This window comes from Perna viridis, chromosome 3 (genome assembly GCF_037379345.1).
Source record: "Perna viridis isolate PV_CMFRI_1.1 ecotype Kerala chromosome 3, ASM3737934v1, whole genome shotgun sequence".
Lineage (NCBI taxonomy): Eukaryota > Metazoa > Mollusca > Bivalvia > Mytilida > Mytilidae > Perna > Perna viridis.
The window spans coordinates 43,934,969-44,051,074 of NC_142447.1; the positions used below are offsets into that span (position 1 = coordinate 43,934,969).

The following is a 116,106-nucleotide window of genomic DNA, read 5'->3' on the forward strand; positions in this document are numbered from 1 at the left end:
ATACGCGTTTAACAGGGACACAATCTGTCCCCAACGGTCTTCTCTAATTTTATCAATGACATAGTACAGGATATGCAGTATTGAATTGTGTTTTCGTAAGCTTCTGATGTTGTTGTATACCGACGATGTAGCCTTTGATGCAAAAACAACAAATCATGAATTTATGATTTGCAGGAAGAGACTCGATACGGTGAATGAATATAAATAATAGGACGTTATATAGAACTTTCGATAGAAATGAAGAAGCACAAGCAAAGGGAGCTGGACGTGCGCTCATGAAAATTATATCTACTGTGCACCTATATAAGAACTTCGGACTAAAATTGTACGATAAACTCTTTTCCTCATGTGTGTCGCCAATACTCGATTACTCAGCCGGAGTGTGGGTGAGTCGCCAAAAACATACAAAATAGATTGATGCAATATTTTCATGGTGTGCTTCGTTTTGCTCCGCTATTGGCAAGTGGTCGTGAATACCCTCTCAATTCAGACTGGATTAATTTAGCGCGATTACGGAATACGCTCATGCAATTCTGTGACGACCGTATAACTAAGAAAGCCTTCAATCGCGACCTTTCAATCACGATTACAGTAGAAGCCCCAATAACTGGTGCTCATACTTTAAAGATCAACTATTGAAATTACATTTTAGTGACATTCTTGTTGATGGTGAGTTTTCAGACCTTGACAATTTCGAGCGTTTGAAGCATTTATCTACAAATTATCTTCGAAAACTAGCCAAATACATACTTAATTCAATGAAATAACAACGCCTTCTGATGTATAATCGTAGATAGACTGCAACTTCTTATTGTTCAATCCTTTAAAAATGTTTTCTGCTATCTACATTTGTTCGAAAATCTGTAAAAGTGTTTTTCCTGTTATATATGAAAATACACGAAATTCAGACTCTCTTGCGGTTAAATTTTACGTTACAATTTGAAAAGTGATTTGTAGGTCCAATGTGCCGGTGAAAATAAGTATATAAGTGTTATTTTTTGTTGTTGACCACATGTCACCATAATAAAACTTACGTTTTTGCAAATAACTTAAGGTTAATGTAAACTAAGGCTGGGGTTTAACAAAGCTGTCTTGAAGTATTTTTCAACTGTTCAAAATGTGACTTGACAACGATTTATAAAATGACTGCATAAAGTGGACTTTTGCTTTACTCGGGATATATGTACACACAAAAATTCGAGGAAATAGTTTATCTCAGCAAATCAATCTAATAACAGGGGTATATTTATTGTAAATTTAACATGTATTTCAAAAGAAAAAAAATACTTAAATTGAATACAAGAATTTTCAAATTGATCAACCCCAGTTGGCATTAGAATAAGAGCGCACACGTTTGGACTTGCATCTGAAAAGTGCAGAAACTGTTATTGAAAAAATAATTGCAATTGTAACAAAGTAGGGTGAAGATCATTGCAACTAGTTAGCAAAAGTATTTTACAATTATCAGATTACAAATATACCAATTTAATATAACTATTCAAATTTCACCTTTCTTTACACCTATTTCAAGGAATAACCTCTCATTTAAACAATCTCATACAAATTTATGTTGTTATTAAGAAACGTCGACGCGGCATTTCTGTAGAAAAGCAGAGGATGCTTACCCTACCCGTGCACCTGGTCCATGTTCCAAGTTTTCAGTAGAGTCTGAATTGCCCATTTGCTTTAATTAATTTGTATGTATCATTATGGTTATTTCATGTTCTTTGTTGTGTGTGTGTGTGTTTTCCAAGTCTTGTCTTTGTCCCTGGTTTACATTCTTTTGATTTCCGCTAGAATCTTGGTTACTCTTGATTACTCTTGATCATCTTTACAATATCTTGCCTCATAACAAGTGATTAAAAAAAACAAAAACGAATTGATCCTCCCAAATACCCCATTTGATACAATAAAACTAGTTTTGGATTAAAATTGAAAATAAGACATGTGCAATAGGAATATGTAATGATATTTGAAAGTAAAATTGAATTCCATTCAGTGGTGTAGATGTTAAGGTGTTTCGGATAGACGATAGGTACCTACATTCATAAAAGGCAAAGTCCATGTAAGGGGTGGGGGCAAAAGAATTTCTTGACAAGATTACCGAATTTTCTAGGGTGTTTTGAGGGCATGCCCAATTTTTCAACATTCTTTAAAAAGCGCAATTTCTAAGGGGGCCGGCCACCTCGCTTACCCCTGGATCCTGAGCAAAAATATTTCAGCTGTTTTCAGGCGATGAACATGAATTAGATGATGAAATTAAAAATGAAATGGGATGGAACGCAAGGATAATGGGGTCGACAAATTTTGATTGCCACTGGAAATAGGGAGAGATGGGTAAAGTCGGGCAATTTAGCCTCATGTGGCAAAGCACAAAGGTTCCTACTCCGATAGAATACCACAGCTGGGTTCTTTAACGTGCGAGGAACGTGGCACCTTTCTCAAAACGTTGCACCACTATGGTTTGCGGTCAGGTTTTCCGTATCATGGCCAGAAGACACAAGGATGTAACATGCCACGGGTACCCCACTCCACTACTTGGGGTACACAACCCAGTTGCTCTTTGGGCAGAGCGCCCTAGCCACGGCCAGCGTTCCGAGTCACCTTTTACGACAGCTTAGTGCTACTGCAGGCCTATTCTTTTGACACCCCGACCCGCATGGGGCAGCACAATTCTGAAATAGAGGTGGCACATCTTTAATATATTATGTGAGTGTAGTGTTAGAAGAGTAACAAAGACAATATACCCCTTACGTTAAGGGTATACGGACGGGCACGTCGATCACTCTAACCCCGATTTTGCAAATTGAGATGTATATATATTCCTTGTTGAGCAATCTTTATCAAAAGTAGATTTAAAATATAACGAAAAAAATTACCTTTTTTTTCTTCTCAAAGGTTGCTTCTCGAAGTTATCATAAATAATGTCAACATCGAATCAGTTAGAAGTAAGTATTAATTGTATGAAATTAAAGCCAGAATGTTTAATCTGACCAACATTTTAGAGGTAGTAGCTCATATTCACGAACACAACAGAAACAAAAACAAACAAAAGTTTTCCATCTTCAAGATGATATTAAGAGAAGGTCGAAGACATGCTCTTTTATGCAGTTTCCTTTATGTCACAAACAAAGTCATGTCAAGTATCAGTAACACAAACAGCACACAGGCGATGACATCCGCCTGATCGGGACAACAGGTGGATATGATTTACTCGCCCAAATAACAAAAAAAGTTAAGTGTGTTAACTGCTGGGGATAATGTTATCATCCCAATTCCATCACTTCTTAAAGGCCAGCTGATAGCTGAGGTGTAGTAACGTAAATGGAAGTTATTAATTAAGAACTAGTCACAGGACAGATTAGGGGGTGAATGAGTAGGTCACAGATAAAAGTTTTAGAAGGTGTAAAATTGATTGCAGTTTATATACCTTGTGTTGAGTGAGAGTAAGATCTTAGTGAGGTTTTTTCTATTGTAAGGGGAGCAGTGGTTAGATGGGGAGATGTATATACACTATTTAATTCAATATGTCATGCATCATCAACTTGTAGTAAAAACAAGAACAACCATTATTAATATTTTGTGAAAATTTATGAGATTTTGTTTGTTTTTGTTAATTTTTTAATCAATTTTTATCATTTGCAATCTGTACTTGATATATTTTGATTCTAAAATGTCTAGAAAAAAGGTTTGTACAAATTGCAACATGATTTTTTTGTACTGGTAGCAAATTTTCGTGTCATTAAAGTTGAAACATGTATATTAATTTTGTGCATGTTGTAACTTATAAACATAAGCATATATAAAACATTTACAGTTATAAGCTATTTCAATTGTAAGGTGTGAATTACATAATAAAATATATTTTACCTTCTCTCATGAACAAATATTAATATATAGTAAACCCATACTAATTTTATAGATTTGAAACTGTATGAAATCACAATGGTTCAATTACATACTAGTAACACAATCACAATTTGTTTATGGTCATATGACGTAGAAAATCTGTTTTAAATATTTCACTACACTGACAGATTGCACGCTAAAGTCATATTCAAATTCTACAAAGGAGAACTAATAAAGTAAGTCTGACAATTTTAAGAAGCAATACCAAAACTGCACAACTAAATGCCTATTGTAAAAGATATGAACATTTCAATGTATTTACTATTCTCAGATTACAAAACATACCTAAAACACCAAGTTTTGGTTCCATTAATGTTTAATTGATTTATGTGCATTAAATGAATCTAAAAACAATATTACCAATATAAGGTCTGAGTAATCTGTAAGTTAAGGATTCACAAATAGCTCTGACAACACATACCACCCAATAATCTAACAGTTACATTAAATCATAGAAATTATATTATTTAGTCTAATCAAATCTCTTATCAAAACGTTTCTTTCAGGTTCCATCAGTAAGTTTTGAGGAAAAGTATAATGTATTGTAGCTTTATCCTCGGGATCTAAGGGTTGTTTTTTTTTTTAACTTCTGATAATGTTTCCATGTCATTTCTAATAAAGTTATGTAAAACTGAAAAATAAACGAAAGAAGGAAATCCAAATTTTACTCTTATGTTCAATAATTTAAAACAAAAGTTTATGTGTTTTAATTAGACTTGCATCTGGTATAATTCTGGACATTAAACCATGTACTAATTTTGGTTTAAGTCAAAGCTTTACTTGTTTTTTTCTTATTTTGTAGCTTTTGCATACTGATTCTGAATGCATTTAGTAACAATTTTATATACACTCCTTGAAACGTTCACGTTTCCCATTTTAGCTTTCGTGCATCCTTTATCGTTCGTTTACTCATCGTTTTGTGTTCGTTTAAACGCACAATACAAATTTTCGTCTAAATGGACGCTGGTAGCATTCGTTTAAATGCAAGCTGGCAGATACTCGTTAACAATATTTTAAATCTATTAAAATGTCAACTACTATTAGGTAATAAATCCCATTTAAGTACACCATTATAACCAAAAGTGCCTTTTTGTTGACAACTTGACTGGTGGAAACCAGAAGTGTTTTACTATTACTTGTGACATGATTATGAACATGACATATATTTGTAAACTTCTGAGGCTTATAACTAGGACAATTATGGTAATGAATCTCATGATTTTTCAATTCTTTATACTTCTATTCCCCGACTCAAAGATATTATACACCGTTGTTACTAAAAAATAGAGAGTACACCTAGAGACAATTATGTGGTTCTTGGTAAAGATACCTCATACATTGTAAAAAAAAAATTATGAATCATCTTCCAAATATACCGAAGATGTTTTCGAAATGCTGGAATTTTTAATCGACAACATATTTGTCCAGTGTAGTGGACGCCTTTTTCAACGAACGCCCGGCATTCCATTGGGGACAAATTGTGCTCCTCTACTTGCTAATCTATTCCTTCACTCTTATGAAACTAGCTTTATAGCTGATCCGATTTTCCGATTTCTATTTGTTTGCGAACAGAAAAAAAAAATTACCAAACACAAAAAACAAAAACCAAAATAAAACAAAAAAAAACAAAAAAAAAACAAAAAAACCAAAAAAAAAACAAAAAACAAAAAATACAAAAAAAGAAGGAAAAACAAAAACGAAAGTTCTTTTTTAATCAGACTGCTGTTTTACCTGCCTATGTAGGAATTTTATGCTTGAGGTTACGTTTTTCACAGTATTATTACATGTTTTCTCCAGATAGAGAATAATCCATATTTAAGCCGTATATATTTCAAACAACATTGAGACAGAAATGTATGATTATTATATGTAAAATCAGAGTTGCGTACCTTAGACAAATTGCGTTTAGACTCAAAAAGAATTGTTTTCCCTAAAAAAAGAGAAATTTTACCGCTTACTGCAAGATTGTTATTCCAACCCCAATTTCTTGGAAATAACCTCCGGATTTTTTATGTGAATATAAAATAGTACTATCATCTGCATATAACAATATTTTGCAGTCTTTAGTAATACTTATAGATACGTCATTAACATAACACAAGCATAATAAAGGGCCAAATATACTCCTTTGTAGTACTCCAGATGTAATACACTTGAAATCAGATTTACTTCCATGAATATAAATTTTTGTTATCGATCATGTAAGTTTGATTCAAACCATTTCGTACATTTGACACCCATGGTTTTAAGTTTTGACACAAGATTTTATGTTAAATCGTGTCAAATGCCTTTTGTAATTCTAACGTTATTATACCAGTATAATAAACATTTGGACATTTTTAATATGATCTAACAAATGAATGAGTAATCAAGGGAACCAAGGTTACAGAGGTAATCAAAAGAATGTAATATAGGGACAAAGGCCACAAAGGAAAACAGACATACACAACAAAGAATATAAAGTAACTAAAATCATACATACAAAGTAACAAAAGCAAATGAGCAACTCGGACTCCACTAAAAACTGGAAGCATGGACCAGGTGCACCGGTAGGGTAAGCTTCCTCTGCTTTTCTAGAAACACCTGCCGAGTTGCTCATAAAAAGTCAAGTCCGTGGTAGACAAACGAGGAAAGGAAAACTATGACCCGTTGAATAAATTAGTTTTCATGGTGCAGATGGATACACCATAACGATCCACGAGTTCATGATGACGACCATAAAACTTCTGTAGTAATGACTTCAATCTTGTAGCAACATAACTCTTTTCCAGAAGTCTATTTGTGAGAGTTCTAGAGTACAAAACGTCTGCGTAGTTACGGCAAGCTCTGGCATAAGACACGTGGCTGTAGAATAAGATCTGAAGCCAGATTGCAAGCTTTAAAGTAATTTTTTTTCAACAAAATAATTCTCAAATTGAGAGTATACAGATGTTAAGAACATGTAGTTCTTAAAATATACACATTTCTACATGTATTGACAAAGATAAAAAGAGGTAAGCGCTTTTTACTTACATATGATTTTTATGTTAAAATATTATTAAAATATAAGTTTACAGATAATTCAACTTTATTTTGAGATAGTCATTATTTAATTACTCAAAATTGTTTACGAAATGCTACGAAAAACAGTTTTGCTCCTCTACTTGCTGACCTATTCCTTCACTCTTATGAGCCTGACTTTATATAGTTGATCTGATCCGAAAGAATAAATATCGTTTAGCTAGATCCTTTAATTTCAGTTTCCGCTATATAGATGACGTATTATCTTTAAACAATCCTAATTTACGGGATTTGATACATTGCATCTATCCCAAAGAACTTGAGATAAAGAATACAACAGACAATGTGAAATCAGTCTCATATCTTGACCTACACTTAGAAATCGATGGTAAAGGATAACTTTTGACCAAACTTTACGACAAACGTGATGACTTTCATTCAGAATTGTCAACTTTCCTTTCATCTGTGGCAACATCCCTTTAGCACCTGGAGTGTTCATATCATAACACCTACGTTATGTCAGAGCTTGCTTAAATTACGCAGACTTTTTGTATCGCGCTAACATTCTAACAAATTCAAGCTTCTGGAACAGTGTTATGTTGCTACAAGATTGAAATCAACACTACAGAAGTTCTATGGTGGTCATCATGAACTCGTGGATTGTTACGATGTTTCCATCTGCGCCATGAAAACTGATTTATTCAATGTGTCATAGTTTTCCTGTCCTCTTCCTCTTGATTTTTTATGTACAACTCGGCGGGTGTTTCTAGAAAAGCAGAGGACGCTTACCCTACCGGTGCACTTGGTCCATGCTCCCAGTTTATAGTGGTGTCCGAGTTGCTCATTTGCTTTTGTTACTTTGTATGTATGATTTTAGTTGCTTTATGTTCTTTGTTGTGTAGGTCTATTTTCCATACAGGGTCTTTGTCCCTGTATTACATTCTTTTGATTACCACTATCACATTGGTTCCCTTGATTACTCTTTCAATATACAAAAGACAATCATTATTCTATACATAAAAGTGATTGATATGAAGAAAAATGTAATATAAAAATTAGCAGGTAATACAAGGTTTATCCGATATTAAAAACATCTTTGCACTTAGTAGAAAATTTTCGTCACTGTTTTATATTTAGGTAGCATCTAAAAGGAAACATTTATACATGTATGCAAAATTAAAGACAGTTTCTGTATAAGGGGTAGATAATCACGTACATTATCTTTATTACAATTAAGATTTAGTAACTACAATAAGCTTTGTTTTTATTAAATTCTAAATATTAAAAGCGATTGATACACTGATATCAAACATACAGATAAAAAAAAACTTATAAAAGAGCCAACATAACTTGTTACTAAAAGTAATGTTATATATTTTTTGAGTCCCAACCTTGGGCAAACATTTCACATCAAACTAGCTTTCATAAAGTTCTCTTTACTATTTTTCTACATGTAAATCAGTACAATATAGAATACATATACGTTTGAAGTGAAACTAAACACTAAAAAGTGATTAAATAGCAAAAGTTGGCAATCCTTAATTCAGAAGAAACATTCAATATCATTTTCCTCATATTCGTAGAAGTTATTTATACTTGAGAGTATTTTTAGATATCGATTTAAAGAGTCAGGTGACTAGACACAATGTAGATCAATAAAGACAACGTCGGGTGGCCGAAGACAATGTAGATAAATAAGGTCAACGTTAAAAGAGTAATCAAGGGAATCAAGGCTATAGTGGTAATCAGAAGAATGTAATCCAGGGACAAAGACCAGACATGGAAAACAGACATACACAACAAAGAACAAAAAGTAACTATAATCATACACACAAAGCAACAAAAGCACATGAAAACAAAGTTTTCTGTTTCACTTTAATGCTATAATGTTTTATAGTTCTTAAAGAGTCATGTATTGTGCTGTTAGGTGTAAAGTATTAACGTAATGTGTCTATGAGAAAGTAATCAAGGAAACCAATGCTATAGCGGTAATCAAAAGAATGTAATCCAGGGACCAGACATGGAAAACAGACATAAAAATCAAACCCATAGTTTTCTAATTATATAATTTCTACATATATTCAAAACAGAGCCAACGGTGAGACAAAATTGTACATCATACCAGTTTTGATGTGAGCAATGTACATGTATGTCTATTTCAAGAAAGAAGTAAAACGAAAAAGTAAATCGGGAAAATGAAAATAATTGTTGGCCCAAAGGAACTAGATGTATGCTGTCTGTGCACGGTTTCGCCATCGCCTTGATTGAAAAGTTAAAATGAACAACCGAAAACAGAATCAACAACCAGTCAACAGAAACAAACTGTTAAATTATAACTTAAATTTATACTTTATTTGTAAAAGATCGATAATTATTTGTTGAAGTGTGTATCCTGATAACACGCACAAAATGCAACGTCATATACAGTAGAAATTCAATTTCTGAACTTAATAGAATCGATCCAGTTCATAAGCAGATATTAAACTGGTTTCTAGTATTAGAAATTTTCTTTACTATTCAGGATTTTAAATGCACATTTATACACTCTTATTTGTTTTATCTTATATTTAAATGCCGCCCTTAACATTTTCGACCGTCTAGTAAAACACGATCAATAGTTACCTTTTGTACGGATTTCAGAAATGTAAAACAGTTTTTGGAAAATGTCTCGATCAATGATTAGTTGACAGATTTTTTACATGGTCAACGCTGCAAAAATCAAGCCAGGAAGTAAAATCTAGACGCCACCTAGTACAGAAGAGCTGAAGCATTCATTATAAGGCAAGTTATTTTGTTTAAATATTTTTTTTCATATTTACAAGGTAATTTTATTCAATTACAAATATGTTTGGTTTTACTTCGAGTAAATTCTAAAAAGGTGATTTAAAGGAAACAGAATATTGTTAGCAATCTGTATCATATTCTACAATAGAGCAGTGAACATTTATTTTGAATTGTGCAGGGGTAACCATTGTTAAACTGTAAATAGTCAAGTGACAAAATGTGTCCAGAAAACTATCAAACAAATCAAACAAAAATCAAAACAAACCACAAGAAAACACACGGGGACCTCAAAACAAACTAGAAGAAAACACACGGGTTGTCACATCTATGGCAACACCGCCTGCACTAAGTCCAGCGCCCTAGATTACATTCTGAGACGTTGTATAATATTGATTTGTTGTGACATGCATCCTCTATCCTACATAATGACACCTAGATCAACTGTCCCGTACTACCATACATCGTGTACTAAGTTACAGCCCTAGATTAATCCTACGAGGAGGAATGACCCGGCCAGCGAAAGCTACATTTTAATAAAGCTGGCCGAGTGGTCTAGGGCGCTGGACTTTGTGCAGGCGGTATTCCCATAGATGTCACAGCGGTACGAGTTCGAGTCCCGCGGAGGGAACGACCAAAAATTTGCATCGCAAATTTGACAGTTCTAACATCGTTAAGAAATTTTCAGACCATTCTATAAGTATACGTTATCTTCCCTGTATATAACATACGTTATTGAATGCCGGTGAGTAGTATACTATGAGTTCTAGGCTTATTATTTTTCAGGGGTATTAAGGGGAATTAGCCCTAATGCTCATGCACCTGACGTCACATTCGGTGGCCGGAAGAGGCCGGAAGTGACCGGAAGTGGACTTAGTTGGGGACCAATAAAGGGAACATGGGGATCTTTTGATGTAGGAAGGGGGTCTTAAAGGTTTGGAGGGGAAAACGATCTCCATAGGTATCCTCATTAAGTGTCCTAATTAGTGTCATCATATAGTATACTATAAACAGGTAAGTATAAAAAAGGGGTGTATTCTGACAAGAGTTATCTTTGTTTATATTACTTTTTTTTATTTCTTACATTTTCACTATCGTTAATTTTTTTTTATTATTTTTGTAAATTAATTGTCATTTCATTGTCTTTTTGTAATAATGTCAAATTGAATGGACACTTTGAATAGATTTTAAATTTTTATTTGATTTTCTCCTTGCGATGTTCAATTGATTGTGTAATTTGAATAGATGTCTCACGGATTAGACGGATGTTTGAAACTTTCCATTTTACTGGTGATTTCAATAGCCCATGTATTGATTTTTAACCGTTTTTGTTCTGCTTTATGATACATTACAGGTGTAAGGACGTGTTGTGCAATGTTTACCACTAAGAAATAAATTTTTATCATTTTTTTAAAAATTATGTTTAATATGTTTTTGGTATTCGGTTTGAAATTTTATCCATGTTATGGGGCTCTATCGAGTAAACCGATTTCTTTTTTTTCAATATATATTTTCAATGTTTACATGTCGCATGTACTTGATTTGACCCGTTATGGGGTTGTTTTGGGAAACCATTGATTTGTTGATTTTGTTTCACTCCATATTTTCATTCGTTGTTTGTTTCCTTCGCCCTTTTTGTTGAAGTTTGAGACTTGTATACTCGTTTAATTCTTTTCTTTTGTTATTATAAGGAGATTTTACTGCTAAAATATGTTTTCAAGTTACTTAACCCAACTTAATGTATTTCAAATCCGGGTCCTGCTAATTGGTCTGTTCCATTAACCATTTTTTATTTCTTCCCCATTAAGTAATTTCACGATCCGATCTTCTTATGATTCCGCTTTGCTGTGAGTCTTCTTGCCGTCCGAGTATCGTTGACATCAAGGCTGTTCCTTTTTCACTCTATTTAAATTTCTCCTCCTTTCGTTCCTCGGAAACATGACTTCTGGTGGTGTTCGTTGTATTTCCCATATAGCTCCTCCTTTTTTATGAAGTTTTATCTCACTATATAATGTTCTGTAGATCAATATGATTCATCTTGTTGAACTTTTGTAACTTTCTTGATTTCTTAAGGTCGTTGTTTCTTATACAGGATGCACGATCTTTGTTCCGAACTTCTCTCTATACGGTTCTATTTATAGGTGTCACATCTGTTGTCCCGTTGGATTTCTCCTTTCCTCCAGCTGGTCTACCACAAAGTCTTTCTGGGACCTCCTTTTCATTTGACAGTTCATTCTTTGGATTGCATTGTGCACGTTCTATCGTCCATTGAGAACGAATTGAACGAATGGAACAATGAATATGAATTGTAAATACAATAGAAAAGAAAAACAAAAAATCTTGTTGTGTAATAAAACTATACTAAAGAAAGACCTCCTTACAAGACAGGGTAGCTCAAAACCGATAACACCTTCTAAAACCGCATAAAATAGCATAACAAATATATTTACCATCAGAGCCTCATAACACGGGTCAAAGTTTGAGTGTTAGTAACTTGAAAACATACTATAGCAATAAAAAGTTCAATATTCTGATAAAAAAACCCATCATACAATATTTCAACAAAAAAAAAACCACGAATGAAAATAATAGAGAAAATATAAATTCCGTAGTTGAATGGTTTACCCCCATAACGGGTCAAATCTAGTACACGCGACATGACAATGAAAGTATGAAAAAAAATTGGTTTACCAGATGGAGCCTCATAACACCTTGAAAACATACTATAGCAGTAAAAAGTTCAATCTCCTTATAATAAAAAAAGAAAAGAATTAAACGAGCACACAAATATCAAACTTTAACAAACAAGGGCGAAGGAAACAAACTACGATTGAAAATGTGGAGAGAAAAACATCAACAAATCAATGGTTTACCAAAAACAACCCCATAACGGGTCAAATTAAGTACATGCGTCATGTAAACATTGAAAATATATATTGTAAAAAAAGAAATCGGTTTACCCGATAGACCCCAATAACATGGATAAAATCGATGAAAAGGTTGAGTGGGTCTGTAAGAGACTATACAAATCTGAAATGAAAGGCAATACGCCATTCAAAAGCTATTAACTTTCCAAATGTAAACCTTACGGTAGTCAGGATAATTGTTACTGATTAGTCAAAATTTCAAACTGAATACAAAAAATATTAAACATAAGTGAATAAAAAACAATGATAAAAATTTATTTCTTAGTGGTAAACATTACACAACACGTCCTTACACCTGTAATGTATTCATAAAGCAGAATAAAAACGGTTAAAAATTAATTGGCTATTTAAATCACCAATAAAGTTTCAAACATCTGTCTAATGCGTGAGACATCTATTCAAATTACACAATTAATTGAACATCGCAAGGAGAAAATCAAATCAAAATTTAAAATCTATTCAAAGTGCCTATTCAATTTGACATTATTACACAAAGACAATTTATAAAAAGAAAATTAAAAAAAAAAGAAAAACAATTAACGGTTATGAAAATGTAAAAATAAAAAAAGTAATATAAACAAAGAAAGATAACTCTTGTCATAATACACCCACCTTTTATATTATTACCTGTTTATAGTATACTATATAATGACACTATTTAGGACACTTATTGAGGACATCTATGGAGATTGTTTCCCCCTCCCAACCTTTAAGACACCCCTTTCCTACATCAAAAGGTCCTTATGTTTCCTTTATTGGTCCCCACCTAAGTGCACTTCCGGTCATACCCAAGGTCCACTTCTGTCTCCTTCCTCTTCCGGTCACTTCCGGTCCACAGCCACCAGATGTGACGTCATGCACATGCGCATTGGAGCTAATCCCCCGTAACCCCCTGAAAAATAATAAGCCTAGAACTCATAGTATAGTATTCCAGTGCAATATACTAGTATACGTTAAAAAAGTTGTTTTGATCCTTTTCAATCTCACACAGAATGTAATTCTTGTGTTTATTTTTGTGCCATTATATAGTGCAACAAATTACCGGATATGGTATTCAATATAGTTCAAAGAACACAGTCTAAATGTGTCTTAGGTAATAACATACACTGTGGACGATACAGAGCACTTCAATGTCCATAAAACAATACAAACATCTCAGAAATTAAAAATACACACGGATGGAAAGGGGTCAAGGGAGATGTTACATTGTAAATGAACATTTCTTTTTTATTTATTTGGACACAATCAAACATACAACCACGAAACGAAAATATCTACAACGAAACGTCCAAAAATGTGATGCAATTGAATTGAATAAAAGGTTTCTTCTTCATATTCATAATAAATAAACAAGTAAATATAATGATTAAATTATTCATCTCTTCCTTATTGCAGTAGTTGGTTCCCCTCCAGTTTCTACTAGAAGACTTGTGTAGAAGATTCAAGTACCACGTATCATGCAAAAAATGTTTAATGGTGAAAGTAAATCAACGGAGGCTATAAAAAAAGAATTAATTCATGCTAATAAGAATAAATATCCCAGATTAGTACTGTCGGTGATTGGAGACTCCAGTACTTTTGTACCAAAACCATGGCTCACACCAGTATTCCAGTTAGGCTTGATAGAAACTGCTGTGGGTGCTAAAGGTAACAACATCAATGATATTAACTCGTTGTTGTAGTAATATGCAATTGAGGACATTAGTTTAAGGCATTTTCTGTAGCTGAAAGATATATCAATAACGCATTGTTAATCTGCAATTACAGTCAAAATTTCCAAAACACTTTTTAAAAGATATAAAAGATACAAGAACAACATTTTTATGAATTAGTCAGTTATGTATGGTTTTGTGAAAATGCTTGGTGTTCGTCATATAACATAGTACTGTAATATTGAGATAACTTACATTATCTTGAGCTGTTCAATAAGATATGATTCTTATACAATTCTATTTTATAGATTGCCTGATTTTGTATAAAGGATCAAACGAAAAAGTGAGCAATTTGGTCCGGGAAGCAGTAAACAATTTCAACGTTCTGAATAAGAACAAAACAAAAAAAGATAATGACACAATTGATATATCATTAGTTGGAATAAGGCCTGACGTAAGTTACAGTAAAAGTATATCAGATTTTCACAAAGGCGTACGACTATTGAAATCAACAAAATGAGATTGTTCTTTCCACTCTCTGCGTAAACTGATCTGATCTGCGTTCAGTGCTAACTTCTGATTTTGTGAAATGTCGAAGATGAGATTATGATAGGCAATAAAATGAAGAGATAGTCACCCTTAACACGGAGAGTGCAAAAAAAGTTCTGCTGAAAATTAAATGAAAAGAACCGTGGACATGTTCTGTAAAAATAAATAAACCAAGACTTACAATACAATGTATGAAGAAATGTGTGTGTAAAAGTGCAAATAAAACGATTTATATTACATCATTCTTATAGTGATAGATTACAAATCAAAAGGTTATTTAATCCAGCTACCTGGTGCCGTTGAATGTTCGTTTTTAAATGACACGCATTTACAATTCTAAACTACCCTCCATTGGTATGTTATTGTGTGTATGAAAACTATTGCTCATTTCGATGTTGAATGGTTTATAACATTGAAATAGATAAATTAAAGTGTATTTGTTGTATCTAAGAACTTATTTGCTGACGAGTGTGCAAAAATGTTGTTAAATAGAATTGATCTTTTTCATATTAATGTAATGCGATAGTTTTCTTTTTGATAATATATTTTCAAAGTTTTACACTGTAAACACATATTACATGTTTAGAAATATTTCTATTGTAGGTTGATGAAAAGAAAAGATCTGAGGAAGGAAAATGCTTCCAATTAGATGACAATGGCTATGTTGAATTACTTTCAAATATTTCAAAGGAATATATACCGTTCGTGGAACTCGGGAAAGACAATAGTAAAGAAAGAATTATCTTATGGAAAAAAAATTGCATCACATATTCATTCAATTTTGACACGAAGAATATTAACCGTTATTCTTTCACAACTATATGAAATTTCACATGATAATAATAGATTGATACGCGTATGTTTTAAATGATATCGAGCAGGATAAACTTGTAAATACATAACGAAGTCATATTTATGTTTTATGTATGTATTTTACAGAATTAAAAATGCCTGTGATAGTGATTGTTGCCGAAGGTGACATTCATACAATCAAACTCGTAGAACAGGTTCTTAAGTCCAGCATACCTGTTTTAGTTTTGAAAGGATCTGGTAAAGCTGCCGATCTGATTGCAGGCTGTCTGTCTGAGAAAGAGTATATATATTTTATTTTTATTGCATCTTTTGTACATGCTTTTACGCATACTTTTTAAATCCATACAATTCAGATGAATAGAATCATGTAATAAGTAAAGTTGTGCATATAACGTCAATTAGGGAGTTTTTATATAAACTAAAAGATCGATGATAAAGGAATATTTTGACCAAACTATAAGACAAACGCAATGACTTTTCAATCCGTATTATCAACTTTCCTTTTATCTGTGGCAACATCCCTTCAGCACCTGCGTATGGAGTGTTCATATCACAAATCATACGTTATGTTAGAGCTTGCCGCAACTACGCAGACATTTTTGTATTGCTCTAGACTAATTTCAATAAGGCTTTCGGCAGATGTCTCTAGAAAAGCAGAGGACGCTTACCCTACCGGTGCACTTGATCTATGCTCACAGTTTTTATTGGACTCCGAATTGCTCATTTACTACATTTGTTACTTTGTATGTATTATTTTTGTTATTTAATGCTCTTTGTTATGTATGTATGTTTCCCATGTCTGGTCTTTATCTTTTGAATTCTTCTGTAATTTTGGTTCCATTGATTACTCTTTCAAATATAATATAGTTTTAGTACTTATTTTTATAACCAATCTATATCAATTTGTTAACACTTAAATTTTAGTAAACATTCAGTAGAAGTTGAGGCTCCGATTTTGTTTGGTGTCTATTTCCATCAAAATGATTTAACAACGCTGAAAAATTGTATGAAAACCATTGAAGATCATAAACAGTTGGTAAGTTTTAGAATCGAGTATATGCTTGTTAAATCTTTCTCATAACGAAATGATAAATAAAATGTGGAATGTAAAATATGAAGAATATGAACGTTTGAATAGAATGTAACAAATGTAAATATTAATGTGCGACGAAACAAAACTGGACGACAAATCCTAATAATTGACAGCTAATATATCGAACAGTCAAATTAGTGCTTATATTAACAATAAAGCTTTACTAACTATTGTTAGTAATTTTTGTTTTCAAACTAAGAAATGGTCAAATGTGGAAAGATACAAAGGTTCTAATCTCCATACATAATGAACATTGGACCATACATATAAACTTTAGTTCCAAGATATGACATGCTTGTAATCGTAAAAGAGGTAAATAATACACACAAAACATCAGTAAGAAGCTTCTAAGAGACACAGAAGTTTGATGATTGGTAATAATAGTTGGATAAATAGAAAGTATTGGTAATACTGAGAACACAAGCCTTTGATTGGGGGTAAACTTACATTTATATGTATACCGGGTATAAGGAATGGAGAATGGATGGATCGAAAACAGGCATATGGAAATAGGATTCTGTATAGGGAATTTTTAAAATACAACAATAGTAATCATGTTTATCGCAAATTTCGTTATGCGTACACACGTTTCAAGAAGAAATCTATTATCAGCAACATTTTCATCAAAGATCTTAATCCAAAAGTGACATATATACAAGATGTACTCAAAACCAAAACTATCGAAAAAGGAAGCCAAATTTCACCGAGAGGTTCTACCTTGTACAATACAAGGAATGAAGCCTCTATGCTTTAGGAATTTTGAAATTAATTTGGATTTGATAAAGTTAATTATAACTTGATCAAAACCAATAATCCAGATGTTTTGCAAATTGTAAATAATACATTGTAAATTGAAAACAATCATCACGAAAATTACAATAGGAATTGAATGAAATTCGGAATTTTCTTTTAAGTATATAGTAAAGTGATGTTGTATATTGTGTTTGTTTGAAATTTATATTATCCAAGAGTTGAACTAACAGTGCTCACGCTTAACAGAAATAAAAAAAAACAAAACGAAAAAGTTAACGGAAAGATATTGCAACAAAAATTGGTCTTCATCTCTTCGTTTTCATTTTTTTGCTTTTCTTTATAAGCCAAACAAACATCAGCTTCTAAGCATGACTGTGTTTTTAAGTGGAATTCGAATGATTAATTTTACAGGTAAACATACTAGACATAAAAGAAAATGACGAAAACATATTCCCAGAAGCCGTCAGTAATGCCATTATACGTGCTTGGGCGAAAAGTGGCACCGACGAAAACAATAGACCTGTAAAATCTGCCAAAGTTAGACAAAAACCTGTGATTCAAGTATCAGCAGAAGAAGAAAAATTTATAGAACTAGGTAGATAAAACACACATGTAGGAATAATAGAATTGTGAAGTTGTTTAGTATATATGCATTTTCTTATGATATTTTTTTTTACTATTTGAAACATTTTAATTTAAGAATTTGATTATAGGTTTACTAATTTTAAACTACAAACAAAAGTATTGAAGCATTATCTAAAGTAGAATTTCTTTCTGCCGCCGACATGATTTTACATTCTATTTATTTTGACTAGTTCATTTCTGTTTTTAGTTTACTTTCATTATCATCTGTAATTGTCACTTACATCACGTGATAAACGGACTTGGAGGTACAGCAAGGGACGCACTATTCTTGATTCAGGCGATTCATTTTTTCCCTTTTCTATGTTACCCCCTCAATGTTTCAATACTTCTTTTTTTATTATTGGTATTTGTATTACGTTTTGCATAACGATAGTGTGTTGGACGCGTTTTTTTTCATCAAACAATCGGCATTCATATAGAAAAAAAATTGTGCTCCTCTACTTGCTGACCTATTCACTCTTATGAGGCTGATTTCATAGCTGATCTGATCCAAAAGAAAGAGTATCGTTTAATTAGATCCTTTAATCTCAGTTTCCGCTATACAGATGGCGTATTATCGTTAAAGAATCCTAGTTTCCGGGATTTTATACATTGCATCTACCCCAAAGAACTTGAGATAAGGGATACTGCTGTTGGCCTCATATATAGTAGTATCCCTTATCTCAAGACGTACATTTAAATGTCGATGGTAAAGGAAAGCTACTGACCAAACTTTACGACAAACGCCATGACTTTTTATGGCGTATTGTTAACTTTCCTTTCATCAATGGCACCACTCCTTCCTTCGTTACTACGCAGACATTTTGTATTGTGCTAGACTACATACAACTAGGCTTCTGGAACAGGGTTATGTTGCTACAAGATTGAAGTCATCTCTACAGAAGTTTAATGGTCATCATCATGAACTTGTGGACGGTGTATCCATCTGTACGATGAAAACTGATTTGTTCAACGTTTCTCATAGTTTTCCTTTTCTCTTTCGTCTACTCTGGACTTCACTTGTTATGAGCAACTCGGCGGGTGTTTCTAAAAAAGCCGCGGACGTTTACCCTTCCGGTGCACCTGGTCCATTTTCCCTGTTTTAATGGAGTTACTCATTTATTTTTGTTACTTTGTATTTATTGTTTTGGACATTTTTTGTTCTTTGTTGTGTGTTTGTTTTCCATACCAGGTCTTTGTCCTTGGATTACATTCTTTTGACTTGTGTTATTATCTTAGTTGCCTTGATTACTCCTTGCATGATACTTTCAGATGAAAAATTGGATTTATACACGGACACAGATTTTGAAAATAAAATTGTTCCTCAGGTGGCCACTCCGAACAATTTACACGGAGATAGGTCTTCAGGGATGCCAAATGGTAGACTTAGAGTAAATAGTGTTCACCCATCATCAGTCACATTGCATAATGCTAAAGTTGAAGGAAATGTTAAGGAATTCATGGAAGGATACCAGAAATCCTTGTCGCCTGCTTCATTGCCTCTATATTTCTATATCGCTTACCAGTTCATTCAAGAAATGTCAGACGAGGGGGATAAAACACAGGTGCAACTTAACTACAAGTAATGTAAAAAATGATGAAAAAATCTTTTATACAATCTTTTTTTCATATCTTACATTTTATAGATATTTAGAACATTTGCCCCTTATTATAGCCAAATCTCACCTAATTAATTCCGTTAACTGGAAATCGATATCGAAAACTTCCTTTTTTACTTTGTTAACTTAAATTATGCTTTCAAATGTAAAACAAATATTTTTATGTGTGCATTGTTTATAAATTCACTACAACGTGATGTCCGCAACTTTCGTTTTATCATATCATTACCTTATTTTATAGAGGACTCACTCCTTAATCGATTAAATTCCAATATCATTACCGTAGTAAACAAAATTAGGTCACTTTTATGTTTTTTTCTCGTTTTACACAGAACTTTCAGATTCTTCTCAAGCAAGCTCTTGTTGCTAACAGAGTTGATTATGTTACTGTTCTACTACAGGAAGAGAATGTAAAATTTGACAGAGAACAGTTTCCGTACATATACACGAAGGTTGGACTTAAGTTCAATTTAAGGGACAAACCATATTTATCAGGCTTTTTGAATATTGCCATTGAATGTTCGTTCAAAATGTTACTGCTTGCTTTTAGTGCTTGAAATATATACGAAACCATCGCGAAATATGCTTCTTTTAAGATTTAAGAAAATGAAAAGACGCTTATTTTTAAATTACTTGAACAGAATGAAAACTTAAGAGTACAGAATAAGTGTATCGGTAACGAGTGTTTAATATTTTAGTCTCTGAGATACACAACATCCTATAAGTACATTGCGATAAATGGATACATTATCGTTATTTCAGTCATTCATTTTGATAATGAATATGATGACAACTATACCATGATCATGACCATAGTGAATATTATCAACATTTGCTTAACCTATTATACATGTATATGCGAATGTCGGGGCTTTCATTTTCATGTTCCACACTTGCTTGCAATTTTGGAAACTGCAAGTATTCCAAAGCAAAATATACATTCACAAATCAAAATATTATGTGTCATAGTAGGCAGTTAAAGGAAATTACTGTCATCTTTGATCAGAAAGAAAAATCAAGGGAACCAAGATTATACTGGTAATCAAACGAATGCAATCCAGGGACACAGACCAGACATGGAAAACAGACATACACAACAAAGAACAGGACTCCACTAAAAACTGGGAGCATAGACCAGGTGCACGTGTAGAGTAAGCATCCTCTGCTTTTCTAGAAACGCCTGTCGAGTTGCTCATAAAACGTCAAGTCCGGTGTAGAAGAAAGAGGAAAGAAAAGCTATGACACATTGAACAAGTCATTTTTCATGGCGCAAATGGATACACTGTAACGATCCAAGAGTTCAGGATGACGACCATAAAATTTCTGTATTGACGACTTCAATCTTGTAGCAACATAACTCTGTTCCAGAAGCCTATTTGTTAGAATGTTAGCGCGATACAAAAAGTCGTAGTTTCGGCAAGCTCTGGCATAACGTATGAGTTGTAATATCAACACTCCATACACAGGTGCTGAAGGGATGTTGCCACAGATGAAAGGAAAAATTCGAAATGAAGCGTATTCACGTTTGTCGTTAAGTTTGTAAAAATAAAAATTATCATGTTTTATGCTTTAAAAACGCAACTATCAAAAGTATGATCAACAAAAAATAAATGGCCCGGAATAACACGATATAAATTTAATAAAAGGTTTGTTTTTGTAAAGTTACACAAATATGCGTTAATTGTTCTTTAGACAGTAAAAAAATCTTTATGAAAGACAATTTCATTTAATTCTTACTGCAGGGACTGAGATGTGAATGCATTGAAGGCGAGACTACAGGAGATTGTCAGCACATGTGGTCGATCTTAGAGGTACGTGTACCAGTATTTTGTATACTAAGTGTTTATCTTCAATACAATGAAAACCAATCATAAGATCGGTAACTGGATGTTTGCAAATGAGTGTTTTTCGTAGATGACAGCATCGTGTTTTGATCAAGCTGATCAATAAAATTCACAATTAACAAGATAGCTCTATATAGGAACGAGATCTTTGTAAAGAGAAAAGGTATGGTCAGTTGCATAAATGGAAATGTTTTCCATCATCAGCTGGATACAGGAACACGCAGTGAACATCAACTAAAAGAATGCCATAGTTACTTTCCGTAACATAAGTGAGAATGATAATAATAACTATAATACTTTATTCCAAAGTGATGATTTTAATATTTGGAACAGGGTGCATCATCTGACTTGACCTATACGCTTTTGGAAAATACGAATCTTGACAGCTACCAGAAAAGAATCCAGGCCGGACGACAACTTTGCCAGAAGTTTTTACATTATCCTAAAAGTATGCCTATTTCAATGTAGTGGTTGATAATGAAGTTGAAATGTTCACAGTAAATTTGTTATTGTCATATACATGATATTCACATCGTATTGTAAAGTTAAAGTTAATGGTAAAGTTGACGACTTCATTAAGGGTTCGTAACAAAACTCTAAAATATCATATTAATGGGACTGAAATTCGCTGATGCTCATAATAGCATCCAGTAATGATGCTTATATTATTCGTATTCGCAAGACAAACTAACTCGGTTATATATTAACAGTGCTGTTATTTTGTCTTTATAACATGCTCTTTAAATGTTGCTGGAATTTTTCAGACCTTTCTATACGTTTACATATTTTCCCTGTATCAATTTGATCCGAAGGAGCAGTGTAGCAAATTTCCGCTGAAATGTTTGGTCGTTCCCTCCGCGGGACTCAAACTCGCATCGTTGTGACATTTTTGCACAAAGTCCAGCGCCCTAGACCACTCGGCCAGCTAGGCAATATTATATATATTTTAATTCAATAAGTTTTATTGTCTATTATCAAAGCTGAAGGGGTTTAAAAGCAGTACCCCGTCTGTCTGTCTATCATTCAGTCGGACAGAAAAAATCTGTCTTTTTCTTTACGTAAAATGATATTTGTAACCTTAAAATCTTTTTCCCACGAGACGGGGATAATATGCAGTTGATATAAGATAATATTGGAAAGTCGCTATTGGAGATATACTGCTTGGTTTGACAAGGCTTTTAAAATCCAAGATGACGATCCATTATATGTTAATTTCATATCATCAATTTTATGCTTTAGTGAATTACGCAGATAAAGACTTACAGTCTAAGAAAATAAACTCACATGAAGAGGAACAAGAATTATACCATGACCTGCTGATCTGGGCCATATTCTGTAACAGGAGAGAACTTGCTACTTTGTTTTGGTCAAAATGTCCAAACCAATTAGGTGAAAACCTTTTTTTAAGGAATTTATTTTCTGTTCAAACATAGTTGTCATTCTGCAAGGTAGAATGAAAAAGCAACTAATGTCGTTAACTGTATACGGCTAGTTTTGAATAATCAAAATTTCTGGCTCACGTCACATTTAGTGTAATATTTAGTGACAAATATATTTATCGTTTTCCCTTCCAGACTCCATGTTTATTATATAAGGACAAACATGTTTTTTGAATATATTAGCTTTCGTTTCAATTCTTGCGATAGTCATAGAAAAACTGTTTTTCATAATTTGTTTACAGAAACAGCGGTTTTGGCAAGTTGTGTGCTTAAGAGGATGGCAGGAAAAGCAAGGAGTGGAAAAGATCAGTTTTTGTTCAACTCACTGAAGGAGCATTCTCAGTATGATTGACTATATGCATAAAATATCTCTCATTTCCAATTTATTTTACAATATTATTAATTGAAGGAAAAAAGACGCTCATCAAAGACAATGAAGTTTAAAAAAAAAAAAATAAAAGCAAATACAAAAACAAAGCAAAACAAAAACAAAACAGAACACGTACAAAACAAAAATCAGGTGCACCGGTGAGGTAAGCGCCACACAATTGATTATAGGAAGAAAAGCCATAGTCGAAAGTATGATTCCTATAAAACGCATTCTGACTTATGACGTTATTCCTTTTAGATGTAATCATTTAATCCTTGGATATACTCTAAGATGTGTTTAAGTCTTATTTTTCATTTTTTTACCCCCTTTACTCATTTTCTTAAGCATTTGATCACGTCTCTATGTATTTTGTTTTGTTGCATTGTTGTAATATAGTAGACTGATGTACCTGTTGTTTTCTTAGGGTTTTTGCACAAAGGTCATTAGAGCTGCAGTCTGTGTTATATGAAGAGGATCCAGAATTTGCTATGGAAATGGTAATTGCAGATTGTACAGTTTGGGATATAAAGGTTAACCCTTTAGAATGTGCGTACGACAATGCAATGTTAGATTTTATTGCCCACAGTTGTGCACAAAGACGTCTCAACAAAATTTGGTACAAAAGAATTGGTTCAACGTTAGGAGACTTTTGGTGGGTAAGTATCTGCATCATTAGTTTCATTTTCGTATGTATAAAATCTCAATTTCATACATTTCTGTGTTATCTAATTGTCACGTCACGCATCAATCCATTTCATTCTATAGAATCTGATATTGCAAACTCAATCGCATTGTATTATGAACAAAACTCTGTCAGATTTTAAAGCAGTGAACATCAGTTTACTGTTTATTTACAGGCGATAAATCTATTGTTTCAAGTATTTTTACTAATCTCAATTGAGGTATAACGTATACAAAATAACGTATCTAAGTGGCTATTAGTAAGTTCTAAAAGTTTCTTACCCATGTGTTTAGTAATGTACATTCTAAAAGTTAATTACCCAACCGGTGCATCTAGACCATGCTTCCAATTTTTAGTGGAGACCGAGTTGCTCATTTACTATTGTTGCTCTGTACGTATTATTTTGGTTATTTTATGTTCTTTGTTGTGTGTTTATTTTTTCCATGTCTAGTCTTTGTCCCTTGTTTACATTCTTTTAATTTCCGCTAGAATCTTGGTTTCCTTGACTACTCTTTAACAGTTCATACTATTGTTGATCGCTGATGTCAAAACATGTGATGTCTTAAAACAAAGGTACAATTATTATATACCTGAAGATATAGCAGCACTTATTGTTTTTCTTTTCCAGAACGGCTTCTTTTGTGGTTGCAAACGGACAGGCAAAAACAAATCAATGATGCTACCAAAGTTTCTCTACGCACCTCTTACAAGATTTATAGTTCATTATGTAAGAGAGATACAAAGGCTGTCAACCAGTGTTCAAGCAATGTTTCACTTTTGTATACATTACGAATCTATGTTTTAACATCTTTTAATCAATTATAGTTGGTGACAAGTTTTATCAACATGTAATGAATATTAACCGCGTAAAGACAACAAATGTTTTACGTACATGACATTGTAAAATACCACAGCTATATTTGGTATTATGAGCTATTGAAATGTTACCATTTATTTTATGCAATAATGTTTGCTTATGTTTCTAGATAATTGCAAAAAAATCTTTTATGCATGCATGTTAACATTCCTGTATGTTTACCTGTTGTTCTACATAGTTTCATATATTTTTTTATTCTACTTTAGATCCTTTTCATTTGTGCTTTAGTGTGCTACAGTGCATTCTTGTTGATTGAACTCTCGGATTTCGAAAATTTCAAGTCAATAAAAATCTATGAATGGCTCATATACATTTGGTTGGTTGGCGATATCATAGAAGAATATAGAGGGGTTAGTAAGAACTCAATGACAATAACATAAATAGGATGATAACCAAGTACAATAAGGAAAGATTGACTATAACACTAGTAATTCTACGAATTTTTGTCTGTGCTATATGTGTGGTAAAGTGTACATGTAATTGAATTTTTAAAAAAAAAGAATATATTATTGAAGGTTTGCAAATCATTCTGTTTTATAAAAATGATAAAATAAAATTACATAAGAATGAAAGTACCAAATAACAAACAAACAAAAAAATCTAAAATCGCCCGTTCAATTTCTGTCAATTAAAAAATCAAATTTTTTATAAGTTTGGTAGTCACATGTACTTCTCTGATAATTTTAAATTATAATAGTGGCTTCATATTTTTGAAAAGACTCATCCCATATTTTGCACGATTTGGCGACTGTGTTGGAGCTGTTGTGATGTCGGCAATATTGGATAAAATCAATATATGAGTCAAAAATAAGACTGTCATACATCTATGACGTTGATCTATAAAAGTTTTATTACTGGTGTGGTCAAAAGACCTGACGCATGTCATATTAGAATAATGTTCTCAGCATGGGTACTCAATCAAACATGATCTGAAAAGAAAATGATATTTGCCAGAAATACATATTTCTTTTTTACAGATAATTGTGTGGAATAATGAACGATTAAAACCACGGATTGCCAAGAATGAAGACGAAACCAGGGCGCGGAGTAAAACCTTACGATATAGAATTAAAAGATACCTGTTTGATTTTTGGAATGCATTGGATGTTTTCTCATATCTAATAACAATTTCGGCGATATTAGTACGTTTTCTCAAAAAGAGCTCAGACGATACTATTGGAACAGGCAGTTACATGTATAGAACCCACGGTAGACTTGCAAGGCGTTTATATAGTCTCAGTCTGTTTACGATGTACATGCGATTTCTTCATGCTATATTGATGTCTAGAACGCTCGGGCCTAAAATCATTATGATAAAGGAAATGGTAAATTTATGATATTGATAACAAGGGGAAGTAACAGTTAAGATATAATGATAAGAATGTAACTGGTAAAGTTGAAAAAAAAAACAAACAAATGTTTACATCCTTTAATCATTTGCCTTGGATTTATTAAACCATATATTTAAGTGACAAGTATTTGGTTACACAAGTTTTTCGTAAGTTTCTTTCCTTTCCAGCCATCTTATATAATAAAGAAACAAAACTAGCAGTACGTAGTTTTAAACATTACTGATCGTTTATTTCATTTAAAGTTCGTGGTTACCTTTCGACAAAATATGGCCTCCATTTTAAAATTTGTCATAGTAGTCAAAGGAAATTAGTGGTGAAATTGGGGCCTTTTTTGTAGAAAGGTAATGATGAACCTCAATTATAATAATAAACATATATTACAGGAACACTAATTCCTTTACTAACTTGCTATGAAAGGCAAATTGATAATAAAACAAATACATGCAATGCATTTACAATAATCATGAAAGACTTAATTCGTTATCATACTTGGAAAATTCGTTATATTAGGTCTATTTAAACATACTTTATTTGCAAACAAAAAAGGATTGTATCAGATATGAGTTATTTCAACTCACACGGGTCTTCTCCATAGGTCTGTTTTGTTTTAGTTAAAAGATTTGTTCCGTTTTATTGGTATACTGTTTGTGTTTATGGTTGGTGTTGGTGTACTATATCATGCCAATATGTATCCAGCTCATTATGACATGTGGAACCTTAAAGATTGGACTTACTGGAGAATCTGGAAAATTATGTACATTCCATACTGGCAAATATATGGAGAATTGTTCCTTGAAGAGTTTCAAGGTATTAATTATTCCTGATTTAATTTTAGATTTCATAATGAATCGAATATTGGCCAATTTCATCTCGAGTTATTAGGGAAGAAATGTTATATAATCTCTTAAAGTTGCTTCTCCTTAAACTTTAATATTATAGACAAATGGCTTTTAAATATTTGTATAAAATATGAAATCAAGACTTTTCTCGTTATGAAAGGAAAAAAGTTAAAAGTTTACAACAAAACACACAAGGAACACAAACAATCAAATACAGTTATTCCTTTTTTAAATCTGGGACTATATGAAATTTCATTTCAAGCAAACAGTACCACACCTTGCACAACAATTCAGTCTGAATGGGAAAGTAACCCGGACATTGAGCGTTGTAACGAATATGACTGGGTACTCATAGTCATTGCTGCGTTATATCTTTTGATATCCAATCTGCTTCTTGTGAATCTGGTTATTGCATTGTTCAGGTAAGTATATAAAAAGTTCATATCTTTACATATACATTTTATGAATTTTAACAAAATTGGAAGTAAATTTGAAACTCTGTTTCCTCAGAGCAGTCAAGCAACATAAATTCACAATGTTTAAAAGATGTACTAAAGTTTACAAAACAAAAAATGAATAAAATTTATCAGGTTTTAGTTCCTTCCATTTATCATTCACTAAGGATACCCAGACCAGGAAATGCTGGGGTTTCTGCTTTGTTGTAATCTAAACTAAAGTATAATTATACTGTCAACAAATAATTATATATTTTAGCTATCGCTTTGAGATTGTCCAAGCTAACTCTGAAAGACTATGGAGATATTGGCGTTATACAGTAATAATGGATTACCGGACAAGGGTTCCAGCACCACTGAATCTTGTTATAAGACCAGTTGTGTTACTCGGCAAATGTATTCAGAAATGCAATGATGTGTGCCGAGGGAGATCGTTTCCTGGTGTGTTCATTAGTTTTTAATTCAGATATGCTATACGTATCTTCATTATTGTATTGTTATTTAATACACACAGACATAACGTAATTTATATTTTGTATTTGTGGTATTTGTAAGTCTACACACCAAGACAATACTTTTATGGCACGGTGCCATAAACAATATATAATTCAACGCAAAGACGGCATTTATTTCACTATTTTACATTTGAATTTGAGAACGGTGGTAGTATTCAGTTTAAACGTTTTAAAAGATAAATATGATCTAAAACTGTAGACTTGCTCTAGAACATGAAATATTCACCTAGCATACTATGGAATAGTCAAAGGGAAAGTCCGTTAACAAATGATTATATCAGGGGAAAAATTGGAAAGTCCGTTAACAAATGACAATATCAGGGGAAAAATCGGAAAGTTGGAAACCACCGCAATAATCCTTATTTCTTAAAGGCATTTCAAAATGTGAACTTTGCAACAAAGTATTTATGTAGGCATATACTAAGACGTTCAAAGTCATAAAATAGAATTTGGTATCATATCGTAGTAAAACGAAATAGTGACTAGTATCCATAATATGCATCTAACATTTATTTGGATACTTAAAATGTTTTGAGGCAAACTAATAAACAGAAACTTGATGAAATAGAAATTTGTAGAGCTTTATTTAACTCCATTTCAGTACAAGAATTTATGATAAGGAAACAATTTTGATTTCCCCAAATTATTAATTTTCGTCATATTTGCAATATACCTGCTTCTTCCCCTATCTAACAGTTGCTAATATCTTCTAGAGTCTGCACTAGTTTTGTTGATTTTCCTAAACGCCATCGTGATATGTGAACCAATTTGTATATTAAAAAACATGAAAAAAACCAAAAAAAAAAAAGAAAAAAAATTTTTTTTCTTAAAGAGTTTTCATTTCGATAATAAGATTCTGTGGCAAGTTATCCCATTTAAACGGAACAAATAATTACCGATATATTTTCACTACATATGTCAGTTAGTCATAAACCGTTTTGCCTATTGTAATAACAATTTTTACTTTTGTTTGTAAAACACGAACTTTAAACGGAACTGCTACTATGGACACTTTGGAGGCAGGAGGTATTCGCTAACCTGGTTTAGCCCAAAATTTCACTTGATAATGCATATACCATTCAGAAACATAGAAGTTAATTTTTCGGTTTATCCATGATTTTGCAAGCTCATATACTATGTAATATTTCCCTCCGATTTAAGATTATGAGTTCGGTAATTTTTGATAATCTTGATTTATTGGGATTAATTTCTAGTAATTTCAATCATATTTGCTTTGTTTCTATTTTTCTAGTTGATAGCGATGAAATTAAACGCATGAAAACACTTCAGGACATCAGCGCTAATAAAATCATCCGTTCAACAGAGAAGACACTAATCAACTTTATGGAACTTGATGACTCAGACTAAAGAAAGTTGTAACTTTTTAATGCTTGTGTGTGATTGTTTGCTTTATCATATTTAAATGTAGAAGTTGATCACTTTATCATGCGAAATGACACCATCATACAGTATGTATGTGCTCTATTGATTATCAATTTTCATTCTAAGATGCTTAAGTATTGAGAAACCTGACTTTGTCATGGCATAATTAAGTCGACATTTGTAGTGTGTACTTCGCATGTCTTTTGACACATTTGTATTGTGCATTAATTTCACATATTGAGGAAGAATCCGTCCATATCTTTTAATTTTTTTTATCCTGTCAGTTGTTTGCTTATTTACATAAAGAAAACAACTACGACACAAAATTTGTTCTTTATCAGTCTTCAATAGATTCTTTTTGACGAAAAACACGTATATATTATAGTATTTAACAGGCAACATGGATACGTTAGATATCTGTACAGACAAGTGTACCTAGTTGTAGTAACTTTTATATTCTTCTGATTGTGTATGAATTACAGTGCTGAAAAATAGCATACCTAATGGTACACAGAATATAAAATGTTGATTAAAAGTCACCTTTGACGACGGATTTTCATTTCGGTCCATGACGTCATCGTTACCAAAACGCCGTTCCTTTTCAACCTTATGTTATTGACTTATGTTGTGTCTTTGATGGTCAATACAACATATTGAAAAGTCACATAACTCAGGGTATATTTTATTTCGATCAATATCCAAAAAAAAAAAAAAAAAAAAAGAATTAAAAGATTTAGCAAATGTAGAACATGATAAAAGTCAACAAGGATTTTCGAAAACTTAAAGATATTGAGTTTTGGCTTTTCAAATTCGAAAAAGTAAATCTCACCAAAGAACATAAAATAACTAAAATAATAAATACAAAGTAATAAAAGTAAATGAGCAACTCGGACTGCATTAAAAACTGGGAGCATGGACCAGGTGCACCGATAAGATAAGCGTCCGCTGCTTTTCTAGAAACTCCCGCCGATTTGCTCATAAAAAGTCAAGTCCGGAATAGACAAACGAGGAAAGGAAAACAATGACCCGTTGAATAGATCAGTTTTCATGGTACAGATGGATACAACATAACGATCCACGAGTTCATGATGACGACCATAAAACTTCTGTAGTGATGACTTCAATCTTAAGCAACATAAGCCTGTTCCAGAAGCCTATTTGTTAGAGTTCTAGTGAAAACTTGATAAACTTTGTTGAAATTGAATATGATGCAAACATATGACTGATTTCAAGAGATGTCCCTTATCCTAGGTCTACCTCCTTAAGGTGCACCCTTTCTTCCTATATGTTTATTCTTAAATTCGAATTGATGACGACCATAAAACTTCTCTAGTGATGACTTCAATCTAGTAGCAGCATAACCCTGTTCCGGAAGCAAAATTGTAAGACGTCTAGCCCAATACAAAATGTCTGTGTAGTTACGACAATCTCTGGCATAACATATGAGTTTTGATACGAAAACTTCATACGCAGGTGCTGATGGGATGTTGCCACAGATGAAAAGAAAGTTGACAATTCTGAATGAAAAGTCATCACGTTTGTCGTAAAGTTAGGTCAGTAGTTTTCCCTAACCATCGATCTCTAAGTGTAGGTCAAGATATGAGGCTGACTTCACAGTGTCTGTAGTATCCTTTATATCAAGTTCTTTGGGGTAGATGCAATATATCAAATCCCAGAAACTAGTATTGTTCAAAGATAATATGTCATCTATATAGCGGAAACTGAGATTGAAGAAGCTAGCTAAACGATGTTCTTTCTTTCGGATCAGGTCAGCTAAAAATCAGTCACATAAGACTGAACGAATAGGTCAGCAAGTAGAGGAGCACAATTTGTTCCCATTGGAATACCGACCGTTTGTTGAAAAACGCAGCCACCAAACTGGACAAATATGCTGTCGATAAAATATTCCAGTATAATGAAAATATCTTCTGTATATTTGGAAGATGATTTGGAACTGTTTTTCTTACAAAGTATGAGGAATCTCTACCAAGAACTATATATTTGTATATAGGTGTACCGTCTTCTTTGGAGAAACAACGATGTATAATGTTTTCAAGTCGAGATTTTTACTGAGTATGGGGAGAAGACGAATATAGTGTTGAAAAATCATAGATTTTAATGCTATTATATTCTGATAATAATCTTGAATTGAGGGTCTCCAGAAGATCTTCCGAATTTTTCAGGCTCCACATTGAATTAATGCCACTACGGGAGTAACAAGTGTTCTAGTAGGACTGGAGACCCTTCTTGAAGGCTGTGAGTATAGAAGTTAAAAGTTTTGAAAGAGGGGAGGTGGTACATTTTGCAGATCTAGCTATTTGATGTTATTTGTATGGATTCTTGAAGAGTTTAGAAATCCAGTACACAGACGGTAAATCACAATCATCGTCTTTGGTAGAGAGACCAAAAGAGGATAGTACAGATTTATGGTTTTCCACAATCTCTTCTTTGGAGAGAGTGGTAGCAGTGTAGGTCTTATCACTGCTATTACTTTTTACGTCTACCTCTGATAATAAACATTGGATGTCATACGCTTTGTAGACAAAATATGTTGTTTTGGGCTTTGTCTGCTGATATGACGGCATATTTGTCATGTATAGTAGACAATGTGTTTGCTACATCGGGGTTTTAGAATAATCATAATCGTTTCTTTCGAAGAAACGTTTATGAGGCTGTCCATGTGAAAATCAGGTTTCCTATGATATAAGTGGCACAGACTAAACTGGATCCCACTGATTTTTTTCCCAATGTAATGTTTATATCATATGCATTCATTTCAAAAAGTATAAAGTCTGTTTTGAATCAACAATAGATGGCTCGGTAAATGATTTTAAAAATCCCTAACAAAGCAAATAAATTTAACTCTTGTTATAGAATTATCTTCCTTTTATTTAATGAATTTCAATGTTCTATGTAATTTATTTCTCTTTTATCTTTGCAATCAAATACCAACTTTCAACTCGGAGGGAGGATGCATTTGTGATATAAAATGGGTGAAAAATTGTTTGAAAACAAAAGTTGTCATGTGCCACCCACAGCCTGGTTTTTTCCTTGACACCCTCTTAAATACAGATTTAACATGCACACATACAACTATTAAGGCATTTTTACTATTTGTTTGAATATTTTATTATCATTTAGAGGAACACAATATGGTATGCTCATCTTCCTGTATACCACATCACTATATTTTTTGATATATCTACTTAATTTGCCCTGAAATCAAACCAAACAATGAATGTTAAACAACAGTAGTTGATTCAGAGCTCACAAAACAATCATAAATTTTTCCCAATGGCATTCTATGTATCTGTCAATAGATTCATTTAAAATACAAAGTATATTTTTTGGAGACACAACTTTAAAATGACTTCTTTTAGATATGTACAAAAATGCGTATTCTAGCGCATGAAATCGGCAAAGAAAATATAAAGTTATGTATTTGTGAACCAATAAATCAATGTTAGTAATCGAACCCTGATAATTCTGAATACTTGCCTTAACCATTTGCATTAAATTAATTGTATTTCTAACCTTGTTACACCGAAAAAATGTCTAACTCGAAACAATGTTTTTGGGTGATTTACCTTTTCAAATATCGTTTGATTTGATGACCCTTGTAGACCCCAACATGCATGAGTATAGAAACATTTGGTTTTTGTTTTGTAAATATTTATATCGATACGTTACATCTGAGTATAGCCATAAATGTCATAAATGTTTAGTGGACGACTACTACGATAATACCTCATTAAAGACCACTTTTTTCATTTGTCAAAAATGCTAAAGCCAACTCAGGGCCTTTCAGAACTTACTTGAAGGTGTGTTTATACTTACTGAAGACCTTCTGGTGTTCTCTGTGACTATTTACTATTTTCATAGATGTTAGACGATAGTGCATTTATAGCGTTTATCATTTCTGTTCCTTTTTCTAATATAAACATAAGCTAGTAAAACGAGAGAAAGAAAAAAAAAAGGTGAGAACACTTCAATCAATTACATTTATTGGTCTGGAATTATCTAAGAGAATGGCTAGTTGTGAAAAATCAAAAGTTTCAAGGTATTTACACTCCACATGTTTTATAACTATGGTACAAATGAGTTTTTTTTAAAGATACTCTTAATGGATTTTTAGGGATTTAGAATTTAGTTTCAAGAAGACTCTAAAGTCTAAAGAAAGAATGAAAAATCCAAGTTAACCATAATTAAAGGCTACCCAAAATAATCATCAACCGGTTAAAGCCAGGGGAAAAACCTTGTAATTCAATTTATTTCATTGCAATACATCGAAAAACAGTACATTATGGAAAGTTTTTTTTTTACTCAAATAAAAATAATAATATTATACGGTTTACTAAATGCAAATGTCTCAAAATTCATACATGCTCACATCACATTTTATCCCTTTTCCATAGAAGAATAATAATCAAATTGTCAATGTTTTAGTAAAATTACCCCTGTTCACGTTAGAACAATAATTTTATAAGGCATATAATGTTATTTACATTTTTTAACTGGTAGTACAACACAAATAAAATATATACAGTTTCTTTCGCGCCCCAAAGCACACTATCTGCATTCCTTTAAACAGCTGGATAACAGCCAACGATTTTTGAGAATTTAAGGCACAGAATATAATACGGCTAAATTGCTCTATCGAAATATTGATGTCGTACACATCGATTATGGTCACGTCTCTAACAAAATAGGGTCAAAGGTCAATCATGATTTTAAAGAAATATTATATATATTTGAGTGACTTACTACTTTTGCTGGACAGAAAAATTCCAACCTTTTTACATCAGATCAGCTCAAATTCCATCTCATACTAGAATTAATAGCCGTGATTAAGAAAAAAAACTATCAAATAGTGCCGTGCGCAGCAGTTTTTGGTTACCGTGCCAAAAACTTTCAAGTTTAAGCAGTGAAATGAAAAGCCGACCTTGACCTTTGAGGTATCGAAATGTAAAATTAGAAAGTAAATATTTAAAAAAACACATTCTGAAATCATTTTTTGATATCTATCATCTGCAATAAAATATCGAACTGTATTTAGATAGCAACATTGAAAGTGTCATTTTTTTATTAGTTCAAAGAAAAGTTCACACTTGGTCCATTTTGTGAATATTTCGTATATTTGCAAAGATTATCCTATAATACCAAACGAAACTGTTTAGTATGCCTAAGTTTTATATAACCATCTCAGTTCTTGATAAAATAAACACGGAATATTATTAACTTAAAAGAACACCACTATATATTTTTTTTCTTTCTTATTGTCTTGGTTACAACGAAAACTATTAGTTTGTTGAGAAACGGAAAGCATGTATTTATGTTAAAAAAGACAATACCAATAAAGCAATAAATGCAATTCAAAAGAAATAGGAGAAACAACTCTTCGTTATTTGTCAAAGTAGATTTTGTCACATAACGAAACAGTGCTTATTGTAATCTATTTGATTTGGTCTAGTTTTTTTTTTTTGGGGGGGGGGATTGTCTTTTTGTTTTAACTCCATATCGCCGATATTGGTCTTAAACTAGTCAGTGCAAACCAATAGAAAGAAACAAAAAGACTTTCATTTTATTGTAAACAAGTACCAAGTTTTTGAAAGGTCGTGAAATGCGACAAAAACTGCACCGCCAAGACATCTTTTCTGACCAGTTTGATTATTTCTGTCTGCAATAAGTTTTTTTTCGGTTTGAAAAGCTTATTAACCATTGACTTGGGAAAACTTTCTTAAATAAAACATAACTGCTATTAATAGATCAGTTTTTGTATAGATACAGGGATAGCGTTTGATTTGAAGCCTGTCAGGTTATGAGAATATCATGGCGGAAAAAAGAGGATATTTCACTGCACTGGCCTCTTGGCGGAAAAGCATTGACCATAGCGATTTGTCCTACCCCTTCGATTACCTTCGGAAAGGCTTGTGTGTTTGAGAATGGAGACATCCAAACATAATTAATATAGAGATGAATATCTGTTGCCTGGGTGTGAGTTAATATAGTAAATATGAATATTTAAATGTTGTTAATCTAACTCCTATCTTTTTGGCTTTGCGTGTTCAGTTAAAATTCTTGTATTACCATCAAGTGAAACAACAATATTTCGATTTCAGCCTGACTTGGGTCTGAAATCATTAGTAAGATTCTTGATTGGTATGTCTTTGTATCGCTGAAGGAATATCACGATCAGTTCCCACGAGAAAATAAAAACATAGAATAATAAGAATAACATCTATTTTCTTCTTAGACCACCAACATAGTACCAAAATGAATCGAACTTGGGAGTCAGAAATTCAGAATTGATTTGAGCTCCGCATATATTTCTAAATTCCTCGTTTTGTGGATATAAAGGAAATGTTGTCGGTCAAAGCCGAAATGGTTTATCGGATCTATACAATTAATGCAATCGCAATATTTCAGTGTGCCTTTCTAAAAGATAAGAAACAAACATTTCCATTTGTTTAGCCTATATGTTTTTGCACTCTAGTAATTTCTTCTTGAGGTAAAACAACTTTCGCAATCCTCTTTTTTAACGCCTAATTTTATTTGCTAAGTTTTGTTGCAACCCCATTAAAATCATCTCTCAAATCTACTAGTCTCAGTAGTTTGAAAGACTATGCACATTGACTATCATAATCCGGAATTAAAACTCATACTCAGATTTGGTCCGAGTCTTGTAGATGTCACTAGAACAAAATTAGCGGATATCCAAATAAGAACACAAGTACAAAATTGTATCGAAGATTTCTTGTAAACTAAACAAAAAGCCAAGCAGAATAAATAGTACACAACATATCATAGCAACAAGAGTGTAATTTTGATTAAGCGTACTAGTTATTGACTGATCACAATATACGGTAGATTATACACGGTGTATGAGAAATTCCGCATTTATGAGGTAGCGTGTGCCACCTGTATTGACTTCTGTGTTTACTAATTAAAAAATACTTCTTATCATTATACCAAATTGAGATTCGGTACCTACATTTATACATTTATTTTTACCTGCTAACAAAATCAATATATTTAAACGCATTGTAGTCGATAAACATGAACAGGTTTCATACAATTGATGAATATTGGCTAAAATTAGCACAAAAAACATGGTCAGCAAAACTACGTCAATATATTCTGCATGGCAATTTTTAATTCAAACTTATTGCTTCATGTAATCCTTAATGCTTACTCTGTAAGACAATTAGATCATTAACGATTGTTTTATGTTTTAAATGAATATCTCAAGGATTTTATATATCAGTCAGGCTAAATTAGTTATGTGTTTATGTTGCCACTGTACCGTTCACGTTTAGAATTACTCGATGATTTTCAGAAAACCATTCAAAGACAAAATCAATGACAGATGTTTACTGATTCATTAAAATGCCTTATATTTAAAACTATTGTTGAATATATTACAATTTTTTGAAAGCGTAATGATGTTACGATAGTTTTAAAATACCTTTTTTTTTGTTTCAATTCAAAGTACATTCTCTCATATTGGGCATATTGGGTACGTATGTATATTGATGCGATAGAGGGATATATAGTTTATTGATTTTTTAACGGAACTATTCTTTAAAAAGATAAATCATGAATCAGGTAAGGAGAAAATGTGGTGGATGGTAAATTTGAAATGATAGTTTTCCCATTACAACAACATTACTATTGATAATTTTACTTATAATGATATCGAGAGTAAAACAAGATGGGCAACTAGTATAAATTGAAAACTCGGAAAACAAAAATAAAGCTAATCAATTTCAATCACAAACAACACACAACAAAATGATATCGATGAAAACACGTAGCTACTATAAGACTTGAATCTGTGTTTTTTTTTAGGAAGTTTTTCCATCATCAATGCAACAGTAATTGTGTTCGAAGTGGAGAGTTATCAATGACATATCTACATTGTCTATTGAGTAAAATAAAAAAAAGAAGTTGCATTTAATGCGTTCAATATAAACAACAAAGTAAAAAAAAATCAATATCGCATTCCAGTTTGTTTTTTGTTTTTTTCAAAACAATACTTAATGCAAGATTCAAATATTGGGTCTATTTAAATAACACTATATGCCAAAAGTAATTATGACAAAACACGTTTTAAATTCTCTTCATAATTGATATGCATCATATAAAGATCAATTCAATACCCACTATTTTGAATTTTTCCTGTCAATTTATTCATGAAATTGTTTTACCTGGATAAAGTTACACGACATTGGATTGATATTGACTTATTTAGTTTAAAATAGTTTTCAGAAAACCACCAGGTTTGACATGACAGGAGAAAGGATATATTCACGATTTGCAAAGATTAAGATATAAAAATATCGAAGAAATAGAAGAGGTTAGTTAGTGTAACTTAGCATTATCAGTTTATTAACAAGTATAAAACATATCGCCTGCTATTTTAATGTGCTTTTCATTTATAAAAAAAAGTATGAACGTCATTGCAACTCTTCAACGAATATGCTTGTAATCAACTTTGTTTGAATTTTATTTAGAAATATAAAACGACGCGACTCGACCTAAGGTCAACACAATCTGTTTTTCTCTTAAGTAGAATATTAAAGGTATTTGTCTGCTTATGCCTATCAGATATATGGACATTAAACCCAAATATAATGGAAGAAAAGTGGAATGTGTTGCAAGTACAGGGAACTATTAACAATCAACATTATGTCTTGATAAATGCATCACATATTAAATTATAGCAATTTTATTGAGCGTAACCAATAGCATTTCAATTTCATTTTCCACTGTCTAGTTTTTAATGTGCATTTAAAATATAATTACGTTCTTTCCTGTTGGCTTTGATTCTCTAAAGGATATATAGAATACACTATAGATATGTTATATAATTTGTAATTATACATATTCTTTTTATAATATTACAGTTTTAAACGATGTAAAAAATTAGTGGTTGAACTTCTTTAGGAACGTGTATAAATAGGGTTATATAGTAATAATTACATTAAGTACATTTGTACCTAAGCCATGGCTAACACCAGTATTTCAGTTAGGACTGATCGAAACAGCAAAGGGGGCTAATAGTAAGTTTATCACGCATGTTCCTATAGCGGTAAGATTAATTTTACTCGTATTTTATTCATAGGAGACAACTCACAAGTAGATAAGAATATGGTATTTGTTTCCTCTATTAACCCAAGCATTGTGCGATATGATTCGATTTGTTAGTTGAATAAAAAGATAAATAAAAGAACAAACTGATATTTTATAAGTAAATGGCAAAGCAGATAAAGATCTAATGATATTTACATGTATCATTTACAATGAAATCTTAGTACAACTATCAAGTGAGCGGGGCTATGTTAACCTTGTGAATTGTATAGGATATCATATTTAAAAAACAAATGAAACGAAAAGTAGCTTTCTTTACTGGAGACATTTAAAAAAAAATAAAAAATTTGGTGCTATTCTTTTAGTTTGCATTTTAGTTGAATTCGATATCTCTTTATATGTACAATGATTTACACGTTCATTGTAATGTTTTTGTTCAACGCGTTAGGAACCTTATCCAGTACGTTTCATATAAAACCATGTCTTCATGAGATATCTTTTTAAACATTTTATTGCCAACGGTGATCTTTCGTAGAATATACAATTTTGTCAACCTTATCCTGTTTCCATTTTCAAATATAATACTACATTTCTTTTCTTATCTAAATGATTTTTTGTAAGGTAAATTAGAAGGTGAAAACTGCAACCGTTAAAACATGAATAATCAGAAATTATTTTGTCAAATAAAGTAGAAATCAATCAATTTACATCAATTTAACTAAGTAAAGCTAAGTTAATCCTGCACTTTCTCAATGCAATATGAAATGTAATATTCTGTAAGGGCTGCCCTATATATTCCAATGGGTTTACTAACTCTTAAGAGATATCAAAGATATCTAATGGTTAACCCAAATATTTTATGTAAATATATTCCCTAAAATAATCATTAATCATTTCAATTTCTTAACGAAATGAACACATCTGACATAGGTTAATATAAATGCTTTATATCTTTTTAAAGATTGCCTCATTTTGTACAAGGGATCAAAAGAAAAAGTTAGCAACTTAGTGCGGGAAGCAGTAAACAACTTTAAAATAATGAAACAAAATGGAATCTGCGTATCACTGGTTGGAACCAGTGGTAATGTACATGTAAGTAAATTCGTTTTTATGATTGTGTTCAGTCCTAACTTACAATTTGTTTTTGTTACTCTCTTTGAAGTGTTACTCGTTGGACAAGTTATTATATTTGTGTAAGAAAAAATATATGTAAGCCATCAAGATATCGTGACAGACTGTATTAAGCAATGTAATAAGAGCTGAAACGAAACGATCATATTACGGTGACTTTAACAGATGACAATGTTTGATAAAAAGTAATAAGACAGATAAGATATCCATGTAAAGAGAAGAGTAAAGTACAACTCTGCCTTACAACCAGACAGATGCTTATAAAGGATGATTCATGCATTTCTTAATACCATTTGTTTTGTTGGAAATCATTCTGTAGGCCCCATAAAAACTGTATTAGGAAATAAAAGTTCTAATAAAAGTAGTACACTAGAGATATTAAAACTAAAATTTTGTTTTGTTCTACTGCAAAAAAGGAAGGGAAATTTTCCAGCCAGAATTGTACACTATAACCAGTCAAAACATATTTCAAGATACGTAGGAAAACCCAAATATTTTTTCCTTGGAAATTCTTCCGTAGGCCTCATAGAAACTGTATTCAAAAATAAAAGTGCAAATGAAATTCGCCCATTGGTGATATTAACACTTAAATTTTGTTTATGTTCTACTATAGAAAATTACAGGAAAACTTCCCGTCAGAATTTTTCCACTATAACTAGTCAAAAATTATTCCTCGATAAGTAGCAGATCCAAGAATCTGAACATAGGAAGAGTTGTTTTTAGGATCTAACAAATGTATACATACAATTTCATTGATTGTCTTAAGATATGATGAATCATACCCTGCCTGGTTTTTAGGCAGAACATACGTATAGCAAACAGCTAACAATTTTTTGAGTAAGTATATCAAAACTTTACTAGAAACGTGGTTTTTTTATTATTAAATAATGAGGAGAAAACTGTATTGTATTTGAACATTTGGAGGCGTCACTCGTGGATTTGACGGTAGCAAAATGAATTTACTGGCGACGTGGCGAAAGCGGAGTCACTTAACGGATATGTGCCACTGTCAAATTATTATTTTTCATTCTAGAAAGCAGTAATATTTATTATTATACGTTGCAGATTTTACCCGTTCATTGTAGCTTTTATAGTGTACTCAACTATTATTCAAAACTTGTTTTGATATTCATTAGAAGTAAGGTTAATAACGTTGATAAGTTAAATGAATATTTCAGTCATTATGTACAAGAACATATTTGTGTGCATTGAAATGTTGCTTTGTATATAAAAAATTAAATACTACAGAGTTTATTTAGTGTTTTTTTGTATCCTGTATATTTCTAATGTTGTTTATATTTTAAGTACCAGTCCATATAAAATTCAGACACTGCTCATGGTACAGGTGAATCATGGTTTATGAAACGGAATAAACGACATTTTTTCCCTTCAAATGTGTTATGTTCATGTTACAAAAGTCTTTTCTGTATTCAGATCTGTACTTTTAAGAAAACCATTCATTCATTCATTCATGTCATAATAATATCAACCAAAACAAAGCAAATCAAGAACAGAAACTCCTGCAAATGTATATATATATATATATATTAATTTTATCTCAAAAGCGCAGCACCTAAATGAAAGAAGAATTGGTTATTATGTCTGTATCTTATTTTGAATAAGAAACAAAACAAATGAAGTTGGTGAGTTCACCCTCATAAATCACATCCTGTGTTAATTGTAAAATGACTGCTAATGAAATTCAATTTCAACTTGCTCGGAAACATTTTTAAGGATGATAAAGTAGAGGAAGACTGCTTTAAATTAAAGGACGAAAACTACGCTGAATTACTGTCGAAGATATCAAAAGAATATGTGCCGTTTGTGGAGCTCGGGAAAGATAACAGTAAATTATTTATGAGTCTTTATCAGCAAACAACTTCCTTTTTTATTCATAAAATAATATGAACAAAAAAAGCTTGTTTCAGCATAATAATTTAACAAATACTACACGATTAACTTTACACTTCGATCAATTATAAAGTATGTCAAGTAAATATTTTTGAACAATTTAACAGGTATATTTTTGGATAAGATACAGTCAATGATTCTTTGAAATAAATTGGTTTTATATAATGTTTCTTTTTCTAATGTACGAAAAGACTAATAAATGTAAAGCTTTCTAATTTGGTAAAATATCAAATACCAATCGATTAATTAAAGCAAACTGTATGGTTTACTCGTGCTGTAATATGTCGTTTGCAGTATTTGCATTAAATTAATAGAAAATTGAAGATTCAAAAGTAAATTGATATGGATATAAGGGGTACTACGCCCCCCCCCAAAAAAAAATCATCATCAATACTTTCTACAAAAGTATTCCAAAGGGGCACGTTATTTTAGCCCATGTTTAATATAAAAAACAAAGTCTCAGTGTTTTTTAGGGGTATGGTCTAGTGCTACTGCATTTTTGTCAATGATATTTGATTAATAGATTGGGTCAGAAAAGTTTGACTGCTGGGTTCAAAATTATTTATAAAATACTAATTGTCTAATTGTTGGAGTACATATACATATTGTAAAGACACTTATACAAATTGTCTCTATGAAATATAGATTTCAATAATTCAAATCTGGAATTGTTCAAAAGAATTTTATTTCTTCAAAAATCGAAGAGTTGTTAATGAAATTTGATTGTATATTTAAGTACAAATATATGGTACACCAATCTTGAACTACTCATATTTTGAAAAAAAGTTTGAAGGAAAATATACATGTCTGTTTTACCTGATTCTTATTTTTTTTCTAGAATTAAAAATGCCCGTTCTTGTGATTGTTGCTGAAGGAGATCTCGCATCAATTGAACTTGTGAAGAAAGTTTTAGAGCAAAATATCCCTATATTGGTGTTAAAAGGATCTGGGAAAGCTGCTGATTTAATAGCAGAAGGTCTCGATAAGGATAAGTAAGCATTGTAGTCAATTTTCTTCTGCACTCGATACAAGTTATAAAAATACCAATCATTGTATTCCAAATTTCGATTTATGTACACATGTTTCAAGGAGTAACCAGCTCATCAGTAGCTTTTAAATCCAGATATTAATTGTATACAAGTACACAGAACAAAAACTATCGAGATAGGAAGCCAAAATACATCACCGAGAGGTTCTACCATGCATTATACAAAAAATTATTTCCTATTAGTTTTATTTGTTTTGGAAATTGTAATTCTGCAAATTTTGAAAAATATGATAATGAAATGGCGTTAAATTTATATATTGCCTAATTATGGAGCTACATTGGTGTTGATTTGATCTTTCCAAGACATACAACAATACAAAAAAATATATTATGAGTATTATAAGAGTCACGTGTTATGAAAAAATGAATCATAACTGTTCTTGTTATAAGCGGAAAATTATAATTTTCGCTTTTGTGCTCTCGATAACAATTTTCGAAAGGTTAGATCGACGTGTGAGTAATAAAATTTGAATACTCAACAAAAAGCTCTATGTTTACTTTTTTATTACTTCTTTTTTGTATACCACTATATGGGATCTGAGTTTATTTTTAACAAATCTGCTATTTCAGTGATTATTCATTGGAAGTGGAGGCTCCAATTTTGTTTGGTATCTATCTCTATCCGAATGATTGCAGAACATTGAAGAACTGTATGGAAACCATTAAAAACCACAAACAACTGGTAATATTTTCGTCTATGGAGTATCAGTACACAGGAAATTCTACCTTAAAAAGGAAAACATTAACATTAAAGCGTAATGACATTTTTCTTCAGTACAGTTTTGAACTATATTTTCACTGTGTCTTTAAGAAAGATTATACATGAAAATATATATATTTGGACATTAACATTTCAAAATTGAAGTCTTCCACAATGACTTTATATAAACAGCATTACTCATCCACATTTGTCCACATTTGTATCGATATGTCTACTATTCAGTCTTAGTGTAATTCTGGAATAAAATTTAAGAATAATCACTTCAAAAGACACCAAAACAGTGCCAACTTCATGCTCTACATTTTTGAAAGGTTAAAAAAAAGTATACAAATTTGCAATTGAAATTCTGCAGGTAAACATACTAGACATCAATGAAAATGACGAAAATAAGTTTCCAGATGCCGTTAGTAATGCCATCATACGTGCTTGGTCGCAAAGTAGCAACGACGAAAACAGTAGACCAATTAAATCTGCAAAAATTCGATACAAACCGGTGATCAATACTTCACCACAGGAAAAAGAATTCCAAAAGCTAGGGGTATATATATATATATATATATATATATATATAGAAAGGTCTGTTAAATTTGCGATGCAAATGTTTGGTCGTTCCCTCCGCGGGACTCGAACTCGTACCGCTATGACATCTATGGCAACATCGTCTGCACAAAGTCCAACGCCCTAGACCACTCGGCCATATAAAAATGTTAATTTTTAAAGATTAATCCTACGAGGAGGAATGACCCGGCCAGCGAAAGCTATATATATATTGATTGTAACAGGTGTGGCGAGTGGTCCGTTTGATAAGGTGGCTCGGTTTTAAATATTATGTTTCTTTGTATTCTATAGGCATATGCATGCAGAATAAACAATTTAAAAATGAACGATTTATTACAATAAATGCGTTTTCTATTCAGCAGGATATATAACGATATTGACCTCTAGGGATAGCAGTTTCTGTGTGATTCATAAAATGTACGCCTTGCGTGACTTGCTTTGTTGCCTCATCCTAGTTCAACTGTAATTTACTAATAGCCTTTGAACAGCACTGGTACTAGTATTCACCAACTAAAGTTAACAGTGAGCGCCACGTAGCGGTGTAAGCTCTACGGTTATTACCTGTACTTTCTAAATTTCCCTTAAGGTTCCCCAACATACTAACCAAAAAAAGTCATGTCCCGGAAGTAACAAAAAGTGACTATCCTTACGGAGAAAACTCATCATTTCCTTCAATCAGACAAATAAAAAAATATAGGTTAAAATTACGTTTCAGGTAAAATAATTTCATCTTTCCTGATAGTTTTGAAGTCTTTTTCTAATTTGTTTACTTATTTAAAGAAGTGAATACAATGTTTATAAAAACTTCGGGAAACACGTGGATGTACGTACGTGTATCTCCGCTGTTCCTGTTGTCAAGAAACCTAACCCGCCTCGGAAGAAAATGTAACTTTGCGTATATTATCAAAATCGCAGCATAGCTTTTCTAAGATGGGAAAGGCAATCATTTTCTTGTTTGGAATTTGCAGCTGTCGTCTGTGTTTTGTTCACGCCACATAAAATTTATTCCCGCCATCCGTGGAGAACTGTAATAGTTCCGGTATCTGCACAGATTGAAACTGAAATGGATCTCGCTAGAGATGCCCTTAAGGGATAAAAAATGTAAAGTATTGCGAAGTACTGTAAAATTATTGACCATTTTGAGAGCGAGGGAAAAGGGGGCATGGGGTTTAGGGGGAATGTTCAAGTTATTTATTTATTGAAAAAAAAATCTCCTCCTCCATTAGTTTACAAGAGAGATTTTCAAATAGAAATATTGATTTTGCTTGCTGCTTAAATATAAATAAAAATATTGCACTTGCAAAGCGAAAATTCTCATCCGGGTCGACCCCCCTCTTTGCAATATCCTTTATTATTTTTACGAGTATCGCACAGACGGTACATGTATGGTAAAGCTCACGGTACTCGCTAAGATGGGAAAGGCAATCATTTTCTTGTTTGGAATTTGCAGCTGTCGTCTGTGTTTTGTTCACGCCACATAAAATTTATTCCCGCCATCCGTGGAGAACTGTAATAGTTCCGGTATCTGCACAGATTGAAACTGAAATGGATCTCGCTAGAGATGCCCTTAAGGGATAAAAAATGTAAAGTATTGCGAAGTACTGTAAAATTATTGACCATTTTGAGAGCGAGGGAAAAGGGGGTATGGGGTTTAGGGGGAATGTTCAAGTTATTTATTTATTGAAAAAAAAATCTCCTCCTCCATTAGTTTACAAGAGAGATTTTCAAATAGAAATATTGATTTTGCTTGCTGCTTAAATATAAATAAAAATATTGCACTTGCAAAGCGAAAATTCTCATCCGGGTCGACCCCCCTCTTTGCAATATCCTTTATTATTTTTACGAGTATCGCACAGACGGTACATGTATGGTAAAGCTCACGGTACTCGCTGATTTAGGCAATGCCTACCCCATATTAGTAATTCCTTTTCCAAATCAAAAGATCCTTAAAAATATTAACCATGCATCCTAAATATTCATCAGTTCGGTAATTTTGTAATCATCCTTCATTTCTCAAGTGCCCCGTGCAGGTCCGGATGTTAAAATAATAGGCCTGCAGCAGCGCTAAGCTTGTCGTAATAGGCTACTTAATAGTGCTCAGAAACATAGCCGGGCTAGGCGCTCTGACAACAGAGTGACTGGGATGTGTGCCCCAGGTGGTGGAATGGGGTACCCCTGGCGTCTTACATGCTGGGGTTGTCAGGCTATAATACAGAAAACCTGACAGCAAAGCATAGTGGTGCACCGTGTTGGGAAAGATGTCACGTTCCTCGCACGTTAAAGGACCTTGCTGTGGTATTCGATAGGAGTAGGAACCTTTGCACTCCACCACAGGAGGTTAAATTGCCCGACATTACCCATCCCTTCCCCTTTCTAGTGGCAATCAAAATTTTTCGACCCTATTATCCCTGTGTCCTATCCCTTTTTTTTTCATTTCATCATCATTTCATGTTCATTTTATCATCCATTTCATGTTCATTGTCTGAATATAGCTGAAATATTGCTGCTCGGACGTTAAACCCCAACAATTAATCAATCATTTCTCAAGTTAGTTTCTTCCATAATATGCACTAAGAAAAAATAGGTGCACATGAACAAAATTATCTTTTTTACCGATAATTATTTTATTATTGAAATCAAATGGTCATGACACATTATTTTGTGTTATATATGCATAGCAATTTAAGACACACATGAACTAATTCTATTTAGATGAAGAAATTAACGATGATACAGAAAATCGAACGGAAAATATGTCGAAGTTGGTACCTCCCAACAATTTGTCAAGAGGAAGTTCTTCTCAGACTGCAAATGGAAGAGGTCGATTAAACAGTGTACACCCTTCATCAGTCACATTACATAATGCTGAAGTTAGAGGAGAAGTCAGCGAGTTTATGGAGGAATACCAAAAGTCGCTAACGCCAGCATCACTGCCTCTTTATTTCTATATCGCTTATCAGTTTATTCAGGAAATTCCAAACGCCAAGATCAAGCGCCAGGTTACATATTTAATTTGAAAAACATGGACATTTTTGTCATTTTTACAACATGTAATGATTTGTATTTACAATTTGTGCACGACTAACGTAACATTATCTTATTCTTCAAACCTCACCATTTTTGTTTATAATATAGAACCTTAATATTAATTGAGTTTAGCGCACACTGATTTCAGTTGAAACCTATGACACGAATAAACAACGGAACAATGGGTTGGTACGTGTATATAACCTTATGTTTTCTTCTTTTTCTTTCATATTAAAGAACTTCCAGATTCTTCTGAAACAAGCCCTTGTCGCTGACAGAGTTGATTACGTTACGGTTTTACTTCAGGAAGAGAACGTTCAATTTGATAAAGGGCAGTTTCCATATATCTACATTAAAGTAAGCTTATTTTTTATTGATTTTTCAATAATGTTTTTCAGTGTCCATCTTTTGCTTGACCTATTTATGTTGTCGTGTATGAAATGTTCAGACAAAATAAATAAATCGGTTGATTTATCTAAACTTACGAACAATACATGTCTTACTTAATCTTATGATTGAATCGATATACAAATGTACTTCAAATGTACGTTTTTATTACATTTTGAAAAAAAAAGTTTAATTATTACTCAGTGCACAGTATTATGTACATTTGTAAGTACACATTGTTATGTACACTTGTAAGTGCTCAGTATTATGCACGCTTCAAAGTACACATCATTATTTACATTTATAAATACACAATATTATGTACACTTATAAGAAAACGTTTGTATGTATACATGTTAGTATATTTTTCCTTCAGGTATTAAGATGTGCTTGTATCGATGAACAGACAGAAGGGGATTGTCAGCACATGTGGTCAATCTTACAGGTACCTTATTCTGATTTTAGTACCTACAAGATTTGTATGCAAAGGTAACTACTATTAAGAAATGATCTCGAATATATTACTACTGTTATATGTTTACATTGTTTGAAGACAAAAAGCAGTCAAACTATCTTTCTTAATTTTTCAAAACACATGTTTATTACGTTAACTATGGTTTTTCATTATAAATGACATACATTTTACTGCAACTACGGCTTCATTTTCTTTTCAATTAGAAGTCGTTGATTTAATATACATCTTCATATAAGCTTCCCACATTTTTTCCTCTTCATTATTTTTACCATGCAACTGTATAAGTTCAAGTACTTTATTTTTTTTAAACAATGCAGTGTGCAAATATATTATTAAAATTAAACGAATAGAGTATAATTATTTTTTTTATAAAAAATAGGTTATTGTCATTCTTCTGTCAAAGTTTCAAATACATACAACAGTTTCCGTTTAAGCTAATTTGATTACTGTTTTTTTTTCAGAGCGTATCACAAGAATGTACAAAAAGGCTTTTGAAAGAACGAAAAAAGAATGGCACAAAAAACTTTCAAAAACGAATCCAAGCGGGACGTCAGCTGTGTCAAAAGTTTTTACATTGTCCCAAAAGTTTGTTAATTCATAATACTAATATCAAACTGACAAATAGTATAATTTAGGTTAATAAGAAAACGTATAAAACAATATATTAATTAATTTTGATAAACAAATATTGCATGTAAAGCTTTGATTTTTTAAAAGACCAGACAAAACGCAAGACTTTACAAATATATAAAGTACTTTATATAATTGATTATTCATGTTTAAAAACGAATTTGGATGACAGATATATTTACTTTATACCCCATGTCATTCATTTGTTATATCAATCACTCTTTAGAGACGTATTAAAAAGATGACTTCGAAAGTAAAGACGAACAAGATCAAGAAATATACCATGATCTGCTGATTTGGGCAATATTTTGTAACAGAAGAGAACTTGCTACTTTGTTTTGGTCAAAATGTCCAAACCAACTAGGTGAGCATCTATGGAAAAGGATGTTCAAAAACGAATTTTAAAAACATTTTTCTAAACATTATGTAGAAAGTTCAAATGCGTCGATAACAATGTCATCCATAAAATCTTTTTACGTAACAATTGATCTTCTGCAGTCATGTTAGACCGTAACGATGTAAGAACATTTTCTTATTAACATGAATCTAGTATTACCTGTGAAATGCCATTTTTAATTTTTGTTTTCGATATATTTGCATTATTAATAAGAAATGTCAATAATATTCATAAATCCTTTAGGAAAACGTATATGTTTTTTTTTATTTTGTTAATAAACAAACTAAAAAAATATTTTCTTTATTAATTGTTTTCTAGAGACAGTAGTACGACGGTACATTTGTTGCTTTTTACCAGGTTTGTTCCTTTTTCTATGCAAGAAAACAAGCGAAACGAAAACTGGAAGACTTTAATTTCTATTTTGTAATATTATTTTATTTTATAAATTGTTTTCTAGAGACAGCAGGTCTCAGTATCGTATTAATTTTCCCATAGACTTCTATAGTGAAGTGCATATTTTTAGGATTTTTTAAAAAATATGTAAATTGATTCAATAAAACTTTCACTTATGTAGCATTTCTAAGGACATGTGAAAAAATAATTTCCCGCAAAGAAAATAGGGTGAGTCCACGAAGATTGGACAGAAAAGTAGTCTTGAACTATAAATAGCCATTTTCCCTACTTTCACTTTCGTTTTGCACTCACCAAACCAACCTTTTCAGTGGAACATTTTTATGATATTATGTTAGATTTTCTTTTAAAAAAGCTCTTCATCTTACAGTGTGATGTTTGCTCTATTTTTTAAGTCATTGTTCATGTCTTTTGACAAAACATTAGTTTGTAGAGAGGCAAAAAGAAAATGCACTATATTTTTATGGCATCCATGTTTTGACGTACACCCGCTCAGGGATATGCAATACGATACTGGTACCAGCAGTGTTGGCAAGTTGTGTTCTTAAGAGAATGGCAGCAAAAGCAAAGACTGGAAAAGATCAAATTTTGTACAACTCAATTAAGGAGCACTCTGAGTAAACTGTATTTTATTTAAAGAAAACACTCATATCAATTAAGGTTCAGATGAATATATTTCAGTTTGTCATAATTTGGCTGTTACATAATATTTGATAAAAACAGAGTAAGTTTCTTTACTGATATGCTGTACTAATTTAATTCAAAAACTATCCAGAAATAGTGAATAGCTTACCTGCATGTCAATTATAAATGAGTATTGTAGAACTTTAAGACCGACGACTTTAAGGCTATATTTCTGTACTACGCTTGTCATAGGTTAATACATAGCTATGCTGTTCGACAGAGTCATATTGGTTACTTTACAATTGTATCAAATACTGTGAATTACGACCAAAGAACTGGAATTATACAACTTCAAAATTCTCATATAAAGGCAATAATGTTTGACAACGTTGGTCATCAATGTGTCTTCGTGTCGTTAATTTACTTTATATTTTATTTTGAAGAAGTGTCATTTTTCTGTTACCGTGGATTTTATTACTTTTCTTGTCGGGGCCTTTCATGGCTTACTTAAATGAGTGCTTACACTTATTGAAGATCATTTGGTAATCTCTGTAAGTATTTACTATCTTTAAAAAGGTTATACGATGCAGTATTTGTTGAATTTCACCAGATCTGTTCCTTTTTTCCATGCAGGAAACTAGAAGACATTAATCCTTTTTAATAGTGGGTATAATTCGTGAGGTCATGATTTTAACCGCGATAATTTTGACTTTACAATTATAAATATTCTTTTCTTACTGACAATGTCCAACCCTAGGAGTATACATTTGATTAATTCCTATGACTTGTACTTTGATACTGTCAAATAAGCTTCTAAGACAGGGGTTCAGTCATTGTGTATGTTATCGCTATAGAATTATTTGGTCTTCAACGAAATGTTTACTTCACAGACCGAACAAGAAGTATTCAGTTTTATGTCACGACTTGTTGAATGGATAGACAGTCTACCAAATTTGACACTGACTATATTTGACTTGGAATATCAGTGATGGTGTAACTGGAGAAACAGGAAATGCTTACCATTCTGCGGCACCTGATGTCACTACCGGTTTTGTTGGATGATTTCATATTTCAAGTGCTTTAATCTATTTTTGATTTGCTGATTTGTTTTCCTTGTCTTCAGTTATATGTAATAGTATATTTAATTTTGTTGTCAGCATTGTGTTGAGGTAATTTCTGTTTCTCGTCTCATATTCATGTTTTGATCATGTCTTTGGAATTTGAAATCACTAAGTTGTTTTTTCAGTTATAAATCTTTTGTATGATTTTTCGATATTGCAATTTGGTGTATCGGTCGACAAGAGCAGTGTCCTCATTTTGAATATGGTTGCAGAAATTGTATGCACCTAATTTAACAAGTCACACTGATAAACTTTCCAAAGGTCTGACTTACACTGAAATGTAGAACTATTAATTTGTATACATGTAACTGGCTTCAATCCCACCAGACGTCACGAATAATATTCAGTAAACGTGTTTTGGTGTTGGAAATAGTTTATTTTGTTTGTGTTATTCGGTAATAAACAATGATAAATTAAACTTACTACTTGATACTTTCCCGGTACAACAATACAATCTATGCTATATAATGTAAATGTTATATAATTTTAAAACATTAAATCATAACTGTTCTAGAATATTTGAGCAAAGATCATTAGATCTTCAGACAATTTTATATAAAGATGACCCAGAAGTTGCAATGGATATGATGATGGCAGATTTTACAGTTTGGGATATTAAAGTTAGTCCATTAGAATGTGCATACGACAACAGTATGTTGGATTTTATCGCCCATAGTTGTGCACAAAGGTGTCTCAATAAAATTTGGTACAAAAGAATTGGGGCAACTTTAGGCGACTTTTGGATGGTAAGTGTCACCAGTTTTTAACTACTGCAAATAAAGGGATTAAAATTGTCTCCTTGAATTTTAATTTTATTGTTTATATTGCGTAATTGTATACATTAGTTTTGTTTAATAATGGGTGTACATGATAAAAAACAAATGATACTTGTATAAAGAAAACATATAACTATTTTAACAGTGTCCGTCTTATATGTTTCATGATAATATCTTTACAGAATGGTTTTTTTTTGTGGTTGTAAAAAAATCGGCAAAAAACACGAGAAATCAATCATGCTACCGAAGTTCCTTTATGCACCGCTTACTCGGTTTCTAGTTCACTATGTAAGTAACATTAACAAGTCAAACTTCAACCATTATGAAGATGGATACATGCAATAGCTTTATTCTATATCTATTCTCGAAATTCACGTTTTAGTTGCTTAATGTATGCATTATGTAAATTATTTGCAATCAACTTGGAACTTGAGATACTGATATAATCTTCAACTGCTATTAGTATGAAGTATTCAATTGCACTCAGAACATGGACAATAGTCCATAATAGCCCAAGTATCATTTTTGTCTGTCATAAAATATAATTACATAATTAGAATTTATAAAACATGTTTGCACGTCTCATGTTTTAGATTCTCTTTATTGGTGCACTAGTGTGCTACAGCGCATTCTTGTTGATTGAACTTTCTGATTTTGAGGATTTCCAGTCAATCAAGGTTTATGAATGGCTAATATACGTTTGGTTAGTTGGTGATATCATAGAAGAATACCGAGGAGTAAGTACTTACTTGTCTGGGGATCAAAATAAATGTTTGATCGAGTGATAATAATAGTAAAAGATTACGAGAGCAACTTTAATCAATATTCTCAATGAACTGACATTCACGAAGAAAGAAATAATATACAAAATGGTAATATTTTTCATACACTCCAAAATAAAATTTATGATTTTTTTTAACATATTGGTTTAAAGTCATTATATCTATTAGAGAATTGAATAAACAACTGAAATAAATTACCAACCTCATTTGCCGACAACTGTAAGGGAATTCTAGACTGCCAAATACTATTTTTAATCATACCAAGGCAGTTGGACATTTCGAACATTTTGTTTCAAAGTACATTATATGTAAATACAACATAACAAGGGACAATGCACGACAAATCTCTAGTTAGTATTCGAATTTGAATGAATACAATGGCTGAAATTTTATTCGTAAGGTTTCATGAACTTCTATTGAACATGGTAGAATACTTTGATCTAAAGTGTGATTAATTTTCTGAAACTCTGGAATTAATAGTCTTAAATCCATTGTATTTGTCGTAAAGCCTTGAAACAAAACAACTTACTTTGACCTAGGTTGTTGTTACAATTTAATGTTCCTCAAAAGCTAACAATACGTTACTTACGACTTGGTGAGATAAGACAAACATCAAAACAATTTATAAGAAAATTACTTTTACCTAGCTGACCGAATATCTGATAATATTGAGGCAATATGTGAAACGGTTGTTGTGTCTGCCTAATTAATATACATGTCATGTGGTCGAAGTTTATTCAAAATAAGAGTACATTACTTCTGTGCTATTATGTAGATCTCATACGTTTGTTTGCATTGTAAGTGTCGTGCTAGAACATTTCATGATATTTTTCAATGTCAGTATCCTATTATAATCACTTGCAGTGCATATTTTTATAAACAGATTTTTTCCTGGAATAATGAGAGATCAGAACATCATTTTTCCACGAAGGAAGAAGACGGAAAAGAAGCACTGAGCCAAACTTTAACATACAGGCTTAAAATATATCTCTATGATTTCTGGAATGCTTTGGATGTTTTTTTTTATCTCATTACAATTACGGCGATATTAATACGATTCATCAAAACCAGTGACAGTAGTGGATCTGGTGGCTATGTTGTTGGCGCAAAATTAGCGAGACGCTTTTACAGTCTAAGTCTGTTTACGATGTACATGAAGCTTTTACATGCCATACTGATGTCAAGAAAACTTGGTCCTAAAATCATCATGATCAAAGAAATGGTATTTAAATAAATAATATACTAACTTCTTGTTATCAGTGTACGCTGATTAGATTGATAGGTTAAATAAAAAATATATTTCCTTTTTATAGTAAAATATTATATGCGTGTGTCAGATTTATGGTTATCTACGCGTGATGTAGTTTTCTGAAGTTCACATCGAGCCCATATAACATATGAGCTATGAATATACTCGAAATACATTACTTATTCGAATTCTTACAGGTCAAAATCAGTATATTCGTAGCCTCCCACTTTCATAATGACCTAGACCGACTTAGTAATTTGATACATATTGTAAATTTATGCTACATAATACGCGAAAGTTCAGATTTGAAGAAAGTGTTCATGTGTTTTTAGCTGAAAGATTTGTTCCGTTTCATCGGGATACTGTTTGTATTTATGGTTGGTGTCGGTGTTCTCTACCATGCAAATATGTATCCAGCTCATTATGATATGTGGAACCGTAAAGATTGGACATATTGGAGGATTTGGAAAATTATTTATATTCCATACTGGCAAATATACGGAGAACTATTCCTTGAAGAGTTTCAAGGTAAGCGTATTAAATATTAGCGGTAAAGTGTTTCCTTTATATCAAAGAAACAATCATAAGGGCGGGAGTTTATAATGTGATATTTTAATCCTGGATAACAAACAGCAAATATCAGAAGGTATATCATCCCAACAATAAAAAAGATCAAACAAATAACTTCAGTAGAACATGCAATTAATTAAAATACAGATTAAACAGGTTAAAGATTCACCATTTGGTTGTTTCATATTGACTAACATAACCTCAGTTTTCTTTCACGTTGATCTTCAGGCCAATATATCTGGCATTATACTTTAGTTTTGATGTCTTGCTCTCCTTGTGTATTTCAAGATTTGATAGTGAGGAATGTCATCCATCAGACCCCTGTGTTTTTCCACTCGGGGTTAATCGTGTTTAAAGCTGTTATAAAATGAAGGGATGACATCACATAACCCTGTCTTTAAAGACCACATGGAAACTTGTATCTAGTGGTTTGCGAATCATATTTCTGAACTCAGAGTAGGCAGCTTTAATTATATCAACTATCTTAGACTGTATTATATAGTGTCTTAAGATCTTTCTCTGTCGATACTATCGAATGCCTTCTCAATTCTATGAAACTGATAATTATCTGTCTCTGTCAATCTGTCTTGAAAGCTTAACAATCCGTTGTTCGAAGTACAAATGAAAAAAATCAATATATTCTATTATTTTGTTTTGCAATTTTCTTCATTTACTTTTAATTACAGCAAACAGTACAACACCTTGTACCACCATTCAATCAGAATGGGAAAGTAACCCGGATGTTGAGCGTTGCAATGAATACGACTGGGTACTTTTAGTCATTGCTGCGTTATACCTTCTGATATCTAACCTTTTAGTGAATCTTGTCATTGCTTTGTTCAGGTAATATTTCGATGTGACTGTCCTTTACTTTTTCTATTTATGTTTTATTCAGCAAATGTCATGTGATGGGATTATAACATAAATGACTTCCTTTATATGAGTCATATTTCAATCAAAGATACCTCCGACATTTATCACTACGATGAGAGTGATATTCTTTCAAAATTCAAAATAGCAAAATGACTATTGAAGGAGGATATAAGTAAGAAATAAATCTGAGGGGGATATAATAAGAAAAAAATATGTTCTTAATCAAGTGAAAAACATTTTTCGATCATAATATATACCATACATTGATGACACAAAAAAAAAACAACATTATGTAATAAGCATACACTTCATTATAACTCATACACTTTAGATGACTTTTGAAGAATTGACAGACTCGTTAACAATTAATAATAGAGGAAATTATGAACAAGAACATAAAGTACTTTCAACTCTCCTTTTGATTTTTAGCTACCGTTTTGAGAAGGTTCAAGCAAATTCTGAGAAATTATGGAGATATTGGCGTTATGCAGTAATTATGGATTACCGAACCAGAGTCCCAGCGCCTCTAAACCTTGTTATCAGACCTGTTATCCTAATCAACAAATGTATTAAGAAGTGCAATGCGTTATGTTGCAAAAAATCCCCAAAAGGTAAAACATGGATACTGAGATAGCTCTTATGACATTTTCTCTTACAATTTGCATGCGTAAAGATCGTGGTAAAATATAAAAAGATGAAAATTAAGGTTGATAGCTGAAGTAGTTTCAGAAGGAAATCACTCCATGAAACCTACAACTAACAAAGAGGTTTTTCAGATTTACCATGACACTTGTTACTCCTGTAATGGTATCAATTCAATTTTGATTGTGAAACATTCGGAGGATCTTCTGAAAACCATTATCGGAATACAGTTGAATCTAAACCTTTGATTTGTTTAACCGTTTATATTGCTATTCCCCATATTCAATTGAAATCCCGACTCAAAAGCATTACATATCGTTGTTATTCCTAAAATAATGGACAACCTTTAAACAAATACCTAGTACTTGGTAGAGAATCTCAATACTTGGTAAAAAAGTGATTCCCAATCATCTTCTAAATGAACTGAGAAAGCTGGATTTTTTTATCAACATGTTTGCACTGTGTTCAAAGAGATTCCTCATACTTTGTAAGAAATCATTCCAAATCATCTTCCAAATATACAGAGGAAGATGTTTACAAAATGCTGGAATTTTTAATCGACAACATATTTGTCCAGTGTGGTGGACGTGTTTTTCAACAAACGGTCGGCATTTCAATGGGAACAAATTGTGCTCCTTTACTTGCTGACCTATTTCTTCACTCTTATGAGGCTGACTTTATAGCTGATTTGATCAGAAAGAAAGAATATCGTTTGGCTAGATCCTTCAATCTCAGTTTCCGCTATATAGATGACGTATTATCTTTAAACAATCCTAATTTCGGGGATTTGATACATCGCATCTACCCAAAAGAACGTGAGATAAACGATACTACAGACACTGCGAAGTCGGCCTCATATCTTGACCTACACTTAGAAATCGATGGTAAAGGAAAACTATTGACCAAACTTTACGACAAACGTGACGACTTTTCATTCAGAATTGTCAACTTTCCTTTCATCTGTGGCAACATCCCTTCGGCTCCTGCGTATGGAGTGTTCATATCACAATTCATACTTTATGCCAGAACTTGCCGAAACTACGCAGACGTTTTGTATCGCGCTAGAGGTCTACCAAATAGGCTTCTGGAACAGGGTTATGTTGCTACAAGATTGAAGTCATCACTACAGAAGTGTTATGGTCGTCATCATGAACTCGTGGATCGTTATGATATATCCATCAGCACCATGAAAACTGATTTATTCAACGGGTCATGGTTTTCCTTTCCTCGTTTGTCTACCACGGACTTGACTTTTTATGAGCAACTCGGCGGTTGTTTCTAGAAAAAAAACAGAGAACGCTTACCCTATCTGTGCACCTAGGCCATGCTCCCAGTTTTTAGTGGAGTCCGAGTTGCTCATTTACTTTTGTTACTTTGTATGTATAATTTTAGTTACTTTATGTTCTTTGTTGTGTGTGTCTGTTTTCCATGTCTGGTCTTTGTCCCTGGATGACATTCTTTTGATTACCACTATAACCTTGGTTCCCTTGATTACTCTTTCAAAAGAAGAGATTCAAGTGAGAAGAAATGTGTGCCTCTGCTCGCTGACTTATTCTTTCAATATGTTAAGGCTGACTTTATAACTGATCTGACAACGTTTGGCCTGATCCTTGATCTTAATTTCTGCTAAATAGATAACATTTTGTCTTTGAACAATCCCAGTTTTTGGGATTTTGTTTACATCGCATCGACACCAAAAGAAGTTTAGAGAGTATGATGTAAGCTTCATATCCTGTCTTACACTTAGAAATCGTTAAAAAGAAAGGAAAACTTATAATAAAACTATACAACTAACGAAATTAATTCTCATTTCGTAATGTTAGCTTTCCTTTTATTTTGTAACACCCCTTCCGTGCCTTCGTATGGATTTTTCATATCATACATTATGTCAGAGCTCTTAAAAAATGTAGAAACTACGACTTACTAGACTTCTTACCATTAGGCGTCTTAAAGAGGGCTATATTGCTATAAGCGTTCGTTAAGTCATCACTACAAAAGTTTTATGGTTGTCATCATGAACTCGTGGATCCTCACCATGAGAACAGATTGTTCATCGTGTCATAGTTATCATTTCTTCATTCGTCTACCCCTGACGTAACATTTTATAAACAACTAGGTGAGTGTTTCTAGAAAAGCATAGGACGTCTACCCCTCATTTACTTTTATTTTTTTGTAGTGTTATTTTGGTTAGTTCATGTTTTTTTTGTTGCATGCGTCTGTTTTCCCTGTTTAGTCTTTATCTTTCCAATACATTCCTTTTACCTCCGCTCGGATCTTGGTTCACTTGATTGCCCTATTGTGTTAAATTGTTCATAATGATAATAAAAATAATGATAATTATGATATTTCATTTATCCTATTTAAAGGACTGTCGAAGGTATTTAAATTATGCAAAAAGAAAACATAAACAAACAAAAAACATAATAAACAAATTACATGTAGAAAATTCATTTAGGATTTAGGGTTTTACATGATAATTTATTAAAGTGGAACTCCCTTCGTAACCACTCAACGAGTTATGATACATGTAATAATTTATTAATGTTAAGCATTGAATGTTGATGCTCGTCCTTGCGAGACCCAACAGGGTAGTCAAGGACGTTAAAAAAACCCTTAGTAGTAGTAGTAAGTTGATGTGCATGAACGAGTGTATTTTTTATTTGTGTAAAAAATTTGATGATCTCAGATTGATCGTAGATTATAAAAAGTAATATGACAAATTGAAGAACGGTTAGTGACTGTGAGGGTAAATAAAGGGTAAGGGACAAAGACCAGACATGGAAAAAGACAAACACAACAAAGAACATAAAACAACTTAAATACATACAAAATAACGGAGGTAAATTAGCTAATCGGACTCCTCTAAAAACTGGGAGCATGGACCAGGTGCACAGGTAGATTTAGCGTCCTCTGCCTTTCTAGAAACAACCGCCGATTTACTCATAAAAATTCAAGTCCGGAAAATATAGAGGAAAGAAAAAAAAATATTCCAATGCCAGTGTATGCAGGTTAAGATAATTACAACATATATTTGGTAAGAAAAAAATTATGTGGCCATCTTTTTTTTTAAATGAATAGGTCTATACATAGATTATTTTACTGCAATGAAAATAACACTTTCATTATCTACGACCTCGTAGTGCAGTTTGTAGGTGTTTTGATAATTTAATAATAATTTCTCTTGTTTTTGTACTTTAGTTGACGAAGAGGAAATTAAACGTATGAAAACACTTCAAGACATTAGTGTATTCGTGCTACAAGAAAAACATTATGAACAGTTAAATACCATGGAATCAAGGAAAGCTGTGATATACAAATTCAGAACAAGCTTCTGAATCATTTTTGTCATCTAATCCATTGTTATATGATATTTAGATCTTTAGATATTTGTACATGTTTGATGACTGTATTTTTGCATTACGAATCAGACCATGTCATGTCACTATATTGTTAGTGCTTGCATGTATAATTTTCTAATACGATCATACGAGATGTGAACATAATAGGTCGTGTATACACTGAAGTATAACTCCTTTAAAAATGTAACTTATATTAGTTTATTTTTGCAAACAGACTATTTCTGTAGTTCGGATTGCATTTTATATGGTTAGATTTGTCTCCTGCAAACAGGCCTCTTTTTCATTCGGGGCATACACTTATATAAACATTATTTTGAATGGTCAGTCTGCTTTTACTGAATTTATCCACTGTCTGTGAAATTATTTCGCAATCCAGTAAATATCAAATAGATGACTAAGAGATTGCTACATGTTCAATATAAACAGCTGCAGTTTAGAGAAAATAATTAAAATAATTTATGTTTTATCAAGACATGTAATAGGTAAAGATATTGATAATTATTGTTTTCTTTTGTTTGTTTTATTTCATGAACAGTGCTTGTTATGATATGCACCGACAGCGCACGCTACTATCAATGTTTACTATATACTATTCCACTACTTACCTGGAGTGATAATTAATTGCAAATTGTACATGATTATACCCGTTCCCTAAAAGCTTGCCTTGGCTTAGCAGGCGTTATCTTACAGATTTCATAACACATGATCAGGTTGTATCTTAAACTACGCGTTCAATTATGAATAATTGAACAGATCATTAGATGTAACAATTTATTTAGATATTACTTATTGGGACACTAGATGTCTTTGCCTAAGCCTATTGTTTCTTTATTTTATTGTGTGTGGCATGCTGTGATAAATATATTTTGTATGTATTTTTTTATACTGAAAGCATCAACCATAGTAACTTGTTGTTTTTATTTGCTTTCTGTAAATCTAAAATAGATCTTAGAAGGCGTGAAATACATTGACAAAAATGCTAAACATTAGTTAAAATGGTTTTTTTTTGGTGTAATGCAAGCCTTATAATATTTATTTAGAGAACAGTAACAAACATAGTACGCCCTCACAATGTAACATATCCTGCATTTTGCTGTCGGATATTTACATTATTTCATGGAAAGCATATGCACACGAAGTTTGAATTAGTGGTTTACTTTCTTTTTAATCAAAATCAACTTTGTTCTCAAATAAATGAACTACAGATTTTTGGAATATAACGAAAAATGGAAAACAAAAACAAACAAACAAACAAACAAAAAACAAAACAAAACAGAACAAAACAAACAAAAACAAAACAAAAAAAAAATGCAAAAAAAAAAAAAAAAAAAAGAAAAGAAATAGTGATGACAAGTAAGAACATGCATACTGTATTTGTTTAGAAGTCCCTTTTTCATAGTGCAAATGTCTGTATAATGAAGCATTCTACTTGTCACTGTATATGTTATGTTCTCTTTACATCCACATATTGACTATTTGATCAGTAATCTTGGTTTTGTTCTAAATATGCTTTTTTACTTTTTATTTCTTGTTTCATCACAATAGAAAATGAATAACTCTGCGGGTATTTCTAGTGAATGCTTGACGTTTAACCTCACAATGCATCTGGTGCATGCTCTTAGGGTTTAGTGGCCACTTTATTTTTGTGGCTTTCTACGTATTATTTTGGTTATTGATTTTTTCATTTCTGCTAGAATCATGGATTCCTTGATTACTCGTTCTATTGAATTACAATTCGAAACCAAACGGTTTCTTTTGGAGCTCTTACGTATCAATTAAAGGGGAATTGCTAATTCTGAATAAAGAATTAACAAGCACAGCATTTCTTTTTTACTTTTGATGAGTACTAGGTTCCAGTGTAAGTAATACAGAACATGCATGATCAGTACTAAGTCAGCAGAGATAGTTGAATATTCATATTCATAGGCATAGAAATTTCTTGGATGGTGGAGACATGCATACCAATAACATCAGCTGTATATACTTATATATTTGAAATAAAGATAATTATTGAAATTAAAATAGATAAATTGTTTTTAAAAGAAATAAATAATTGTGTTTTGAACTGTAAATGCATTCTAGCATTTTCTCAATGTCTTTAGAATTGAGTTCAGGACGAAAGTAAAAGGGAAGACATTGATTGCCATCTGGGGTTCTGATAATGTAAACACTTTGCTCATTTTCAATCCTCTTTTGCTATTTGAGTTGTATTTTAGACGTCCAAGACATCGTTAAATTTTTTATTGTGCATTCCTTCCATGTCAGATCACTTCTAGGCAATGATTTACTTTGTTCTCATCATAATACACTACACTAACCTGCAATTGTATGTTGCCGTTAAGTTCTCCAATCTGGCCGGGGCTTGAGCTATTTTCGCTATTAATGAAGAGTAGATATTCCTCCGGTCCGACTTCTGTATTTAATGAGCTTACAATAGCTATCGCATATTCCTAAAGGTACAGCGTCTTTGTTATATTTTTTGCTGACAGCAGAATTTATTTGACTTTTTACGGAAAATTCGAAAATCCTTTTTTTGTATTTTTGGATAAATTCTGACCACGAAAATTGACAAAATTTATCAAAAGAACCCAAGAAGTATAAATTGTGATAATACTATACAGAAAATACCAAATAAACCATTTTTTCCCAAAACACCAATTGTAACTGCGACTGTATTGGTACCATTGTAAAGCTGAGACATTGGGCTACATAATGATACATACATATGTTAGTCTACTTCAGTTTGAAGAAGGAATAAGTTCGTAGAATCAAAATACTTAAAAAAATGGATTTTTGCCTCAACGAGGTGTAAAAAGTAGCCGAAAAATACAAAAATGCTTTAGTAAATTTTTTGGCGACAAAAATATTCTTAAATGGGAGGTATAAGGATACATGAAAATTTGGTTGATGAGTAGGGAGGGGTGCACGGGGGTCGTCTCATCCCACGTACTACTTGTATAAACGGGTAAATATCAACTGTAAGGTATTTTGGCTGACAAACACTGTATGTGCCTATCCAACGCCAGAAACCTGTAGTCAACTGGTTATCGTAATGTTTTCTGTTTGCAACTACCTTCATATGCACTTGTCTCTGTACGGATGGAAAAAATCTTTAATGTAAAGAATGAGCTTTTTCCATTCTCAAAAGCATCGAAAATTCTCTTTCTCGAATTAAGTTGGGAATTAGGTTGTTCAATACCTATATGAATATAATCGTCAACTACTGTAACGACATCATCATTTATAAGCCATTAGAATTTAATGTTCTGTTCTCTTTATTGCTTTGAAGATTGGAAAATATTAGTTTTGTTCTCATAATCTGGAACAAACATGTTTTCGAATATTGGTAAGCTATATCTAGAATTCGTTGAAAAGACATCAGGGCTGTTGCAAGAATAATCAAGGAAACCAAGGTTATAGCGGAAATCAAAGGAATGTAATCCACAGACAAAGACCAGACATGAAAAATAGGCATACACAACAAAGAGCTTGAAGTAACTAAAATCACACAAAGTAACGAAAGCAAATGAGCAACTCGGACTCCACGAAAACCTGGGAGCATGGACCAGTTGCACCAGTAGGGCAAGCGTCCTCTGTTTTTCTAGAAACACCCACCGAGTTGCTAATAAAAAGTCAAGTCCGCGGTAGACAAACACACATATGTTTTGTCATCAGCTACAGCAGAAGAGGAGCAAATTATGTTAAATATACCTATATTTTATTATGAAACTGAATTTCACAAACTATATCATTCACGAAAATTAAGTATAATATGTATGACAAAACACTGCCTTGTCTCACGCCCTTTGATAATAAGAATCCCCACTAAAATCGAGAAAGAGAATTACCGATGTCTATAAGAATGGGAAAAGCTCCTTTTTTGCAATATTTCTGTTCTTAATATATTTCAACACGTTATTGTAAAGTGCATTTCTAGATTCCAGGTCAGACATTTGCGAGAGTTTGAATACTAATACAATTTGTGTGCATATCTTACGTAATATATTAAGTCTGATATCTTTCGATCTAGGTGTAAATCTATTGTGATTAATGCTGTTTATAGTCAGCAATTGGATAATTATAGAAAACGGATTAATGACTATATATGCTTAAGTAACATTTGTAAAACAATTTCAATGACAAACTTTTGAAAACAGGCAAACTCTTGTGCTTAAATTGAACATTCTTACCTTCTCAACAAGACCGTTATGCCAATCACTACTAGGAATATTGCAGGTTGTGCAATGAATTTTTTGTATTTTTGCTTTCAACAATTAATCTTCGAGAGCTATTATGGAATTTAGTGATTGAAAACCTTGAATTGCAATTGTATTGTGAACTATCCAAATAGAATGATGAAACATTTTCCCAAATTTTACTCCCTGTATACCAGAACATGACTTGGCTGACAATGAGAACTACATGCAATTCATATATATTGTCAGATCCATGTTGTCAAATGTATAGTAGAGTATTGATGAGTGCTACCACGCGACTCATGATACATGTATGTCATCAGATGTCCAAATAAATCGCCTTCTTTTTTTTATCAACATGAACATAAGAAATGTATGTCTCTTTTCCATAACATAATATGCCGAACATCGCCAAATACTTTATGTGTAGTCAAGTGGTTATCGTTGATTTTATGTTCAAAATTAGTCGTTTTAGGTTTTTTTTTGTATAGATTAAGTCGATCTTTGTCTTTTATGAATAGTTTCATATAATGTATTTTGGACCCTTTATAGCTTGCTTTATAGTTTAGATTTTTTCCATCATTGAAGACCGTGGGCTAACCTGTAGAAGTTTTACTGTTTGTTGCCTGGCATTTGGTGGATAACTATCTCATTGGCAAGAGTACCACATCTATTAAAAAACCCAACCCATTACTGTTGTACTTGTTTCACTTTCTATACTCTGTAAACGTAAGCTTAACTACACGAAAGCTGTTCAAACCATGCTCGTATTTTATTTAGACACCACAAACGTACGTCTTTTTCGTTGCCTACAACAAAAAATATATGATTTCTTTTTATTGATAAATAAAGAAAACATTTTTCTATGTGTACAAAATGATAAAAATGTGTGATTCATGTTTAATCACTTCGTCTTCAAATTTGATTATCAAACTCGTTATCCGCTTTTTAAAACAGCTTCAGAATGTCACATGATATTCTTCGTAGGTCGTGATAGTTTCTCGTGGCAACCTCCGTCATATACGTAGGTCTATGTACGGATGGAAGATGATGTCTGTGTGTCATATGAATTTGCATTCCATTTTTATTTTATGAAAAAAATGTTTATGATGAAATTTGTAAATGAAATGATATTCAAGCAAATTTAAGTTTTGATATGCACTTAGATAAAGATAAAACATGATCCAAATATACCTGCATTCAGAATATTATAATATGTCAAATAGTAATCAAGAGAACCAAGGTTATAGCGGTAATATAAAGAATGTAATCCAGGGACAAAGACCAGACATGGAAAACAAACATAACAAAGACATAAAGTAACTAAAATCATACATACAAAGTAACAAAAGCAAATGAGCAACTCGGACTCAACTAAAAATTGGGAGCATGGACCAGGTGCGCTGGTAGGGTAAGCGTCCTCTATTTTTCTAGAAACACCCGCCGAGTTGCTCATAAAAAGTCAAGTCCGGGGTAGACAAACGAGGAAAGGAAAACATGACCCGTTGAATAAATCAGTTTTCATTGTGCAGATTGATACACCGTAACGATCCACGAGTTAATGATGACGACCATCAAACTTAAAATACCAAAATACTTATCAGTTTGGAATAAAAATGAAAAAGGTTGCTCATTTACTTTCGTTTATATACGCATTTCATGTACTTTGTTATATGTGTCTATTTTCTTTGTTTTGTCGTCTTTGGATTGCGTTCTTTTTTATTATTATTATTAATATTCAAATCCTGATTGTCTTGATTTCCCTTATACATACGCTAGCGATGAAGAGTGGCCGATATACTATGAAACATTAACCCTCGATCACTTAAAAATAAAGTTACTTCAATAAATGACTTTTATTCTTTCCAACAAAGTTGACATTCTAGCCCTTACTGAAACTTGGCTAGGTTCAAATGTAGACAAAAGTGTAATATCAGAATTAATTCCTAATGGATACCACATCTGCCATATTCCAAGATCTAATAAAAAGGAGTTGGAGTTGCAGTCATTTATAATACTGCATTGAATGTTAAACTAATAAAATTTGAAAGATCTATAACAACATTTGAACTTAAACAACGTAATGAAAGACCTCAGAATCATCGTTAACAACTTTAACAAAGTTAGTAATGACGATGATGATATGAATTTTCATTTGGACAATCTGATCAACTCAGAAGCAAACATATTTCTCGACCAATTGACGGGACATAAACTAGTACAACACATTAGAAGTGCGACACATGTTTGAGGGCATATACATGATGTGGTTAAAACGACAGAAGTGAGTAAGACCCTTTCAGAAACAGCGATTGTTACAGAAAGGGAAATCCATTATGTGACCACTGTGCATTGATGACCATAATCAATATTTCAAAACCACCGAAACAGCGAAAAAACAATAACATGCCAAACGTATCGTGAAATCAACATTTCTGAATTACCAATGACTTACAAAACATCTTAAGTATTGTGATCAAACAAGTGTCATTTGAACATCAACTTGGAATCTACAATTCCAGGCTAGAATCAGTAATCGGTAAATATGCTCCCATCCAGTCGAAATTAATAACAACTAGACGTAACATTGAGTGGTACACCGACAAGCTACGAAATTCTAAAAGGGAACGTATGAGGTTGGAGCGCAAAATACAAAAGACCAAACTGGCCATTTATCAGCAATTGTATTAACAAAAATGTATTCAGACTAACAAACAGCTACTAAAATGTTGAAGGGAATATTATTCAAACAAAATCGCAGAGATCGGTTGCAATCAGAAACAACTATACATAATAACTATCCATCTTATGGGAAACAAGCGTGACGCTGTTTTTCTATCGCATCATAATGAGACCGATTGATTAAACAGGTTTTGTGATTTTTTTCTGGGCAAAATTGACACAATTCGCTGCCAATTATGTGACTCCATCAATGAAATGTAGGGATATAGTGATTCTCTTTTAGTTGATAATACATTCGAGGACGAGAACCTCTGCGTGTTCTATCCCCAGCAATACAAGACGAAGTCAGAAAAAAATATTTTCAAATCACCATCTAAATCTTGTGAACTGGACCCTTTTACCAACACATCTTCTTAAACACTGCGTAGACACTTTAGCACCGATCATTACAAACATGGTAAACAGTTCTTGTCTGAATCAAGTGTTATTTCTACATGAAAAACAGTCGTGCCGCCGTTATGTAAGAAACCAATTACAAGCCTCGACAATGACATTTTCAAATACTTTCGCCTAGCGTCAAACTTTCCTTATATATCCGAAGTTTTGGGACAGTTGTCGATACAAGATTGAATCTCATATTAAGTTCAACTCTTTAAACGAAGATATGCAGTCATCATATCCCAATGGACATTCAACTAAAACAACATTGGTACGTGTTCACCGTGAGATAACATATGCTCTCGACAATAATTCTTGTGTAATTTTGTTGATGTTGGATCTGTAAGCAGTTATCGATCAGGACATACATTGCGATTGTACTCTATTGGTATATCTGGTTCGGCTCTAACATGGATCCGCATGTATCTGACGAGTAGGTGGCAGTGTGTTTCTATTGGATCTGTTCATTCAAACAATAGGACTCTGAAATATAGAGTGCTACAGGAATCCGTGCTGGGATTCATGTTTTCAAAACAGGTTGGTGACATTTGTAAGAAACACGGCATGAAATATCACCGCTATGTGGACGATACGCAAATCTATCAGGTCATCACACCGTTTTATAATTGGGATGACATTTCAACTCGTTTAGAGGCTTGTTTGACAGATATCAAAACCTGGATGTGCACGAACATGTTCAAGTTGAACCAGAATATGACAGAATGAATCATTTTTGCCCCGAAGTTAAAAATATCCCCTAGTTACAGCTCGGACTTATACTCAACGAATTATATACGAAAACTTGGGGTTATTCTACACCAAATCCTGACTATGGAGAAGCAGGTCTCCGCACTAACAAAATCATGCTTACATCAGAGTCGGAACAAAAGGCAGATTAGATCATATATAACCGAAGACGCTTGTAAAACTTTAGTAAGTTCTTTAGTAATGTCGCGACTAGAATATGAGAATGCCTTAACGTATTAAATGAACGCCTCGAAACAACCCAACTTGCAGCGTTAACAGAAAACTGCTAGACTCGTTACACGTACATAGAGGTTTGAGCACATTAGTCCAACACTCGTGACTCTACACTGGTTACCTTTCCCATTTTGATGCCAGTATAGAGTGTTATTGTATGCATTTAAAGCTCTAAATGGACTTTCTCCCTCTTATCTTGAAGATCTCATTCAATTTTACAAGCCAGCAAGATCTTTGAGATTGGAAAATGCTGCCTTAATTGAAATGCCGAAAAATGCATGGCGAAATGAGATTCGATGTTGCTGTCGGGACTCTTTAGAACAGCCTTCCAGCAGGTCTACGAAATGAAAAAAAATCACTATAAGTACATCTAAAAAATGACTCGCGACATATTTGATTAAAGTTGCTTTTGTAGGTTACTTATAGTCCAGCATATCTATGATCGACTGTTTTTTTATTTACTATTTTCTACAGTATTGTTTATTTAAGAATTACGGTGCTCTTGGATAATATCCGTGTCATGCTTTTATTCGACACTTAATTCTGATCTACAGTGACATATTGTAATGTATGTTTAGTAATGTTTTGCAACTTTTATAGCAGCAGCTCAAATTTTATTATTAGGAAATATGTTTGTGTCTGAAGTTTTGTCTTTTAAAATTTCATTTTATTCAATCTATTTCTCTTTTTAAATGTGTTTCAGTCATTTATTTTGATTTTTAACTAGTTTCTCTAATGCATGTATAATTTGTGTACATTAGTATATGTAAAGCATTTAGAGTAACTATATTGTTATATTACGCGCCTTGTGATTATGATAATAGTAATGATAATACCAATACGGAGCAGCAATAATTGAATATTGTGTCGTGTTGTTAATGACTATAGATATTGAAGCCATGTACCTTAAGACAGAAATATGGATGAACAATTCTGAGATCATTTGTATTGTTCCTTCCATCCTTTTTGGTAGTTACAGTCTGAGTACAGATTACTAATGTAAGTTTTTCCATATTTTTTTTTCTCGGAAAATATGTTCTGGCAGATGTATTTTACAACTTGCCGTGTGAACGCTTTTGTATTTCCGGAAATGCCCTTGTCACCAATAGGACGAAAGGTTGTGCTCGCTTTTAGATAATTGATATGCATCTCTATGATATCAAACATTATATTGCATTTTACTTTAATTTTGATATCAAATCCATATGTACAGAGTTGATTGGAGTAACAGTTGATTGATTGATTCTTAGGGTTTAACGCCAGAGCTGCAATATTTCAGCTATATTCAGGCGATGAACATAAAGTGGGGTGATAAAATGAACATGATGATGATGAAATAAAAAAAGGATGCGACACAACGATGGTAGGGTTGACAAAGTTTGATTGCACAAGGAAAAGACAGGGATTGGTAGGGTTGGGCAATTTAGTCTCCTATGGCCGAGCGCAAAGGTTCCTACTCCTGTCGAATACCACAACGGTTCTTTAATGTCCAAGCAACGTGGCATTTTTCCAAACACGGTTTACAACTATCGTTTGCGGTCCATTTTTCCGTATTATATCCCGACAACCCCAGCATGTGACACGCCAGGGGTACCCTATTCCACCATCTGGGGCACACATTCCAGCTGCTCTGTGGGCAGAGCGCCTAGCCCTCGGCTAGGTTTCTGAGCACTATTAAGTCGCCTTTTATGACAAGCTTAGCGCTGCTGCAGGTCTATTCTTTTGACACCAGACCTGCACGGGCCTGAAGTATCAGTTATATGAGTGCAAAATTCAAAAGGTTTTGTTTGTGGACTAATTGAATTCTAAAGACAACTCAACATATTATGAATCTATGAAATATTTGAATGAATTTAATTCGAAATAACACAAATAGTGTTTTATTTTACTCAGTCGAAAAACAATTTATTACCATTCATGATATAACGCTTATGAATAGGACCAGTGGAATACATGTTACGGCAAATCAAATGGTATGGAGAGTTTTACATTGCAGGAATTCATTATTGTAATGCCAACTCACAATAGTAATTGCTTATTTATACGAAATTAGTATACAATGTTACCATGAATGCACTTCTTTCATTATCTTTTTTTCGGTTAATAATATTGCAGATGATGATCTCATTAAAACCTTTATTTGCATATGAAATGTGCAGAAATTTCCCGCTTTGTTGACATGGAGGTGCTCCGACCTGACAGGTTCGAAATTCGGAAGCAAGCAACATCACAATAAGTATCTGTCAATCATACCAGGCATGGGAGCGAATAACATTACAATGTAATGCATTGAATTACTATTACATTCAGAAGACTTGTATCTGATTACTATCATCATTACGAGGAAACAATGCATTGAAAAAGAGCCTTTTAAATACATTTCTCGCCATTAAGACGTCCAAATAAATACGAAAAAACACAAGATCGAAGATAACAGGTAATTAAACTAATACAATCCGCCAGAAGGCACTTATCTTTTTTTTTCATTTAATTTGACACGACAGGTCTTTTAACATTGTTCATTTGTACAGTATAATAAATATGATTACGTTATTTAATTATTGCATCTGTATAACTTGACACAACAATGTTATGCCTACTACAAGTAAGAAGAGTTCCTTGGATCAATTCATCTCCCATTTATCATATTATTTTCAATAAAATATTTCGAAACGTATGCCCTTCATGTGTTATGACATTTGCCGCAATCATCATGCTTCTCGATATAAATATATAGGAATGAATTTATTATCATTTTGACAGTTTGGTAATTTTCTTGAAAACTTGATGGAATCTGAGGGTTTGAATTTTAGGTATTCTAAGAGTATGGTGACGAAAAAGGTCGTAAAAATTAATGACAATGACATTGACTTTGAGGATTTTTGAGCATTGGGTGGTTTATGTCGTTTACAACCATGAGGGTTCTTAGTTTTTAAATGAGTGTTAAAAAGTCACGTAAAATTGGCCTCAGTATATTGGCACATTTTACTTTTGATGTTCACATTGCATGTAGCCGTATGGCATTGCAGTACCTAGCTCCTTAATCCAGTAATTACGTTTCCTGTAGAGAAGTCCAGAAGCTCAAACGATTTATTGTGTAATATGTTTTGCCTGTTAAATCACTTAAAAAGTCCGGAGATGTAATAAATGTAACAGATTTTAATATGCACTATTTTAATCTGTTTTATGTTTGCTTGTATAGATGATTTCACATAATTCATGAGGATTTATAGAGCAAGATCTAGTAAGAATCGTCATTTATGCAGGAGAAACACGTATTTTGTAATTACATGTTATTATATACATATTGTATAGGTAATTGTATTAATTTTTTACGGTTTTAATAAACAGGTACTTTTGCTGTAATGTTTACATTTATGTATTACTTTTTTTTTTATATCAAAAAGATGTGTAGACAGGACAAGTTCTTAGAATCTATAACAGTTAAAGGCCTTGTGTATTTGGGATATATGTCACTTTTGGAAATAATGATTCAGACAGGTCTCTACTTATTATTGTTTGACAGATAGACAATCTAGTCACATTTATGTATAGCTGGATTAAATTGGTGATAAGGACAAATCTATTTTTCGCTTTAAATACACTCTTTGTTATATAATCTATTATAGGCTTTATTTTTCTCATCAAAAAGTATATATAGTACAATACAGAAGGATTCGTTATTATTTCTAGTGTTTGTACATGTACTTGTTATTTGTTTTCAAAAATGTCCTACAATTATAAACATGTCATCTTTCTTACACTTGAGAAATGCTATTAATCAGTCTAACAAGATTTGTTTTTGTTTTGAACGTAGAGGAGATTAACATAGATCAGCAAAATATGAAGTAATCAATTCCATTAAAAATACATATTTTGAGGACATAAATGGGCAAAATGAAACTAACCAGTTTTCTTCACTTAATATAATAATCATATGTTCTATATAACTAGAATGTCTTTCAACGTAAAACGCTTCGTTATAGGTTAAATGTATATCTTCGTGCAAGGCATCAAAACTTAGTAAAAAAGGCTGAAACAACTTTATACCCAATTGAATTTAATGTTATTGTTCATTGGACAATGCAGTTTTACATATCTTGATTTTGCTTACATATTAAACGGTCTTTTACATATCACAAGATCTACTAACTACATGCATTTATTAATACAGAATGCAATGTACCTCTACACAAGATAAGTTACATAACCTGGGTATGCATGACAATCCATACACCGTTTGATTCAAACCAAGATTGAAACCCTATGAGGTGAGTAATTTAATTTGAAGATTACCAGTTAATAAATACTGACTTTGCAGTTGAATATTTTTTCCTCTTGATTCATGTACTGTTCATATGAAATATAGTAATAGATTTGCTTTGACTATTATGCTTAACCGGTACAACCAATTCTATATAAAATTCTGACTTTGATCTTTTAATCAGGAGTCTGACCAGGAATATGGCCATTTTTTTTCCTTTTTACCTTACAATCATAAAGTTCGGGGGATACGTGTGGTCGTTTTTTATTAAGGTAGTAGACCTGGGGCACCCCAAAGTTTTCCCATGTACATGACATTACACTAACTGTGGCGCATCACATGTCAGTTTTTTAAGAAATTTCACCGTGCAGATTTTGAACAATGAAGACTAAAATATTGAGTTATTTTGAATCATTGGCAAACTGAACCATATCTGGAATTTAAGGATCATTTGACAACATATTTGAATAAATAACTGGATATTAAGTCAAATACACTTTAAAAGGATTAATATTTCAAATTTAAAATCGAATTTTATTCTTTTCATTTTGTAGAAGAGATACTAGGCATTCAATGTAACAAAATAACAAAAGGGGGGGGTCATTTTCAGCTGTTGGCTTATATAAAAACCTCTATTTTGCCAAAAAATTCAGAATTCAATTTTCGTACAAATACTGATAGTACATGGATTATTCATATGCGAATCAATAAACAAATGTTCAAAAAAGCTCAAAAATTAGTTTTTTAATGTTTCAATGATATTAGGGTAAGGCATTGAAATTTTTTTGATGATTAATCATTATGGCTAAAATAATGTTAATATTCAATAAGGTTATCCAGTATCAAACTATGGTGACTTATATTGATGAAAGGACATTGTCAGCCACAGCTTGAGTCAACTACAGTTGCAAATTAATTTCACACAAATATGTATACTTCTGCACGAAGGGACAAACTAATATGCTAAACGTAGTTCAATGCTGGATAGAATCATATGCTGAACAAATTAACGAATGAAAACAGAAAGCTTAACGTCTTATAAGGAATTAAAGAAAATATATTTTTTTAAACTCTTAAAGGTTAAGGAGTTATAAAACTGACATTCTTATTGGTTAGCCGTACTGTCTCATGACAGAGATCACTTCATATTTCAATTTTTATATCATATCTAAAGGAATATTGGTTTGCAGTCAAAGGTATCATTTCAAACGTTTTCCCACCTTATAACATTTATTCCTCAATGTACCCATTTGAAACATTAAATCAATACTAAGTTACTGGGGCTGGCATCTTTATTCTTGGATTTATTTCCCTTTAACATCAGTATCACTTTAAAGCTTGCATATTGGGAGTAATTCAAACGCTCTAGTGACTAAAATCAATTTGGATGACCTCCCTTACCCCAGGTCTACTACATTAAATAACAATTACCTGAACATTAGGAAAAGTTGATTTTTGACAAGTGTTTTAATATATATCTATCTTTTAGTGATCTGTTCATTAAATTTCCGCTGATCGAATTATTTTAAACCTTTTTTATCTGATTGTGTATACTATATATGCCCAAACCTGTATATGCGTGAGGAGTAATAACAAAATTACCAAAATGATAAAACCTAGGCGAAAGGAAAAAGGCATTGTCAAAAAGAAAGTCCGTAAAGCAAATTGCAATATCAGGGTAAAACCAGGAAAGTTGAAAACACTGCAATGGTCATTTCAAAATCAAAAGTGGGTAAAACCAGGTTTTATATAGCGCTAAACATCCCGGTTTGAATACGGTTCATTATTTCCTGGATATTTCTACACAAGTTGGAAGCCAGAGATTCCCGCCAGTCAAAATCGGTAAAATCAGTAGGCAAAACAGTGCAAAATATATGGACAATAAATAAGTGAAAATAAACAGAACTAAATATAATTAAAATTATCTAAATTCAAGCCACGAGATTGAACTTTAATTGGTTGGAAGGTGCGTCAAGTTCAAGAAGAAATTACCATATATAAGTAAAATTTACACAAAGTTAATTTGTAGACAACCATCAGGTTTAATCAGTTTGTCAGAGACAGAGTATTTTTTTTCAATTAGATGTGGATATCGGAAATAAAACTTTCTTTTAGACAGCGAAGGAGACGTATTTTCTGATATCTATGACATCTATGATGCTAGATCATGGCAACCTTACCGATGTAGCTTACAACATTGCATTTCACTGAACAAATGTGGTAGCAACAGTAAAATTTTGTACTCTATTTAGCACATAAGTGTACGGATAATTTTCAATAACTTGTATATTAAAAATTTTTTTTTATTTTTTGAATAATTCGAAATAGTTTCCTTGTTGAAACAATAAAATATTTGGAATATGAAACACATAGTACAGTGATCACAAAGTTCACCAAATAAATCAGATTGGATATAAAAAACAAGAATATGTGTCGGCTATCTTTTTTAGAGATTAGATTTAAAGTTACGGTGGAGTCTTAAGAAGACAGAATGGTTGCTATATATTTTATACTGAGATGACAACTTTTGTCAAATTGAGCGTCTGAAAATGACGCGGAGGTGTAGCAACTTGTCCTAAACAATATGGCAATAAATTTTCTTGCAGTTAAGTACCAGTCCATCTAACATTGCCTATGGTAGAGGTGATTCATTGTTAGAAAAAACACCGAATAAGTAATGATTTTTTCAGTCTTCGTATGCTAATTTTAAAATAAAGATAGTCCTTTCTGTATTCAGATCTGTACTTTTGAAATAATCATACATTCATCCTCAACTTTGTTCAAACTAAATAAAAAAGGAAAACTCGAGATAATTCCACATATATAATCTATATATTTGTTCTTCTAAAATATGCAACAACCAAATGACAATGTGATCAGTCACTGGTTCTGAACAAGAAAAAATAATTCCGTGGCTTTTTTACATGCATGATTCACCTCCTGTCTTATTTATATAAAGACAGATAGTTAAATGCTATGCGGATGATTTTTCCATGCGTTTCCAATTCATTGTGTGGCATTGTTTTATATAAAGTTGAAAAGTCAAACGTTTTGGTAGAGTAGAAGCGAGATTTAAGATTATTTAAAAGATCTTAAGAGTTTTCTTAGAATCCATGCATGATTAATACTACTACGCGAGTAAACAGTTTTTCAATATTTTTTTTGGTCTTCCTTGACTATGGACAAAATCTTGTTGAACTCAGACAGCTCTTTCGTGACCAAGTAGATAATCCTGCTATGCACATTTGCTGGTGTGGATTTTTATGTAATTTGGTAGCCAAAAAAAAAAAAAAAACAAAAAAACGTTTAGTTCTCAGACGACTTCAGAATATTCAACGAGGGCTTATAGTTAGCTAGTTTTTTTTTATCCTTGTTGAACGTTTTGTATTTAGGAGTTCTCGAATTATATTTTATGCACAACTGTTTTATTTATCATTCGAAGTAATACGCTTAACATACAAAAATATTGTCATAGGCTTTATTTGTAGAGACAACAACATATCTTCCATCAAAAGAGGAGAGGCATTTTGCAGCGTCTTCTTCTAATACTGATTTAGGTAAATCATTCATGCAGTGTTTGAGGTTTGGAATGTGACGTTGTGCCAAAGACACTCCACATGTTTTATAACTATGGTACAAATGAGTTTTTTTTTAAAAGAAACTCTAAATGGATTTTTAGGGATTTAGAATTTAGTTTCAAGAAGACTCTAAAGTCTAAAGAAAGAATGAAAAATCCAAGTTAACCATAATTAAAGGCTACCCAAAATAATCATCAACCGGTTAAAGCCAGGGGAAAAACCTTGTAATTCAATTTATTTCATTGCAATACATCGAAAAACAGTACATTATTGAAAGTTTTTTTTTTACTCAAATAAAAATAATGATATTATACGGTTTACTAAATGCAAGTGTCTCAAAATTCATACATGCTCACATCATATTTTATCCCTTTTCCATAGAAGAATAATAATCAAATTATCAATGTTTTAGTAAAATTACCCCTGTTCACGTTAGAACAATAATTTTATAAGGCATATAATGTTATTTACATTTTTTAACTGGTAGTACAACACAAATAAAATATATACAGTTTCTTTCGCGCCCCAAAGCACACTATCTGCATTCCTTTAAACATCTGGATAACAGCCAACGATTTTTGAGAATTTAAGGCACGGAATATAATACGGCTAAATTGCTCTATCGAAATATCGATGTCGTACACATCGATTATGGTCATGTCTCTAACAAAATAGGGTCAAAGCTCAATCATGATTTTAAAGAAAAATTATATATATTTGAATGACTTACTACTTTTTTGCTGGACAGAAAAATTCCAACCTTTTTACATCAGATCAGCTCAAATTCCATCTCATACTAGAATTAATAGCCATGTTTAAGAAAAAAAACTATGAAATTGAGCCGTGCGCAGCAGTTTTTGGTTACCGTGCCAAAAACTTTCAAGTTTAAGCAGTAAAATGAAAAAGCCGACCTTGACCTTTGAGGTATCGAAATGTAAAATTAGAAAATAAATATTTAAAAAAACACATTCTGAAATCATTTTTTGATATCTATCATCTGCAATAAAATATCGAACTGTATTTAGATAGCAACATTGAAAGTGTCATTTCTTTATTAGTTCAAAGAAAAGTTCACATTTGGTCCATTTTGTGAATATTTCGTATATTTGCAAAGATAATCCTATAATACCAAACGAAACTGTTTAGTATGCCTAAGTTTTATATAACCATCTCAGTTCTTGATAAAATAAACACGGAATATTATTAACTTAAAAGAACACCACTATATATTTTTTTCTTTCTTATTGTCTTGGTTACAACGAAAACTATTAGTTTGTTGAGAAACGGAAAGCAGGTATTTATGTTAAAAAAGACAATACCAATAAAGCAATAAATGCAATTCAAAAGAAATAGCAGAAACAACTCTTCGTTATTTGCCAAAGTAGATTTTGTCACATAACGAAACAGTGCTTATTGTAATCTATTTGATTTGGTCTAGTTTTTTTTTTGGGTGGGGGGGATTGTCTTTTTGTTTTAACTCCATATCGCCGATATTGGTCTTAAATTAGTCAGTGCAAACCAATAGAAAGAAACAAAAAGACTTTCATTTTATTGTAAACAAGTACCAAGTTTTTGAAAGGTCGTGAAATGCGACAAAAACTGCACCGCCAAGACATCTTTTCTGACCAGTTTGATTATTTGTGTCTGCAATAAGTTTTTTTTTTCGGTTTGAAAAGCTTATTAACCATTGACTTGGGAAAACTTTCTTAAATAAAACATAACTGCTATTAATAGATCAGTTTTTGTATAGATACAGGGATAGCGTTTGATTTGAAGCCTGTCAGGTTATGAGAATATCATGGCGGAAAAAAGAGGATATTTCATTGCACTGGCCTCTTGGCGGAAAAGCATTGACCATAGCGATTTGTCCTACCCCTTCGATTACCTTCGAAGAGGCTTGTGTGTTTGAGAATGGAGACATCCAAACATAATTAATATAGAGATGAATATCTGTTGCCTTGGTGTGAGTTAATATAGTAAATATGAATATTTAAATGTTGTCAATCTAACTCCTATCTTTTTGACTTTGCGTGGTCAGTTAAAATTCTTGTATTAGCATCAAGTGAAACAACAATATTTCGATTTCAGCCTGACTTGGGTCTGAAATCATTAGTAAGATTCTTGATTGGTATGTCTTTGTATCGCTGAAGGAATATCACGATCAGTTACTGCATGCATAAGCGACAGAGAAATTTTGAATTTCCAAGACTCCTTGTTCCCTTGTTAATAGATGTTATAATGAGATAAGATTCGGAATTATGGTATAATTCAGTTATGTAATTGGAAAATGAAAATTTGCAGTACATGAGTATCACTTCAGTCCTAATTTAATATTTATTGAGTCCCTGTTCTTCATGAGGTACAAAAATGCATTTTTGCGAAGTGAAGTGGGTTTGGGGGGGGGAAGTTCCCACGAGAAAATAAAAACATAGAATAATAAGAATAACATCTATTTTCTTCTTAGACCACCAACATAGTACCAAAATGAATCGAACTTGGAGTCAGAAATTCAGAATTGATTTGAGCTCCGCATATATTTCTAAATTCCTCGTTTTGTGGATATAAAGGAAATGTTGTCGGTCAAAGCCGGTCTTTTCTAAAAGATAAGAAACAAACATTTCCATTTGTTTAGCCTATATGTTTTTGCACTCTAGTAATTTCTTCTTGAGCTAAATTTACGCAATCCTCTTTTTTAACGCCTAACTTTTATTTGCTAAGTTTTGTTGCAACCCCATTAAAATCATCTCTCAAATCTACTAGTCTCAGTAGTTTGAAAGACTATGCACATTGACTATCATAATCCGGAATTAAAACTCATACTCAGATTTGGTCCGAGTCTTGTAGATGTCACTAGAACATAATTAGCGGATATCCAAATACGAACACAAATACAAAATTGTATCGAAGATTTCTTGCAAACTAAACAAAAAGCCAAGCAGAATAAATAGTACACAACATATCATAGCAACAAGAGTGTAATTTTGACTAAGCGTACTAGTTATTGACTGATCACAATATACGGTAGATTATACACGGTGTATGAGAAATTCCGCATTTATGAGGTAGCTTGTGCCACCTGTATTGACTTCTGTGTTTACTAATTAAAAATACTTCTTATCATTATACCAAATTGAGATTCAGTAGCTACATTTATACATGTATTTTTACCTGCTAATAAAATCAATATATTTAAACGCATTGTAGTCGATAAACATGAACAAGTTTCATACAATTGATGAATATTGGCTAAAATTAGCACAAAAATATGGTCAGCAAAACTACGTCAATATATTCTGCATGGCAAATTTTAATTCAAACTTATTGCTTCATGTAATCCTTAATGCTTACTCTGAAAGACAATTAGATCATTAACGATTTTTTTATGTTTTAAATGAATATCTTAAGGATTTTATATATCAGTCAGGCTAAATTAGTTATGTGTTTATGTTGCCACTGTACCGTTCACGTTTAGAATTACTCGATGATTTTCAGAAAACCATTCGAAGACAAAATCAATGACAGATGTTTACTGATTCATTAAAATGCCTTATATTTAAAACTATTGTTGAATATATTACAATTTTTTGAAAGCGTAATAATGTTCAATGTTACGATAGTTTTAAAATACCTTTTTTGTTTCAATTTCAAAGTACATTCTCTCATATTGGGCATATTGGGTACGTATGTATATTGATGCGATAGAGGGATATATATTTTATTGATTTTTTAACGGAACTATTCTTTAAAAAGATAAATCATGAATCAGGTAAGGAGAAAATGTGGTGGATGGTAAATTTGAAATGATAGTTTTCCCATTACAACAACATTACTATTGATAATTTTACTTATAATGATATCAAGGGTAAAACAAGATGGGAAACTAGTAGAAATTGAAAACTCGAAAAACAAAAATAAAGCTAATCAATTTCAATCACAAACAACACACAACAAAATGATATCGATGAAAACACGTAGCTACTATAAGACTTAAATCTGTGTTTTTTTTCAGGAAGTTTTTCCAGCATCAATGCAACAGTAATTGTATTCGAAGTGGGGAGTTATCAATGACATATCTACATTGTCTATTGAGTAAAATAAAAAAAGAAGTTGCATTTAATGCGTACAATACAAACAACAAAGTAAAAAAAAATCAATATCGCATTCCAGTTTTTTTTTTTTTTTTTTCAAAACAATACTTAATGCAAGATTTAAATATTGGGTCTATTTAAATAACACTATATGCCATAAGTAATTATGACAAAACACGTTTTAAATCCCTTCATAATTGATGTATATCATAGAAAGATCAATTCAATACCCACTATTTTGAATTGTTCCTGTCAATTTATTCATGAAATTGTTTTACCTGGATAAAGTTACACGACCTTGGATTGATATTGACTTATTTAGTGTAAAACAGTTTTCAGAAAACCACCAGGTTTGACATGACAGGACAAAGAATATATTCACGATTAGCAAGGATTAAGATATGAAAGTATCGTAGAAAAAAGAAGAGGTTAGAAGTGTAACTTAGCATTATCAGTTTATTAACAAGTATAAAACATATCGTTTGATTTGCTATGAAATTTACAATCAGTGATTTGTTTCCTATTTTTATTAAGAACTGTCAATTCATTAGACTAATACAACAGGGTCTGCTATTTTAATGTGCTTTTCATTTATAAAAAAGTATGAACGTCATTGCAACTCTTCAACGAATATGCTTGTAATCAACTTTGTTTAAATTTTATTTAGAAATATAAAACGACGCCACTCGACCTAAGGTCAACACAATCTGTTTTTCTCTTAAGTAGAATATTAAAGGTATTTGTCTGCTTATGCCTATCAGATATATGGACATTAAACCCAAATATAATGGAAGAAAAGCGGAATGTGTTGCAAGTACAGGGAACTATTAACAATCAAAATTATGTCTTGATAAATGCATCACATATTAAATTATAGCAATTTTATTGAGCGTAGCCAATAGCATTTCAATTTCATTTTCCACTGTCTAGTTTTTAATGTGCATTTAAAATATATTTACGTTCTTTCCTGTTGGCTTTGATTCTCTAAAGGATATATAGAATACACTATAGATATGTTATATAATTTGTAATTATACATATTCTTTTTATAATATTACAGTTTTAAACGATGTAAAATATCTTAGTGGTTGAACTTCTTTAAGAACGTGTATAAATAGGGTTATATAGTAATAATTACATTCCCCTGACATATAAAAATGCCATCCGAGGATTTCAAATCAACTGACAGCATTAAGGAATACCTGATTCATCGGAAGGATAATAAATATCCCAGATTGGTACTGTCAATCATTGGAGACTCAAGTACATTTGTACCTAAGCCATGGCTAACACCAGTATTTCAGTTAGGACTGATCGAAACAGCAAAGGGGGCTAATAGTAAGTTTATCATGCATGTTCCTATAGCGGTAAGATTAATTTTACTCGTATTTTATTCATAGGAGACAACTCACAAGTAGATAAGAATATGGTATTTGTTTCCTCTATTAACCCAAGTATTGTGCGATATGATTCGATTTGTTAGTTAAATAAAAAGATAAATAAAAGAACAAACTGATATTTTATAAGTAAATGGCAAAGCAGATAAAGATTTAATGATATTTACATGTATCATTCACAATGAAATCTTAGTACAACTATCAAGTGAGCGGGGCTATGTTAACCTTGTGAATTGTATGGATATCATATTAAAAAAAAATGAAACGAAAAATAGCTTTCTTTACTTGAGACATTTTTTTAGCCCTATAAAAAAATTGGTGCTATTCTTTTAGTTTGCATTTTTGTTGAATTCGATATCTCTTAATATGTACAATGATGTACACGTTCATTGTAATGTTTTTGTTCAACGCGTTAGGAACCTTATCCAGTACGTTTTATATAAAACCATGTCTTCATGAGATATCTTTTTAAACATTTTATTGCAAACGGTGATCTTTCGTAGAATATACAATTTTGTCTACCTTATCCTATTTCCATTTTCAAATATAATACTACATTTCTTTACTTATCTAAATGATTTTTTGTAAGGTAAATTAGAAGGTGAAAACTGCGACCGTTAAAACATGAAAAATCAGAAATTAGTTTGTCAAATAAGGTAGAAATCAATGAAAAATTACATCAATTTAACTAAGTAAAGCTAAGTTAATCCTGCACTTTCTCAATGCAATATGAAATGTAGTATTCTGTAAGGGCTGCCCTATATATTCCAATGGGTTTACCAACTCTTAAGAGATATCAAAGATATCTAATGGTTAACCCAAATATTTTATGTAAATAGATTCCCTAAAATAATCATTAATCATTTCAATTTCTTAACGAAAAGAACACATCTGACATAGGTTAATATAAATGCTTTATATCTTTTTAAAGATTGCCTCATTTTGTACAAGGGATCAAAAGAAAAAGTTAGCAACTTAGTGCGGGAAGCAGTAAACAACTTTAAAATAATGAAACAAAATGAAATCTGCTTATCACTGGTTGGAATCAGTGCTAATGTACATGTAAGTAAAGTCGTTTTTATGATTGTGTTCAGTCCTAACTTACAATTTTTTTTTGTTACTCTCTTTGAAGTGATACTCGTTGGACAAGTTATTATATTTGTGTAAGAAAACAATATATGTAAGCCATCAAGATATCGTGACAGAATGTATTAAGCAATGTAATAAGAGCTGACACGAAACGATCATATTATGGTGACTTTAACAGATGACAATGTTTGATAAAAAAGTAATAAGACAGATAAGATATCCATGTAAAGAGAAGAGTTAAGTACAACTCTGCCTTAAAACCAGACAGATGCTTATCAAGGGTGATTCATGCATTTCTTAATACCATTTGTTTTGTTGGAAATCATTCTGTAGGCCCCATAAAAACTGTATTAGGAAATATAAGTGCTAATAAAAGTAGTACACTAGAGATATTAAAACTAAAATTTGGTTTTGTTCTACTACAAAAAAGGAAGGGAAATTTTCCAGCCAGAATTGTACACTATAACCAGTCAAAACATATTTCAAGATACGTAGGAAAACCCAAATATTTTTTGCTTGGAAATTCTTCCCTAGGCCTCATAGAAACTGTATTCAAAATTAAAAGTGCAAATGAAATTCGCCCATTGGTGATATTAACACTTAAATTGTGTTTATGTTCTACTATAGAAAATTACAGGAAAACTTCCCGTCAGAATTTTTCCACTATAACTAGTCAAAAATTATTCCTCGATAAGTAGGAGATCCAAGAATCTGAACATAGGAAGAGTTGTTTTTAGGATCTAACAAATGTATACATACAATTTCATTGATTGTCTTAAGGTATGATGAATCATATCCTGCCTGGTTTTTAGGCAGAACATACGTAAAGCAAACAGCTAACAAATTATTGAGTAAGTATGTAAAAACTTTACTAGAAACGTGGTTTTTTTTTATTATTAAATATTGAGAAGAAAACTGTATTGTATTTGAACATTTGGAGGCGTCACTCGTGGATTTGATGGTAGTAAATTGAATTTACTGGCGACGTGGCGAAAGCGGAGTCACTTAACGGATATGTGCCACTGTCAAATTATTATTTTTCATTCTAGAAAGCAGTAATATTTAATATTATACGTTGCAGATTTTACCCGTTCATTGTAGCTTTTATAGTGTACTCAACTATTATTCAAAACTTGTTTTGATATTCATTAGTAGTAAGGTTAATAACGTTGATAAGTTAAATGAATATTTCAGTCATTATGTACAAGAACATATTTGTGTGCATTGAAATGTTGCTTTGTATATAAAAAATTAAATACTACAGAGTTTATTTAATGTTTTTTTTGTATCCTGTATATTTCTAATGTTGTTTATATTTTAAGTACCAGTCCATATAAAATTCAGACACTGCTCATGGTACAGGTGAATTATGGTTTATGAAACAGAATGAACGACATTTTTTCATGTTACAAAAGTCTTTGCTGTATTCAGATCTGTACTTTTAAGAAAACGATTCATTCATTCATATCATACTAAAATCAACCAAAACAAAGCAAATCAAGAACAGAAACTCCTGCAAATGTATATATATATATATTAATTTTATTTCAAATGCGCAGCACCTAAAATGAAAGAAGAATTGGTTATTTGGTCTGTATCTTATTTTGGATAAGAAACAAAACAAATGAAGTTGGTGAGTTCACCCTCATAAATCACATCCTGTGTTAATTGTAAAATGACTGCTAATGAAATTCAATTTCAACTTGCTCGGAAACATTTTTAAGGATGATAAAGTAGAGGAAGACTGCTTTGAATTAGAGGACAAACACTACGTTGAATTACTGTCGAAGATATCAAAGGAATATGTGCCGTTTGTGGAGCTCGGAAAAGATAACAGTAAATTATTTATGAGTCTTTATCAGCAAACAACTTCCTTTTTTATTCATGAAATAATATGAACAAAAGAATCTTGTTTCAGCATGATAATTTAACAAATACTACACCATTAACATTACACATTGATCAATTATAAAGTATGTCAAGTAAATTTTTTTGAACAATTTAACAGGTATATTTTTGGATAAGATACAGTCAATGATTCTTTGAAATAAATTGGTTTTATATAATGTTTCTTTTTCTAATGCACGAAAATACTAATAAATGTAAAGCTTCCTAATTTGGTAAAATATCAAATACCAATCGATTAATGAATGCAAACTGTATGGTTTACTCGTGCTGTATGTGTAGCAGTATTTGCATTAAATTAATAGAAAATTGAAGATTCAAAAGTAAATTGATATGGATATAAGGGGTACTACGCCCCCCCCCCCAAAAAAAAAATCATCATCAATACTTTCTACTAAAGTATTCCAAAGGGCACGTTATTTTACCCATGTTTAATATATAAAAAAAACCAAAGCCTCAGTGTTTTTTTAGGGGTATAGTCTAGTGCTACAGCATTTTTGTAAATGATATTTGATTGATAGGTTGGGTCAGACAAGTTTGACTGCTGGGTTCAAAATTATCTATAAAATACTAATTGTCTAATTGTTGGAGTACATATACATATTGTAAAGACACTTATACAAATTGTCTCTATGAAATATAGATTTCAATAATTCAAATCTGGAATTGTTCAAAAGAATTTTATTTCTTCAAAAATCGAAGAGTTGTTAATGTAATTTGAGTGTATATTTAAGTACAAATATATGGTACACCAATCTTGAACTACTCTTCATATTTTGAAAAAAGTTTGAAGGAAAATATACATTTCTTTTTTACCTGATTCTTATTTTTTCTAGAATTAAAAATGCCCGTTCTTGTGATTGTTGCTGAAGGAGATCTCGCATCAATTGAACTTGTAAAGAAAGTTTTAGAGCAAAGTATCCCTGTATTGGTGTTAAAAGGATCTGGGAAAGCTGCTGATCTAATAGCCGAAGGTCTCGATAAGGATAAGTAAGCTTTGTAGTCAATTTTCTTCTGCACTCGATACAAGTTATAAAAAATACCAATCATTGTATTCCAAATTTCGATTTATGTACACATGTTTCAAGGAGTAACCAGCTCATCAGCAGCTTTTAAATCCAGAAATTAATTGTATACAAGTACACAGAACAAAAACTATCGAGATAGGAAGCCAAAATGCATCACCGAGAGGTTCTACCATGCATTATGCAAAAAATTATTTCCTATTAGTTTTATTTGTTTTGGAAATTGTAATTCTGCAAATTTTGAAAAATATGAAATGGCGTAAAATTTATATATTTCCTAATTATGGAGCTACATTGATGTTGATTTGATCTTTCCAAGAAATACAACAATACAAAAAAATGTATTATGAGTATTATAAGAGTCACGTGTTATCAAAAAAATGAATCATAACTGTTCTTGTTATAAGCGGAAAATTATAATTTTCGCTTTTGTGCTCTCGATAACAATTTTCGAAAGGTTAGATCGACGTGTGAGTAATAAAATTTGAATACTCAACAAAAAGCTCTATGTTTACTTTTTTATTACTTCTTTTTTGTATACCACTATATGGGATCTGAGTTTATTTTTAACAAATCTGCTATTTCAGTGATCATTCATTGGAAGTGGAGGCTCCAATTTTGTTTGGTATCTATCTCAATCCGAATGATTGCAAAACATTGAAGAACTGTATGGAAACCATTAAAAACCACAAACAACTGGTAATATATTCGTCTATGGAGTATCAGTACATAGGAAATTCTACCTTAAAAAGGAAAACATTAACATTAAAGCGTAATGACATTTTTCTTCAGTACAGTTTTGAACTATATTTTCACTGTGTCTTTAAGAAAGATTATACATAAAAAATATATATATTTGGACATTAACATTTTAAAATTGGAGTCTTCTACAATGACTTTATATAAACAGCATTGCTCATCCACATTTGTCCACATTTGTATCGATATTTCTACTATTCAGTATTAGTGTAATTCTGGAATAAAATTTAAGAATAATCACTTCAAAAGACACCAAAAACAGTGCCAACTTCATGCTGTATATTTTTGAAAGGTTAAAAAACAGTCTACAAATTTGCAATTGAAATTCTGCAGGTAAACATACTAGACATCAATGAAAATGACGAAAATAAGTTTCCAGATGCCGTTAGTAATGCCATCATACGTGCTTGGGCGCAAAGTAGCAACGACGAAAACAGTAGACCAATTAAATCTGCAAGAATTCGATACAATCCGGTGATCAATACTTCACCAAAGGAAAAAGAATCTATGACATCTATGGCAACACCGCCTGCCCAAAAGTCCAGCGCCCTAGACCACTCGGCCAGCTAGGCTATATAAAAATATAGCTTTTGCTGGCCGGGTCATTCCTCCTCGTAGGATTAATCTAGGGTTGTAACTTAGTTCACGATGTATGGTAGTACGGGACAATTCATTTTGATGTTATTATGTAGGATAGAGGATCAAATTAATGATGCATGTCACAACAAATCAATATTATACAACGTCTCAGAATGTGACGACTCTATTCGTTACACTGCTCCATCGGATTAAATTGATACAGGGAAGATATGTAAACGTATAGAAAGGTCTGAAAAATTCCAAACGATAATAACATCTAAATGAATTGTCCCGTATTACCATACATCGTGTACTAAGTTACAGCCCTAGATTAATCCTACGAGGAGGAATGACCCGGCCAGCGAAAGTTATATATATATATATATATTGATTGTAACAAGTGTGGCGAGTGGTCCGTTTGATAACGTGGCTCTCGGTTTTAAATATTATGTTCCTGTGTATTCTATAGGCATATGCATGCAGAATAAACAATTTAAAAATGAACGATAAATTTATTACAATAAATGCATTTTCTATTCAGCAGGATATATAACGATATTGACCTCTAGTGATAGCAGTTTCTGTGTCTTTCATAAAATGTAGGCCTTGCGTGACTTGCTTTGTTGTTGTTGCCTCATCCTAGTTCAACTGTAATTTACTAATAGCCTTTGAACAGCACTGGTACTAGTATTCACCAACTAAAGTTAACAGTGAGCGCCACGTAGCGGTGTAAGCTCTACGGTTATTACCTGTACTTTCTAAATTTCCCTTAAGGTTCCCCAATATACTAACGAAAAAACGTCATGTCCCGGAAGTAACAAAAAGTGACTATCCTTACGGAGAAAACTCATCATTTCCTTCAATCAAACAAATAAAAAAATATAGATTAAAATTACGTTTCAGGTAAAATAATTTCATCTTTTCCGATAGTTTTGAATTCTTTTTCTAATTTGTTTACTTATTTAAAGAAGTGAATACAATGTTTATAAAAACTTCGGGAAACACGTGGATGTACGTACGTGTAACTCCGCTGTTCCTGTTGTCAAGAACCTAACCCGCCTCGGAAGAAAATATAACTTTGCGTATATTATCAAAATCGCAGCATAGCTTTTCTAAGATGGGAAAGGCAATCATTGTCTTGTTTGGAATTTGCAGCTGTCGTCTGTATTTTGTTCACGCCACATAAAATTTATTCCCGCCATCCGTGGAGAACTGTAATAGTTCCGGTATCTGCACAGATTGAAACTGAAATGGATCTCGCTAGAGATGCCCTTAAGGGATAAAAAATGTAAAGTATTGCGAAGTGCTGTAAAATTATTGACCATTTTGAGAGCGAGGGAAAAGGGGGTATGGGGTTAAGGGGGACTGTTCAAGTTATTTATTCATTGAAAAAAATCTCCTCCTCCATTAGGTAACAAGAGAGATTTTCAAATAGAAATATTGATTTTGCTTGCTGCTTAAATATAAATAAAAATATTGCACTTGCGAAGCGAAAATTCTCATCCGGGTCGACCCCCTTTTTGCAATATCCTTTATTATTTTTACGAGTCTCGCACAGACGGTACATGTATGGTAAAGCTCACGGTACTCGCTGATTTAGGCAATGCCTACCCCATATTAGTTCCTAATTCCTTTTCCAAATCAAAAGATCCTTAAAAATATTGACCATGCATCCTAAAGTCCCTTCTTATTTCTTATCCACAAATACATAATGCTTGTATTTCACTCATTTATACAAAGAATGAGGCCTCATTGTTTTAATCATTTTGAAAATTGTAATATTGCAAATTATAAATATGATCATTCCAAGACCTGCAACAGTATAAAAAAATATATTATGAGTATTATAAGAGTCACGTTGTATTTAAAACAATGAATCATAACTACTCTTGTTATCAGCTGGAAATCAGCTTTAATAACATTTTAAAAAATGCCTAAATTATGAGGCCGAAAGTGGTCTTTACCAAACTTTCTTCTTTGAAACTCGTAGCCTTAATGTACAATTTTTTACTGTATTTAGTCCTTTTTTCCATTATTCATTGTTCATATAGTCTGTTCTGTTTTTAAACCTGAATTTACCGATTTTGACTGCAGGTAACTTTATGCTGCGTAAATGATTTTGAAATTTACCTCAAATAATGAAGTAATGGAAGCTGGATGCTTAGAAATCCTGGTTTAGCCTACTTTCATTTTTAAATGCCTGTACGAAGTCCGCAAGGATTATTTCGGTGGTTTTCCAACTTTCCGTTTTTTACCCTGATATTTGCATTTGTTAAACAAACCTTTCTTCTGACTATTCATTATTATTACTGCCTAATATTCATCAGTTCGGTAATTTTGTAATCATCCTTCATTTCTCAAGTGCCCCGTGCAGGTCCGGATGTTAAAATAATAGGCCTGCAGCAGCGCTAAGCTTGTCGTAATAGGCGACTAAATAGTGCTCAGAAACATAGCCGGGGCTAGGCGCTCTTTCAACAGAGCAACTGGGATGTGTGCCCCAGGTGGTGGAATGGGGTACCCCTGGCGTCTTACATGCTGGGGTTGTCAGGCTATAATACGAAAAACCTTACAGCAAAGCATAGTGGTGCACCGTGTTGGGAAAGATGTCACGTTCCTCGCACGTTAAAGGACCTTGCTGTGGTATTCGATAGGAGTAGGAACCTTTGCACTCCACCACAGGAGGCTAAATTTCCCGACATTACCCATCCCTTCCCTTTTATAGTGGCAATCAAAATTTTTCGACCCTATTATCCCTGTGTCCTATCTCTTTTTTTTTCATTTCATCATCATTTCATCTTCATTTTATCATCCATTTCTTGTTCATTGTCTGAATATAGCTGAAATATTGCTGCTCGGATGTTAAACCCCAACAATCAATCAATCATTTCTCAAGTTAGTTTCTTCCATAATATGCACTAAGAAATAAATAGGTGCACATGAACAAAATTATCTTTTTTACCGATAATTATTTTATTATTGAAATCAAATGGTCATGACACATTATTTTGTGTTATATATGCATAGCAATTAAAGACACACATGAACTAATTCTATTTAGATGAAGAAATTAACGATGATACAGATTATCGAACAGAAAATGTGTCGAAGTTGGTACCTCCCAACAATGTGTCAAGAGGAAGTTCTTCTCAGACTGCGAATGGAAGAGGTCGATTAAACAGTATACACCCTTCTTCAGTCACATTACATAATGCTGAAGTTAGAGGAGAAGTCAGCGAGTTTATGGAGGAATACCAGCTAACGCCAGCATCACTGCCTCTTTATTTCTATATTGCTTATCAGTTTATTCAGGAAATTAAAATTACAAAGCCCAGGATCAAGCACCAGGTTACATATTTAATTTGAAAAACATGGACATTTTTGTCATTTTTACAACATGTAATGATTTGTATTTACAATTTATGCATGACTAACGTAACATTATCTTATTCTTTAAACCTCACCATTTTTTGTTTATAATATAGAACCTTAATAGTAATTGAGTTTAGCTCACACTGATTTCAATTGAAAACTATGACGTTTTTATTACATTTTGAAGAAAAAGAAGTTTAATTATTACTCAGTGCACAGTATTATGTACATTTGTAAGTACACATTATTATGTACACTTGTAAGTGCTCAGTATTATGCACGCTTCAAGGTACACATCATTATTTACATTTATAAATACACAATATTATGTACACTTATAAGAACACGTTTGTATGTATACATGTTAGTATATTTTTCCTTCAGGTATTAAGATGTGCTTGTATCGATGAACAGACAGAAGGGGATTGTCAGCACATGCAGTCAATCTTACAGGTACCTTATTCTGATTTTAGTACCTACAAGATTTGTATGCAAAGTTATTTATATAATACTAGAAGTCGCCAACGCCAGCATCACTGCCTCTTTATTTCTATATTGCTTATCAGTTTATTCAGGAAATTGAAACTACAAAGCCCAAGATCAAGCACCAGGTTACATATTTAATTTGAAAAACATGGACATTTTTGTCATTTTTACAACATGTAATGATTTGTATTTACAATTTGTGCATGACTAACATAACATTATCTTATTCTTTAAACCTCACCATTTTTTGTTTATAATATAGAACCTTAATATTAATTGAGTTTAGCTCACACTGATTTCAATTGAAAACTATGACGTTTTTATTACATTTTGAAAAAAAAAGAAGTTTAATTATTACTCAGTGCACAGTATTATGTATATTTGTAAGTACACATTATTATGTACACTTATAAGTGCTCAGTATTATGCACGCTTCAAAGTACACATCATTATTTACATTTATAAATACACAATATTATGTACACTTATAAGAACACGTTTGTATGTATACATGTTAGTATATTTTTCCTTCAGGTATTAAGATGTGCTTGTATCGATGAACAGACAGAAGGGGATTGTCAGCACATGCGGTCAATCTTACAGGTACCTTATTCTGATTTAAGTACCTACAAGATTTGTATGCAAAATTATTTATATAATACCAGAAGTCGCTAACGCCAGCATCACTGCCTCTTTATTTCTATATTGCTTATCAGTTTATTCAGGAAATTGAAACTACAAAGCCCAAGATCAAGCACCAGGTTACATATTTAATTTGAAAAACATGGACATTTTTGTCATTTTTACAACATGTAATGATTTGTATTTACAATTTGTGCATGACTAACGTAACATTATCTTATTCTTTAAACCTCACCATTTTTTGTTTATAATATAGAACCTTAATATTAATTGAGTTTAGCTCACACTGATTTCAATTGAAAACTATGACGTTTTTATTACATTTTGAAAAAAAAGAAGTTTAATTATTACTCAGTGCACAGTATTATGTATATTTGTAAGTACACATTATTATGTACACTTATAAGTGCTCAGTATTATGCACGCTTCAAAGTACACATCATTATTTACATTTATAAATACACAATATTATGTACACTTATAAGAACACGTTTGTATGTATACATGTTAGTATATTTTTCCTTCAGGTATTAAGATGTGCTTGTATCGATGAACAGACAGAAGGGGATTGTCAGCACATGCGGTCAATCTTACAGGTACCTTATTCTGATTTAAGTACCTACAAGATTTGTATGCAAAATTATTTATATAATACCAGAAGTCGCTAACGCCAGCATCACTGCCTCTTTATTTCTATATTGCTTATCAGTTTATTCAGGAAATTGAAATTACAAAGCCCAAGATCAAGCACCAGGTTACATATTTAATTTGAAAAACATGGACATTTTTGTCATTTTTACAACATGTAATGATTTGTATTTACAATTTGTGCATGACTAACGTAACATTATCTTATTCTTCAAACCTCACCATTTTTTGTTTATAATATAGAACCTTAATAATAATTGAGTTTAGCTCACATTGATTTCAGTTGAAAACTATGACACGATTAAACAACTGAACAATGGGTTGGTACGTGTATATAACCTTATTTTTTCTTCTTTTTCTTTCCTAGATCTGTAAATTAAAGAACTTCCAGATTCTTCTGAAACAAGCCCTTGTCGCTGACAGAGTTGATTACGTTACGGTTTTACTTCAGGAAGAGAACGTTCAATTTGATAAAGAGCAGTTTCCATATATCTACATTAAAGTAAGCTTATGTTTTATTGATTTTTCAATAATGTTTTTCAGTGTCCATCTTTTGCTTGACCTATTTATGGTATTGTGTATGAAATGTGCAGACAAAATAAACAAATCGGTTGATTTATCTAAACTTACGAACAATACATGTCTTACTTAATTTTAGGATTGAATCGATATACAAATGTACTTCAAATGTACGTTTTTATTACATTTTGAAAAAAAAAGAAGTTTAATTATTACTCAGTGCACAGTATTATGTACATTTGTAAGTACACATTATTATGTACACTTGTACGCGCTCAGTATTATGCACGCTTCAAAGTACACATCATTATTTACATTTATAAATACACAATATTATGTACACTTATAAGAGCACGTTTGTATGTATACATGTTAGTATATTTTTCCTTCAGGTATTAAGATGTGCTTGCATCGATGAACAGACAGAAGGGGATTGTCAGCACATGTGGTCAATCTTACAGGTACCTTATTCTGATTTTAGTACCTACAAGATTTGTATGCAAAGTTAACTACTATTAAGAAATGATCTCGAATATATTACTACTGTTACATGTTTACATTGTTTGAAGACAAAAAGCAGTCAAACTATCTTTTATTTTTCACAACACATGTTTATTACGTTAACTATGGTTTTTCATTATAAATGACATACACTTTACTGCAACTAGGGCTTCATTTTCTTTTCAATTAGAAGTCGTTGATTTAATATACATCTTTATATAAGCTTCCCACATGTTTCCCTCTTTATTATTTTTACCATGCAACTATATAAGTTCAAGTACTTTATTTTTGTTTAAACAATGCAGTGTGCAAATATATTATTAAAATTAAACGAATAGAGTATAATTATTATTTTTTTTTTTTTTATAAAAAATAGGTTATTGTAATTCTTCTGTCAAGGTTTCAAACACATACAACAGTTTTCGTTTAAGCTAATTTGATTACTGTTTTTTTTCAGAGCGCATCACAAGAATGTACAAAAAGGCTTTTGAAAGAACGAAAAAAAAATATCACAAAAAACTTTCAAAAACGAATCCAAGCGGGACGTCAGCTGTGTCAAAAGTTTTTACATTATCCCAAAAGTTTGTTAATTCATAATACTAATATCAAACTGACAAATAGTATAATTTAGGTTAATAAGAAAACGTATAAAACAATATATTAATTAATTTTGATAAACAAATATTGCATGTAAAGCTTTCATTTTTCAAAAGACCAGACAAAACGCAAGACTTTACAAATATATAAAGTACTTTATATAATTGATAATTTATGTTCAAAAACGAATTTGGATGACAGATATATTTACTTTATACCCCATGTCATTCAGTTGTTATATCCATCACTCTTTAGAGACGTATAAAGAAGATGACTTCAAAAGTAAAGACGAACAAGATCAAGAAATATACCATGATCTGCTGATTTGGGCAATATTTTGTGACAGAAGAGAACTTGCTACTTTGTTTTGGTCAAAATGTCCAAACCAACTAGGTGAGCATCTATGGAAAAGGATGTTCAAAAACAAATTTTATAACTTTCTAAACATTATGTAGAAAGTTCAAATGCGTCGATAACAATGTCATCCGTAAAATCTTTTTACGTAACAATTGATCTTCTGCAGTCATGTTAGACCGTATCGATGTAAGAACATTTTCTTATTAACACGAATCTAGTATTACCTGCGAAATGCCATATTTAATTTTTGTTTTCGATATATTTGCATAATTAATAAGAAATGTCAATAATATTCCTAAATCCTTTAGGAAAACGTAGATGTTTTTTATTTTGTTAATAAACAAACTAAAACAAATATTTTCTTTATTAATTGTTTTCTAGAGACAGCAGTACGATGGTACATTTGTTGCTTTTTACCAGGTTTGTTCCTTTTTCTATGCAGGAAAACAAGCGAAACGAAAACTGGACGATTTTAATTTCTTTTTTGTAATATTATTTTATTTTATAAATTGTTTTCTAGAGACAGCAGTGTTGGCAAGTTGTGTTCTTAAGAGAATGGCAGCAAAAGCAAAGACTGGAAAAGATCAAATTTTGTACAACTCAATTAAGGAGCACTCTGAGTAAACTGTATTTTATTTAAAGAAAACTCATATCAATTAAGGTTCAGATGAATATATTTTAGTTTGTCATAATTTGGCTGTTACATAATATTTGATAAAAACAGAGGAAGTTTCTTTACTGATATGCTGTACTAATTTAATTCAAAAACTATCCAGAAATAGTGAATAGCTTGTCAATTATAAATGAGTATTGTAGAACTTCAAGACTGACGACTTTAAGGCTATATTTCTGTGCTACTCTTGTCACAGGTTAATACATAGCTATGCTGTTCGACAGAGTCATATTGGTTACTTTACAATTGTACCAAATATTGTGAATTACGACCAAAGAACTGGAATTATACAACTTTAAAATTCTCATATAAAGGCAATAATGTTTGACAACGTTGGTCATCAATGTGTCTTCGTTTCGTTAATTTACTTTATATTTTATTTTGAAGAAGTGTCATTTTTCTGTTACCGTGGATTTTATTACTTTTCTTGTCGGGGCCTTTCAGGGCTTACTTAAATGAGTGCTTACACTTATTGAAGATCTTTTGGTAATCTCTGTAAGTATTTTCTATCTTTAAAAAGGTTATACGATGCAGTATTTGTTGAATTTCACCAGATCTGTTCCTTTTTTCCATGCAGGAAACTAGAAGACATTAATCCTTTTTAATAGTGGGTATAATTCGTGAGGTCATGATTTTAACCGCGATAATTTTGACTTTACAATTATAAATATTCTTTTCTTACTGACAATGTCCAGCCCTAGGAGTATACATTTGATTAATTCCTATGATTTGTACTTTGATACTGTCAAATAAGCTTCTAAGACAGGGGTTCAGTCATTGTGTATGTTATCGCTATAGAATTTTTTGGTCTTCAACGAAATGTTTACTTCACAGACCGAACAAGAAGTATTCAGTTTTATGTCACGACTTGTTGAATGGATAGACAGTCTACCAAATTTGACACTGACTATATTTGACTTGGAATATCAGTGATGGTGTAACTGGAGAAACAGGAAATGCTTACCATTCTGGGGCACCTGATGTCACTACCGGTTTTGTTGGATGATTTCATATTTCAAGTGCTTTAATCTATTTTTGATTTGGTGATTTGTTTTCCTTGTCTTCAGTTATATTGAATAGTATATTTAATTTTGTTGTCAGCATTGTGTTAAGGTAATTTCTGTTTCTCGTCTCATATTCATGTTTTGATCATGTCTTTGGAATTTGAAATCACTGAGTTGTTTTTTCAGTTATAAATCGTTTGTATGATTTTTCGATATTGCAATTTGGTGTATCGGTCGACAAGAGCAGTGTCCTCATTTTGAATATGGTTGCAGAAATTGTATGCACCTAATTTAACAAGTCACACTGATAAACTTTCCAAAGGTCTGACTTACACTGAAATGTAGAACTATTAATTTGTATACATGTAACTGGCTTCAATCCCACCAGACGTCACGAATAATATTCAGTAAACGTGTTTTGGTGTTGGAAATAGTTTATTTTGTTTGTGTTATTCGGTAATAAACAATGATGAATTAAACTTACTACTTCATACTTTCCCGGTACAACGATACAATCTATGCTATATAATGTAAATGTTATATAATTTTAAAACATTAAATCATAACTGTTCTAGAATATTTGAGCAAAGATCATTAGATCTTCAGACAATTTTATATAAAGATGATCCAGAAGTTGCAATGGATATGATGATGGCAGATTTTACAGTTTGGGATATTAAAGTTAGTCCATTAGAATGTGCATACGACAACAGTATGTTGGATTTTATCGCCCATAGTTGTGCACAAAGGTGTCTCAATAAAATTTGGTACAAAAGAATTGGGGCAACTTTAGGCGACTTTTGGATGGTAAGTGTCACCAGTTTTTAGCTACTGCAAATAAAGGGATTAAAATTGTCTCCTTGAATTTTATTGTTTATATTGCGTAATTAGTTTTGTTTAATAATGGGTGTACATGTTAAAAAAACAAATGATACTTGTATAAAGAAAACATATAACTATTTTAACAGTGTCCGTCTTATATGTTTCATGATAATATCTTTACAGAATGGTTTTTTTTGTGGTTGTAAAAAAATCGGCAAAAAAGACGAGAAATCAATCATGCTACCGAAGTTCCTTTATGCACCGCTTACTCGGTTTCTAGTTCACTATGTAAGTAACATTAACAAGTCAAACTTCAACCATTATGAAGATGGATACATGCAATAGCTTTATTCTCTATTCTCGAAATTCACGTTTTAGTTGCTTAATGTATGCATTATGTAAATTATTTGCAATCAACTTGGAACTTGAGATACTGATATAATCTTCAACTGCTATTAGTATGAAGTATTCAATTGCACTCAGAACATGGACAATAGTCTAAATAGCCCAAGTATCATTTTTGTCTGTCATAAAATATAATTACATAATTAGAATTTATAAAACATGTTTGCACGTCTCATGTTTTAGATTCTCTTTATTGGTGCACTAGTGTGCTACAGCGCATTCTTGTTGATTGAACTTTCTGATTTTGAGGATTTCCAGTCAATCAAGGTTTATGAATGGCTAATATACGTTTGGTTAGTTGGTGATATCATAGAAGAATACCGAGGAGTAAGTACTTACTTGTCTGGAGAACAAAATAAATGTTTGATCGAGTGATAATAATAATAAAAGATTACGAGAGCAACTTTTATCAATATTCTCAATGAACTGACATTCACGAAGAAAGAAATAGTATACAAAATGGTAATATTTTTCATACACTCCAAAATAAAATTTATGATTTTTTTAACATATTGGTTTAAAGTCATTATATCTATTAGATAATTGAACAAAAACAACTGAAATAAATTACCAACCTCATTTGCCGACAACTGTAAGGGAATTCTAGCCTGCCAAATATTATTTTTAATCATACCAAGGCAGTTGGACATTTCGAACATTTTATTTCAAAGTACATTATATGTTAATACAACATAACAAGGGACAATGCACGACAAATCTCTAGTTAGTATTCGAATTTGAAGGAATATAATGGCTGAAATTTTATTCGTAAGGTTTCATGAACTTCGATTGAACATGGTAGAATACTTTGATCTAAAGTGTGATTAATTTTCTGAAACTCTGGAATTAATAGTCTTAAATCCATTGTATTTGTAGTAAAGCCTTGAAACAAAACAACTTACTTTGACCTAGGTTGTTGTTACAATTTAATGTTCCTCAAAAGCTAACAATACGTTACTTACGACTTGGTGAGATAAGACAAACATCAAAACAATTTATAAGAAAATTACTTTTACCTAGCTGACCGAATTTCTGATAATATTGAGGCAATATGTGAAACGGTTGTTGTGTCTGCCTAATTAATATACATGTCATGTGGTCGAAGTTTATTCAAAATAAGAGTACATTACTTCTGTGCTATTATGTCGATCTCATACGTTTGTTTGCATTGTAAGTGTCGTGCTAGAACATTTCATGATATTTTTCAATGTCAGTATCCTATTATAATCACTTGCAGTGCATATTTTTATAAACAGATTTTTTCCTGGAATAATGAGAGATCAGTACATCATTTTTCCACGAAGGAAGAAGACGGAAAAGAAGCACTGAGCCAAACTTTAACATACAGGCTTAAAAGATATCTCTATGATTTCTGGAATGCTTTGGATGTTTTTTTTTATCTCGTTACAATTACGGCGATATTAATACGATTCATCAAAACCAGTGACAGTAGTGGATCTGGTGGCTATGTTGTTGGCGCAAAATTAGCGAGACGCTTTTACAGTCTAAGTCTGTTTACGATGTACATGAAGCTTTTACATGCCATACTGATGTCAAGAAAACTTGGTCCTAAAATCATCATGATCAAAGAAATGGTATTTAAATAAATAATATACTAACTTCTTGTTATCAGTGTACGCTGATTAGATTGATAGGTTAAATAAAAAATATATTTCCTTTTTATAGTAAAATATTATATGCGTGTGTCCGATTTATGGTTATCTACGCGTGATGTAGTTTTCTGAAGTTCACATCGAGCCCATATAACATATGAGCTATGAATATACTCGAAATACATTACTTATTCGAATTCTTACAGGTCAAAATCAGTATATTCGTAGCCTCCCACTTTCATAATGACCTAGACCGACTTAGTAATTTGATGCATATTGTAAATTTATGCTACATAATACGCGAAAGTTCAGATTTGAAGAAAATGCTCATGTGTTTTTAGCTGAAAGATTTGTTCCGTTTCATCGGGATACTGTTTGTATTTATGGTTGGTGTCGGTGTTCTCTACCATGCAAATATGTATCCATCTCATTATGATATGTGGAACCGTAAAGATTGGACATATTGGAGGATTTGGAAAATTATTTATATTCCATACTGGCAAATATACGGAGAACTATTCCTTGAAGAGTTTCAAGGTAAGCGTATTAAATATTAGCGGTAAAGTGTTTCTTTTATATCAAAGAAACAATCATAAGGGCGGGAGTTTATAATGTGATATTTTATTCCTGGATAACAAACAGCAAATATCAGCAGGTATATCATCCCAACAATAAAAAAGATCAAACAAATAATTTCAGTAGAACATGCAATTAATTAAAATACAGATTAAACAGGTTAAAGATTCACCATTTGGTTGTTTCATATTGACTAACATAACCTCAGTTTTCTTTCACGTTGATCTTCAGGCCAATATATCTGGCATTATACTTTAGTTTTGATGTCTTGCTCTCCTTGTGTATTTCAAGATTTGATAGTGAGGAATGTCATCCATCAGACCCCTGTGTTTTTCCACTCGGGGTTAATCGTGTTTAAAGCTGTTATAAAATGAAGGGATGACATCACATAACCCTGTCTTTAAAGACCACATGGAAACTTGTATCTAATGGTTTGCGAATCATATTTCTGAACTCAGAGTAGGCAGCTTTAATTATATCAACTATCTTAGACTGTATTATATAGTGTCTTAAGATCTTTCTCTGTGGATACTATCGAAGGCCTTCTCAATTCTATGAAACTGATAATTATCTGTCTCTGTCAATCTGTCTTGAAAGCTTAACAATCCGTTGTTCGAAGTACAAATGAAAAAAATCAATATATTCTATTATTTTGTTTTGCAATTTTCTTCATTTACTTTTAATTACAGCAAACAGTACAACACCTTGTACCACCATTCAATCAGAATGGGAAAGTAACCCGGATGTTGAGCGTTGCAATGAATATGACTGGGTACTTTTAGTCATTGCTGCGTTATACCTTCTGATATCTAACCTTCTTTTAGTGAATCTTGTCATTGCTTTGTTCAGGTAATATTTCGATGTGACTGTCCTTTATTTTTTCTATTTATATTTTATTCAGCAAATGTCATGTGATGGGATTATAACATAAATGACTTCCTTTATATGAGTCATATTTCAATCAAAGATACCTCCGACATTTATCACTACGATGAGAGTGATATTCTTTCAAAATTCAAAATAGCAAAATGACTATTGAAGGAGGATATAAGTAAGAAATAAATCTGAGGGGGATATAATAAGAAAAAAATATGTTCTTAATCAAGTGAAAAATATTTTTCGATTATAATATATACCATACATTGATGACACAAAAAAAAACATTATGTAATAAGCATACACTTCATTATAACTCATACACTTTAGATGACTTTTGAAGAATTGACAGACTCGTTAACAATTAATAATAGAGGAAATTATGAACAAGAACATAAAGTACTTTCAACTCTCCTTTTGATTTTTAGCTACCGTTTTGAGAAGGTTCAAGCAAATTCTGAGAAATTATGGAGATATTGGCGTTATGCAGTAATTATGGATTACCGAACCAGAGTCCCAGCGCCTCTAAACCTTGTTATCAGACCTGTTATCCTAATCAACAAATGTATTAAGAAGTGCAATGCGTTATGTTGCAAAAAATCCCCAAAAGGTAAAACATGGATACTGAGATAGCTTTTATGACATTTTCTCTTACAATTTGCATGCGTAAAGATCGTGGTAAAATATAAAAAGATGAAAATTAAGGTTGATAGCTGAAGTAGTTTCAGAAGGAAATCACTCCATGAAACCTACAACTAACAAAGAGGTTTTTCAGATTTACCATGACACTTGTTACTCCTGTAATGGTATCAATTCAATTTTGATTGTGAAACATTCGGAGGATCTTCTGAAAACCATTATCGGAATACAATTGAATCTAAACCTTTGATTTGTTTAACCCTTTATATTGCTATTCCCCATATTCAATTGAAATCCCGACTCAAAAGCATTACATATCGTTGTTATTCCTAAAATAATGGACAACCTTTAAACAAATACCTAGTACTTGGTAGAGAATCTCAATACTTGGTAAAAAAGTGATTCCCAATCATCTTCTAAATGAACTGAGAAAGCTGGATTTTTTTATCAACATGTTTGCACTGTGTTTTTTGTTCAAAGAGATTCCTCATACTTTGTAAGAAATAATTCCAAATCATCTTCCAAATATACAGAGGAAGATGTTTACAAAATGCTGGAATTTTTAATCGACAACATATTTGTCCAGTGTGGTGGACGTGTTTTTCAACAAACGGTCGGCATTTCAATGGGAATAAATTGTGCTCCTTTACTTGCTGACCTATTTCTTCACTCTTATGAGGCTGACTTTATAGCTGATTTGATCAGAGAGAAAGAATATCGTTTGGCTAGATCCTTCAATCTCAGTTTCCGCTATATAGATGACGTATTATCTTTAAACAACCCTAATTTCGGGGATTTGATACATCGCATCTACCCAAAAGAACTTGAGATAAAGGATACTACAGACACTGTGAAGTCGGCCTCATATCTTGACCTACACTTAGAAATCGATGGTAAAGGAAAACTATTGACCAAACTTTACGACAAACGTGACGACTTTTCATTCAGAATTGTCAACTTTCCTTTCATCTGTGGCAACATCCCTTCGGCTCCTGCGTATGGAGTGTTCATATCACAACTCATACTTTATGCCAGAGCTTGCCGAAACTACGCAGACGTTTTGTATCGCGCTAGAGGTCTACCAAATAGGCTTCTGGAACAGGGTTATGTTGCTACAAGATTGAAGTCATCACTACAGAAGTTTTATGGTCGTCATCATGAACTCGTGGATCGTTATGATGTATCCATCAGCACCATGAAAACTGATTTATTCAACGGGTCATGGTTTTCCTTTCCTCGTTTGTCTACCACGGACTTGACTTTTTATGAGCAATTCGGCGGTTGTTTCTAGAAAAAAAACAGAGAACGCTTACCCTATCTGTGCACCTAGGCCATGCTCCCAGTTTTTAGTGGAGTCCGAGTTGCTCATTTACTTTTGTTACTTTGTAGGTATAATTTTAGTTACTTTATGTTCTTTGTTGTGTGTGTCTGTTTTCCATGTCTGGTCTTTGTCCCTGGATGACATTCTTTTGATTACCACTATAACCTTGGTTCCCTTGATTACTCTTTCAAAAGAAGAGATTCAAGTGAGAAGAAATGTGTGCCTCTGCTCGCTGACTTATTCTTTCAATATGTTAAGGCTGACTTTATAACTGATCTGACAACGTTTGGCCTGATCCTTGATCTTAATTTTTGCTAAATAGATAACATTTTGTCTTTGAACAATCCCAGTTTTCGGGATTTTGTTTACATCGCATCGACACCAAAAGAAGTTTAGAGAGTAAGATGTAAGCTTCATATCCTGTCTTACACTTAGAAATCGTTAAAAAGAAAGGACAACTTATAATAAAACTATACAACTAACGAAATTAATTCTCATTTCGTAATGTTAGCTTTCCTTTTATTTTGTAACACCCCTTCCGTGCCTTCGTATGGATTTTTCATATCATACATTATGCCAGAGCTCTTAAAAAATGTAGAAACTACGACTTACTAGACTTCTTACCATTAGGCGTCTTAAAGAGGGCTATATTGCTATAAGCGTTCGTTAAGTCATCACTACAAAAGTTTTATGGTTGTCATCATGAACTCGTGGATCCTCACCATGAGAACAGATTGTTCATCGTGTCATAGTTATCATTTCTTCTTTCGTCTACCCCTGACGTAACATTTTATAAACAACTAGGTGAGTGTTTCTAGAAAAGCATAGGACGTCTACCCCTCATTTACTTTTATTTCTTTGTAGTGTTATTTTGGTTAGTTCATGTTTTTTTGTTGTATGCGTCTGTTTTCCCTGTTTAGTCTTTATCTTTCCTTTACATTCCTTTTACCTCCGCTCGGATCTTGGTTCACTTGATTGCCCTATTGTGTTAAATTGTTCATAATGATAATAAAAATAATGATAATTATGATATTTCATTTATCCTATTTAAAGGACTGTCGAAGGTATTTAAATTATGCAAAAAGAAAACATAAACAACAAAAAACATGATAAACAAATTACGTGTAGAAAATTCATTTAGGATTTAGGGTTTTACATGATAATTTATTAAAGTGGAACTCCCTTCGTAACCACTCAACGAGTTATGATACATGTAATAATTTATTAATGTTAAGCATTGGATGTTGATGCTCGTCCTTGCGAGACCCAACAGGGTAGTCAAGGACGTTAAAAAAAACCCTTAGTAGTAGTAGTAAGTTGATGTGCATGAACGAGTGTATTTTTTATTTGTGTAAAAAATTTGATGATCTCAGATTGATCGTAGATTATAAAAAGTAATATGACAAATTAATTAACGGTTAGTGACTGTGAGGGTAAATAAAGGGTAAGGGACAAAGACCAGACATGGAAAAAGACAAACACAACAAAGAACATAAAACAAATTAAATACATACAAAATAACGGAGGTAAATAAGCTAATCGGACTCCTCTAAAAACTGGGAGCATGGACCAGGTGCACAGGTAGATTTAGGGTCCTCTGCCTTTCTAGAAACAACCGCCGATTTACTCATAAAAATTCAAGTCCGGGAAATAAAGAGGAAAGAATAAAAAATACTCCAATGCCAGTGTATGCAGGTTAAGATAATTACAACATATATTTGGTAAGAAAAAAATTATGTGGCCATCTTCTTTTTTAAATGAATAGGTCTATACATAGATTATTTTACTGCAATTAAAATAACACTTTCATTATCTACGACCTCGTAGTGCAGTTTGTAGGTGTTTTGATAATTTAATAATAATTTCTCTTGTTTTTGTACTTTAGGTGACGAACAGGTAATTAAACGTATGAAAACACTTCAAGACATTTGTACAAACAAGTGTATTCGTGGTACAGGAAAAACATTATGAACAGTTAAATACCATGGAATCAAGGAAAGCTGTGATATACAAATTCAGAACAAGCATCTGAATCATTTTTTGTCATCTAATCCATTGTTATATGCTATTTAGATCTTTAGATATTTGTACATTTTTGATGACTGTATTTATGCATTACGAATCAGACCATGTCATGTCACTATATTGCTAGTTCTTTCATGTATAATTTTCTAATACGATCATACGAGATGTGAACATAATAGGTCGTGTATACACTGAAGTATAGCTCTTTTAAAAATGTAACTTATATTGGTTTATTTTTGCAAACGGACATATTTCTTTAGTTTGGATTGCATTTTATATGGTTAGATTTGTCTCCTGCAAACAGGCCTCTTTTTCATTCGGGGCATACACTTATATAAACATTATTTTGAATGGTCAGTCTGCTTTTACTGAATTTATCCACTGTCTATGAAATTATTTCGCAATCCAGTAAATATCAAATAGATGACTAAGAGATTGCTACATGTTCAATGTAAACAGCTGCAGTTTATAGAAAATAATTAAAATAATTTATGTTTTATCAAGACATGTAATAGGTAAAGATATTGATAATTATTGTTTTCTTTTGTTTGTTTTATTTCATGAACAGTGCTTGTTATGATATGCACCGACAGCGCACGCTACTATCAATGTTTACTATATACTATTCCACTACTTACCTGGAGTGATAATTAACTGCAAATTGTACATGATTATACCCGTTCCCTAAAAGCTTGCCTTGGCTTAGCAGGCGTTATCTTACAGATTTCATAACACATGATCAGGTTGTATCTGAAACTACGCGTTCAATTATGAATAATTGAACAGATCATTAGATGTAACAATTTATTTAGATATTACTTATTGGGACACTAGAACTAGATGTCTTTGCCTAAGCCTATTGTTTCTGTATTTTATTGTGTGTGGCATGCTGTGATCAATATGTATTGTATGTATTTTTTTATACTGAAAGCATCAACCATAGTAACTTGTTGTTTTTATTTGCTTTCTGTAAATCTAAAATTTATCTTAGAAGGCGTGAAATACATTGAGAAAAATGTTAAACATAAGTTAAAATGTTTTTTTTTTGTGTAATGCAAGCCTTATAATATTCATTTAGAGAACAGTAACAAACATAGTACGCCCTCACAATGTAACATATCCTGCATTTTGCTGTCGGATATTTACATTATTTCATGGAAAGCATATGCACACGAAGTTTGAATTAGTGGTTTACTTTCTTTTTAATCAAAATCAACTTTGTTCTCAAATAAATGAACTACAGATTTTTGGAATATAACAAAAAATGGAAAACAAAACAAAAAAAAAACCAAACAAACAAAAACAAAACAAAACAGAACAAAACAAACAAAAACAAAACAAAAACAAAAACAAAAAACAAAAAAAAAGGCAAAAAAAAAAAAAAAAAAAGAAATAGTGATGACAAGTAAGAACATGCATACTGTATTTGTTTAGAAGTCCCTTTTTCATAGTGCAAATGTCTGTATAATGAAGCCTTCTTCTTGTCACTGTATATGTTATGTTCTCTTTACATCCACATATTGACTATTTGATCAGTAATCTTGGTTTTGTTCTAAATATGCTTTTTTACTTTTTATTTCTTGTTTCATCACAATAGAAAATGAATAACTCTGCGGGTATTTCTAGTGAATGCTTGACGTTTAACCTCACAATGCATCTGGTGCATGCTCTTAGGGTTTAGTGGCCACTTTATTTTTGTGGCTTTCTACGTATTATTTTGGTTATTGATTTTTTGATTTCTGCTAGAATCATGGATTCCTTGATTACTCGTTCTATTGAATTACAATTCGAAACCAAACGGTTTCTTTTGGAGCTCTTACGTATCAATTAAAGGGGAATTGCTAATTCTGAATAAAGAATTAACAAGCACAGCATTTCTTTTTTACTTTTGATGAGTACTAGGTTCCAATGTAAGTAATACAGAACATGCATGATCAGTACTAAGTCAGCAGAGATAGTTGAATATTCATATTCATAGGCATAGAAATTTCTTGGATGGTGGAGACATGCATACCAATAACATCAGCTGTATATACTTATATATTTGAAATAAAGATGATTATTGAAATTAAAATAGATAAATTGTTTTTAAAAGAAATAAATAATTGTGTTTTGAACTGTAAATGCATTCTAGCATTTTCTCAATGTCTTTAGAATTGAGTTCAGGACGAAAGTAAAAGGGAAGACATTGATTGCCATCTGGGGTTCTAATAATGTAAACACTTTGCTCATTTTCAATCCTCTTTTGCTATTTGAGTTGTATTTTAGACGTCCAAGACATCGTTAAATTTTTTATTGTGCATTCCTTCCATGTCAGATCACTTCTAGGCAAGGATTTATTTTGTTCTCATCATTATACACTACACTAACCTGCAATTGTATATTGTCGTTAAGTTCTCCAATCTGGCCGGGGCTTGAGCTATTTTCGCTATTAATGAAGAGTAGATATTCCTCCGGTCCGACTTCTGTATTTAATGAGCTAACAATAGCTATCGCCTATTCCTAAAGGTACAGCGTCTTTGTTATATTCTTTGCTGACAGCAGAATTTATTTGACTTTTTACGGAAAATTCGAAAATCCTTTTTTTTGTATTTTTGGATAAATTCTGATCACGAAAATTGACAAAATTTATCAAAAGAACCCAAGAAGTATAAATTGTGATAATACTATACAGAAAATACCAAATAAACCATTTTTTCCCAAAACACCAATTGTAACTGCGACTGTATTGGTACCATTGTAAAGCTGAGACATTGGGCTACATAATGATACATACATATGTTAGTCTACTTCAGTTTGAAGAAGGAATAAGTTCGTAGAATCAAAATACTTAAAAAAAAATGGATTTTTGCCTCAACGAGGTGTAAAAAGTAGCCAAAAAATACAAAAATGCTTTAGTAAATTTTTTGGCGACAAAAATATTCTTAAATGGGAGGTATAAGGATACATGAAAATTTGGTTGATGAGTAGGGAGGGGTGCACGGGGGTTGTCTCATCCCACGTACTACTTGTATAAACGGGTAAATATCAACTGTAAGGTATTTTGGCTGACAAATACTGTATGTGCCTATCCAAAGCCAGAAACCTGTAGTCAACTGGTTATCGTAATGTTTTCTGTTTGCAACTACCTTCATATACACTTGTCTCTGTACGGAAGGAAAAAATCTTTAATGTAAAGAATGAGCTTTTTCAATTCTCAAAAGCATCGGAAATTCTCTTTCTCGAATTAAGTTGGGAATTAGGTTGTTCAATACCTATATGAATATAATTGTCAACTACTGTAACGACATCATCATTTATAAGCCATTAGAATTTAATGTTCTGTTCTCTTTATTGCTTTGAAGATTGGAAAATATTAGTTTTGTTCTCATAATCTGGAACAAACATGTTTTCGAATATTGGTAAGCTATATCTAGAATTCGTTGAAAAGACATCAGGGCTGTTGCAAGAATAATCAAGGGAACCAAGGTTATAGCGGAAATCAAAGGAATGTAATCCACAGACAAAGATCAGACATGGAAAATAGGCATACACAACAAAGAGCATGAAGTAACTAAAATCACACAAAGTAACGAAAGCAAATGAGCAACTCGGACTCCACGAAAACCTGGGAGCATGGACCAGTTGCACCAGTAGGGTAAGCGTCCTCTGTTTTTCTAGAAACACCCACCGAGTTGCTAATAAAAAGTCAAGTCCGCGGTAGACAAATGCACATATGTTTTGTCATCAGCTACAACAGAAGATGAGCAAATTATGTTAAATATACCTATAATTTATTATGAAACTGAATTTCACAAACTATATCATTCACGAAAATTAAGTATAATATGTATGACAAAACACTGCCTTGTCTCACGCCCTTTGATAATAAGAATCCCCACTAAAATCGAGAAAGAGAATTACCGATGTCTATAAGAATGGGAAAAGCTCCTTCTTTGCAATATTTCAACACGTTATTGTAAAGTGCATTTCTAGATTTGAAATTCACTTCCAGGTCAGACATTTGCGAGAGTTTGAATACTAATACAATTTGTGTGCATATCTGACGTAATATATTAAGTCTGATATCTTTCGATCTAGGTGTAAATCTATTGTGATTAATGCTGTTTATAGTCAGCAATTGAATAATTATAGAAAACGGATTAATGACGATGTTGACTATATATGCTTAAGTAACATTTGTAAAACAATTTCAATGACAAACTTTTGGAAACAGGCAAACTCTTGTGCTTAAATTGAACATTCTTACCTTCCCAACATGACCGTTATGCCAATTACTACTAGGAAATATTGCAGGTTGTGCAATGAATTTTTTGTATTTTTGCTTTCAACAATTAATCTTCGAGAGCTATTATGGAATTTAGTGATTGAAAACTTTAAATTGCAATTGTATTGTGAACTATCAAAATAGAATGATGAAACATTTTCCCAAATTTTACTCCCTGTACACCAGAACATGACTTGGCTGACAATGAGAACTACATGCAATTCATATATATTGTCAGATCCATGTTGTCAAATGTATAGTAGAGTATTGATGAGTGCTACCACGCGACTCATGATACATGTATGTCATCAGATGTCCAAATAAATCGCCTTCTTTTTTTTTATCAATATGAACATAAGAAATGTATATTTCTCTTTTCCATAACATAATATGCCAAACACCGCCAAATACTTTATGTGTAGTCAAGTGGTTATCGTTGATTTTATGTTCAAAATTAGTCGTTTTAGGTTTTTTTTGTATAGATTAAGTCGATCTTTGTCTTTTATGAATAGTTTCATATAATGTATTTTGGACCCTTTACAGCTTGCTTTATAGTTTAGATTTTGTCCATCATTGAAGACCGTGGGCTAACCTGTAGAAGTTTTACTGTTTGTTGCCTGGCATTTGGTGGATAACTATCTTATTTGCAAGAGTACCACATCTATTAAAAAACCCAACCCATTACTGTTGTACTTGTTTCACTTTCTATACTCTGTAAACGTAAGCTTAACTACACAAAAGCTGTTCAAACCATGCTCGTATTATATTTAGACACCACAAACGTACGTCTTTTTCGTTGGCCTACAAGAAAATATATGATTTCTTTTTATTGATAAATAAAGAAAACATTTTTCTATGTGTACAAAATGAAAAAATGTGTGATTCATGTTTAATCACTTCGTCTTCAAATTTGATTATCAAACTCGTTATCCGCTTTTTAAAACAGCTTCAGAATGTCACGTGATATTCTTCGTAGGTCGTGATAGTTTCTCGTGGCAACCTCCGTCATATACGTAGGTCTATGTACGGATGGAAGATGATGTCTGTGTGTTATATGAATTTGCATTCCATTTTTATTTTATGAAAAAAATGTTTATGATGAAATTTGTAAATGAAATGATATTCAAGCAAATTTAAGTTTTGATATGCACTTAGATAAAGATAAAACATGATCCAAATATACCTGCATTCAGAATATTATAATATGTCAAATAGTAATCAAGAGAACCAAGGTTATAGCGGTAATAAAAAGAATGTAATCCAGGGACAAAGACCAGACATGGAAAACAGACATACACAACAAAGAACATGAAGTAACTAAAATCATATATACAAACTAACAAAAGCAAATGAGCAACTCGGACTCCACTAAAAATTGGGAGCATGGACCAGGTGTGCTGGTAGGGTAAGCGTCCTCTGTTTTTCTAGAAACACCCGCCGAGTTGCTCATAAAAAGTCAAGTCCGGGGTAGACAAACGAGGAAAGGAAAACATGACCCGTTGAATAAATCAGATTTCATTGTGCAGATTGATACACCGTAACGATCCACGAATTAATGATGACGACCATCAAACTTAAAATACCAAAATAATTATCAGTTTGGAATAAAAATGAAAAAGGTTGCTCATTTACTTTCGTTTATATACGCATTTCATGTACTTTGTTATATGTGTCTATTTTCTTTGTTTTGTCGTCTTTGGATTGCGTTCTTTTTTATTAGTATTATTAATATTCAAATCCTAATTGTCTTGATTTCCCTTATACATACGCTAGCGATGAAGAGTGGCCGATATACTATGAAACATTAACCCTCGATCACTTAAAAATAAAGTTACTTCAATAAAAGACTTTTATTCTTTCCAACAAAGTTGACATTCTAGCCCTTACTGAAACTTGGCTAGGTTCAAATGTAGACAAAAGTGTAATATCAGAATTAATTCCTAATGGATACCACATCTGCCATATTCCAAGATCTAATAAAAAGGAGTTGGAGTTGCAGTCATTTATAATACTGCATTGAATGTTAAACTAATAAAATTTTAAAGATCTATAACAACATTTGAACTTAAACAACGTAATGAAATACCTCAGAATCATCGTTAACAACTTTAACAAAGTTAGTAATGACGATATTGTTATAACAGGTGATATGAATTTTCATTTGGACAATCTGATCAACTCGGAAGCAAACATATTTCTCGACCAATTGACGGGACATAAACTAGTACAACACATTAGAAGTGCGACACATGTTTGCGGGCATATACATGATGTGGTTAAAACGACAGAAGTGAGTAAGACCCTTTCAGAAACAGCGATTGTTACAGAAAGGGAAATCCATTATGTGACCACTGTGCATTGATGACCATAATCAATATTCCAAAACCACCGAAACAGGGAAAAAACAATAACATGCCAAACGTATCGTGAAATCAACGTTTCTGAATTACCAATGACTTACAAAACATCTTAAGTATTGTGATCAAACAAGTGTCATTTGAACATCAACTTGGAATCTACAATTCCAGGCTAGAATCAGTAATCGGTAAATATGCTCCCATCCAGTCGAAATTAATAACAACTAGACGTAACATTGAGTGGTACACCGACAAGCTACGAAATTCTAAAAGGGAACGTATGAGGTTGGAGCGCAAAATACAAAAGACCAAACTGGCCATTTATCAGCAATTGTATTAACAAAAATGTATTCAGACTAACAAACAGCTACTAAAATGTTGAAGGGAATATTATTCAAACAAAATTGCAGAGATCGGTTGCAGTCAGAAACAACTATACAGAATAACTATCCATCTCATGGGAAACAAGCGTGACGCTGTTTTGCTATCGCATCATAATGAGACCGATTGATTAAACAGGTTTTGTGATTTTTTTCTGGGCAAAATTGACACAATTCGCTGCGAATTATGTGACTCAATCAATGAAATGTAGGGATATAGTGATTCTCTTTTAGTTGATAATACATTCCAGGACGAGAACCTCTGCGTGTTCTATCCCCAGCAATACAAGACGAAGTCAGAAAAAAATATTTTGAAATCACCATCTAAATCTTGTGAACTGGACCCTTTCACCAACACATCTTCTTAAACACTGCGTAGACACTTTAGCACCGATCATTACAAACATGGTAAACAGTTCTTGTCTGAATCAAGTGTTATTTCTACATGAAAAACAGTCGTGCCGCCGTTATGTAAGAAACCAATTACAAGCCTCGACAATGACATTTTCAAATACTTTCGCCTAGCGTCAAACTTTCCTTATATATCCGAAGTTTCGAGACAGTTGTCGATACAAGATTGAATCTCATATTAAGTTCAACTCTTTAAACGAAGATATGCAGTCATCATATCCCAATGGACATTCAACTAAAACAACATTGGTACGTGTTCACCGTGAGATAACATATGCTCTCGACAATAATTCTTGTGTAACTTTGTTGATGTTGGATCTGTAAGCAGTTATCGATCAGGACATACATTGTACTCCATTGGTATATCTGGTTCGGCTCTAACATGGATCCGCATGTATCTGACGAGTAGGTGGCAGTGTGTTTCTATTGGATCTGTTCATTCAAACAATAGGACTCTGAAATATGGAGTGCTACAGGAATCCGTGCTGGGATTCATGTTTTCAAAACAGGTTGGTGACATTTGTAAGAAACACGGCATGACATATCACCACTATGTGGACGATACGCAAATCTATCAGGTCATTACACCGTTTTATAATTGGGATGACATTTCAACTCGTTTAGAGGCTTGTTTGACAGATATCAAAACCTGGATGTGCACATGTTTAAGTTGAACCAGAATATGACAGAATGAATCATTTTTGCCCCGAAGTTAAAAATATCACCGAGTTACAGCTCGGACTTATACTCAATGAATTGTATACGAAAACTTGGGGTTATTCTACACCAAACCCTGACTATGGAGAAGCAGGTCTCCGCACTAACAAAATCATGCTTACATCAGAGTCGGAACAAAAGGCAGATTAGATCATGTATAACCGAAGACGCTTGTAAAACTTTAGTAAGTTTTTAGTAATGTCGCGACTAGAATATGAGAATGCCTTAACGTATTAAATGAACGCCTCGAAACAACCCAACTTGCAGCGTTAACAGAAAACTGCTAGACTCGTTACACGTACATAGAGGTTTGAGCACATTAGTCCAACACTCGTGACTCTACACTGGTTACCTTTCCCATTTTGATGCCAGTATAGACTGTTATTGTATGCATTTAAAGCTCTAAATGGACTTTCTCCCTCTTATCTTGAAGATCTCATTCAATTTTACAAGCCAGCAAGATCTTTGCGATTGTAAAATGCTGCCTTAATTGAAATGCCGAACAATGCATGGTGAAATGAGATTCGATGTTGCCGTCGGGACTCTTTAGAACAGCCTTCCAGCAGGTCTACGAAATGAAAAAAATCACTATAAGTACATCTAATAAATGACTGGCGACATATTTGATTAAAGTTGCTTTTGTAGGTTACTTATAGTCCAGCATATCTATGATCGACTGTTTTTTTATTTACTATTTTCTACAGTATTGTTTATTTAAGAATTACGGTGCTCTTGGATAATATCCGTGTCATGCTTTTATTCGACACTTAATTCTGATCTACAGTGACATATTGTAATGTATGTTTAGTAATGTTTTGCAACTTTTATAGCAGCAGCTCAAATTTTATTATTAGGAAATATGTTTGTGTCTGAAGTTTTGTCTTTTAAAATTTCATTTTATTCAATCTATTTCTCTTTTTAAATGTGTTTCAGTCATTTATTTTGATTTTTAACTAGTTTCTCTAATACATGAATAATTTGTGTACATTATAATATGTAAAGCGTTTAGAGTAATTATATTGTTATATTACGCGCCTTGTGATTATGATAATAGTAATGATAATAACAATAAGGAGCAGCAATAATTTAATATTGTGTCGTGTTGTTAATGACTGTAGATAGTGAAGCCATGTACCTTAAGACAGAAATATGGATGAAAAATTTTGAGATCATTTGTATGGTTCCTTCCATCCTTTTTGTAGTTACAGTCTGAGTACAGATTACTAATGTAAGTTTTTTCCATATTTTTGTTTTCACGGAAAATATGTTCTGGCAAATGGTATGGAGAGTTTTACATTGCAGGAATTCATTATTGTAATGCCAACTCACAATAGTAATTGCTTATTTATACGAAATTAGATATACAATGTTACCATGAATGCACTTCTTTCATTATCTTTTTTTCGGTTAATAATATTGCAGATGATGATCTCATTAAAACCTTTATTTGCATATGAAATGTGCAGAAATTTCCCGCTTTGTTGACATGGAGGTGCTCCGACCTGACAGGTTCGAAATTCGGAAGCAAGCAACATCACAATAAGTATCTGTCAATCATACCAGGCATGGGAGCGAATAACATTACAATGTAATGCATTGAATTACTATTACATTCAGAAGACTTGTATCTGATTACTATCATCATTATGAGGAAACAATGCATTGAAAAAGAGCCTTTTAAATACATTTCTCGCCATTAAGACGTCCAAATAAATACGAAAAAACACAAGATCGAAGATAACAGGTAATTAAACTAATACAATCCGCCAGAAGGCACTTATCTTTTTTTTTTTCATTTAATTTGACACGATAGGTCTTTTAACATTGTTCATTTGTACAGTATAATAAATATGATTACGTTATTTAATTATTGCATCTGTATAACTTGACACAACAATGTTATGCCTACTACAAGTAAGAAGAGTTCCTTGGATCAATTCATCTCCCATTTATCATATTATTTTCAATAAAATATTTCAAAACATATGCCCTTCATGTGTTATGACATTTGCCTCAATCATCATGCTTCCCGGTATAAATATATAGTAATGAATTTATTATCATTTTGACAATTTGGTAATTTTCTTCAAAATTTGATGGAATCTGAGGGTTTGAATTTTAGGTATTCTAAGAGTATGGTGACGAAAAAGGTCGTAAAAATTAATGACAATGACATTGACTTTGAGGATTTTTGAGCATTGGGTGGTTTATGTCGTTTACGCCAAACCCTGAGTATAAACGAGGACGCTTGTAAAAGTTTGGTAAGTTCCCTAGTAATGTCGCCACTGGAATATGGGAGTGCTTAAATGTATGGTGTGAACGCCTCGAAACAACCCAATCTCCGGCGTATACAGAAAACTGCTAGTAGACTCGTTACACGTACATAGAGGATTGAACACATTAGTCCAACACTCGTGACTCTACAGTGGTTACTTTTCTCATTTTGATGTCAGTAGAAGCTGTTTTTATATGCGTTTAAAGGTCTGGATGGATTTTCTCCCTCTTATCTTGAAGATCTCATTCAATTTTACAAGCCAGCAAGATCTTTGCGATTGTAAAATGCTGCCTTAATTGAAATGCCGAAAAATGCATGGTGAAATGAGATTCGATGTTGCCGTCGGGACTCTTTGGAATAGCTTTCCAGCAGGTCTACGAAATGAAAAAAAATCTCTATCAGTACATTTTAAAAATGACTGGCGACATATTTGTTTAAAGTTGCTTTTGTAGGTTACTTATAGTCCAGCATATCTATGATCGACTGTTTTTTTATTTACTATTTTCTACAGTATTGTTTATTTAAGAATTACGGTGCTCTTGGATAATATCCGTGTCATGCTTTTATTCGACACTTAATTCTGATCTACAGTGACATATTGTAATGTATGTTTAGTAATGTTTTGCAACTTTTATAGCAGCAGCTCAAATTTTATTATTAGGAAATATGTTTGTGTCTGACGTTTTGTCTTTTAAAATTTCATTTTATTCAATCTATTTCTCTTTTTAAATGTGTTTCAGTCATTTATTTTGATTTTTAACTAGTTTCTCTAATACATGAATAATTTGTGTACATTATAATATGTAAAGCGTTTAGAGTAATTATATTGTTATATAACGCGCTTTACAATGCCTTATCGTTATAATAATAGTAAAAATAATAGCAATAAGGAGCAGCAATAATTGAATATTGTGTCGCGTTGTTAATGACTATAGATATTGAAGCCATGTACCTTAAGACAGAATTATGGATGAACAATTTAGAGATCATATGTATGGCTACTTCCATCCTTTTTGTAATTGCAGTCTGAGTACAAATTACTAATGTAAGTTTTTCCATAGTTTTTTTTCACGGAAAATATGTTCTGGCAGATGTATTTTACAACTTGCCGTGTGAACGTTTTTGTATTTCCGGAAATGCCCTTGTCACCAATGGGACGAAAGGTTGTGCTCGCTTTTAGATAATTGATATGCATCTCTATGATATCAAACATTATATTGCATCTTACATTAATTTTGATATCAAATCCATATGTACAGAGTTGATTGGAGTAACAGTTGATTGATTGATTCTTGGGGTTTAACGCCAGAGCTGCAATATTTCAGCTATATTCAGGCGATGAACATATAGTGGGGTGATAAAATGAACATGAAATGATGATGATGAAATAAAAAAAGGATGCGACACAACGATGGTAGGGTTGACAAAGTTTGATTGCCACAAGGAAAAGACAGGGATTGGTAGGGTTGGGCAATTTAGTCTCCTATGGCCGAGCGCAAAGGTTCCTACTCCTGTCGAATACCACAACGGTTCTTTAATGTCCAAGCAACGTGGCATTTTTCCAAACACGGTTTACAACTATCGTTTGCGGTCCATTTTTCCGTATTATATCCCGACATCCCCAGCATGTAACACGCCAGGGGTACCCTATTCCACCATCTGGGGCACACATTCCAGCTGCTCTGTGGGCAGAGCGCCTAGCCCTCGGCTACGTTTCTGAGCACTATTAAGTCGCCTTTTATGACAAGCTTAGCGCTGCTGCAGGTCTATTCTTTTGACACCAGACCTGCACGGGGCTGAAGTATCAGTAATATGAGTGCAAAATTCAAAAGGTTTTGTTTGTGGACTAATTGAATTCTAAAGACAACTCAACATATTATGAATCTATGAAATATTTGAATGAATTTAATTCGAAATAACACAAATAGTGTTTTATTTTACTCAGTCGAAAAACAATTTATTACCATTCATGATATAACGCTTATGAATAGGACTAGTGGAATACATGTTACGGCAAATCAAATGGTATGGAGAGTTTTACATTGCAGGAATTCATTATTGTAATGCCAACTCACAATAGTAATTGCTTATTTATACGAAATTAGATATACAATGTTACCATGAATGCACTTCTTTCATTATCTTTTTTTCGGTTAATAATATTGCAGATGATGATCTCATTAAAACCTTTATTTGCATATGAAATGTGCAGAAATTTCCCGCTTTGTTGACATGGAGGTGCTCCGACCTGACAGGTTCGAAATTCGGAAGCAAGCAACATCACAATAAGTATCTGTCAATCATACCAGGCATGGGAGCGAATAACATTACAATGTAATGCATTGAATTACTATTACATTCAGAAGACTTGTAACTGATTACTATCA

At 32.3% G+C, this 116,106-nt stretch overlaps 5 protein-coding genes and 1 long non-coding RNA gene across 27 annotated transcripts; 5 read left to right on the forward strand and 1 right to left on the reverse strand.

Annotated features, from left to right (window-relative positions):
• Positions 1–9,502: 9,502 nt before the first annotated feature.
• On the forward strand, positions 9,503–30,022 carry LOC148622392 (transient receptor potential cation channel subfamily M member-like 2). 2 transcript variants are annotated; one of them, XM_088572263.1, is made up of 21 exons: positions 9,503–9,690; positions 14,013–14,264; positions 14,578–14,723; positions 15,422–15,545; positions 15,758–15,911; positions 16,556–16,667; positions 17,889–18,072; positions 19,374–19,666; positions 20,053–20,172; positions 21,463–21,531; positions 21,898–22,012; positions 22,804–22,953; positions 23,246–23,345; positions 23,798–24,029; positions 24,684–24,782; positions 25,139–25,282; positions 25,910–26,257; positions 26,896–27,091; positions 27,386–27,545; positions 27,838–28,019; positions 29,346–30,022. In XM_088572263.1, the coding sequence occupies exons 2-21, from the start codon at positions 14,075–14,077 to the stop codon at positions 29,459–29,461; spliced, it is 3,234 nt and encodes a 1,077-aa protein (XP_088428389.1). In that variant the 5' UTR covers positions 9,503–9,690; positions 14,013–14,074; the 3' UTR covers positions 29,462–30,022. The 2 variants fall into 2 exon arrangements, with proteins under 2 accessions (XP_088428389.1, XP_088428390.1); XM_088572264.1 differs by having other exon boundaries at positions 14,016–14,264.
• LOC148622393 (uncharacterized) lies at positions 25,277–34,322 on the reverse strand. 2 transcript variants are annotated; one of them, XR_015920636.1, is made up of 3 exons: positions 34,241–34,322; positions 33,314–33,423; positions 25,277–25,861 (listed from the first exon to the last, which is right to left on the reverse strand). It is a non-coding gene; the product is annotated as an uncharacterized LOC148622393 (long non-coding RNA). The 2 variants fall into 2 exon arrangements; XR_015920635.1 differs by lacking the exon at positions 25,277–25,861 and adding an exon at positions 32,542–32,692.
• A 3,148-nt stretch (positions 34,323–37,470) lies between these two features.
• On the forward strand, positions 37,471–43,720 carry LOC148622394 (uncharacterized). The gene is made up of 5 exons (XM_088572286.1): positions 37,471–37,832; positions 39,528–39,658; positions 41,432–41,543; positions 42,447–42,600; positions 43,227–43,720. Exons 2-5 carry the CDS (start codon positions 39,605–39,607, stop codon positions 43,480–43,482), a joined length of 576 nt encoding a protein of 191 aa, XP_088428412.1. The 5' UTR covers positions 37,471–37,832; positions 39,528–39,604; the 3' UTR covers positions 43,483–43,720.
• Positions 43,227–104,705, forward strand: LOC148622395 (transient receptor potential cation channel subfamily M member-like 2). Of its 13 annotated transcripts, none has more exons than XM_088572265.1 (20): positions 43,227–43,338; positions 46,648–46,934; positions 47,200–47,319; positions 47,726–47,794; positions 89,993–90,061; positions 90,629–90,697; positions 91,264–91,332; positions 91,752–91,886; positions 92,296–92,364; positions 92,862–92,985; positions 93,257–93,394; positions 93,879–93,978; positions 95,611–95,842; positions 96,041–96,145; positions 96,446–96,589; positions 97,519–97,857; positions 98,217–98,412; positions 99,141–99,300; positions 99,756–99,937; positions 103,173–104,705. In XM_088572265.1, the coding sequence occupies exons 2-20, from the start codon at positions 46,689–46,691 to the stop codon at positions 103,256–103,258; spliced, it is 2,652 nt and encodes an 883-aa protein (XP_088428391.1). In that variant the 5' UTR covers positions 43,227–43,338; positions 46,648–46,688; the 3' UTR covers positions 103,259–104,705. The 13 variants fall into 13 exon arrangements, with proteins under 13 accessions (XP_088428391.1, XP_088428396.1, XP_088428395.1 ...); XM_088572266.1 differs by lacking the exon at positions 43,227–43,338 and adding an exon at positions 43,779–43,915; XM_088572270.1 differs by lacking the exon at positions 91,752–91,886.
• LOC148622396 (transient receptor potential cation channel subfamily M member 2-like) lies at positions 48,475–60,599 on the forward strand. The gene is made up of 10 exons (XM_088573852.1): positions 48,475–49,879; positions 51,522–51,753; positions 51,929–51,933; positions 51,966–52,071; positions 52,377–52,520; positions 53,449–53,787; positions 54,147–54,342; positions 55,071–55,227; positions 55,687–55,868; positions 59,098–60,599. Exons 1-10 carry the CDS (start codon positions 49,815–49,817, stop codon positions 59,232–59,234), a joined length of 1,563 nt encoding a protein of 520 aa, XP_088429978.1. The 5' UTR covers positions 48,475–49,814; the 3' UTR covers positions 59,235–60,599.
• LOC148622397 (transient receptor potential cation channel subfamily M member 5-like) lies at positions 71,693–86,264 on the forward strand. Of its 8 annotated transcripts, XM_088572279.1 has the most exons (10): positions 71,703–71,826; positions 75,308–75,376; positions 77,148–77,360; positions 79,407–79,913; positions 80,546–80,823; positions 81,814–81,944; positions 83,696–83,807; positions 84,713–84,866; positions 85,489–85,600; positions 85,994–86,264. In XM_088572279.1, the coding sequence occupies exons 5-10, from the start codon at positions 80,643–80,645 to the stop codon at positions 86,228–86,230; spliced, it is 927 nt and encodes a 308-aa protein (XP_088428405.1). In that variant the 5' UTR covers positions 71,703–71,826; positions 75,308–75,376; positions 77,148–77,360; positions 79,407–79,913; positions 80,546–80,642; the 3' UTR covers positions 86,231–86,264. The 8 variants fall into 8 exon arrangements, with proteins under 8 accessions (XP_088428406.1, XP_088428407.1, XP_088428405.1 ...); XM_088572281.1 differs by lacking the exon at positions 75,308–75,376 and having other exon boundaries at positions 71,699–71,826; XM_088572284.1 differs by lacking the exons at positions 75,308–75,376; positions 77,148–77,360 and having other exon boundaries at positions 71,704–71,826; positions 79,407–79,432; positions 79,818–79,913.
• Positions 104,706–116,106: the final 11,401 nt, after the last annotated feature.

What these genes read in the sequence shown, in the direction of transcription:
- LOC148622397 (XM_088572280.1), top strand. Translation starts at nt 80,643, where the DNA reads ATGCCATCCGAGGATTTCAAATCAACTGACAGCATTAAGGAATACCTG. An exon ending in AACAGCAAAGGGGGCTAATA is followed by an intron (nt 80,824 to 81,813) that starts GTAAGTTTATCA and finishes ATCTTTTTAAAG; the next exon opens with ATTGCCTCATTTTGTACAAG. An exon ending in GAATCAGTGCTAATGTACAT is followed by an intron (nt 81,945 to 83,695) that starts GTAAGTAAAGTC and finishes AACATTTTTAAG; the next exon opens with GATGATAAAGTAGAGGAAGA.
- LOC148622396 (XM_088573852.1), top strand. Translation starts at nt 49,815, where the DNA reads ATGGCAGCAAAAGCAAAGACTGGAAAAGATCAAATTTTGTACAACTCA. An exon ending in TCAATTAAGGAGCACTCTGA is followed by an intron (nt 49,880 to 51,521) that starts GTAAACTGTATT and finishes TAACTGTTCTAG; the next exon opens with AATATTTGAGCAAAGATCAT. An exon ending in ATTCCTTGAAGAGTTTCAAG is followed by an intron (nt 54,343 to 55,070) that starts GTAAGCGTATTA and finishes TTTTAATTACAG; the next exon opens with CAAACAGTACAACACCTTGT.
- LOC148622395 (XM_088572265.1), top strand. Translation starts at nt 46,689, where the DNA reads ATGTCGAAGTTGGTACCTCCCAACAATTTGTCAAGAGGAAGTTCTTCT. An exon ending in TTCCATATATCTACATTAAA is followed by an intron (nt 91,887 to 92,295) that starts GTAAGCTTATGT and finishes TTTTTCCTTCAG; the next exon opens with GTATTAAGATGTGCTTGCAT. An exon ending in TCATCATGATCAAAGAAATG is followed by an intron (nt 97,858 to 98,216) that starts GTATTTAAATAA and finishes ATGTGTTTTTAG; the next exon opens with CTGAAAGATTTGTTCCGTTT.
- LOC148622392 (XM_088572263.1), top strand. Translation starts at nt 14,075, where the DNA reads ATGCAAAAAATGTTTAATGGTGAAAGTAAATCAACGGAGGCTATAAAA. An exon ending in ACGAGGGGGATAAAACACAG is followed by an intron (nt 19,667 to 20,052) that starts GTGCAACTTAAC and finishes CGTTTTACACAG; the next exon opens with AACTTTCAGATTCTTCTCAA. An exon ending in CGTTAGGAGACTTTTGGTGG is followed by an intron (nt 24,030 to 24,683) that starts GTAAGTATCTGC and finishes TTTCTTTTCCAG; the next exon opens with AACGGCTTCTTTTGTGGTTG.
- LOC148622394 (XM_088572286.1), top strand. Translation starts at nt 39,605, where the DNA reads ATGAAACAAAATGGAATCTGCGTATCACTGGTTGGAACCAGTGGTAAT. An exon ending in GGAGCTCGGGAAAGATAACA is followed by an intron (nt 41,544 to 42,446) that starts GTAAATTATTTA and finishes TTTTTTTTCTAG; the next exon opens with AATTAAAAATGCCCGTTCTT. An exon ending in GAAGGTCTCGATAAGGATAA is followed by an intron (nt 42,601 to 43,226) that starts GTAAGCATTGTA and finishes CTGCTATTTCAG; the next exon opens with TGATTATTCATTGGAAGTGG.